General features: G+C 40.4%; 2 protein-coding genes across 6 annotated transcripts; one reads left to right on the forward strand and one right to left on the reverse strand.

The window, feature by feature from the left end:
• The first annotated feature begins 6,417 nt into the window (after positions 1-6,417).
• On the forward strand, positions 6,418-55,745 carry mindy2 (MINDY lysine 48 deubiquitinase 2). 2 transcript variants are annotated; one of them, XM_033050637.1, is made up of 9 exons: positions 6,418-7,313; positions 7,738-7,795; positions 14,887-14,951; positions 18,654-18,812; positions 22,000-22,102; positions 24,604-24,746; positions 46,506-46,679; positions 47,682-47,858; positions 51,871-55,745. In XM_033050637.1, the coding sequence occupies exons 1-9, from the start codon at positions 6,567-6,569 to the stop codon at positions 51,991-51,993; spliced, it is 1,749 nt and encodes a 582-aa protein (XP_032906528.1). In that variant the 5' UTR covers positions 6,418-6,566; the 3' UTR covers positions 51,994-55,745. The 2 variants fall into 2 exon arrangements, with proteins under 2 accessions (XP_032906528.1, XP_032906529.1); XM_033050638.1 differs by having other exon boundaries at positions 47,709-47,858.
• A 12,811-nt stretch (positions 55,746-68,556) lies between these two features.
• On the reverse strand, positions 68,557-119,263 carry sltm (SAFB like transcription modulator). Of its 4 annotated transcripts, none has more exons than XM_033050292.1 (21): positions 119,054-119,263; positions 117,964-118,042; positions 111,369-111,433; positions 107,512-107,694; positions 105,318-105,374; positions 98,884-98,911; positions 97,082-97,550; positions 96,368-96,414; positions 95,805-95,935; positions 95,556-95,705; positions 90,366-90,481; positions 89,545-89,720; positions 88,483-88,577; positions 86,926-87,080; positions 84,973-85,153; positions 83,213-83,337; positions 80,763-80,903; positions 76,120-76,497; positions 75,042-75,189; positions 74,581-74,747; positions 68,557-69,606 (listed from the first exon to the last, which is right to left on the reverse strand). In XM_033050292.1, exons 1-21 carry the CDS (start codon positions 119,186-119,188, stop codon positions 69,474-69,476), a joined length of 3,159 nt encoding a protein of 1,052 aa, XP_032906183.1. In that variant the 5' UTR covers positions 119,189-119,263; the 3' UTR covers positions 68,557-69,473. The 4 variants fall into 4 exon arrangements, with proteins under 4 accessions (XP_032906183.1, XP_032906185.1, XP_032906187.1 ...); XM_033050294.1 differs by having other exon boundaries at positions 97,082-97,496; positions 119,054-119,253; XM_033050296.1 differs by lacking the exon at positions 107,512-107,694 and having other exon boundaries at positions 97,082-97,496; positions 119,054-119,251.
• Positions 119,264-120,019: the final 756 nt, after the last annotated feature.

Here is a 120,019-nt window from a genome sequence, read left to right on the forward strand (position 1 = left end):
CCATGTCCCAACTCTTCGCCCTGTCAAGTCAATGTGGTCACCATCATACTTCTCAGCTTGAGAGCAGACATTTTGTACCTCCCAATTTTAATGCAATAGTTTTCCCACATAACCCATATGCAGTATCATAAGAACATATATATTTCTGTGTTAGTGGATTCTCCCCCCCCCCCCTCTCTTTCTGCTTCTTAAAACATGCTCATCTTCAAATTTATCCCAATCCCAACAGAAGTTAACCATCACAAAAGCCTTCAGTTTCTTTCCAGCAAAGTATCAATACTAGCACTGAACAATAAAGGAAACTATATCTAATTAACCCTGACCCCAGAAACTCAGCACCAAAGCAGCTGGTGTATTAACTGTTTAATGAAATGTATTATAATATCCAGCATATGCACAAGTACAGCAATTTAAAAGTCTATAGCATTATAGCATTTCTATTATGAAAACATTTTACAAATAAAGTGGAGTCTGTTTGGGAACAGGATGACAATTTTCAAAAATGACCATACTTGGCCAGATCAAAATAACAAAAATCATTAATATATTATATACCATCATTATATTATAAACTTTTAAACATATTAGATATCATGCTATACAGTACATAAAAAATGTACACAAATCACATGATAATGCAGTGTATTATTCAAGAAACAAGTTTGTGATAATATGTGAGGTAATTTTGCTTGAAAGAAGCAAGAAATATCCAACATAGCAAAACTCATGAGCAACACAATGATTTTCACTTTGGGATGGATGGCTTTACAATTTTAAAGAAATATTTTTACTTTTACCACTGAACCACAGTGGATACAATGTTCAGTGCATCCATCACCACATTCAGAAGATAAATATTTGTTACACAGTTCCAGTTTATTCACCTATACTTAATTTGAAAACCATAATAGCATTGGATCTATTCCGCATCCTGTATTTCTATTCTCATTCCTGCTCCAATAACCAGGATAAGGCTCCTCTTGCGATCTTCTTCCACAACAGCAGCCTTCACATTTGTTATATAATATAATCCTCCAAAATGTCAGCACTTCCATCTGATGACAAACATCAGTTGTGCCTTCTCCTCCTCTCTCTTGTTTCAGCAATCCATGGTTTTCTCTCTTGCATTATATGATCCCTTCGGAGTCTGAAGAAGGGTCCTGAACCGAAACATCACCTATCCTACAAAGTACTCCAGCACTTACTGTCATGTTTTGTAAACCAGCATTATCAGATCCTTGCAACTCTATTATTCCTTCTTTCACTTCTATCAATACTCAATATCTTCTGAGTTGCATCTTAACTCATGTTAACTCTTTGCACAATCAGCAATTTATTTATAATTCTTTTAATTTAGAATGCTGTACTCACTACCCATGCTGATGTCCCTGCTGTACTCAAACTGGTGACTACTTCTTGGCACAATTCTGTTCAGTCTGCTGTTGTAATTTGAGGTTTCCACTTGCCTATCACTCCACAAGCACTCTGACCTCTCCATCTATGTTTCCAACACTGCTCCAATGACATTCAAAGAAAACTCAAGGACTAGCAGCTTGTCTTTGAAAAGGAGCATTAGAACTTTCTGGATTCAACAATTCACACAATAAGCACTTTTATTTCAAATTTTCTACTATATTTTTCTCTGATAAAGTATAGCACAGAAATGCCTCAGCCCACAATGTCTGTGCCAAACCTAATGCCTGCCTAGACTAATCCCTTGTGCCTGGACTTGCTCCATATCCCCCCATTCTCTGCATATTCACGTGCATATTCAAAAAGCTCTTATATGCCACTATCATATCTACTGCTGCCACCACACTTGGCAGCATTTCAGGTACCTATCACTCTCTGTGTAAAAAAACTTTCTATGCACATCTCTTTTAAACATTTCTCCTCTGACCTTAAAGCTGTGCCCTCTCGTATTTGACATCACCACCATTGGATAAAGATCCTGACTGTCAACCCTATGTATACTTCTCATAATTTTATAAAATGCTCTGCTCAGGCTCCAATGCTCCAAAGAAAACAATCCCAGTTTGTCCAACCGTCAATTTCTTTTGCATTTATTAATTTAACATATAGAATGAAATCTAAAAGTACTTCTTTTCCTGTAGAGCATTATAATATTACATTTGTATTTGAATTAATTGCCATTTTAATGAAGTTACAACACACAACTACATTCAAACCAAACAACAAAAACAGCATGCAATAGGCAGAGGAAATGGCCTCATAACCAAAGAGTGATGCAGTGACACAGATAGTAGAGCCACGGCCTCCAGCACCAGAGTCATGGTTAAATCCTAACAGAGTTTGTATGTTCTCCCTGTTACTGGGTGCTCCAGTGTCCTCCCACAACCCAAAGATGTGTGGGTTGGTTGTTTATTTGGCCACTGTAATTTTCCCCAAGGTAAAATTTAGGAGTAGTTGATGAGATTGCAAGCGGAATTAAAAATGAATTCATGTTTTTAAATGGGTAGTTGATGGTCAGTGTGGACTCGATGGACCCAAGGGCATGTTTCCTTGCAGTATCTCTGACTACGACAATGGCAAAGGATCAGATTGAAGCTCTGCAAGATTATAAGATCTAATCATAAATGGTGATGTCCAGATAAGTACTTGTGGGAGTAAGAGAGGCTCTAAGAAAATGCACCTCTGCAGTAATGGTAGAGCTAGACATTTGAACAGAATTATGTTCAGCCAGAAGGACAGAATGGATGCTCTGCCTTGGCTTCACCCAGAGCTCCCTGTCATCGCAGAAAAACGGTCTTCAACCAATTGATTTGCATTGCACATGATTTGCATTGCGTGGTCAAAAAATGGTTGACAGCATCTGAACAGCAAAAGCTTTGAGCGCAAACAACATTTGAGCTGTAGCCCTAAATACTTGAACTCCAGAACAAGCTGCAGCATGAACCAAGCTGCAATCTAGAGCCAGTAATCCTGGAAAAATCCAAATTGTGCATCGTTGATTGGGTTATTGGTAAGCCTCGATGACACCTTCCATCATTTTGCTGATGATTAAGAATAGACTGATTGTACAGCTCGGCTGGATTTATTGAGTTTTTTTTGTGAATAGTACATGTCTGGACAATTTTCCACTTAATTGGATAGATGCCTATGTCAGTTACGACATAGGCATCTATCCAATTAAGTGGAAAATTGTCCAGACATGTACTATTCACAAAAAAAACTCAATAAATCCAGCCGAGCTGTACAATCAGTCTATTCTTAATCATCAGCAAAATGATGGAAGGTGTCATCGAGGCTTACCAATAGCCCAATCAACGATGCACAATTTGGATTTTTCCAGGATTACTGGCTCTAGACCTCATCACAATCTGAGTCCAAATATGGACCTAGAATTCAATTACAGAGGTATGTAGAAAGTGACTACCTCTAACATAAAAGCAGCATTTGAATGAACATAGAGTCACGGATTGAACTAAATTTAATGGCCATCAAAGGGAAAATACTTCACTGGTTGGAGTCATAAAGTTTTGGTTGCTGAAAGTCCATCATTCCAATTTCATTACATTATTACAGGGGTTCCTTAGGGCAGTGTCCGAGGCTATTCTTTCCATTGTAATGTCAGAAACGGGAATGTTTATTGATGATTGCACAACATTCAATTCCATTTACAACCCATTAGCAAATTCACCAGCAATGTCTACACTTGACATTCACTCGCATTTATTTCACCTGGTCCCCATTAACAACCTGGTGGGATGATGGGGTGTCTTGAATGACCACAAACTGGACAGAGTCCCCATTGTCCTCACCTTCTACCCCATCAGCCGTCGCAAACAGCATATAATCCACCAACACTTTCACCACCTCCAACGGGATCCCACTACTTCCCATCTCCACCCCTTTCTGCTTTCCGCAGGGACCGTTCCCTCCGCAACTCCCTGATCAACTTGTCCCTTCCCACCCAAACCACCCCCTCCTCAGGTACTTTCCCCTGCAACCGCAGGAGATGCAACACCTGTCCCTTTACCTCCCCCCTCTACTCCATCCAAGGAGCCCGACAATCTTTTCAGGTGAGGCAGAGGCTCACTTGCACCTCCTACAATCTCATCTACTGTATCCGCTGTTCCAGGTGTCAACTTCTGTACAGCGGCGAGACCAAGTGCAGGCATGGCGATCGTTTCGCTGAACACCTCCGCTCAGTCCGCCTTTATCTACCTGATCTCCCGGTTGCTCAGCACTTTAACTCCCCCTCCCATTCCCAATCTGACCTTTCTGTCCTGGGCCTCCTCCATTGTCAGAGTGAGGCCCAGTGCAAATTGGAGGAACAGCACCTCATATTTCACTTGGGTAGATTACACCCCAGCGGTGTGAACATTGATTTCTCTAACTTCAAATAGCCCTTGCTTTTCCTCTTTCTCCATCCCTTCCCCCTTCCCAGTTCTCCCACCAGCCTTACTGTCTCCGACTACATTCTATCTCTGTTCCACCCACTCCCCTGACATCAGTCTGAAGAAGGGTCTCGACCCGAAACGTCACCCATTCCTTCTCTCGAGAGATGATGCCTGTCCCGCTGAGTTACTCCTGCATTATGTGTCTACCTTAGTAGTATATCTTCAATCCTTCATCGTCAGCAGGTACTTTGGACTTTCCTTCTCAAGATCGTTTGGGATTACTTTCACCAGAAAAAAGAAGCTCGGCATCACCTTCTCAAAGACAATTAGAGATAGGCAATAAATTCTGGTCTTGGACGTGATGCCCAGATCTGAAAAATAATCCTCAAAAAGTCAGTGTTGTTGACATAAAATGGTAATAAAGCTATACGTGGAGGAGTTATTGTCAGAGTGCCAAAATATTAATTCCACTGGAACACCACAAACATTGACAAAAATAAGGCATTGCAGGCTAGACTCATTGTGTTCTATAATTATAATATAACAACGTAGAACACAATAACATAGCATAATTATTTAAGAAAGAACTGCAGATGCTGGAAAAATCAAAGGTAGACAAAAATGCTGTCTGAAGAAGGGTCTTGACCCGAAACGTCGCCTATTCCTTCGCTGCATAGATGCTGCCTCAACTACTGAGTTTCTCCAACATAGCATACTTGTCTTGAACATTCAATAAATTGGAGATGGATCCAATTTACAAAATTAAACAAACATATTGAAATAATTGTTCATTAACAGTCCTTGTGTGTACTAATATTACACATTGATTAATATTTCTCTTACAAGTTGAATGTTTTTAATAACTTTGAAAGACCACATAATAAATATAAAAGGTTGTAAAAAGGTAGATCAGTAGATCAGGAACACACGCTTACCTTGTGAACAGTCTGTTCAGGAGACCTGATAACAGCAGAGAATAAGCTGCTCCTGAATCTGGTTGTAGGTGGTTTCATGTTTTTGTATATTCTGCCCAACAGGAGAAGGGAGAATGTGTTCAAAAGGGAACTGCAGATGCTGGAGAAGGGAGAATGATCGTTGTGCAAGTGAAGCTTGATTAGGCAAGCCAGCGTGAAGTGAAAATTGAGTTGATGTGGGAGGGAGGGGAGGCTGGTTTGTGTGATGGACCAATCTGTATCCACAACGCTCTGGAATTTTCTGTTGCCTTCTTCATCTTGAGTCAACAACCTTGGAATATCCCCCAAACACTTCACAACTATTTTTGAAGTGTGGTCATTTTTGTAATATAGATTGACAGGTTCCACGAACAACATGGAGGTTAATTCCCAGGTGTGATGGTTTAATGGCGTTTGTATTTAAATGTTGTTCTTGAAAATAGTGCTGCAGAATCTTGTTCGGCCACGCGAAAGGAAACTTTAATTCAAAAGATGACACAAAGGTAATATTTTTGGTTTTGTCCTCAATTCCTCGGGGTCTCTCGTATCTCACAAACGCCACTGAGCTATGATTTCAGTGCAATTCGTGTGTTTTAAATAAGTTACTATGAACGCGCCAGAATGAGCTAAACTTTGATTCCACGACTTTTTAGATGTACAACAATTGCTGCAGATTATTGTTATTGCCGCTTTAAGAAAGCGGGCGGGTTTACCATGGCGCATGCCTACAATCGCTAATGACAATTTCCTGCCAGATAGTGTTCCTTTGTTTTCCTTTTTTTTTTGCATTAAGGTACAAGGCTGTAATCCTTCACATCACCAGAGCTATCAAAAAGCAGATATCTCTCCAGAGAAAAAAAATATATTGACACTATTGCAGGCACTTGTTTTTTCCATTTTGTATGTAAAAAAATGAGGTCGACATCACGTTTATCGGAAGTACGCTCTAAGCACTTGCTGCATAATATATATATTTGGAATTGTAATAATAAAACTAAAAGGCTTGTCACTTGGAGGGTGGTTTGCAGTAAATTTCAGGGCACGTTTAGGTGCCTGGAAGGCGGAGTGTGTAGCACGCATGCGTGCTCCGGGCGCCTGACGTCACGAGCTGCTGGCAGTGTCATGGCGGCTGCCTGTCAGCGGCTGGAAGCCTCTTCCATGTAAACACCTCGACATTTCCTCCTCTCCTCTCCTTTCCCTCCCTCTTCCCTCCCTTTCCCCCCACCCACACACCCCCGCTTGAAGGCACATGGAAAGTAATGTCAGTGTCGAGCGGGGCGGCGTGGCCGTGGAGTTAGCCGGGGCTGGGCCGACTGTGGCGAGTGGCGATGGCAGCTTCGAGCGGCAGAAGGGATCGGACAGCCCGGGGAGCGGTGCCGTGGGCCCGAGGGCCGGGACTGCTGCAGGTGGCGATCATCCGTGTTCAAGCTCCGTGACACGCCTGCAAGAGGATGAAGATGCGGTGGAGGTGGAGGGCGCGCCTACTGGGGAGGAGAAAGTCAACAACAGCCCCCAACACAACTTGGTAAACAAGATGGGCGAACTGAGTGAGGAGTCTGCGAGCGGGCTGAGGAAGGACCTTCTGCCCGGCCTTGCTCAGCAGCAAGCGGATAATATGCTGCCGGAAGAAAGTAGCCCGAGTAAAAACCACGAGTGTGACAGGAATCACAGCGCCAGCGATCAAAGCATGCCTGGCGAATCGCGAAGCATCGACTCCCTCGAGTCCTTTTCCAATTTGAACTCTTGTCCTAGCTCTGACTTGAACAGCGAGGGGACTGAAGACCGAGCTTTGGCTCTCGCTTTACAGAGTGAAGAGTATAACAGCAAGGACGGTGTTGCCAAACCATCTGGTTCGAAAGAAAGATTCCCTGGGCAGTCAGTTTATCACATTAAGTGGATCAAATGGAAAGCGGAGAACACACCTATTATTACGCAGAATGAAAATGGTCCCTGTCCTCTGCTTGCAATCATGAACGTTCTTCTTTTGGCATGGAAGGTATAATTTAAAATAGTAAAAATCTCTTAATAATATAGTGATGCCTGTTTAGTTGACAGCATCGTGTGCTCATTGACATAGGAGCCTTGGTTTGTCTATACCTCAAATTAAAAATTGAGATCTTCATATTCAAAGATCTACACGTCCTTATTGTTAGAATCTATGTATTTTCCTCCAGGCTACAATGCTTTGATATGCTTAATTTTGGAGCTTGGCCAAGAAGGTATGCTTGACAGTGGTGGGTAGAAGAAAGTAGGGGAATCTATAATATTAATGAGTTGAAGTAACTCTTAAACTTCTGTGCTTTTTCTTTTAAGATGCTCTTTATGTTGTCACTATGTACCAGCTTTCGTATGTGTTACTTTCGTAGGTGCTATAGTTTCTACCTTTTTATCTGATTTAAGAATATCCATTTTTATTATAGATTAAACTACCACCCATGGTTGAAATTATAACAGCAGAGCAGTTAATGGAGTACTTGGGTAAGATGGCTTTTATTTTTGGCTGATCCTAAAGATAATTTTTACTCATCTGAAATGTTGCTTCATCATATTGTCCGTAATGTAAAGCTACTACTAATTGTTTATTGTAATCCTTTGAGTTTTGGGATTTGTTAATTGAAAGGCTGAAAATAAAATCGACAACATTGAGTGTTTTTGAAATATTTCATTACAAAGTTATGAGTTGCTTCTGTTGAACTAAGAACACACTCTTTTGAAAAATATACCTTCAGCGGAACGTTCTCATATTAGTGCCTTTGACTTCAGATACTTCAGCTACTTTCATTGACTTAGAATCAACAGTGGGACTGCTGACTGTACCTGAATGACATTGTCCATACCTAGATACATTAGTGTCTGTACAGTAGCTGAGTTTAAGGTGACATGTTGCAGATTCTACTTGGGCTGCACCAGTGCAATCAATGCCATTTCCAACAGGAGATAATATAACCCACTCTTTGTTACTCCGTGACAATACCATAATCGAGGCTTCCTACACTGACAACTTGGGTGTCACTAGACTTATTTGCAACAACCACATACAGAGAGTGGATATTTAGGTGGTGAGTGATTCATCTACATTTTGCTGCTACCTACAATGCATAAATCTGGAGTTCAATCGATTACTCACATAGAATAATAAAAAGCTGTCCACTTGCTTCAGTACTTGGGTTGTGTCTGCGCACTGTAGTAACTGTAGTATTCACACAAATAGTTGGAGCTATTAGGAAAAGTCACAAAATCTGTTTTCTTTTAAAAGGTCAGTGGAATCGTTGGCTTTATCAATGATAACTGGGGACGAGGAGCTATCATTATCAGAGAGAAACAAAGAAAAGTGATTGTTCTCATTAATGCAGAGGAGGTTCGTAGTGTTTTAAGTGTGATTTAGCGACAATAAAAACGTCAAAATTTCTTCCAGACAGGAAAAGGCAAGACACCAATTTAGGATAATTGGCAAAAGAACAAGAGGGCAGAAGAAAGATCTTTTTCATGCAGTAAATGACGATCTGTAATGTAATGCCCGAAAGCATAAAGCGAATTATGCTTCAGTCTGAAGAAGGGTCTCGACCTGAAATGTCGGCTATTCCTTCTCTCCATTGATGCTGCCTCACCCACTGAGTTTCGCCAGCATTTTTGTCTACAAGCGAATTCGATATATCAGTCCTTGAGTGAATGCTGTTCTGGGAACTGTTGGAACACAACTTTGATATGTAGCAGTGTTAATGTCTTGGAGATGGTATTTGTAGAGCTTTGAAGGTCTATTTGAACTATTTGTTGGTAATCTAGATTTTAGATTTATGTGGAGAACAGTCTATTTGATAAGATTGTAAAGCACAAATGTCAATAGACGATCTTTGCATTGAGTAATTAGACGAAAGTAGTCAGAGCTAGACTTCTAATCAATGTTAGGATATTCAGTTGTAACACAAAAGATAGCTTCAATTAAATAGTTCTCTATAAATAGTATGCATGGAAGAAAACATCTGTCTGGAATTGAAAACTAGTTTGTTTTGCTGTTTTAAAATATGGAGCGTAGAACAAGTTGTGGTTTAGTTACTACATTGCAAGGAGTGAAGATAATGATTATTGACATAATCTAAAGGAAGCTGAAAAATGTGGAATGTAATGATGAACAAAACAAAGGGAGATATAGGTGTGTGGATGAGATTTTTGATAAGATGCACGAAAATGCACCTTCTGACAAAGAGCTATCAACCGCAAAACCAAATACCTTACAGGAATGTAAATAGTCAGAAACTTAGTAGAGTATCGTGCAGTTGTACATTATATGAAAGTACAACGTGTCAAATCCTGGTAGTGGCTTTGGATTCTTCAGTGCTGTGATATTAATTATTTTTGGAGTTAGTTTATTATTGTTACATGGTTACATGTACCACATTGCAGAGCAAATCATACCATACACGAGTGCATTGGGTAGTGCAAAGGAGCAAAAACAAATTGGAGAATTTAACATTAAACTACAGAGAAAGTACAGGTTTTCTTTAAGTGCAAGGGCCACACTTGGAATTAGATTGGAAGATCAGGAATTCATCCTATGTGGAAGCTGATAAGAGAGTGAAATATGCTGTTCTTGACTCTAGTTTTAGGCTTTTGTATCTTCTGCCCAAAGGGAGAAGAGGGAATGAGTATGAATGATCCTTGATTATGCTGGCTACATTCTTGAGGCAGTGTGAGTGCAGATGGAGTCAATGTGGTAGGTGGATGCTGATTATCATGATGGACGAGGCTGCACCACAACTGTGCAATTTCTTGCGGTGTTAGGTAGAGCAGTTGCCATACCAAGCTGTGATGCATCCAATAGTACACTTTCTATAATGCATCTATAGAAATTGTTAGGTCTTGTTAGAGACATACCAAATTTTGTTAGCCTTCAGAGAAAGTAGAGCTTGGTGTGCTTTCTTGGCCAGAGCAGCAATTCTTTAGTCAGAGGGTGGTGAATCTGACGAATTCATTGCCACGGAAGACGGTGGAGGCCATCAATGGATATTTTTAAGGTGGAGATTGATAGATTCTTGTGTAGTACGGGTATCGGAGGTTAGGGGGAGAAGGCAGGAGAATGGGGTTGAGAGGGTAAGATCAGCTGTGATTGAATGGTGAAGTAGACTTGATGAGCTGGTTGGCCTAATTCAGCTCCTACAATTTATAAACTTTTGTGGTTGATCCCAGTACAAATTGTTGGTGGCGTTACAACTATGGTCAAAAAGTTTGGCAGGGAGTGCAGGATCTAACTTGAAATGAACATTATCAAAGCTCTCCTGATAAGACCAGAACTATAAATTCCCCACACTTTGAATTAAGCCCAATTTGTTTATTTATCTAGAATTATGTAAGTTGCATGAAGACATAATTTGTCCTTTGTAATATAAGACATGAAGTGATAAACTGCAGATTACTTCAACTTTACACGCTGGTCAGGAGCTGATAAAGATTGCAACGAATTCTGGATGCACCCGAGACCATCACACAAACCAACCTCCCTTCTATTGACTCCATTTATACCTTACGCTGCCTCGGAAAGGCCAGCAGTATAACCAAGGATGAGTCACACCCTGGCCACTCCCTCTTCTCCCCTCTTCCATCAGGCAAAAGGTGTAAATGTGTGAAAATGCACACCTCCAAATTCAGGGACAGTTTCTTCCCAGCTGTTATCAGGCAACTGAATCATCCTACCACAACCAGAGAGCAGTGCTGAACTACTATCTACCTCTTTGGTGACCCTCAGACTATCCTTGTTCGGACTTTGCTGGCTTTATCTTGCACTAAATGTTATTCCCTTATCATGTATCTATACTCTGTAAATGGCTCGATTGTAATCATGTATTGTCTTACTGCTGACTAGATAGCGCGCAACAAAAGCTTTTCATTCTACCTTGGTACACGTGACAATAAACTGAACTAATTTCCACAGTCCATTGCCGCTATCAAATGTCTTCTGAATTAAAATCTTGTTTATTTTACAATGGATTTTTCAAAATGTTGAAGATTTCTTAAACATAAAAAGCAAAATAGCACTTATTTCTTGCCTTCATTTAACAAAACTGCACAGAAAATTTGAAGATTTTCTTAAGGCTTTTAAATGTTTTCACAGTGCATTTCTCTTTGCTGGAGTTACCCAGTGGGTCACTAGCACTCCAGTCTATGGACACCCACTATAATCTAAGGATGCCCACTCCAATCTCACTCCCTCTGAATGCACAGCCCTCTGAAACTCCCAGGTTGGACCATTAACTGTATTCAACACCACCAACCCCCACAGCCGCTGGCTTTGCAGGCCCTTGCCTGATGCCCACAGGTCAGGGCCACTGACCCCTTCCCCCCTTCTGGCGACAGCAGCCTGTGATTGTTGACCCACTTCCAGGCCAGGATCCTCCATGCTTCTGGCTCCAACTACTTCACATTAACTGACTCTCCTGGGTCCTACTTCACTCCCCTTGCAACCAGGGACCTCAATTTTGACATCACTAGCTTCTGCTGCCTTTCAACCAATGCCAATCATGCCACCTCTCCTAACCTCACCCTTCACACACCCATCCCCTCTAAACCCCCATCCTCCTTCCATGGTACCTCCCCGGACCCGCCCCCCACTGCCCTCCTCATTTTAATTCCACATTCCAGTATCTATTTTTTCTTGTATTGGCATCTTCATTGAATGCTTGTATTGGCATGTGGTGCACATCCGTTTTCTGGGAGAGGCACTTGTAAGAAGAAACATCATACAATTTAACTATACATCTCCAGATGCAAATATTATTAGTAATTTTCAAAGACAAAAAAAGACCAGATGTAGAAACAAGGAACTGCAGATGCTGATTTACAAAGTCTAGACTTGGTCTACAAAAGAGAGCAGTCTAGACTTGTGCCCAGTGTCAGTTGGAGTGTGAGGACAACACTTGCAAGCTGGACGTTCTGCATTAGGAACCAATGGCCTCCATAATAAGCCTGATCAATGATTTTATCCAGGAGCCTTAAGCCTGTTTACTGATGGAAATGAATATTTATTTGTGGATACATAATGGAGTAGGTGCATTGCCACTGCTCTTCTGCTACTCGGCTGTAAGCTTGCTCTGCTGGGATGTACTGTTTCCTGTGAGAAATGACATTAGTCTGTCTCATTTCAAATGTAGAAATTACCAAATTAAGCTGTCTTAAGTGGAATTTAATGTAACTTATGAACTCTTGCCACATTTTGTTTCTGCAGGATGAAGGCATGTAGGTAATGATGTGAAGAGAAGATATGCTTGCAGTGTTTTTATTTTTAGTTCAATTTGCAAATGTTTTATTCCAGCCTAAATAGATGTCATATATTCCAGCACTACCATTCACTTTGAAGCATAAAACATTGTTGATAAAATGATGAAGAAGAGACAAGCCCACTAACCTTCACTTACATGAGATGACTTATGATTATTAATTCAGTGTTAACAATTGAATGCTTATTCATGATCAAAATCCATGTAACAGGATGCAAAGTGTATATGTGGGTTTTAATTGATGCAAATTTGCAGCATGTTGATTAAGGTGCAAGTAATTCATGATAAAATATCAATTGTTATAGTAATATATTTTTATAGTGCAGGAGAGGTTCATAGCAATTGAGGTACAGCACCAAAATGGCCCCTTTGATCGGTCTGAAGAAGTGTCCTAACCTGAAACGTCACCTATTCGTGTTCTCCAATGATGCTGCCTGTCCGCTGAGTTACTTCAGCACTTTGTGTCTTTTTTGCATTAAACCAGCATCTGCAGTTAATTGTATCTCATTACTTATATATGGTGGTTATCTGTAAAAAGGTCATTCCTGTGTTATAGACTGCTCAACTTATGATGACCCCAAATTACAAACAAACTCCCATAATGTTATTAAATTCAAAAGTCTGACATGTACATTCACTCCAAAGAATGGCAGAATTATTTTCCTCTCTTTCACAACCTTTAGTAATCATACTTCCTTATCAGTCTTATGCGCTTTTGATGTTATTGGTTTTAATATAGTGGAGTTACCATGGAGCATAGTTACCATATCAAGTGACGTTTGAATATTTTCCAACATAAGGACAAAATTTACTTTAAAAACAGAGCCCTTTCATTAACTGGGGATGCTCTATATTTTATGGTTAGGGAATATATATTTTTTAATGTACTTGTCAGAATTTTCAGATGAAAACCAGCAATTTCCATGATATACTCCTGTAAATCATCCAATATTTATTGTAATATATAGCATCAAGCCCCCATGTACAAATAACCTGCTGAAGAACACAATACATTAAATGGCTGTTAAAAAAATAGGCTTTTAAATGTTGTCATCTCACTCTCTTTAGTTTAGTATTTTATAGCCATAAAGGTGCAATTTCATTTTATTTAGAGTGTCACTACCTCAAATCAACAAACACACTCCAATTAAGTAAACTTAAATCTGACAAACAGAGAATCTTGGGAACACTCCACAAATTGCACTGCAGGGAATGTTCCAAATGCCCTGTTCATTGTTTAATCACAGTTTCCAATTACCAAAATAGGCCTGCAGGTTGTTTTGTCCATCAAATAGCAACAAATTGAAAGTAAATTGAATTCCTCAACATATACATTTTGCACTTTCAATGGAACAATGTTACTTATCGTCCACGTCAAATTATAATATTTTGATGTTATCAGCTGAGTAACTGTATCAAATAGATTTCACTCACCCTATTGTCTAACACCTCCATCACATGTCAGCAGTTTCATGAAGGGTCCTTTTGGTTCATTCTCTGCCTTCAATTAATTAATGATCAATGCACGCATGAATACCAATAGTAAAATTCTGAACCTTGAATTATAAGCTAGATGAGTTGTTGGTAGGTCTGGTTAGACGATCAACTTGTTAGAATACCACAGTATATAAATGATATTATTTGTATTCCCAAATAGTTCAGTTCGTCATTCACTGATTCTCCCTTTTTAGTTATAAGTACAGTTTAAATAAGTTGACTATTAGAGTTCAGGCTTCTTTTTGCTTGCATTTAGCTTAGCGCTGTAGTGTAATATTGCAATTTTATTGTTCTGTTCAAGGAAGATATAAAATAAACTTTGCAATAAGCTAACAATTTACATTGGTCATGTTTCTTCATAGACTAAGATACTTTTGATGGAGATTAATTCTGAAAACTATTAAATTGCTACGGTGTTATTGGTACACAATGTGATGATTTTGTGTGTTGCTCCAGCCTTTTTACTTCATGGCACTATTCATTTCATGATCAATCTGGTTGTTTATTATTGATGTTGGCGTAAATTATTGAAAACATTGTTTAATTCAATAATTATAGGTGGGAATGTTTAAGTGTATGGAACCTAACGCTCATCAGTCTGAAGAAGGGTTTCGGCCCGAAACGTTGCCTATTTCCTTCTCTCCATAGATGCTGCTGCAACCTCTGAGTTTCTCCAGCACTTTTGTCTACCTTCGATTTTCCAGCATCTGCAGTTCCTTCTTAAAAACGAATTTAAGTAAAAATTGAAGTGTTTTTTTAATGAGCATTGACGATCCTAAGAATATTTTTTAACTTAATTCACAGGTGATTATATTCTTGATGCAAAACCAAAAGAAATCACAGATGCTCAGAGGCTGAACTATGAGCAGGTACTAGTCTGTTAACTATATGTGTTTGGTGGATGGAGCCCTACAGGAAAAGGATAGCAAGTAATGTTAATGCACATAATTCTGTAATATTTTTCGTGCATTTCAAAAATGCCCCAAAAGGAACAAGATTCATAAAGCTTTTATTCACCAAATTGTTTGGCCAATTTTGATATGATTTCACAGAAATCATAGCCAACATATTAGTTTTGATTTGGACATATTGAGTTAAAAATATGTGAAATCAATTGGTGCACTTGTGGAATTGTGTGGTAGGATGGGCTTGTAATAAAGGTTTTAAATGCCAAACCCCAGGGGAATGAACTGAAGGCTGAGAATAGAGCAAAATGATTCTTGAAAAGACTGCTGTGTTTGGTGGAGAGAAAGGCTGAGTTTATTATATTTTGTGGCTTTCCCCACCCACATTTAAAATATATTTTCAGAATGGCGGGGAATCATTTTTTTGCGAAAACTACCATGTTTCCCTCTTGGATTTGATGTAAACTTTTCTGCATGTAAATGTACTAACTGCTCCAGAATCAGGTGTGTCATACAGCTTTCCCAGATTTCCTTCATGTTTGGGCTAGATTTATTGTAGTTTATCTTGGAAGTGGAAAAGAAAATGAATTGGCTTGGAGCAATCTGCTAGGATGAGCACTTCAGCAGATTTGTTTTAGTCAAATATGTGGAGTAATACTTTCAAGTTAGCTTGTTTAGTGCATTCAGTTCACAATAAATATATATAAAATTGTTTAAAGTACCTATAAATAGAAGGAAACAATTAGTTTTTGTCATGAAATATAATTTGAATCAGATCCGGCAACTCCATTAGTTGCTGTTTTCACTTGGAGCTTTAGCGGATTTTTGTAAGGGCACCAAAATGTCTGCAGCCTAAGCAATTTTGGATTTTCATTGCCAATTAAACTGAAAACATGAAACCCTTTCAGTGTAAACTGAAAAAACGATCCAATAAACAGAAGAGGTACTAAATGTTCAGAACACAAGAACGTAAGTAGGTTAGTTGAGCCTGCTGTACCATTCATCGATATTGTGGCTGCCTTCTTCCTCGATGCCATTAACACTACATGAATAAGCACTAAGTCGCTATCCTGTCATTGCTTTTGTACAGAATGACTGAACTGAAATTCCACAACTGTGGGGCTAGCAAATTCCAGATTGGCCACCCTTTGTGTGAATAAATTTCTCTTCATCTCTGTCCTAAATAACCTATTCCTTATGAAACTATGCCCCTTCCCCCCCCCCCCCCCCCCCCCCCCCCCCCCCCCCCCACACACACCCACCACACACGCACGCACGCAGTTCCGGCTTCCTCTGAAGAAGCATCCTCTGCATTTAGCCTATCAAAATGTTTTAAAGTTTTTATGCAATCTATATTGGTCCTTCAAAACTCTAAAGAATACAATCCCAGTCTACATGATGATGCCCTAAACCTCCATCCTTGCAATTGGTTTATGAACTTCAGCTGCTTTCCTTATACGAGACCTTATACTACTACCTTATACTCCAGATGTTTTCTCCCCACGGCCCTATACAATTACAAAAACACCTGCTTAATATTGTAATCAAACCCCTTTGCTTACTATTTAGTTTTGGAGATACAGCATGGAAACAAGCCCTTCGCCATACCCAAGCCCACTTCGACCATCCATCATCCATCCGTTCACATTAGTCTGTTATCTCATTTTCCAATCCACTCCCTACACACTAGGGGCAATTTTAGAAAGGCTAATTCACCTACAAAACCGCATGTCTTTGGGATGTGGGAGAAAGCACCCGGAGGATACTCATGGATTGTAATGAAGTCTAGGATACCTACCATTTGTCCCCCTAATTCCTTGCCGCCCCTATACATCAAATTCTCAGTCCATTCTCAAAGAAGTCCAGGTATGAGTCAAGCATGAATTTCTCTTCATAGCTTCACTCTGGTCTTACAAATTCTTGCTTTCTTCCCCCCATGCTGCTCTGTTATTACATTTTCCATTATAGATTCAAATAAATTTCTACTGACGTTAGGCTAAATGGTCAGTAGATCCCTGTTTTATCTCCCCCTCCTTTTTTAAATAGCGGGGCCATATTTACTACTGGCAATCCACAGAAATAACTCCTGAATTTACTGAATCTTGGAAGTTGATAATCAGAGGATTCATTATCTGTAAAACAACCTCTTTCAAAACACTGGTGTTGTAGATCTTTGAGTTATTGTGACTCATCGTCTTTCATGTTGACCAATTTCTCTATTGATTAAAATTTAGGTCCTTCAGTCTCACTTGATTCTCTAAATGCATTTGGCAACTAACACTGTTAGTTTGCAAGAGGCATGAATCAGAAAGCTGTAATCTAGTTCTTTTTCTCCAGGAAAATGGACGAATACAGTTGGGTGAAATTTGGTTTCACTTTCATGTTGTTCCCCACAAAATTAAGAATTTTAGAATTTCTTTTGATTTATAGCCATCTTGGACATGGAAAATTGGAACTAAATCATCACAATCACAATAATACTTTATTAACCAAGTATGTTTTGCAACATACGAGGAATTTCATTTGCCAAGTTAGTCATACAAATAAAAAAGCAACGGAACACACAAAATACCTTTTAACATAAAAATAATAATGATCATAACATAATCGCTTTCGGCTCATACAAAGTATTATAATATCTACGTCTTGGCTAAGTTGTCAGGAAAGACTGTATGGACAATATTGATGAGCTGTTGACAATTAGTTTACATTCTTTAACTTATAGCCTATTTATCCGTTAGAAGTGGAAATTTAAGCACTAATTTATTTCACCACTTTTTATTTAAATGTTATGAAGTTCCTTTAGTTTCTTGTCTAGTGATGAACTCCACAACTACAAACTGATTGTAAATATGTTTTTCTGCTCATCAAAGAGTATTTTAAGCTCTAAGAGTAGTAACATTTAATATCAGTACATGTGTGTAAGAATGGCACAATTTGGAATATGCATTACATGGAAGTTGACAAAGAAAACATACTCATATTTTCTTGCATTGCCCTTTGGCCCCTTGAGTCAATGATAACTCTCAGTGCAATCCCATTCCTCCACATTTTTCCGTAACCAATTCTTGCAGATATCCATCAACTCCCCTCTACCTACCACTCCATACTTCAAATCTTCCACCAGAGCAGAATATCTACAGCAGAGGTAATTTATTGTAGCCAATTAATTGCCAGCTGGAGGAAAATGTTAGTGGAATACTACAGAACCACAGAAGGCACCTTCCAAGTTAACAACTTAATGAAGCAAAGGCCCTCAAACGAGCAAATAAATTTGAAGGAAGAGCAAATCCAATGTGCAGATATTTTGCAGTAGTCAATTCCACAACTATCCATCTAAGTTTAGTGTCAAAGTTGTATGCATTTATTTATGTATCATAGTGCTTCCAAATTCCCATCCTTAAATTATGGACCGTGGATAATGACAATAAATTGAATTGTATTGTATTGTACTGTATGGACCGTGGATGAGAGTGGGATCAAGCTTGGCTTGTAGATCTTTGGCAATTAAACAACTAAATGACATTTAGTTTGTGATAAATGGTTGTCTGGGCAATGTTCCAATTTCAGTATCCACATTGAACAAAGTTTCACAGATTTTCCAGTTGACTGGATTTATTTGTTGCTGATAAATCTTGATGTAATCCTATTCTTTTTTTGAAACAGAACATGAGTGATGCAATGGCTATATTACACAAGCTGCAGACAGGATTGGATGTAAATGTGAAGTTTACTGGTGTAAGAGTATTTGAATATACACCGGAGTGCATTGTATTTGACCTCCTTGATATTGCACTTTACCACGGATGGCTGGTGGACCCTCAGGTGAGAATACATTGGAGAGTGGTAATTTAAAAGTCGGTTGACATAAACTGCAATATTTCTTTAAATTCATTTAATGTGCTGTTGCGACTACCACCCCCCCCCCCCCACCACATGGTTTCTGTTTGCATCAGCCTGTGTGGTGGGCAGTGTGAGAACTCAAAGTAACCTTCATCATGTAAAAATAAAGCCCGATACAGCAAGTTAAGTCTTATTCTTCATGCATCATCGACGAATATCTGTAGTCGAGCAGTTACTTTGACAGAGAAGCCAATTTGAGATGCATGATGAAATATGTGTAATCTGAAACAGATTAACTTGAATTGTTAGGGAATCCTTGACCCACTGCCAATTTTGTAATTGAAAGTCACTTTGCTTGTTCTTAATAGACATTTTTCTGGTAGAAGTGTCCAACATTTTGCATTCATGAAAGAACCCATGTACACAGTAGAACTCTGGGATGCCAACTCGATAGTAAGATTGCAGTTGAGGAATTTTGCACTTAAATTTGAATAAATTGTTAGCTGAGGAAATAAAAAAATTACTTCATGATCTTTAAAATGAAGTTTCACTGATGTTTTGATGAATTAAATGTCTTGAACTGTTCAGTTTAATTCAGATTAATTATGTCAATGCCTCAGGGCACATGAGAAAGTCAGATTGAAAGATATAATAGGTATAATTTCAATTTTAATTTGAAATGTGATTTATTGCTGTGGATTACGTGCAAAGCTGATAATTTGGATAATCATAAGAAATGTAGTTGGTTGTGCGAGAATTATTTTTATCGAAAATGAAAGTATTGTTTCTACAACAGGTATTTGAAAATACTTACTTTTGTTAGCAGCAAGGAAACAGGCTGAAAGCAGGAGTTCAATATTAGACATCTCCCAAACATCACTATTGGCACAGCTCAGTGAGTATAGAAACAGGATTTAGACGTTGAATGCCAAAAAAGACGAGACAAAAGAGAGCTTCAAATTCTTGCGGAAATGGCATCCATTCAGGGGAGGTCAAATCTGCAAGCTTAACGCAACTACACCCAATACTCTTGTAGGGAGTTAAGTGCTACTAAGAGGTTTAGATGTAGTTGGCAGGACATTGGAACTTTGAGTAGTTTATGGAGGAAAGGTAGTTTAGTTAAAAGAAAAATAGAAAGGATTAAAGCAATTTAGAAATGCAATAAGGACGTTTGGCAATGACTAATTGAATGCCCTTCAATTTAAGTAGTATAAAATGGACCAAAGGTATGTATCTATGAATAAATGATATTTGTAGCTTTACTGTTATGTGGCATGAAGGGCAGGAGGTGAAATTGAATATTATTGATTATTTGGTTCAGAAAGGACAAGAGGATAGTAATAAAGAGAAGAAGAGTTGAGAGGAATTGTTGAAACACAGTTGAAACAAGGGTTGATGTACTGAACAAGTAACAAATGAGGACACTTGAAAACTGCCATTTGCCTTCAAACTATCATCTGCCCTGAAACGTGTGTGAATCCCTCCAGTTAACGCGTAGGTGATCATCTTTAACAGGAGTAAACATCTGGGAAAAACGCCAGGTAAGGGACAGTACTTAAATAAAGTTCATTGTGCAGTTCTTTCAATGAGCTTTCTGAAATTGTAGTTAGTGCTTGTGAGGGCCCTGTCCAGACTGGTGCAGTGTGCCTTGGCCTGGCACTGGGTGGGCTCTGTGCATTGGGCAGAAAGCAGGATGAGAGTCGAGGTCTTAACTGAGTTTTCAGTTGCAACCTTGAAAGAGCTTCTCCCAGTCAGCAGGGTAAACTGACTGATCATTCCATTTATGACGCTGTGTCTATCCAGGTGACTCTCATTTCTGTTCCCATAACCGATTTGTATGTAGAGAAAATTGGTCCAATATTTATATTATAATATGTGTGAAGTGTCACAGAATGTGGCATCTTTGGTAGCCATAGGTCAGAAAGATGTAAAGTTTCTATTCTGAGACCCAAAGAGAGCAGGACACATAAAGGTATAGAATATAGGACTCGGAAAGTCATGCTAGGCAATTGGGCTATAGGTCAGGCACATTTCTGGGCATCTGATTACAAGAAATATATATTTTCACCAAAGAAAGAGACGTTGTTGCTATGGCTGGGAAAGATGAGGAAAGTTAGGGGAGGCTGGAATTGTTTACTTTACAAAAGAAGCATTTAATCAAGGTATATAAAATAAAGAGGCCTAGATGGGTTACATTGGAAGTGCCTATTTCCTTTGAAAGACAAGGCAATAGTTGGGGAAACAGATACATGATAATTCATAAAATAAAACAGGAATTTCTGGAAATACTCAGCAGGTCACTCTGCATTTGTGGTAAAAGAAACAGACCTAATGTTTCAGGTTGAAGCAGAGGAAAACTTGTTAAGCGGGAAGTGGTGAGGGATGATGCCCATGATAAGGTAAAACCAAGATGAACAGGCTATAAATGAGGTTAACTGGTCAGTGAGTGAATTGTAGTATTTATAGTGTGATAACACATACCCAAAAACATAAACGCTGTGAAATGCAGTGTGAGAGCATAGCCTGACAGGTAAGCTGGGCATGTCCTCCACTTCCAGAGGAGGAGGAGGGGGGGGGGGGGGGGGGGGGGGGGGGGGGGGGGGGGGGGGGGGGGGGGGGGGGAATAAGGGGGAAAAAAAAGAAAAGCTGATAATTTTCTATCAAAAAAGAAATAGTTGGATGGCAGATGCCAACAGAAAAATCAAGATACCTGAAGTTGTAGAACTCATTATTCAGTCCAATGGGCTGCAGTGTGCCCAGATACAACAAAACGTTCCATTCTTCACAATTGCCATGGTTCTCATTGTAAAAGTTTGGGAGATCACGGGTTGATAAGGCAGTGAGATGAAGAACTGTTGTGGCAGACCTAATATATGCATTAATTTCACGGAGCAGGACCAGTAATGGGTCATTGAGATGCTTGCACTTGTTCTGCAGTACTTTTCTTAACAGCCCTCTATATTCAGACATGGGATTTTTTGACGATTGGCCAGACTAAATATCTTCACTTTGGCACTGTAGTCAGTATAGTCATGGTATTTTCAGGTTCATGAAACTTTAGCTCCTTCAAGCATTCTAAGATTACAAATTGTGTAAAATGAGGATATATAGCTTAGAGGTCTGTTGCAATTCTCGAATATAACTTTCTGCTGACAATTCTGTTTTGTAGAATGCTGATCTAGCAAAAGCAGTGGGAATGTGCAGTTATAACCAGCTGGTGGAGAAGATTATCTTCTGTAAGCAGTCAGAGAAGAGTGAACTAGTCAGTGAAGGTAAGGGAAAAGAAAGTCTTTTCAATAATAGCATGTACAAAGAAAGGAAACAGGAACATTGCTCATCAGCAGAGTAATGTCCACCAATTTCAAATGCAGTTTTATGCAGAACCTCTTTGAAGCAATATAATAATTGATAGTTAGCAAAGATTACTAAAAACAATGTAATGAAGGGATCTCCAAATCTGTAGGCCTGACAGTTACTAATCATTGTGGTGAAAATTAGCTTTGAGCAGCTGAGCAAATCTTGCTGCAGAGTAATTTGACGGTACATGATTTTTTTTGTTTTAAGAATTTCCTCAGTGCCTTTATTTAAACAAAAAGGCACGAGGGAATTTTATGAATGTAAGAGATTTTGTTGTAATGATTGCCAAGTAAATAAAAGTTTTTGATGCATTGTTTCTGAATCACGTATTCTCTCTAATATCCTGAAGGTGGACAGGAATCAAACTATAACCTCTATTTCAGCCTATAGCTCGTAATTCAGTCAGATGCCATTTCTGAGCCCTTTTGATCAAATAAACTAAATGTTCGGTTGGATTTCGTGATGACTCGGAGCTACATATGCTCATCAGTTGACGAACATTAAGAGCAAATGTCTTATTTGCATTGCTGGCAGCATGCCCCATAGCCTGTGATGTCCAGCCTTCTCATATGACAATACAGCAACATTAAATACAGGGAAGGGCCAGCAAAATAGTCAGAAAGGCCCTGTGCTGAGCAGAGTATCATTAGACTAGGACCTGTCATCTGCTGTAAGATTGCACCTGAAAATAACCTGGAAGACTCAGATGACAGGTCCTAGTCTAATGATACTCTGCTCAGCACAGGGCCTTTCTGACTATTTTGCTGGCCCTTCCCTGTATTTAATGTTGCTGTATTGTCATATGAGAAGGCTGGACATCACAGGCTATGGGGCATGCTGCCAGCAATGCAAATAAGACATTTGGTGTTGGCCAGAGCTGGGTAGCTAGAAACATTAGCGGAAGCAGTTGCTAAGGGCCAGGAGGCGGGAGGATGTTTGGAGAGGCCAGGGTTGAAGAACCAGGAGGTCAAGCTGTGGAGTATGATGAATACTGTGTGGAGATGGAGTAGTGCGAGGAAGATGAAAACTGGAGAGCCTGGGGAAGGGACAGTGACTTGCCTTTGCTCGCTTGACTGGAAGTTGGATTGAAACTTTGCATTGAACCTTTGTGCCTCTTGTCATGTAACAGACCAGATGCGCTGATTCATGTTGATGCTGCCTGGAGGAATACTTATAGCATGGGCCTTTTGCATACTGGGAGATAGATTGGCCTTTGAGCTCCATGGGAAGTTCAGCAGCGCAGCAGGATCCCATTTTAATTCTGCATCATGAGTTGGGAGATCAGTGGGCAGGCGTTTAAGCGGACCATCCTGTTGCAATTAGAGGCCATGTAGGCACAATTAAAATGGAAAGGTTTGCTCTCTCTCCATTGCTTTGAACAACGAGATTTAATATGTTACAAAATTATGCAAAATGCTACAAAGTTCAGTTTCTAAAAATAAAATATTTACAAGATTCCCTTGCCATTGGAGATTAGCAGGCCAAATGGGTCTTGACATCTGATTTCTGATTAGTTTCTGATGTCAGCTGTGGGGCGAAGTGAAAAAATGCTGAAGTTAGCTGTTTTCATACTAGCATGGCAAACATACAGTGCCCTCAATAATGTTTGGGACAAAGACGCATCATTTATTTGTTTGCCTCTATACTCCACAATTTGAGATTTGTAATGGGAAAAAAATCTCATGTAGTTAAAGTGGATTTGAAGGATGCAAATGATGAAAATAAACATCACAAGCAAGATAAACTGATGTATTGGCTTCCAAAATCAGGAGCACAGTTATTTTATTTATATTGTTCCTATCATTTTGGGTTATCAGTGGTGTTGAATATACCATTGGCCTTCTGAGCTCAGAGTTCAGCAAAGAAGCGGCATCCCTGATTATAATGGTGCATGGTGAGTTAGTAGATCAGCTGAGGGCTGTAGTTGTCTCTGTAATTGTTATGAACGCATGATATTGTGAACTACATATAAGTTGTACCCTACTTTGCAAGGATCCTTCATGTATAAAGAAAAATGAGTTTATGCTTTGCAATAATGTTTCTGGCTGAAGTGATCTGACATTTATTATGCTACAAATGTAGTATTTGACACCTTGGAAACTATTCCCTAATTTATTGTAACTGAAATACTCTATATGTAATAAATTATCAGTATAACATTTAAGCAGTTTATTTTTTTGTATATGGCTTTGGATGAAGTGTTAAAGTTTAATATTTATCGTGAATTATCTTCATATTGTCAAAGTTAACAAAGTAAAAGCATATTTTTGGTAGAAATCTAGATCATAGTTTTAATAGTAAGCACAGATCTGTGCCATCCCTGTTGCTTCAATTCCAAGCTGTAAATGTGTTTATAATGAGTTTCTGATTAGTGTTTATATTTGGCTGCAATAATCATAGGTTTTTTTCCCTTCAGGTTATGTTGCAGAACAGTTTTTGAACAACTCAGCAACTCAGTTGACGTACCATGGGTTATGTGAACTGATTTCCACGGTTGAAGAAGGAGAATTGTGTGTGTTCTTCAGAAATAACCATTTTAGCACTATGACAAAATACAAGGTATTCTTACATATTACCAAAGATTTTAGTTAAGAATCAGAACTGTGTATTCTAAATGGTGTCTTGAGAAAGGACAAGAATTTACCAAATAAATTGCTTTTCATATACAATCATTGAGAGGGGTGGATAGAACACATGCATCCTGTTGATCTTTGTTGCAGAAAATATTTCTCATGAAAATGAGCTAAATGGACATTATTTCATGTCAAATTGTAAATTTATCTAGGAAATGAAGCTATACATGATCTAGTGGACCAGAGGTAATCGAGGTAGTACTTCAGCGTTAGTATATTCCAGTATGTATAAGAAGGAACTGAAGAAGAGTCTCGACCCGAAACGTCATCCATTCCTTCGCTCCAGAGATGCTGCCTGTCCCGCTGAGTTACTCCAGCTTTTTGTGTCTGTCCTTAGTATATTCCAGGTCCAGAGCGCAGAAACATGCCAAGACTGCCATGTCCAAGAACAATGAGGTGTTGATTGGGAAGCAGATCATTCCACCTCTTATCTTACTCAAGGATGCCACAAGGTTCATCTGGTGAACTGAGATGCTCTCAGGATGGTGTAGAAGGATGCAGTCCAAATGCAAACAAATTAGATTAGTGTAGCTGGCAAAATGGTCCACATGGACCTGGTGAGATAAAGGGTTGATTTCTGTGCTCTTTGAGTCCATGAATAATAATAAAATACTTTTCAGGCATAATAGGTTTGAACAGAATTGGCATGGATTTCTGAAAGGAAAATTATGTTTGGATTTCTTTGAAAATGTGACTGGTTAACAATTAAAGGAGAAGCATTGAATTAAAGGAGAATGCTTGATATTCTTGCAATAAGGTCCCATAGAGGAGATCAGTCAACAAGGTTAGATTAAAATTGGGCGTTGCCAATGGTAACTGAGCAGGGATCAATGCCTGTGCCCCAGCTTTTCATGACCTATATCAACTGGTGATTTGGCTGAGGTGAAGAAACGTAATATTTCCAATTTGGTTATTATACCAATCTCATGGGGATTGTGAGCATCAAGGTGGATGTGAATTGGCTTCAAAGGGATATGGCCAAGCTAAAATGGGTGGGCAAGAAACATGGTGGATGCTATATATTAATGGAAAATATATTCCACTTTGGTATGAAATGGTGACAAGTTGAATAACTTTGAGGTTCAAAGAGCTCTATGTGTCCTTCTACACAACTCATTGAAAGTTAACATAGGTGCTATTGATGATGATCTTAGTAGATTGATGTGAACACAAATCTTCACAATGGAAAAGGAGCAAGCTGATAGAAAATGTTTCTGAATGTATATTTCGATTCCCAATGAAAGACTGATGCCTTATTGTCGCTTTTGATAGTTGGTAATGATATATCTGATGGAAAGAATAATTTCTTAAATATATACATGAATGAATAAGTTTATTGGCCAAAGTATTCACATACAAGGAATTTGCCTTGGTGCTTTGCCCACAAGTGACAACATGACATTCAGTGACAGTTAAGAATGATACATAAAACATTAAACATTAATAATAAAACATTATTGATTAAACATGTGAATTAAATAAAATACCAGAGCAAAAGGAGGCTATAGATTTTTGGTTATTGAGTAGAGCTACTACTCGTGGATAAAAGCTGTTTTTATGTCTGGCTGTTTGGCAGCTTTGACAGTCCGGAGTCGACTTCCAGAGGGAAGTGATTCAAAGAGTTTGTGGCCAGGGTGAGAGGGGTCAGAGATGATCTTACCCACTCACTTCCTGGCCCTTGCAGTGTACAGTTCGTCAACGGAGGGTAGGTTGCAGCCAATAACCTTCTCAGCTGATCTAACGATTCGCTGCAGCCTCAGGATGTCGTGCTTGGAGGCTGAGCTAAACCAGACCATGATGGAGAAGGTGAGGACAGACTCTACGATGGCCATATAGAGTTGGACCATCATTGCCTGTGGCAGATTGTGCTTCCTCAGCTGCCGCAGGAAGTACATCCTCTGTTGTGCCTTTTTTACTGTGGAGTCGATGGTAGCCCCCCACTTAAGGTCCTTGGAGATGATGGTTTCCAGGAACTTAAAAGACTCCACAGATATGACTGTGGTGTTGTTGAAGGTGAGTGGGGGGAGCTCTCCTAAAGTCTACAATCAATTCCACTGTCTTAAGAACAATGAGCTCCAGGTTGTTGCGATGACACCAGGATGCCAGCTGTGACCCTTCCTGTCTGTAGGCAGATTCCTCCCCATCCTGGATCAGTCCAATCAGGGATGTGTCGTCTGCAAACTTGAGAAGCTTGACAGAGGAGCCTGTGGAGGTACAGTCATTGGTGTAGAAAGAGTAGAGGAGAGGGGAGAGTACGCAGCCTTGTGGTGCTCCTAAACTGAGGGTTTGCGGGTCCGAGATGTGCTTTCCCAGCCTCACATGCTGCTTCCTGTCTGTCAGGAAGCTGATGATCCACCGACAGAGGGGTTCAGGCACAGTCAACTCGGAAAGTTTGGAGTGTAGTAGCTCTGGCACAATGGTGTTGAATGCAGAGCTAAAATCAACAAACAAAATCCTCGCATTGGTCATAATCCTCGCATAAATATATAGCATGTCAACTCTTGACAGTTTTGTATAATGTCACATCTGTAGCTGACACTACTCTTGGCATAATTTGGGATGTGATGCGAGTTGTCCTGCTAAAATCCTGTTTTATCCCAGTCTTCCAATGGATTTGACTGATGGGAGTAGCCAGTTTCCTTCCAGAATTGCACATGAAACTGTGGATCAGCCCTACAGAACTTTAAAAGCATACCAATACTTAAAACTATGAAGAAACCTCTAGTCTGTAGAGCAGCCTCTACAGACAACTGCGAGAATTAGTTGTGATGGTTACTTAATGGAGAGCTTGGGAATAATGAACCTGAGAGCCATTGGCATTGTTCTTCTGGTTCAACAGTGATTGAGGTTGTCACTCTGTTCTTCAAAGCTTGCTGTTCAATTGGTTTGTTAATAAAGTAGTTTAATACAACGCATAGTAAAGGGAGCTTAATTTTAATTAATTACATTTGAATAGAGAGAACATAACAGCACTGAAATTTTGGTACAATTTACAGCACTAAAATACAATGGAATTTTAAATGTGGGGTTGCTAGAAGATTTCCTTGGGTTTACCACAGTATAAATTATGTTTTGTGGGAAAAGGAATTTTAAAATGCATAAACTGGCCATTTTAATTCATAGGACCTGTAGACAATGTTTTGTCATTTGTATCTCGCACACCTACTTAGTTTCTTGCCTTGTGCTCTCATTTTGTTTCTCTCCTCTTGTTCTTACAATCTCTTGCTTTCATTACATGCATATCTCTTGCACTCGAATCATCTAAATAGAGAGAATTTGTGGATGAGCAAGTACAGAGGTGTTCTCATCAAGGTGTTCTTGTGCATGAATCGTAAATTGTTAGCAGGTAGTTGAGAAGGCAAATGGCACACTGGTCTTTATTGCAAGAGGTTTGGAGTTTAGACAGTTACAGTTGCGAACGGTACTGATGAGACCACAGTTTTGGCCCCTGTTTTTTATACTGGCATTGGCAGCAGCCCAAAATGATTTCACTGGGCTAATTCTTCAGATGAAATGGCTGTTCTTTCATAACCAGCTGCAAAATGTTGGATTTTATTCTTTGGATTCAGAAGAATAAAGAGTGATATTATGGAAACATACAAAATTCTTAGGGACATGACAGGGGAGATGCTGAGATTTTCTGCTTGTGAAAGAACCTCAAATGAGGTGACATAGTTAAAGGATTAGGAAATTTCATTTAAAGCAGAGTTGTATAACAGCTTCTCGCAGGGAATGGTGAAGCTCCGAAATTGTGAAGGTATTTAAAGAGGAAGTAAATAATTTTTTGAAAGATAAGGGAACTGATGGGTGTGGAGAATTTTCTGAGGAGGAGATGGAGACCTAAGGCAGGTCAACCATAATCATATTGAATGTAGGGGAAGACTTGAGGGGCCGTCTATCATACCTCCCTTGTTTTCTTATGTGCTGCCTTTGTCTGCTGCGTATCTCCATCCATGAGGTTTGTGCACTGGCCACTTACACCATTGCTGCCGGGTCAATTACTGAGGATAAATTCGTGTAGGTTTCTCAATTTGTATTATTTTTTCATCACCTGCTGCACACTGGTTTAGCAACCGTTTATATTTTTGAACTCTCTCGGTACACTCAATGATACTGCAGCTGAGTCACTGTGGGTGAAGGGTATTGAGGTCTCCACTTTGTGTACATTCTGTGCCCTTGTTGTCTTTGGTCCTTCCAGGTGTTGCTTTTCAGCACTAGCTTAAAGGGTTTGAAAATTCAAAGAAAATTAGAGCTGAAACCAATCCTCGCCACACTCCTGCATTTACCAGCAATTTCGATTGTGGCTGATACTCAGAATTTATTCAGTTTTTCCTACCGACAACCATATTCCTGTAATAGGTTGCAAATAGCCAAGAGTCTTGTGACATCCCACCATAACAGCTTGCTAGTTCATAAGAGGTCATTATTCTTAACTTTTTTCTAGTCCTTGAACCAACACTGTCCAGCTTAATGCACGTTATTTTGCTCCCTCCTGCTTTGCATAGTGGCATATTGGATAGTGCTGCCACCTCAGTGGCTTGAGTTTGATCCGAATTCCAGGTGCTGTCTGCATGGAGGTTGTAAGTTCTCCTTGTAATTGCATGGGTTTCCTCCAGGTCCTTCAGATACTCTGGTCTCCTTTCATAGGAAAATATGTGCAGCACCACCATTCAATATGACCATGGCTGATCTTCTAAAATCAGTACCCCATTCCTGCTTTTTCCCAAAATCCCTTGATTCCTTTAGCCCTAAGAGCTAAATCTAACTCTCACATTCCAAAGTCATGTTGATTGATGGATTAGGGGCAATTTACAGTTACCAATTAGTGCATAGATGGATGGTACTAGTAGAATTGGTGAGAGTTGAGGTTTGTAAGAAAGAGGACATGTTACTAGGATGTAAGTGGGGGAATAGGATAGATGAAATAGTACTGAGATCTTGCATAGATTTGATAGGATAAATGGCCTCCTGTGTTGTGAGAAATATGAATAGTATTTTTCACTGGGAGCAGTTCCAGCAGCTAATGCTTTTGAAAGATCAATATTAATGCATTTGCCATTTCTGCGGCCACCTCTACTGGAAACAAATTGTCAAAGCCAGGAAATATATTTTTTAAATCCCAGTTTCTTCAGTACTTCAGTCATTTTAAATTCATCTTTTTTTATTAATCTCTTGAATCTCAATTATTTCTACAAGTTTTTGTTTTCCAGGATGAGAACATGTAAAATATATTTATCCAAAGTCTCACTTTTATTTATTCCTCTCATTCATTTTTTCACCCCCTTGCCTCTATGTGAACTATTTTTACATAAATATAGAAGCTCCAACAATCCTATACTATATTTCTTATTGATCTGCTCTCATATTCTGCCGCCTTGGCCTTTATCTTTTTTTTGGTCCCCAGTTGCTTGTTCCTGAAATATCATTTCCTCAGGCTTATAATCTACTAATGTTTTAAGCCTCTAATGCTTTTTAAAAACTCTTTAGTTAGCCACAGATGCATTATTTTTCCCTGTTCACTTTATTTTTCAGCGAAAGGAACATCTGCAAATTATGAAACACTCCCATAGGTGTTTGTTTGCCTGCAGGGAAACTTTTCAATCTGATGTTCCTATAACTTTAAAATAAACAATTTACACAAGTGTAAGGAGGGAATTACTCAAAGGTCAAAACTCTAGTTTGTAACTGAATGGAATATTGACTGTGTTTTCTCTAGTAAATTCCTCATTATAAGATTAGGAATTAACCCTGTCCCCATGCAATATTAAACTCTGATAATCCGTGATCCGATTATTCAGAAATCCTGATCGTGTGGCATTTGGCTCACAGGGTAATGTTTCCGCAACTTCCTTTCAACTCGTCAGGATCACCTTTCATCAACTCCCATTAAACCTACTGGGTTCACTGGAAAACATATTGTGATACCAGGATAGGAAGGAACTGCAGATGCTGGTTTACACCGAAGATAAGACACTAAAGGGTCTCAACCCAAATCATCACCCATTGCTTCTCTCCAGAGATGCTTCCTGTCCCGCTGAGTTACTCCAGCATTGTGTGCCTATCTTTTGTGTTACTCTGTAACATGTATAGAAAATAAATGAATTATATATTAGTTGGAGTAATAGTCAATAGTCTGCAAAAAAATGCCAACCAAGCACTACCGAATCCCTGCATGCTCCATTAATGGAATTTTACTGCTTGAATTGTTGTATATAATTGTCTGGATATCAAATAAAACAGTACTGGAAGTAGTCAGCAGGTCAAGCAGCATTTTGTGGGGAGAGAAACAAAGTCAATGTTTTATTTTGATAGTCGACGTCACACTTAGAAAGTAGTACTCCTACCTCTCAATTCCAACAACCCACATTTGGTCCCTTGGTGCGATCTGAGTGGAGTGTGCTTGTTCTCCCTGCAAGTGTTTGGGTTTCCCCCTGAATCCTCTTGTTTCCTCTCGCATCCCAGCGATACGCTGTTTGATTGGCTATCTTGCACTGCCCATAGTATTGGTGGGTGGGAGGAGAATTGGGGTGGAGCTGATGGGCAGGTGAGAGAAACCAAATTGCATGGAAATGGTGACATGGATTATTCTGAGAACTGGTGTAGATTCATTGGGCCGAATGGTTACCTTTATTGTAAGAAAATGGAAACAATGAAGTCAATGCCCCTGCATCATAACTAGAATATAAAGCAAGCAGGGAAGAGCTTAAACAGGCAATCATAAGCACTAAAAAGTGGCACAATGTATCCCTGGCGAGTAAGATTAAGGAGAAATGCAAGGCATTTTATGCATACATTAAAATCAAGAGGGTCACTAGGGAGAGGATAAGGCCCACCCAAGGGCAAAGGAAGGAATTTATACCTGGAGCTGGAGGAAATGGCTGAGAAAGTAAATGAGTACTTCATATCAGTATTCACCAAGAAGAATAACATTGAGTATAGTGGCATCATGGAGGGGAATCTTATTCCTCTATAAGAAGAGGTGTTGGGTCTCTTGTGGAGCATAACAGGCCCACAACATCTGTGCCGAACGTGAAGCCAAGACAATCTCATCCACCTGCATACAATCCACACACCCCCAATCCCTGCATATCCATATGCCTATCTAAAAGTGTCTTAAATGCCACTATTATATCTGCCTCAACCACCAACTCCATGATGGGGGGGGGGGTGTTTCAGTCTGGAAGTATGTGACCAGTGGTGTTGTGCAATAATCGGTGCTAGCCTCTGTTGCTTGGTATATAAATGTTTTGGATGAAAATATAGATGGGCTGATTAAGTTTGCAAATGACACAAAACTTGGCAGAGTTGCAGAAGAAGGTTGTCAAAATGTGCAGCAGGATATAGATCAGTTGGAAATATGGGTGGATGGAGTTTAATTAGGCCAAGTATGAGGTCTCGTATTTGGGTGGATTAAATATAAACATTTAGGAGCTTTAATGTATAGAGATCTTGGGATGCAAGCCCACAGTTGCCTGAAAGCGGCAACACAAGTGGATAGGGTGGTAAAGAAGGCATATGGCATGCTTGCTGCCTTTGGTCAGGTTATTGAGTATAAAAGTTGGGAAATATCCTTTGGAAAGCATGCAGAAAAGGTTCACCAGGATGTTTCCTGAATTAGAGGGTATCAGCTGCAATGAAAGGCTGGACAAATTTAGATTGTTTTCTCTCAAGCGTCAGAGACTGATCGGCAACTTGATGGAACTGTATAAAGTTGAGAGGCATAAATCGGGTGTATAATGTTTTTCCCAGAGTGGAAGTGTCAAATACCAGAACACACAGCTTTAGGGTAAAGAAGATGTATTTTACAGAGTAGCAGGTGCCTAGAATGTACTGCCAATGGATGTTTAGTTTAGAGATACAGCACAGAAACAGTCCCTTCGGCCCACCGAGTCTGCACCGACCAGTGTTCCCCGCACATTAACACTACCTGACTCACACTAGGGACAATTTACACTTATTCCAAGCCAATTTACTGACAAACCTGTACGTCTTTGGAGTGTGGGTGGAAACTGAAGATCTCGGAGAAAACCCACGCGGTCACGGGGACAGTGCATACTGTCGTTGTGTCCTTGGGCAAGACACTTCACCCACCTTTGCCTGTCTGTGTGGATGTAATTATGTGAAGCACTTTGGGACGACAGATGGCACAATGGGCTAAGTGTTCGGCTGGCAACCAGAAGGTAGCTGGTTCGAATCCCGCTTGGAGTGCATACTGTCGTTGTGTCCTTGGGCAAGACACTTCACCCACCTTTGCCTGTGTGTGTCCTTGGGCAAGACACTTCACCCACCTTTGCCTGTCTGTGTGGATGTAATTATGTGAAGCACTTTGGGGTCAATGCAAGTTGACTAAAAATGTGCTATATAAATTTTAAAAAAATAAAAAAATAAAAAAAAAACGTACAAAGTCCGCACAGACAGCACCCGTAGTCGGGATTGAACCCGGGTCTCCGGCGCTACAAGCGCTGTAAGGCAGCAACTCTACATTGTTGTGCCACCGTGCCGGATGTGTTGGAAGCAAACATGATAGCAATGTTTGAGAGGCACTTAGACAGGCACCTGAGTTGACAGGGAATGAAGGAATATTGAATGCGTGCAAACAGGTGGGATCATGGTCTGAAGGGCCTGTTCCTGTCCTGTGCTGGGCTGCACTGTTCTATGGAGAAGGCAGTCCATCTCCTGTTGGTTCCATGGCATTTTGCCCCAGGAAACTATCTTGAATGCATTCAGTGAAGCCATGTCCCAACTACTTTTGCCAGTTTCAGTATTTCAGTCTACATGTAGATGAAAGCCTTGCCCCATTTCCATTTAATTGCTGCCAGTTTTACCAGAATATATTTCTTGGTTAATATTCTTTCCAATGTTATGGTATTAGGAGTTGCACAGTGGCACAGCTGGTGAAGCTGCTGCCTCATGGCACCAGAGACCTGGATTTGATCTTGACATTGGGTGCTGTCTGTGTGAAGTTTGCACATTCTCCCTGTGTCCGCGTGGACTTGCTTGCTATTCATTCAGGCCCAGATCACCTCTCTGGTCATTGTTATTATCAAATCTACCCCACACCACTTCCTTTTTGGATGTGTTTTCCAAATCTGGGAATATTTTTTGCATTCGCTGGTCACCATGGAACTCGTGCTTGGTCAAATGTATTTATAATTATTCTTGTAATTAGCTTGTCGAACCTGTTAATGATAGAAAAATGGGTTAAGATGCAGTCAGAATTAAGATGCAGTCAGAGATTTGGCCTTGTTCTTTCCCTGTCACTGTATTTCTACTTGAACTGTCCTCTACTCCAAACTCTTTCCAGAACACAGATATGCTCTGTCATAAATCTAAGGTAAGAATCACTGGTCATACCACATGTTTAACTAAGTCTTGCAATCTATCTTGTGTGGTGAGACTTCATTGTTCAAAAGATTTTGACGTATGTGCTTTTCTTGTTGGTAAGACTAATGCCCCTGTCCCACTTAGGAAACCTGAACGGAAACCTCTGGAGACATTTCGCCCCACCCAAGGTCTCCGTGCGGTTCCCAGAGGTTTTTATCAGTCTTTGTACCTGCTTCCACTACCTGCACCCTCCGGCAACCACCTGCAACCTCCGGGAACCGCACGGAAACCTTGGGTGGGGCGCAAAGTCTCCAGAGGTTTCTGTTCAGGTTTCCTAAGTGGGACAGGGGCTTTAGTCAGTGTATAATCAAATAATCTCAACAGTTTAGCATTAAGGGAATGTTAAGGGCATATTTAAAATGCTATCTGTGATCTAATGTTAAATTACAGCTTTTTCTGTCTGCCTAGGAGGAAGTAAAAGATCCCATGGTGTTGTTTAAAGATCAGTGAGTTTTCATGGTGGCCTTGCTAACATTTGTCCGTAAATTAACCACGATAAACAGATGTTCTGGATTTTTTATCTATCCTGTTTATGTAACCTATACTTCACTTACTTCTGTCAGTATCATAAATAAGTGACTGCATTTCTTTTGAAAACTAACCCATAGGTGGTAAAATGCTAGCCTGCTTCACTTGCTCCTCATCAAATGCTTTATTAGGTTTAATAGTTATAGGTTTTCCATTAGTTCTATTTCCATTAGTTCTATTTGCATGCCTGTGCCTATTGTTTATTTCTTGATCAAAGTTTACAAGTTTCTGCACCAGTGCTTTGCAAATTGATTTTTTTTTAAACAATTCTTGTTCTGCATAGAATTATTAATTTATATAATCAATTAGACTTCATGGCAGATTAAGTCTATTCTTGAATAGATCAAATATAATTAATGAAATCCCAAAAACTGCATATGCTGGAAAACTCAAATAAAAACGGAAAATGCTGAGTTTAGTTTATTGTCCTGTGCATCCATCAAGGTACAGTGAAAATGTTTTTTGGTTGCGTGCTATCTAGTCCGCGGAAAGATTACATGATTACAATCAAGCTGCCCACAGTGTACAGGTACAGGATAAAGCCAATAATGTTGAGTGCATGTCCAGTAAAGTCCAATCAAAGATAGTCCGAGAGTTTCCAATGAGGTTGATGGTAGCTCAGGACTGCTCTCTGGTTGGTGATAGGATGGTTCAGTTGCCTGATAACAGCTGGGAAAATAGTGTCCCTGAATCTGGAGGTGTGCGTTTTCACACTTCTGTACCTCTTGCCTGATGGGAGAGGGAAAAAGAGCAAGTTTCTGGCGTGAGACTCGTCCTTGATTATGCTGGTGGCCTCGCCGAGGAGTCGATAAACAATCAGCAGCACAGGCAGGATCTGTGGCAGGAGAAACAATTTAACGTTTCAGATCGCATCTCTTCATCAGACTTAATAGCAGAACTGAGGAAGCAAAAATAACAGATCAAATGAAGAGACCCAGACCTAAAACTTCAATTAATTCTTTCATCTCTTCCAGATGCTGTTTGACATGCTGAGTCTTTTCCAGCCTTTTCTGTTTAAAATATAATCAAATTTCTTTCCTTTTCCCCATTTTTGTATGACTTTTCCTGCTTCAATTTTTTATCAGGGGACGATGATTCAACACCTCTAAATCAAATAAAATTATCCTTGATTTTTATTTTGTTTGAACACTACACAACACTAACCTCAGCAAATGTGAACTTCGATTAATTGTATTTGGTTGATCTAAGAACTTCACGTATTATGGTTATTAATTTATTGCATGTTTAACAATCATAGTATATTAGCTTTGTGTATTGTGTTTATGGGCTTGTTAAGATTAGTTTAGTTTAGAGGTACACCGCGGAAACAGGCGCTTCAGCCCACCGAGTCCCCGCCGACTAACACTGGGACAATTTACATTCTTTACAGAAACCAATTAATCTACAAACCCGCACGTCTTTGGACAAAATAATAATTTCATTGTTCTGTTGTCAGTACATCTGACAACTAAACACTCCCTTAACTCTTGTCTTGACTTGCTGTTACACCAGCACCAATTCCCAGCCAAAGCAAATAGTCTTTACCATTTCTTTTTTTTTTTTAATTCTCCATGACGTATGGTAATCAATAAACTTAATTTTAGCCCTATTCGTTGCAAGAATATTTTAAGTATCTTAGAATGTTTTTCATAGTACAACAGGTTTATCAACATTCATGGAGAGAAAGAGACAGTTTAATCTTTCAGACAGGATGTGGTAGAACTGAAAGATTAAGTATTTCAATAGAAATTTTAAAAAAGGGCTGTTGAAAATTCAGTATTTATTACACGTTTATAATAACATTAAATGATCTTACACTAACTCTGAATCTTTAAAATGACTTTGGATTATATTATTTGCCTCTTTTAGCTTTCTAAATTTTGCTAAAATACTGTATTTTTGGTCTATATTTTCAGTAAGAGCATAATAAATATCCAAAGTAATATCTATTTTTCCTCATTGCATTTGTTAACCCTCTCTCACATCCTTTTTAATTTTAGATCCAATATTTGCATACTTTGTGTATCTTTATATATCGGTAAAATCTGGAAATGCTTTGGGTTTAGTTATGTTTAACTTAACAACAAATGTCTCAATAGGCCCACAAAAGCTAAAGCCATACATCTTCAATTCCATCTGTTCAGAAATTCAGAGAAATCTGTTGTCTAGTTGTTTTTAGAGGAGAGTTACCTATTGGAACGAAGAACATTGGAGCATCAAGGTTTTTAAAATTTATAGTGGATGCAACCAAATTGCACTGGCCTAGCACACGAGTGAAATTACAATTGCAGGTTTCTGCTAACGGTAACCTTTCGGTGACAATCTATTTAGAGTAAGCCAAGTACAACGAGTGTTTCCTTGTTTTGAACTTTTTAATCGGCTGACATTTTGCCAATCTGATCAGTGCAAATCACTTCTGTGGATTAAAATGCTGTTGTTTATGTTGAATAGCAGTCTGGCAGACTGCACCATATTGCAATTTAATCTTCGGTAGACCATAAAAAAAACAGATCTTTAGCTGGATGTTAATGTTTTCTGCAGGTTTGGACTTCTGGTGATTGGTACTACCTTTTTATGAGTAGTGCCAGTTTATTTTCTGTTTTGGGCATAGCCGCTGAGCATAAATAAGAGGAATGAATTACTTTCATCCTTCATTTGCTTGTACATTAAAGTGGACATGAGTGAACAGAAGTTGCTCATTAACAGTGAAAATTCCAGGAAGCAGATGTTTTATTAATGAATGTTTTGGAACCCATATTAATGCATTTCATCAGTTGAGTGAATATGTAGTACAACATTTTAGTTTTGGAGTTATTTTAAGAATTGCTATCCTTTAAAAAACAATGATTTTAGAAGCACGAGTGCACAAGAAAGTTATTTAATCCAGGAGATTTTTGCAGAATTCCATTGCTCTTGGTTCTTTGGTGGGACATGCCCTTGTGCATGTTGTTTTCAAGGTAGATATTTTTTTCTATTTGGATCTCTCAAGGGCATGTCCCACCAGCATGCGTTTGCATGCGTCTAGCGCGACCAAACGTGGTCGCTTGAGGCGTACGGCCTCGCGGGGTCGGTCCCACTTCGATCGGCGGAGGCATATGGAGTTGTGCGGGGCTGGTCCAGACATCGCTCGGGGCTCCAAAAATCTTGCACTGTCCGAAAATCCTGCGAGCCAATGGCCTGTCTTGACGGCGTACGCCTAGCACGTGGCGTTGTGCGATGACGTCACCGCGCGACGCCGTGCGACGTCCAAATTCAGTAGGCCTGCCTCCTGCCCAGCTGATTGGTGAGTATGATGCCGGGACCAGCCCCTCACAACTCCATACGTGTCCGCGGTTCGAATTGGGACCGGCCCCGTGAGGCCGTACACCTCAAGCAACCACGTTTGGTCGCGCTAGCCGCATGCAATCGCATGCTGGTGGGACAGGCCCTTTAATTTCTTTTACTCAGGCTTTATTTGAGAAATGAGCCAATTATTAGTATATACAGAAGCTGATCGAGAGCCAGTTTCAGGCCAATCACTGAGATTTATATGACCTCAATGTTAGATAATTCATTATTAAAACTGGTACATTAATGGAATACAATTACTGCATGTTGTCAAACTTCCTACTGTTTTGGCAGAATGACAGTTTGAAATTCAGCTTCTAACCACCCGGCATGGTGGCGCAGTGGTAGAGTTGCTGCTTTACAGCGCTTGCAGCGTCGGAGATCCAGTTTTGATCCCGACGGGTGCTGTTCTGTACAGAGTTTGTACATTCTCCCCGTGACCACACATATGTCCTCCGAGATCTTCAGTTTCCTCCCACACTCCAAAGACGTACAGGTTTATAGGTGAATTGGCTTTGGTATAAGTATAAATTGTCTCTAGTGTGTGTAGGAGAGTGTTAATGTGCATGGATCGCTGGTTGGTGCGGACTCGGGCCGAAGGGCCTGTTTCCGAGCTGTATCTCTAAACTAAACCCATATGACTTTAATATGTTATTTAAATAGCTGATGGAATATCACTCCAAATAATACTGAATTATGATTTTGTTTAAGTTCATGCACAGACAGCATGGGAAGACAATGGTTTATTTGCTATCAACTTTAGATGATTGGCTTGTTTATGCTTGTTGCAGAATGGATTTTGCAGATCTGCAATCAGCGCACTAAAGCGCAAGTTTAAACATAAGAGGTTAGATGCTGAAATTACCAGATAGTCAAAATAAAATTGAATGTTCACTTTGATAGCTGGATTTCATAGGTCAACATAAATATACACAAACCTTTGCTCGACAAAAGAAAATAAATTCATCTGATTTCATGCATCGTTTACATGCTTATTTTTCATACTAAATTATGGCTTTTTCATGGCTAAACCTTATTTGGCTTAAGTTTCTTATATGACTGAAAATGGGAAACTATTAATGCAGATTATTTCCACTCCCATCAAGATCGCAGTTTGCTTTCAGAGGTAAGGGGACAAATACAACTGAGTTTGAATATGCTTTCATTATAAGACTTTAATGTATGTAGTTTCATCTGTTTCTTCATTACTTCTATAGTGTTGGACTGAGTCGATGACTTCCAGTCAGTATTTGCCATATACTTTAAACACCACATAGTTCATAAGATGAACATGGGCTGTTTGCAGACTTCTTGCCAGCTAATGCTTCAATTTCTCTTAAGCCATTGGGAAAGTTGGTATCACTATTTCTGAAAGGTTAATGACCTAATTCATTGTGCTGTTTAAAAAAATAATTGCAGAAGGCTGGCCGAGGAGGGAGAGCGGTTCTATACTTGACCAGGCCTCCTCTGCCACATTTGAAAAACACCCAGAACACACATTGATTGTCTTTAGCTCATTGCTGTTAAGTTATTCAAAAAAACTACCAATTAAAACTAAATAATGGAAAAATGTTAAAATGACAGGTACTCCACAGCTTACAAATATCTGATTTATGTCCTGCCTGTACATACGAGTCAGCGTTTGGGAGACTAATGGGATGGATTTGGCAGATTCTGCAGGAATGCAGGTATCTACTGCCGTCTGGGAACTTGGTTTGTGTCTGGCATTTTCAACGTGAACTGTTTGGGAACCGTGCTGTAACCCGGAGGACCTAAAAGTCATAAAATAATAAGTAATTCAAAATAAGAATATAAGTAAAGCAATGAATCACCAACATTTTTTTCCACAGGGTCTTTAAATCTGTTCACAAGTTGGCTTGTGCTAATCGGTCATGGCGGGCATACAGCTGAGGGGACGGGACGGCTGAGGGATGAGATGACTACCAAGTGATCCAAGATCTCAGCTCAGCACATCATAGTTCTGGCCCTGGCCTTGCTGGTGAGTCTAGCACTGGACCACCAGCTGGCCCCCATTCATGTACTTCAGTACAGAATGGAAGTTGAATGGGGGTTGAACAGAAAGCAAGAGCTGGCTTGCATTTTCTGTGTGGACTTACTATCAAAAAGTAAATACAATTTGGCTTGATGACAAAATGGGAAATCTCTGGTGTGCGGCTAGCAGCTATGCTTTATTAAACATTGCTTTATTTGGTGTCGAAAAGGCGAGCTTTTAAAAGTTATAAACTTGTAAAAGATATTCAGGTATTTTCCACCGTTGTGATAGAATATATTATGGTGGGAGTAAATAAGAGAAGATTCATCCTTTTAACTGTTGTGTAGCTACATTTATAGAGTTCTCCCTATAAATAAATTAAGATACCCTCCCTTTTTTCATTTACACGTATTGTACTTTTATACATTTTCTGATTCATAATTGTAACTTCGATTTTACGAACTTACGAGTTTTCCCTACTTGACATATTAAATGTTTCAAAACGTAACAGCATAGTTATTATCTGGAAGTTTAGGCAGCTATTATCAGCTCCATCATGATTAATCTCCATCCATACACAGTCTGTCTGACTTAGATGTCATTTCTGGTTGGGGAAAAAGAGCATGAATTTATAAGTTCCTGAGTTTATACTGGATTTGTTTAGCATAAACATTTATTTGACAGTGGAACACTAAGGAGGACAAAAAACAGCCAAATGTTATAAAAGGAAGGGAGCTAGGCGTGTGAAAAGGTTAATTAAGCAAAACCAGGGTGGAGAGAGGAATGAATATTGATGGAGTTTGCCAGGCACCATGCATTAACTTTTTGATCCTTTAATCTTTTAGAATGTGGTCTTTGTGTGGGAAAGCGACTACAAAATCAAAGATCAAAACAGGAACAAAATTATGAATCTTATAATGGAGAACACCCATTTTATTTTTTAGCTCTGTATTTTTGTCATTTATGACATAATATTAACACCTTAAAATTTATTTTCCTTATTGCCTTTGGGAATTTTTTTTCTCCCTCAGTCAACAACAATATTTTGGTGAAGTACTATTATAAACAATGTCTTAAATACACCTACAGGTGAAGCCTGTATAATAATCGCCATGGAGTAACACAGTGATAATCATGCCTGTTGTGTCAATGACTGCTCTTGGAAAATATTACTCAATCCCAATTCCTGGTCTTTTGACTATAGTTCTGTAATTATTCCTGTTCCCTTCTGAAAGATAAATCCCCTCGAGATTTGAACAGCTCTGTCGAATCTCTCTTTAACCTTTTCTGTATTAAGTGAGGCCAGCTATTCTTGTGTAACTGAAGGTCTTGATCACTCAATAATTTGTATAAATACTTGGACTTGTTAGTAGGTGGTGCCCAGATTTAGCAGCAAAAGTCGGTGAACAAGAGATCAGTCCTTTATAAAGTTTTGGCTAAGAATTACTTAACTTGTTGAGGTGTTTAAGAAAGAACTGCAGATGCTGGAAAAATCGAAGGTAGACAAAAACGCTGGAGAAACTCAGCGGGTGAGGCAGCCTCTATGGAGCGAAGGAATAGGTGACATTTTGGGTCGACCGAAATGTTGCCTATTTCCTTTGCTCCATAGATGCTGCCTCACCAGTTGAGTTTCTCCAGCATTTTTGTCTACCTAACTTGTTGAGGCATCGGTAGCTGAATCATAACATGAGGGAGATGACCTGTTTGAATGCCAGCAGGTGGTGCATCATCAACAATAGCCAGGATAATGTGGTTATTGTCATCTGCCTCAACTACTTTCTCTGGCAGTGTAGGAAGGAACTGCAGATGCTGATTTAAACTGAAGATAGCATGTCTGGAGAGAAGGAATGGGTGACATTTCGGGTCCAGACTCTTCCTCAGACTGAAGAGGTGCTGGCTGTTCCACTAGGATACTCCAGCCTTTTGTGTCTATCTTGAGTCATTAAACTGCCTGGTATACCCTCCAGATGAATGTGAAATATCCAGTGATTCCATTTCAAACATCTGTGTGGATGAAGTCATTCTTTAAAGAAGGATCTTGACCCGAGACATCACCCATTCCTTCTCTCCAGAGATGCTGCCTGTCCCACTGAGTTACTCCAGCATTACGTGTCTATCTACCTTGTCTGGCAACATGTTAAATAATAGCTGTATTCCGTTTACCACAATTTCCCATTTTCTGCTTGTAGCTGCAAACCGCAATTCTAGTCTAGTTCTATTTTTGTGTTTATACTTGAACAAATCAATCATTCTTGACTCAAATTTTTGGTCATTCATTTAATAAACATGCATTCACAGTGAAACATTTTTTTGCAATTGACACAACACTGTTTTACTCTTCCAATGGACAAAATCAGGATTCGGACAAGGAGTGTTAAAATCAATAGTTGCCAAAATCTTTCCCCTGGAAACTGCAAAATAATGGAATAATTAAAGAGAATTTGAGGTAAATGTTTTATTGCAGTGAGTGGTTGATATCTGCAATGCTCTTTTGATGTGATAGTGGGATCGGATAAAATCATTGATGTTGAAGCTACATCTGGGCAGACACTAACATAGGCAAGGCATAGAAGGATTAGTCTATATGGGGGGGGGGGGGGGATAGGGGGTACAGGGGAAAGGTTAGCATGGATGTGGTGGGCCTGTGCAAATCTGTCTTTTATGGAAATTTTATAGGAAGACTAAAAGTTTAATTCTGTATCTCCATCTAGAGGACTTTATTTGTTTTGCAATTATCTGTTCCAAGCTTGGTCCATTTCTGTGAACAATGTGCTTACTTTGAAATATATTTTCACCTTCTTATTGCTTCATATTCACATCATGGAGCTTTGAGTTTGAATTTAGTTTATTGGTAGCTCACCTTATAAATCAGTAATATTCTCGGTTTAGCCAGTAAACATGTGCAGACGGCAGTGGGAGAAAAGTCATTGTCTTATGTCGTCCCCAATTAAAATGTCCAGAATAGGAATAAAAGGGTGTGGATTTGAACTATGTTCTATGTTCAAGTGGAATTCGTTTTAATCCTGAATCCTAACAATGCAGTTATCAAAACTTACAAAGCACGAGCAGTTTTTTAAATTGAATATTCAAATAGGTTAAGTCACCAATATTTCTCATTTTATTATTGGATAGGTGTTGCATGCTAAAGTATTAAATTAGATTGCAGATAGACAAATTGCTTTTTCATTTCATATAAATGTCAATGGAATATCAAATTTTTAAAATCCAATTTTTTCATAGAAATAGATAACAATTGAGTCAGTCAAAATAGCATCTCGTTAAGGTTCTGCTTATTGGTAATAGATCTCCCTGATTCAGCAAGAACTACAATTACAGCGTTGAAGTAGAAGAAAATGTAATCTACATCTCATTTGAGCGGGTTGCCTGGGAGTGGGATGGGTGAAAAGAATATGTAATTTACGGTGGTCGGTAAATGATGAAATCTGTCACTGCCATCTGCTTATGGTATCTTTTGAAGGCAACAAATGAGTTATTAATTTGAGTACCGGCCAGTATACTTCCTCCCTCCTGCATCAATGACAAAGTGGATTATCTGCCTCATTAATTAATTTGCATTCATATCTCAATGTTGTGTGAAAATTGTCTGCCGCCTCTGCTTGTGTAGCTGGCTGGACATCAGTGACACCCAGCTGGCAGTCCCATGGAGGACTGCTGGTAACCTGTAGTGTGTTCCAGACTTCAGTGCCTGCACAGCGCAGAGGTACAGAATGTGTTGGAGGTCACATCCAGTCTCTCACTCTGTCCCAAGTGGAGTATTGCGTTCAGGAATGTTATGTAACTTCATGGAAAAGCAAAATCCCCCAGATGGGCCCACAGTGCTGGAGTAACTCAGTGGGCCAGGCAGCATCTCTGGAGAATAGAGATACAGTGCCCTCCATAATGTCTTGGACAAAGACCCAGCATTTATTTATTTGCCTCTGTACTCCACAATTTGAGATTTGTAATAGAAAAAAATCACATGGTTAAATTGCACATTGTCAGATTTTAACAAAGGCCATTTTTATACATTTTGGTTTCACCACGTAGAAATTATAGCAGCGTTTATACATAGTCCTCCCATTTCAGGGCACCATAATGTTTGGGACACAGCAATGTCATGTAAATGAAAGTGACAAAACAAGCTGCTGAAGCTGTCAGGGCAGGGCCTCAGCTCATGCAATGGCTGCTGGGCCAGTGGTTTAGAGCTGCAAGGGAGAGACTAAAACAACCGCATCATGAAGGTTGTGTTTTGTCTATTACCACCGACCTTGGTTGTGTGGCAATAAAATTATTTCTATTCTATTCTATTATATGCCCTTATACAGTTTGAACCAAGCCAATCCTTGCTGCAAAGATTTAAATAACTGCAGAACTGAACATTTGAAATGAAAACAAAGTTATGTAGACACTCAGCAGGTCAGGTAGCAACTGTGGAAGGAGAAACAGGCAACAGGTATCGAAGACCTTCCCCAGATCTGATGAAGAAATTTGAAATTGAAACTTGGATAGTGTTTTTCTGGAGCATTGGAGACTGAGGAGAAGTATGTACAATTATGAGAGGCATAGATAAGATAGACATTTGGAACAGTTTTCGCAGGATGGAAATGTCAAAGACTAGCGGGCACAGCTTTAAGGAGAGGGGTACAATTTGAAGGAGATTTGCGGGGATTTTTATTTGCACAGTGTGTTGAGGATGGTGTTGGAGGCAGATGCAATAGTGGTATTCAAGAGGCTTTTAGATAGTCAGATGGATATGCACAGAATGGATGTTTATGGATCACGTGCAAGCAAAGGAAATTAGTTTAACCTGACATAATGCGTGGCACAGACATCGTGGGCCAAAGGGCCTGTTCCTGTGCTCTACTGTTCCATGAAATGTTAACTTGTTTCTTTTTTCCACATGCTATATGACCTTGTGAGTGGATGCCACATTTCCTGTTTTTTTAGTTATTCTTTCTCTGGGTGAAGAGGGAAATGAAATCTCTTGAATAAATTGGAAAGAGAAATATCTATACAATGCTTGGTTTGAAATTGGTTCTGGATCTATAATTGTATCTTTTTGTGTAAAAAGCTAATTTAATAGAACCATGCAAGAGTGTGTAAGATTTCCTGTTTCCAGTTAAGTTTGTTACCCACCCACTCAGTTTATGCTTCATAATCATTCTAAATCCACTTCTGTGCACTGAACTTGTTTTTTCCCTCGTCCATAACTAAATGCAATTTGTCATTTCCCAGAGCAGTTAATTGGATATTTGTTCTTTTATCAAGAAATACAGCTGTTGTTTTCCTTCACATATGCTTTCTTAAGAAGATTGTAAAAATACTGCAGCAGAAAAATGGTTAGGGAGTTAATGTGCATGTTTGTGTTTTCAATTTGAAATTTATTTTATTAACATCCCTTTGACATTAACCACTTTGCACAAATACGTTAAATTAACTGCTGCAGATTTTCCATTATTTGAAGGAGAAAAGAAAGAGGAGGTTGAGAAAATAGATTTTAAAAGATTTGAAAATATAAAATAGGTTTTAGAAATGAATATATGTTTTTTTATGTCTGGACTTCATTTTACCCAAAAGGGGTTGTGTAAAAACTAAAGTGCTAGCTAATCTCAATTGTAAACCAAATACAGAGTGACAGTACATTTATAGATTTGATTTAGTTTCATCATAAGGGAATCAATATCTATTTGTAGGCCAGTGTGACCTTTTGGGTTAAGTGTGGATTAGGACATTCAGCACCTTTCATTCGAGGTTGCCTGAAGTGCCAGCATGAGTGTTTAATTTTCTGTATTAGACAGCTTTCATGGGCTTTAAATTCTTGAATTCTGTCGACCCAATATTGAGATCTTGGTGATTACAATTCAAAATGATTTCACTTGATTGCAAGGAGGTGGGGAGGAAGAGGAGGAAGCCTGGGCTGCAGTAGCTGGATTTATATTTGGGGATGAAAGGACTGCATTGATGGACTGTGGAGTGCAGTGCTGCATAAAAGCTTTTGGGAAGAGCATTGCGATATAAACGTGCTAATGGCCAAGTCTCAGCTAATGTGTGTTTGAGATGATATTTACATTATAAATGACATATGGGTCAAAATTCCTTTGCTTTCCATAATGAAGGAACAAATGGCTCAGTACTGCCAGAATATTTTAACAAATACATCTTTACCATTTGGCTATCTTTGTCAGTGCAGCAGCGGGGATTGTTATGAGTGTAACGATTGCAGTTAATTAGCTGAGACTGCTAAATCCTCCACAGTTTGTTTTGCTATTCTCTTCTCAGAAGAGCACACAAAATGAAATTCAAGTTGAACAAAATAAAAATAGAAAATGGTGGAAAAACTACAGCGGGTCAGGCAGCATCTGTGGAAAGAGAAACAGTTTTCTGGGTTATGATTTTGTTCATATTTGAAGTTGTATTCAAGGTTTTAAACATATTTGCTTGTTAATTTATTAGGGTCAACTTTACCTCCTGGTGACGGACCAGGGCTTTCTTACGGAAGAGAAGGTTGTCTGGGAAAGTTTGCACAACGTGGACGGGGATGGAAATTTCTGTGATTCTGATTTTCATCTGAGACCTCCATCTGACCCAGAAACTGGGTACAAAGGACAGCAGGATCAAATTGATCAGGTATGCCATGAAGTGCAGATTTAGATATTGCAAAGCAAAGAACCGGATGTCCGAGTTAAAAACAGAAAATACTAGAAATACTCAGCACGTCAGCAGTAATGATGAGAATCAGTAAACCTTTAGGTTAGTGACTTTTCAACATTCTGTAAATGAGTTGGTTAACAACTTCTTATTGCAATTTTTGTTCATATTTTTTAAAGTTTGGAATCTATGGTTAGCATTTATTGTCAATTCATTTTACCTTGCATGAGCTTGCATATCTGAATCTGATATAAACTGAGGAAAGAGTTGTAATTCTGTATTGGAACTGCCAGCAACTTTTTTTAATCTACCTTTCAGATGTAAACTTGGAATATTGGGTTACAATGAGTTGGGCCGCTAGCATTTATTCTCATGGTAAACCATGTAGTTGTAGCTTCTTATTCTGTCTTCAATGCATTTGATCAACACCTGTTCTTCACATGGATCATATTGCTGCAAGCAGATGCATTTAAAGTGAGAATTTACTCAATTAAATTCAAACATATTTGGAGACGCACATCTGGCATCGCATCACATGTGTTTTTGTTTCTTGCTCAAAAATGTGTGGAGCTTTTTTTTATCAGGTTTTAGGAAAAAAAACATTTCCTCAGAACAAGTTATTGTTGACATTTCCAAAATCAAATCTGCTCATTGTGCTTTTCCTGGAGAAAAACCCATTATCTATTGTTATCTTATGCTTTTTCAGATTCTGCTCCTTTCCCAAAGTAAATAGAGCATTTATATATTACTGATGAACAGAAATACAAAAATACTGAAATTTAAATGTTGGTGTGTTGTAAGATTAAAATGCATGACCACAAAATCAGAAAAAGCACCTTTTATTTAAAAAACCCCCCACATACTTTAGTTTATAATTTGATTATCACTTCTGAATATTTGCAAATTTACATTTGTAATTGGAGGGTAGTTACTGATCCCTTATCCAGGGATTTCCTGATTGGACATTATTTCTTCTCTCAGGACTATCTGATGGCATTGTCCTTACAGCAGGAGCAGCAAAGCCAGGATTTGACCTGGGAGCAGATACCTGAAGGGATTAGTGATCTGGAGTTGGCAAAGAAACTGCAGGAAGAAGAAGACAGGCGAGCATCCCAGTACTACCACGAACAAGAGCAGGCGGCTGCAGCTCAGAGCCAGGTAATGACATTTTGCAGGTAACCAAGAAGCAAAAACACTGAAGATGCAGGAAATTGGAATTAAAAATGAAAAGTGCTGAAAATACTCAACAGAAGAGTCAGCATCTGTGGTGGGAGAACCAGGTTGACAACTTACCATTGGAAGTGATGAAAGATCACTGACCTGCTGGGTATTTACACCATTTTATATTTTTAATTTCATGTGACGTTTACTATATAGAAAAAAATGTCTTGATTGTAAACATGTATAGTCCTTCCGCTGACTGATTGGCACGCAATAAAAGCTTTACTCTCTGCCTTGGTACACATGATAATAATAAACTCAATTAAAAATGTTCTGTGACAAATACATTGACAAATTTTTGCTGCTGCTCTGGAGATCTGGGGAATGTTTGATTTCAGGTTCTAACATCAGAAGACAAAGGGACTTTAAACCAAAAATATATTAAGAGAATTAGTCAGTTGATCACAGCAAATGGTGAAGGATTAAAAAATGGATCAAAATGATAAATGAATAAGAAGTGTGCATGGGTAGAAAATATCATCCGAGGTGCCATATTTTAGAGGTTTCCGGAACATAGTACGGGCTAGTTGGATGCATTTGTGGACAAGGAAGTTGAGGAATTGCCTGACTCTGCCCCGACTTCCTTTATCTGTTGAAATGTAATCGTTAGTTACCAGTCAATGTGACTGTTGCCATGTACACCAGACCAGCTTCTTCATTCTGTTTCTAAGAACATAGAACATGGAACAGTACAGCACAAGAACAGGCCATCGGCCCACAATGTCTGAGCCAAACATAATGCCAAGATCATCTCTAATCTACCTGTGTGTAATATAAATCCCTGCGTATCCATATGCCTATCCAAAAGTATCTGAATACCACTATCTGCTCCACCACCAACCCTCGCAGCATGTTCCAGGCACTAACCAACGTTTAAAAAAAAGTTGCCCCTCTCACCTTAAAGCTACGCCCTCCAGTATTTGATTTTTTCTTCCTGGAAAAAAGGTTCTGACTGTCTACCCTATCTCTGCCTCTCATAATTTTATATAGCTCAATATCAGGTTTCCCCACAACCTCTGGCATTCGAGAGCCTGTAGCTAATACCCTGTAATCCAGCCAACATTCTGGTAAACCTCCCCTGCACCCTTTCTGAAGCCTCCACGTCCTTACTGTAATGGGGTGCAGGAGGACACATTTGGACCTTCGAGCCAGCACCGCCATTCATTGTGATCATGGCTCATCACCCACAATCAGTAACCCGTGCCTGCCTTCTCCCCATATCCCTTGATTCCGCTAGCCCCTAGAGCTCTATCTAACTCTCATTTAAATTCATCTAATGAATTGACCTCCACTGCCTTCCGTGGTAGAGAATTCCACAAATTCACAACTCTCTGGGTGAAAACGTTTTTTTCTCATCTCAGTTTTAAATGGCCTCCCCTTTATTCTGTGGCCCCTGGTTCTGGACTCCCCCAACATTGGGAACATTTTTCCTGCAACTAGCTTGTCCAGTCCTTTTATAATTTTATATGATTCTATAAGATATCCTCTCATCCTTTGAATTCTAGTGAATACAAGCCCAGTCTTTCCAATCTTTCCTCCTATGACAGTCCCGCCATCCTGGGGATTAACCTCGTGAACCTACGCTGCACTGCCTCAATAGCAAGGATGTCCTTCCTCAAATTAGGAGACCAAAACTGCACACAATACTCCAGATGTGGTCTTAATCAATTCAGCTTGTTTATTTATGTATTGTATTTATTTACCTTTCTTGTACATCAGTGGAGCTGCACACTAAATCTCGTTGCACTGACGTGCAATGACAATAAAATATATATTATTATTATTATTATTATTATTATTATTATTACTAGGGCCCTGTACAACTGCAGAAGGACCTCTTTAATCCTATACTCAAATCCTCTTGTTATGAAGGAAAACATGCCATCAGCTTTCTTCACTGCCTGCTCTACCTGCATGTTTACTTAGAGTGACGAGTGTACAAGGACACCCAGATCTCGTTACTTCCCTTTTCGCTAATCTGACACCATTGAGATAATAATCTGCCTCCTTGTTCTTGCCGCCAAAGTGGATAACCTCACATTTATCTACATTATACTGTATCTGCCATGCATCTACCCACCCACTCAATCTGTCCAAGACCCCCTGCAACCTCCTTGCATTCTCTTTGCAGTTCACACTGCCACCCAGCTTTGTGTCATCTGCAAATTTGCTAGTGTTACTTTGAATTCCATCATCTAAATCGTTAATATATATTGTAAATAGTTGCGGCCCCAGCACCGAGCCTTGCGGCACTGCACTCGCCACTGCCTGCCATTCTGACTGGGACCCATTTATTTCTACTCTTTGTTTCCTGCCTGCCAACCAATTCTCTATCCATGTCAATACCCATCCCCCAATACCATGTGCTCTAATTTTGCCCACTAATCTCCTGTGTGGGACCTTATCAGAGGCTTTCTGAAAGTCCAGATGCACTACATCCACTGGCTCTCCTTCATCCATTTTACTTGTCACATCCTCAAAAAATTCTAGAAGATTGGCCAAGCAGGATTTCCCCTTCCTAAATCCCTGCTGACTTGGACCAATCCTTTTACTGCTATCCAAATGCGCCGTTACTACTTCTTTAATAATTGATTTAAGTGAAGATTTGAAGCAAGAAAGGTTTGATCCCAGGCTTTTTACCTTTATTACTGAACCAGCCACTAGATGGCAACTGTAAACATCTGAGACTGTTCATTTTGCTTCCATATCTTTAAGTTTGCAATATGCTAACCCAGTCGAATTGAAAGCAGGAATTTAGAAATCTCAAGGATCTGCTGAATTTATTTCATTTGTTCATAAGTGAACTGCGATGCATCATAATAAGTATTATGAGTGTTCTGGACAATTATATTTACACTATGTAGATTAGAAAGCATAGAAACATAAAAGAAAAGTGCAGGAGGAGGCCATTCGGCCCTTCGAGCCAGCATAGCCATTCATTGTGATCATGGCTGATCGTCCACAATCAATTATCCATGCCTGCCTTCTCTCCATATCCCTTGATTCCACTAGCTCAAAAGCAATCTAGCTTTTCATCTGTATAAAGATTTAAATTTCCAGTATGTTGAATTAAAATACATTCTGCTCCTGTTTGGTACTATTCACAAGCTAAAATATCATTGAGTGGGCAAAGAAAATGGATTATTTGATTTAGTTTAAAGATACAGGATGGAAATAGGCCCTTTGGCCCACCGTCAACACTGAACATCAATCAATCACATTAGTTCCATATTATCCCACTTTCTCATCCACTCCAGAGACATTAGAAGCAAGGTATGTAACCTTGAAACATATATATCTTTTGGATATGTGAGGAAACCTGAGCATCCCGAGAAATCCCACGCGGTCACAGGGAGCACGAACAAACTCCACATGGACAGCATCCAAGTGCTCTGGCGCTGTGCGGCAGCAGCTCTACTAGCTGTACCACTGGATTGTGAGAGCAATCTAACGTGCAATACTTCTTACCGGTGCTGATCATGGATTTTGCCAGGACCACTCGACTGTCCCTCATTGGACCTGACACAAGCAAACGAGCTGAGATCTGGAGCTGAGCTGATTGCAATGGCTCTTGAAAACATGGCAGCACCTGGAGATAGATCACCATTGTCCAAGTAGACCAGTCACAGAACTTGAGTGACATAGTGAATTAACTAACCTCCTGACTATTTGCCAAACACACATGTCTTCAAACGCCATTTTGATTAGGAGGCTGTCCACATCGTCCTCAGTGATCTTATTATCCACATAAAGTCCAGTTGAATTAGTTATTTTTGCCAGATCAGCCAAAGTGTGCAAGAAGTGTGGTGCGTGGAGCAAGAATAGATTGAACTCTGACTGTAGATTGAAATTTGTCAGTGTGTTAAATGACCAGTTCCATTCCAGCAGTGAGCTCTTGTGTTATTTAGCAGCTTTTACTTCATATGAATGTTTTTTCCTAACATTCCAGGAAGGGCAGCAATCACAGGCGGTGGCGGCAACAGCAGCAGCTGGAAAACAGCCGGGAGGCACGGAACGGAAGCAGCGCAAGGAAGCAAAGGAGAAAGAAAAGGACAAGTGTATTCTCTTGTGATGGGGACGGAATTTTACCAGAAACTAAATGCGTAACCCTTAAAAGAATCCAGTGATATGCCGTCTGTGCCTGATCCTTAATTGTTTGTATTTTGAGAAGTGAAAGGATGACTTCTTTGATACAGTCGGCCAAACTCTGTCTGTTGCACAATGCACTATATTCACAAGGGAGTTTCTACAGTGTTGATTGATGCAGTTACATTTAATTTGACGTAAATCATTGTTTAAAACATGCAAAAAGCACCTTTACATGTAACAGTAAAATCACTATGCCTCTTAATATTTTGCATTAATTAATGCAATCAGCTAATAAGCTATTCTGGATAATACTGCCTCTATTTTGCTATAGGACAATGATTGGCAGTTTTGTGGTTGGTTTAGATTTCATTCTCTGCTTACAATAAGAGAATATAGAATATTTTTAGTTTTCCTTGATTGTGCCTAGAATCAAGCTCATAGGGAGAAAAAGGCAAAACACTTACAGAAGGTCATTCATATTAGAGATTGTTTTAAGATGCTAATACAAACTCTGCTGGTGTACAAATGTAGCACTGGACAATCTTTTCTAAAGGAGATGTCATTTTTTTTGTACGAGCCATAATGGGGAAGGTAAGGAGAGTCAATATTTGTCAGTCGTGGTCTCTCTTGCTTCAAGTTTTCTTTATCTGCTACATTTTGCATGGTTTTAAAATCGTTGCAACAGAAGTCAATCTAGGGAAATGTGTAAAAATAGATATTCAACATGTAAAATATCAGTAATTTTTTTAAAAAGCAAGTGAATAAGCTAGTTTTTTTGACCAAATATACTTCCTGACAATTGAGAAAATTGTTTCAAGTTGGCTTGGAGACGATAAAGGTCTTGCTAGAATAAAGATGTTACAAGTAGTTCTCTGTGATCTCTTTAATCAGTCAGTTAAGTCAGCACTGTATTCACCTTTAGTGATTACCATTTTGTTTCTGAATTCCTTAATGCTGAATAATGTACCCAATCATTGTTATCGTTTATCTTCATTAATACCTTCAAGATTATTTGGTCAAATATTGTCAATGATGTAGACAGTAGCAAAGTTATTTTTCTTAAGGGGACCAATATTCAGAAATGGGAGGGGGGGGGGGGGGGGGGGGGGGGGGGGGGGGATTTTAAAACATTTTGGAAGAAGCCAAATAACTTTGGTATTGTTATACTTTTTTTTTTGGTATAATTTAAACACTGACTATTTTTCTTTGGTATGATGGTAAGCTGTTCCAAATACATTGTTCACTGGGCACTGTTGCAGGAACACTAAATTTTGACATTGAAGGAAAATTATCTGAAGGATCATTTTATACTGTTTCAGATTAGTATTGTCACTCTAATAATGTAGCTGTTTTGTAGATTTTTAATACATTTGACCAGTTTATTTATTTGAATAACTCTAATAGGGCACCCTCAGTTAGAGTGCTTGAAGCAGTTATGTATCTAGAGGAAGATTCACACCTGTCAGTAACTAGGGAGGAAGAAAATAAAGCATTTAACCTGTTTACTAAGACATAAATATTTATTCATTGTGAAGCAATTTGTTAAATTATTTTGAGATGGGCAGCCCAGAATATCTATCTTTTGCATTTTGAAAGAATCATGTTGCACTTAGAGGTTTCCCTTTATCAAAAATTCTTTACCAGGGACAGATATAATGAAGTTGGTTTGGGGAGATTTCATTGAACTGCCCAGATGTATTGTGAATTAGCTCACATTTATAGTGCATGATAAATCTAGTAGATCATATTATAAATGTCATACAAATGCTTATGTAAAGTTGTATTTTCCTCACCAAAATATGTTGATATTAAAAGTACCAGGATTTCAAATATGTATGGATCTAATTATTTGCAATCCTGTCCAAGTAATTACTTGTGGATTTTGACCATACTGCTCCAGGGGCTGCATTGTGGAACAACTGTTCACCATTAAAAGCCCTTGAGAACCCATTTTAGGACAGGTAGTTGCTTTGAAAGTTATCAGTGCAGGGCTGCATTGGCCTTTCTGTTGGGGGTTGTGCGTAGTCCTGAGTCACAAGTGCAGGCTTGTTTGTGGTACCTTGACTGATAAACAGTCGAGTATGGTTCCCCGACAGTTTTAATATGCTAAATGTTTCACGTAAGGATTGTTGAAAATAAATGCTAAGTCTTCTGAAATGATTATGCTTTAAATATCACTTTGTTTTGCACATTTGTCTATTACAAGGATGGGTGTATTTGTGCTACTCTGCAACTTGAATTTTGCAGATTTTCTGAATGCTTCACAGAAATTTGGTGCATTTGAGAGCATGACATTGAATATTTCTTTGTTCAAAGAAAGCTATATGTTGCCATTTGATCATTCACAATGGAATATTTGCTAGACATTTTAATAATGTCAACTTTTGTGTTGGAGATTTAATCTCATACACCAGTGGGATTGGGTTTTATCATTTGTTTATTACAACAGGATGCACAATATACTTCAAGCCACTGTACATGTATATTCACCATGATTAACAACAGACAAGAAAAGTATTGACCAGAACCTGTTACTTTCAATAACTTTTGTTGCACTTTTGCTTTGTTGTTTGTTTATTTTGAGACATTTACCAAAATACTGTTGAATTAAAAATATACACAATGGAAAAAGATGTAGATTTTGAATTTGCTCTCTACCTTTTGATGTCTCCTAAAGCACAGCTACTTTTCCCCATTGCTTTGGGTACCTGTACTGTTACAAATCCTGCATCTGGGAGTGTCTGCGTTTTGGTAGATGCCGATTTCATGACATTCTGTTCCATTTTCTATATTCATGACCAAACTTGTATGTCGCATACTATCATAATGTGTGTTATATACTTAGTGGGATCAAGTGAACTTTGGCAGCACAAAAATACTTTTATTGGCATTCCAACTATTTGATTTTAGAGAGCTTTCTGCGGAATGTAGATTCATTGTCTTCACTTTGTACTTCTGTCATTATGTGACTGAATGGACAAAAGCAGTTAATTCTTTACAATGTGTATCTTGTGCAGATTGGGGCAAGTGGGAGAGTAGCAAATTGTGCCATAATGTTAAAGATTCTGTATTTACAGTAACAGATTTGAGGCATTGTTTATATTTTCATTTATTTTTTTATTTAAATCCCGGACCCGGACTAGGAATAGGGTAAAATTTTGGTACAAGAACTTCTAGGTTTTTGAAATCTTAAAATAGGAAGGAAAAAATGCATTGCATGTAATGTGAATTATTTAAACGCTAAAAATAAATCAATCTAGGGAAAACTGAACCGAAGTGTTGAAAATGAGGGAATAACTGGGGGGAAAACATGGAAGAAAGTGGAACTTAATGAAAATCAGTAACGAAAACTGCTGCCCAGTCTGATGTTTACAACAAAAAACTGCCATGTACATTTGCTAACATGCCTCATTATGGGGAAAAAAACAGTGTATTTGGTATAGAACAAGCATGGAAAACTGGGTGGTATCAGATAGCCTCTGAAATATTTGCAATTAATTTTAGAATAAGGTATACCGTGACCAAGTCAGCCCTATCAGCTGAACTGAACACCCATTAGTGCCTCATTAACCATCAGAAAGAGTGAAATGTGGCTTTAATTGCAGTTTTACAAGTGAAACATTGAGAATCATGTTACAATAAAACTTTGGTATCAATTAATGCAAAATCTTCTGTTGCAGAATGATGTTAAAATTGGTAATACTCCAGACTGAAATAAAAACCCATTTCTTGCAATGACATGTGTTTGGCGTTGTTTCATTTGCACTTTCTTTGCAAAACGCCTTTCAGCATCATAGACTGTTTCTGCCCAGGACCCACATTCTTGTCCCAGAATTGCTGCTGTAACCAGCATTCAGAACCAGCCCACTGGCTGCCTGACATTAGCCCTGTCCACCAATCACATTGATGGGCATGTGACTGAAGCCTCACCTGCCAGGCAACCCTGATAGACACAAAAAGTTGGAGTAACTCAGCAGGTCAGACTCTAGAGAAAAGGAATAGGTGACATTTCGGGTCAAGACTTCTTCAGACTGACAGTCAGGGGAAAGGGAAATGAGATACAGATGGTGATATAGAACAAATGAATGAAAGATATGCAATAAAGTAACAATGATAAAGGAAACAAGCCATTGTTAGTTGTGAACTAGGAGAAAACGAGTTAGACAATGAAACTCACCAGGACGATAGTAAAACCAGTACAATGACTAGGGTTGGGGAGGGATGGAGAATGAAAGTAAGGGTTATTGAAGTTGGAGAGATCAATATTCATACCGCTGGGTTGCAAAGTCTGGCCCCAAACATCACCCATTCCTTCTCTCCAGAAATACTGCCTGCCCTGCTGAGTTACTCCAGCATTTTGTGTCAATCTCCGCTGAGTTGCAAGCTGCCCAAGAGGTTCTGATGCCCATTTGACAAGACACCCACCCACCATTCACTCTGCACACCTGACAGCAGCCCCATCCACTACCTGACATCTCACAGCCCCGTTCACTACCCAGTCCTGTTGGACAAATAAAACCTCGCACTAACGTTTATAAATCTTGGAACAGGGAACATTAAAAGTCACAGGTGTCTAAACAATGCTCACAAGGCCACTTTGGCCACATTTAACTGCAGAGTCAGTTAGAATGAAGTTTCATAGAAACCTGTAACCACTGATCTACACCATCTCCGTCATCTCCATCCAGGGACCCCAGCAATCAATCCAGAGGAGACCTGTCCCTATACCTCCTCCTTCATCTCCATCCAGAGACCCTGACATTCCTTCCAGGTGAGACAGAGGTTCATGAGCACCTCCAACACCAGCCACTGCACCCGGTTTTCCTGATGTGGCCTCCTATACATTAGTGAGACCAAGCATAGATAAGGTGAGTTTCGCTGAACACTTACACTCGATCCGCAAAGGTCTACAGGATCTCCTGGTTGCAAAGCATTTTAACTCTTTCTCATCCCCTTACTGACCTTTCTGCCCTGGGCCTCCACCATTGCCAGAGTGAGGCTACACGCAAACTGGAGGAACACAACCTTGTGCTGCGCTTAGGTCACTAACAACCCAACAATATGAACATTGAATTCCCCAATTATAGGCAACTTAACAAACCAACACTGCATGCCCCCCCCTCCCCACCTTTTCCACCCTCTCTTTGAACCCCAACTGGATGCACCCTCTCTTTCCCGTCTCTACATCTTCCCCATGGTCTCACATTTTGTGCCTCTTCTCTCACCTCAGCCTTTTCTCATTTTTAGTTTTTGTCCACCCATTTGGTAATCAATCCCCTCACCCTACGGTGCCCTCCATAATGTTTGGGACAAAGACCCATCATTTATTTATTTGCCTCTGTACTCCACAATTTGAGATATGTAATAGGAAAAAAAATCACATGTGGTTAAAGTGCCCATTGTCATATTATTAAAGACCATTTTTATACATTTTGGTTTCACAATGTGGAAATTACAGCTGTGTTTATACATAGTCCCCCTCATTGCATGGCACCATAATGTTTGGGACACATGGCTTCACAGGCATTTGTAATTGCTCAGGTGTGTTTAATTGCCTCCTTAATGCAGGCATAAGAGATCTCAGCACCTAGTCTTTCCTCCAGTCTTTGTAAACTTTTATTGCTGTTTATCAACATGAGGACCAAAGTTATGCCAATGAAAGTCAAAGAAGCCATTATGAGACTGAGAAACAAGAATAAAACTGTTATAGAGACATCAGCCAAACATTAGGCTTACCAAAATCAACTGTTTGGAACTTTATTAAGAAGAAAGAGAGCACTGGTGAGCTTACTAATTGCAAAGGGACTGGCAGGCCAAGGAAGACCTCCACAGCTGATGACAGAAGAATTCTCTCTACAATAAAGAAAAATTTCCAAACACCTGTCTGACAGATCAGAAACACTCTACAGGAGTCAAGTGTGGATTTGTCAATGACCACTGTTCACTGAAGGCTCATGAACAGAAAAACAGAGGCTACACTGCAAGATGCAAACCACTGGTTAGCTGAAAAGAGGATGGCCAGGTTACAGTATGCCAAGAAGTATTTAAAAGAGCAACCACAATTCTGGAAAAAGGTCTTGTGGACAGATGAGATGAAGATTAACTTATATCATAGTGATGGCAATATCAAAGTATGGAGGAGAGAAAGAACTGCCTAAGATCCAAAGCATACCACCTCATCTGTGAAACAGTGGTGGGGGTGTTATGGCCTGGGCATGTATGGCTGCTGAAGGTATTGGCTCACTTATCTTCATTGATGATACAACTGCTGATGGTAGTAGCATAATGAATTCTGAAGTGTATAGACACATCCTATCTGCTCAAGTTCAAACAAATGCCTCAAAACACATTGGCCGACGGTTCATACCACAACAAGACTGAAGAAGAAGCGTTTCGGCCCGAAACGTTGCCTATTTCCTTCGCTCCATAGATGCTGCTGCACCCGCTGAGTTTCTCCAGCATTTTTGTGTACCTTCGATTTTCCAGCATCTGCAGTTCCTTCTTGAACACAATGATCCCAGACATACTGCTAAAGCAACAAAGGAGTTTTTCAATGCTAAAAAATTGTTAATTCTTGAGTGGCCAAGTCAATCACCCAATCTGAACCTAATTGAGCATGTATTTTAAATGCCGAAGAGAAAACTGAAGGGAACTTGCCCCCATAATAAGTATAAGCTAAAGATGGCTGCAATACAGGCCTGGCAGAGCATCACCAGAGAAGACACCCGGAAACTGGTAATGTCCATGAATATCAGACTTCAAGCAGTCATTGCATACAAAGGATATGCAACAAAATACTAAACATGACTAGATTCTCCAGTATTTTTTGTCTCCTATCAATTATTCCAGCATCTGCAGTTCCTTCTTAAACTAAACATGATTACTTTCATTTACATTACATTACTGTGTCCCAAGCATTATGGTGCCCTGAAATGGGGGGGCAATGTATGAACACTGCTGTGATTTCTACATGGTGAAAACAAAATGTACAAAAATTGCCTTTATTAAAATCTGACAATGTGCACTTTAACCACATGTGATTTTTTTTCTCTATCTATCTATTCTAATCTATCTATTCTAATCTATCTATCTATCTATCTATCTATCTATCTATCTATCTATCTATCTATCTATCTATCTATCTATCTATCTATCTATCTATCTATCTATCTATCTATCTATCTATCTATCTATCTATCTATCTATCTATCTATCTATCTATCTATCTATCTATCTATCTATCTATCTATCTATCTATCTATCTAATAAAACTCTCGCCCCATCCGTCCGGCTGGCGTCCGGATCCCTTCCTGCCTTTCGATTCGTTCCCGTCGTGCGATGTCACAATGCCCGATGCTCGCAGATGTCCAATCGCCATGCCCGACGCTCGCAGACGTCCAATTGGAACGGATCAATTTACATGTACGGTTTCCGGTCGCATTTCTTCCTTTGATTCCCTGCAACTCCGAAACCGGACACAGAATCGCCGACATCTTTTCCATTTCGGTAGAGATTTCACTTTTCTTTCTAAGTATCCGCTCCTCATTACATTTCGTCGTGTTTAAGTACACGTTTTTAATCAAATCTTTACCCCCCCCCCCCCCTCCCCCCCCAATATTTCAAAACTAAACTGGCTTCTCACCCACAGAAGCTGCACCAGCCCCAGCCCCTGCTGAACGTTCCATCGTGTGATGTCACAATGCCCAATGTTCACATATGTCCAATCGGAATGGATCCATTTACATATGCCTTTGCAGGAGCCCCAGCCAATGGTGAACGTTCCATTGTGTGATGTCACAATGCCCAATGCTCAAAGACATCGTTGCCATAGAGAGGGAGTACAGAGAAGGTTCACCAGACTGATTCCTGGGATGTCAGAACTTTCATATGAAGAAAAACTGGATAGACTCGCCTTGTACTCGCTAGATTTTAGAAGATTAAGGGGGTATCTTATAGAAACGTATAAAATTCTTAAGGGGTTGGACGGGCTAGATGCAAAAAAAATTGTTCCGGATGTTGGGGAAGACCAGAACAAGGGGTCAAAGTTTAAGGATAAGGGGGAAAGCAGAATCGCCAACATCGTTTCCATTTCGGTAGAGATTTCACATTTCTTTCAAAGTATCCGCTCCTCGTTACATTTCGTTGTGTTTAAGTACACGTTTTTAATCAATTCCTTCTCCCCCCCCCACCCCCCAGTTTTTCAAAAAAAAACTGGCTTCACACCCATACAAGCAGCCATTTCGATAGACATTTCACTTTCCCTTCCAGCTATCCACTCCTCATTACATTTCGTTATGTTTATGTCCATTTTTTTCATTAAAACCTTCTCCCCCCCCCCCACTCACTCATTTTGTCGCCTCCTGCTGGCCAGCGACCATAACGGCTGCTGGCGCCCGCAGCACAACCTCAAGCGACGCCATTTAAAAACGGCCTTTCGGGAACGGCTCTACTTCGAGGACCACGTCTCCCGTGGGGGCTACGGGTAGGCAACGGCAGCGTTGGCTAAAGGGAACAGGGGGTATGGAGAGAAGGCAGGTACATCACTCCCCCTACCCCTCCTTCCCTCCCCACTCTTCCACTTCTCTCCCCCTTCCCCTCCACTCTCCCTCCCCACTCTTTCCCCTCTCTCCCTCTCCCTCCCTCCTCCCCATCCCTCCTCCCCCACATCTCTCTCCCCATCTCTCACCCCCTACCCCGCTCTCCTTTCCCTCCCAAATCTATCCCGTTTCCTCCTCCTCCTCTCCCCTCCCTCCCCTCTTCTCCCCCCCCCCCCCCCCCCCGCAAACGCCGTTGGGGAAACAGACCCAACGGGTCTGCACTTGGTCTAGTTATTATATAAAACTCTCGCCCCATCCGTCCGACATCCGTCCGGCTGCCTTTCTGCCTTTCGATTCGTTCCCGCCGTGCGATGTCACAATGCCCGATGCTCGCAGACGTCCAATCACGATGCCCGACGCTCGCAGACGTCCAATCGGAATGGATCCATTTACATGTACGGCTTCCGGCCGCATTTCTTCCTTTGATTCCCTGCAACTCCGAAACCAGACGCAGATTCGCCGACATCTTTTCCATTTCGGTAGAGATTTCACTTTTCTTTCTAAGTATCCGCTCCTCATTACATTTCGTCGTGTTTAAGTACACGTTTTTAATCAACTCCTTCCCGCCCCCCCCCCCCCCATATATTTCAAAACTAAACTGGCTTCTCACCCACAGAAGCTGCACCAGCCCCAGCCCCTGCTGAACGTTCCATCGTGTGATGTCACAATGCCCAATGTTCACATATGTCCAATCGGAATGGATTCATTTACATATGCCTTTGCAGGAGCACAAGCACTTGGTGAACGTTCCATCGTGTGATGTCACAATGCCCAATGTTCAAATACATCGTTGCCATAGAGGGAGTACAGAGAAGGTTCACCAGACTGATTCTTGGGATGTCAGGACTTTCATATGACGAAAGACTGGATAGACTCGGCTTGTACATGCTAGAATTTAGAAGATTGAGGGGGTATCTTATAGAAACGTACAAAATTCTTAAGGGGTTGGACAGGCTAGATGCAGGAAGATTGTTCCAGATGTTGGGGAAGTCCAGAAATTCACTGGCACAGAAGGTAGTTGAGGCCTGTTCATTGGCTGTATTTAAGAGGGAGTTAGATGTGGCCCTTGTGGCTAGAGGGATCAGGGGGTATGGAGAGAACGCAGGTACAGGATACTGAGTTGGATGATCAGCCACGATCATATTGAATGGTGGTGCAGGCTCGAAGGGCCGAATGGCCTACTCCTGCACTTAATTTCAATGGTTCTATGCTTACCTCTTCCCACCCCTCTCCCTCTCCCACCCATCCCTCTCTCCGCCAACCCTGCTTCCCTCTCTACCACCACCCCCTTCCCCCTACCCCTCTGTCCCCCTTTCACCACTCCCCTACCCCTACCCCTCCCTTCCCACTCTTCCACTTCTATCCCCTTACCCCACGCCTCTACCACCCCCACCCCTCTCTCTTCCCCTCCCTTCCCTTCCCCTCTCTCCCCCACCCCTTCCCCTACCCCTCTGTCCCTCTTCCACCACTCCCCCGTCTCTCTTCCACCACTCCCGCTACCCCTCTCTCCCTCCCCACTCTTCCACTTCTCTCCCCTTTCTCTCCTCCCCCTCTCCCTCTCCTCCCCCTCTCCCTCTCCTCACCCCTCTCCCTCACCCCCTTCCCTCTCTACCCCACCCCCTTCCCTCTCCCCCCACCCCCTTCCCCCTATCTCTCTGTCCCTCTTCCATCACTCCCCCTACCCCTCTCCTCCTCGCTCCCCACTCTTCCACTTCTCTCCCCCTTCCCCTCCACTCTCCCTCCCCACTTTTTCCCCTCTCTCCCCCTCCCTCCTTCCTCCCCATCGTCCCCATCCCCCCTCCCCAACATCTCTCTCCCCATCTCTCACCTCCTACCCCGCTCTCCTTTCCAAAATCTATCCCGTTTCCTCCTCCTCCTCTCCTCTCCCCTCCCTCCCCTCTTCTCACCCCCCCACCCCCCCGCAAACGCCGTTGGGGAAACAGACCCAACGGGTCTGCCCTTGGTCTAGTTAATATATAAACTCTCGTCCCATCCGTCCGGCTGGCGTCCGGATCCCTTTCTGCCTTTCGATTCATTCCCGCCGTGCGATGTCACAATGCCCGATGCTCGCAGATGTCCAATCGCAATGCCCGACGCTCGCAGACGTCCAATCGGAATGGATCCATTTACATGTACGGCTTCCGGCCGCATTTCTTCCTTTGATTCCCTGCAACTCCGAAACCAGATGCAGAATCGCCGACATCTTTTCCATTTCGGTAGAGATTTCACTTTTCTTTCTAAGTATCCGCACCTCATTACATTTCGTCGTGTTTAAGTACACGTTTTTAATCAAATCCTTCTCACCCCCCTCCCCTCCCCCCAATATTTCAAAAATAAACTGGCTTCTCACCCATAGAATCAGCACCAGCCCCAGCCCCTGCTGAACGTTCCATCGTGTGATGTCACAATGCCCGATGTTCACATATGTCCAATCGGAATGGACCCATTTACATATGCCTTTGCAGGAGCCCCAGCCCCTGGTGAACGTTCCATCGTGTGATGTCATAATGCCCAATGCTCAAAGACATTGTTGACATAGAGGGAGTACAGAGAATAGGCTGTGGGCCGAGGAGCTTTATTCTGTAGTTTCGTGACCCAAGTCACCAAACTACATGAAATTTTCACATATTGTGTAAAAATATTTATAAAAATCACCACTGAAACTCAGAAAAACGGGAAAAAGTTCGGGAATTTTCTAGTCCAATCAAAGCACGTTTAACATTGAGTTGTCTGCCAGTTGGCCAATCACGCGCTTTGTTTCAGGCTAGCACACAAAATGGCTGAGGGAGCTTCACAGATGCCTGTTTTACTGGAGATCTGTGTTGATCTGTGGAATAAATGTCGTGGAAACTTGCAGCAGGTTCATTGTATTTAGTGGGAAAGTATAAAAAAAGCTGAAGAAAGTGCTGCGAGGTCGATTAAAGTGCAAGAAAGCAAAGTCCCTGCTAAGTGAGTTAGTTGATTCATGGGGTCCTTCTTTGTGTTCTAGCACATCAGCAGGGATTACTCTACAACACGCTGGCATTAGTGACAATGTTTAATTTACTGTTATAGCTTAGACCCCCCCCTCCCCCCCCCCACACTCTTTCCCCTCTCTCCCCTCACCCCTCTCCCCCTCCCATCCGACTTTCCCCCTCCCTCCACACTCTTCCCCCTCTCCCTCCTCATTCCCTTACCGTGCACAGTCTCTGTCTTTAAGAAGGAACTACAGATGCTGGAAAATCGAAGGTAGACATAAAAAAACCTGGATAAACTAAGCGGGTGCGGCAGCATCTATGGAGAGAAACCCGGAAGAAGGGGTTTCGGCCAAAAACGTTGCCCTTTTCCTTCGGTCCATAGATGCTGCTGCACCCGCTGAGTTTATCCAGGTTTTTTGGTGTTGAACCAGCCTCTCTCTCTCCCTCTGCCCTTCTCTCTTCTCTCGACTCATGCACGCCCGCTCCAATCCCTCCACCCCCCCCCCCCCTCACCTCTCTCCCCCATCCTCTCCTCCCCCCCTCCACCCTCCTCCTCCCCTTCCACACAAAATATTTTTTTGTGGGGGCAGGTCCATAGTGTGTGTGACTGTTTGTGGAGGCAGCCACACGCTCTCCATTCAAGAAGACGCTCATCTGTTTGTGGAGGCGCGTGCATAGTGTGTGACCAAAAATCTTATAGCGGAGCTCTCCGCAACAAGATCTTTGTGTGTGACGACACACGCTCCCTCCCCCCCCCCCCTTTGGTGCAGGAGGCGCGCGCAGCATCTGAACGCTTCGCGATTGTTCGAATTCTTCACTATCCGTCATTTTGTCTTTGCTTGTGAAGAGAAAAGTCCTGAATTGCATTTGTCTGATGCAGGAAGATTGTTCCCGATGTTGGGGAAGTCCAGGACAAGCGGCTCACAGTTTAAGGATAAAGGGGTAATCCTTTAGTACTGAGATGAGGAAAACATTTTCCACACAGATAGTGGTGAGTCCCTGGAACTCTCTGCCACAGAAGGTAGTTGAGGCCAGTTCATTGGCTATATTTTGGCAGGTACAGGATACTGAGTTGGATGATCAGCCATGATCATATTGAATGGTGGTGTAGGTTCGAAGGGCCGAATGGCCTACTCCTGCACTTAATTTCTATGCTTGTTTCCCTCTCCTCACCCCTCTCCCACCCATCCCTCTCTCCCCCACCCCCCTTCCCTCTCTACCACCACCCCCTCCCCCTCCCTCCCCACTCTTCCACTTCTCTCCCCTTACTCCACCCCTCTTCCTCCCCCACCCCTCTCTTCCCCTCCCTTCCCCACTCTCCCCCACCCCTTCCCCTCTGTTCCTCTTCCACCACTCCCCCGTCCCTCTTCCACCACTCCCGCTACCCCTATACCCCTTCCTCTCTCCCCACTCCTCTCCCACCCTCCCTCTCCTCATCCCTCTCTCCCCCACCCCCCTTCCCTCTCTACCCCACCCCCTTCCCTCTCTCCACCCGCCCCCTTCCCCTACCCCTCTGTCCCTCTTCCATCACTCCCCCTACCCCTCTCCTCCTCCCTCCCCACTCTTCCTCTTCTCTCCCCCCTTCCCCCTCCACTCTCCCCACTCCTTCCCCTCTCTTCCTCCCTCCTCCCTCCCCCCTCACCCACATCTCTCTCCCCATCCCCCTCTCACCCCCTACCCCGCGCTCCTTTCCCTCCCAAATCTGTCCCGTTTCCTCCTCCTCCTCTCCCCTCTTCTCACCCCCCCTCCCCCCACCTGTGTGTTTGGGGGGTGGTTAATGTGAGTGTGATGCCTCAGCCCCCCCCCCCCCCCCCCCCGCAAACGCCGTTGGGGAAACAGACCCAACGGGTCTGCGCTTGGTCTAGTTATTATATAAAACTGTGTGCCTGCCGGCGTCCGCCCGTCCGGCTGCGGCTGCCTTTCTTCCTTTGATTCTTTGCTACGCCGAAACCAGATGCAGAATCGCCGAGATCTTTTCCATTTCGGTAGAGATTTCACTTTTCTTTCTAAGTATCCACTCCTGATTACATTTTGTCGTGTTTATGTACACATTTTTTATCAAATCCTTCTCTCCCCCCCAATAGTTTAAAAAAATGGCTTCTCACCCATAGAAGCAGCCCCAGCCCAGCCCCTGGTGAACGTTCCATCGTGTGATGTCACAATGCCCGATGCTCACAGATGTCCAATCGGAATGGAACCATTTACATATGCCTTTGCAGGAGCCCCAGCCCCTGGTGAACGTTCCATCGTGTGATGTCACAATGCCCAATGCTCAAAGACATTCTTGCCATAGAGGGAGTACAGAGAAGGTTCACCAGACTGATTCCTGGGATGTCAGGACTTTCATATGAACAAAGACTGGATAGACTCGGCTTGTACTCGCTAGATTTTAGAAGATTGAGGGGGTATCTTATAGAAACTTACAAAATTCTTAAGGGGTTGGACAGGCTAGATGCAGCAAGATTGTTCCAGATGTTGGGGAAGTCCAGAACAAGGGGTCACAGTTTAAGGATAAGGCGTAAATCTTTTATGACCGAGATGAGAAAAACATTTTTCACACAGAGAGTGGAATTCACTGGCACAGAAGGTAGTTGAGGCCAGTTCATTGGCTATATTTAAGAGGGAGTTAGATGTGGCCCTTGTGGCTAAAGGGATCAGGGGGTATGGAGAGAAGGCAGGTACAGGATACTGAGTTGGATGATCAGCCATGACCATATTGAATGGTTGTGCAGCCTCGAAGGGCCGAATGGCCTACTCCTGCACTTAATTTCTGTTTCGCTCTCCTCACCCCTCTCCCACCCATCCCTCTCCCCACCCCCCTTCCCTCTCTACCCCACACCCTTCCCTCTCTCCACCCGCCCCCTTCCTCCTACCCGTCACTCCCCCTACCTCTCCTCCTCCCTCCCCACTCTTCCACCTCCACTCTCCCTCCCCACTCTTTCCCCTCTCCCCCCACCCCTCCCTCCACATCCACCCCATCCCCCTCTCTCACCCCCAACTCCACTCTCCTTTCCCTCCCAAATCTGTCCCGTTTCCTCCTCCTCCTCTTCTCATCCCCCTCCCCCCACCTGTGTGTTTGGGGGGTGGTTAATGTGAGTATGATGCCGCAGCCCCCCACCCCCCCCTCAAACGCCGTTGGGGATACAGACCCAACGGGTCTGCACTTGGTCTAGTTATTATATAAAACTGTGTGCCTGCCGCCGTGTGGCGGCTGCCTTTCTTCCTTTTGATTCGTTCCACCGTGTGATGTCACAATGCCCAATGCTCAAAGACATTCTTGCCATAGAGGGAGTACATAGAAGGTTCACCAGACTGATTCCTGGGATGTCAGGACTTTCATATGAAGAAAGACTGGATAGACTCGGCTTGTACTCGCTAGATTTTAGAAGATTGAGGGGGGATCTTATAGAAACCGATGTTGGGGAAGTCCAGAACAAGGGGTCACAGTTTAAGGATAAGGGGGAAATCTTTTAGGACCGAGATGAGAAAAACATTTTTCACACAGAGAGTGGTGAATCTCTGGAATTCACTGCCACAGAAGGTAGTTGAGACCTGTTCATTGGCTATATTTAAGAGGGAGTTAGATGTGGCCCTAGTGGCTAAAGGGATCAGGGGGTGTGGAGATAAGGCAGGTACAGGATACTGAGTTGGATGATCAGCCATGATCATATTGACTGGAGGCGCAGGCTCGAAGGGCCGAATGGCCTACTCCTGCACCTAATTTCTGTTTCTAAGTTTCCCTCTTCTCACCCCTCTCCGTCCCCCACCCCTTCACTCTCTACCCTCTCCCCTTCCCTCTCTCCCCCTCTTCCACCACTCCCCCTACCTCCCCACTCTTCCACCTCTCCCCCCTCCCTCCCCACTCTTTCCCCCCTCCACGCTTACCCTTCTCCTCCTCTCCGTCCCCATCCCTCCACCTCACATCTCTCTCCCCTCCCCATCCCGCTCATCCTCCCTCTTCCACGTCATTCTCTCCCCTTCCCCCTCTCACGCCTCCCTCCCACTCTTCCCTCTCCCCTTCCCCCCCTCCTCCCTATTCCCCCCCCCTCCCCCACATCTCTCTCCCCATCCCCCTCTCTCACCACCTACCCCGTTCTCCTTTCCCTCCCAAATCTGTCCCGTTTCCTCCTCCTCCTCCTCTCCCCTCCCCTCACCTGTGTGTTTGGGGGGTGGTTAATGTGAGTGTGATGCCTCAGCCCCCCCCCCCCGCAAACGCAGTTGGGGAAACAGACCCAACGGGTCTGCACTTGGTCTAGTTACAAATAAGAGGCAAATAAATGATGGTTCTTTGTCTCATACATAACGGAGGGCACTGTATGTATGGTAATTGCTACTGCAATGTTTATTTCTTTTGGATTTGGCATATGGTTATGACCATGTTCAGGTAGCTGGAACCCACATTGATTTTCAATGAACAACTTTTTAACTTATTTGTTGGTTGAGGATGTTGGCAATGATTTTCCCCGTGCTGGGATTCATCAGTAGTTAGCAGAGTCAGCTTTGTCTCCTATCCTGATGGTCATAATAACAGTACCTTTGAGGCATCACAGCTTGTCCTCCTGATGTGGCCGTTAACTTTGCAAGTTTGTGATTAAAGTTACTCCAATTCATTTTCAAGTATCAGTCTGGGCACCACCAGCGGCAGTGTTATTTTTTGGTAATGTAGCTTTGGACTGCTTGTTGATCAGCAGTGGCAGCAAGGCTGGACTGTGCAGGTTACAGTGGAAAGGAGTCAAGAACAACAAAGGAGAAATTCTTCAAAGTGCTCTCTTCACAGTGCAGTGAGAGAATACGTTTAGCACCAGTGACCGGGATGAATTTCTGAGAAGTTAACTTTAGAGATGTTATTTAAACATAACAGATGCATAATATTATTTCAGGAAAACCTAGAGCCCATTTATTTGATTATATCCACATCAATAATTTATAGTTTGTGAATCAAAATCTTTTAGCAAAGCAGGAAAGGGGAATAAAAAGTAACTTAAATTCAAATAATGTCATGAGGATTTATTGCAAAATCTAAGCATACATCTTTCTAGCATCAATGCCACATTCATACAGGTGAACTTGTACAGAACAATCCTTTGAGGAAAAACTAATATTTTAAACTGTGACTGGTAAATGTAGAAAATTAATTCTCAATAAATATGCTATTTTGCAAAAAGATGGAGCCTGCAATTTCTCCCTGTGTCCTGTTTGTTAATGTAGAATGAGTTAACTACATTACTTAAGATAGAGAATTGCACAATTGTCAACTAAGTTTTGAATAATTGACCATACAGTGGAGCCTCAGTTATCTGTGCTTCCTTTATGCATTTCTCAATTATTCATGGAATTCCAATTACAGTTTATAAATTAATCTTTCAAATCATTCTCGATTCAGCTGCGTTTATGAGTGGTTACGTCTTTGGGTTAATCTTTATTACCCACAAAGCCAAAATTTAGGGGACAAGAAATGAAGAGTCAAGGCTACCAGAAACAAGATCTGCCCCACTTTTGGCTGAGATTTACGTGTTCTAGCAGGTTGATTAGGGCACCGGGAGGATACTCCAAAGCTCACTAAGAATAGAGCCTGTCAAACATCCAACTTCCATTATCCATGGAGAAGGAATTCCCCACCCAATCCCTGTACTAGCTGATAATTGGGGTTCCACTGTCGAGCTCTCTTCCAACACAAGACATTTACACAAATCAGATTGAAAATAAAAGTGACTTTTTTATTTTCTATAGCTGTACTGCTATAAAAAACAGCAAAAAGGTCAGTCATGAAATTATATATTTTTTAAAACAGACCTATTAATGTTCAAGAAAGGAAAAAAAGTGAAAACATAGTAGATTGTACAGGCTGAATATATCTACAAACACTAGGTAAATCTAAAAACAAGAACAGTCAGTTGCAAACAACTGGATTAGAATCTTCGTGGAGCACCCCTTTTGAATGGCTTAAAACGAGCATCTGATCCATGCAGTCCTTTGGAGCCTGAAACATTGCCTCCTTGCATTGTGTTGTTGGTGATCTGCACAATTCTGTTTGCCACAGGACTATAGTGGGCAATGAGAAAACACAGTAAGAAACATTTGAAGCCAACACTGGCTAAAATCTCAAACTACTCCTGTATCAGAAAACTATGGCCATCATTTTAAGAAGGAACTTAGCAACATATTTGTCAGAACAGATTTTGAATATAAAATTAATGTCAGTGTAAACAGTCTGAAATGAAAATTAAACAACTTTTGAGTTGCTACAATCTACACGACTTTACCATCTAAATAATGCTGTCATAAATAAAACTCAACACTAAGCCTAGAAAGCAAATGAATGCATTAGAAAGCCATCACTAGACCTCATAATTGTGTGGCAGAAACAAAATATATTCATAACAGCACTTTACTCCTTTTGAAAAGCAAAAGTGTCATGCTTCCGACATGAACCGGTAATTAAATGGAATGCTTTTGTTTGAAGTTCTGAATGTGGAGAAGCATGGCCAATTTATCTATCAAATAAATACTATTTGTAGAATGATAGTGAACCCATAAATTGCAAACTTGGCTTTGTGTTGGTTTCATCAACATTCAGTGTAAAACCTTCCAAAGTTGAAAAGGTGGAAGAAACAAGTCTAAATAAATTAGAATATTAAAGATATATAGAAAATTATCTAAAGACAATTGTCTACATGTTAAAAGATTAGAGTAAGAAGGACAAATATATGCTTATGGCCTTAAAACACATTTAAAGAAATATAGCATTCACCTTAAAAATATTGACCATGGACTGATGGCATTTAGATTTCCCAGAGGTATGTCTGGGTTCCAAGAGTTTAATTCTACTCATTGAAAGGCAATTCAAGGGGAAATTAAAGAGAACCAGCAAGATGGAGATAAATCATTTTTAGAAACTGAAGAGTCTATAAGGAGCATCATAGTTTGAAACATTAGCTAAGGTTTCAGAAACAAAAATAAGAAAGACTTGTACATGGAGAATGAAAGGACGGTAATTTACAATCAGAGATCGATAGAGTTGTTAACCAAATCAATTGTGAATGGTGTATTAGCTGAAGCAGCTAAATAGAAACCCATTCCACATTGATCATAATTTCTTAAGCATAATTGGTTTAGTGAATTAATTTTGAGTAGTTTCAACTCGGGTTCAAATTAATGGGCTAAAAGTTCTAAAAAATTGAAGGAAATACTACCCATGTTACAAAAATGTGGAACAAATTACATTTAGAAAAAACTGCAGCCTTTAGTGGTTCATGATTCAACAATATTAAGCAAGGATTTGTAGACCATCCAGTTAAAGGAACACAAATCCGTATCCAGTTTAAATTATCTAAGCTCCTCCTAGGAACCAACAGCTCCTGCTCCTAGCATGCTCAGCAGTTTTATACTACTCCTTGCATGCTCAGAAAGATTCTTAGAAACCTCTGGGTTAAGTTGCAAAATCCAAACCCATTTGTTTGTGCTGAAACCAGACTCCCTTTGCTCCCTCACAGATCCTTCAAAGAAACAGATTTTAAAAGGCTGAAAAATCTTTTACTTGGCTGGGCCTACACATCTTTTCCCTAGGAACGCTCGAATCGGTACTACTGTACTTATCAATATGAAATTGGAACTTGGGCAGAAGAACTCAACAAAAGGTGTTGATTCTTTAGACTTGTTTCTAAATATAAATCATAATACACAAAGTCTAGAAAAGGAAAAAAATCCTGTGTTTAGTCATCTTTCAATTTAGCTTCCTGATGACTCAGTAACTACATATCAGGATACAAAAGAACAAGGTCCAAGTTAAAATTAACCAATCTCCAATGGATTAGCAAAAAGATCACTTGCATGCCTTATGCAAGGCTAAACAAAAATGCTGGTTACAGCTCTTGCTTAACACAATCCAGTCACCCAAACTAGTAAAGTCAACAAGTATTTAGCCAAGGTCAAGATTTAGCGTGCTGAAGTTAGCTTTAGCTATTTATGTTATCCATAAAATTAAAAGCAAGTGACAGAATTTGGTTACCAGGAAATGTTTCAATACAGCAGATGAGGGAAACCCACCCTGCTCATCAGGCTAGTGGTGTCAAAGTATAACATTCACACCAAACCCTTCAACTGAATTTCTATTGTCAAATTTGAGACCTGCGATATGAATTACCATTGTACTCATACACTGTCCTCCCTCAACTCAATTACAACATAATGTATAATATGCTTGAACTTGTTTGTATCTCATCATTAATTTATGAATCTTGCGATACACAGAAATAATGTAAAGCTCCTATAAAGCAGGAAAATATTGTGGGCTTTTCAATTCAAAAGTTTGGTTTGGATAACAATCAAAGTTTTTAAATGAGTGCCTTAAAAGAGAAAGAGGATAGTGAGGTGAAAGGGCTCCGGGAAGAAATGTCAGTGTTTCGATTCTTGGCGGGTGCCTGGAATTAGTTGCTGGGGTGAAGCCAGATACAATAGTAACGTTTAAAGAGGCTTTTTAGATGGACACTTGATAGGCAGGGAATAGAGTGATAGGGATAATGTGCAGGCGGAGGAGATGATTTTAACTTGGCATTTTGGTCTAGGCCCTGGCACTTGTGGCATGATTGTTATTTACTACTTATCGTATTGTCTAAGTCTTGTCCTGGTCTTGCTATACATATATGAATAGCTTCATTATTTTATTTTGACGAGCTGCAAATAAAACTTAGTTTCAAATCAGCCCCCACTTCAGCCATTATGTTGAGAGGTCAATAATGAAGTATTAACCTCATTACTTTGTTGACAAGGCATATTATACCTCAACTATGTCCATTACCACCATCTTCAGGAATTTATGAATGTTGATTCCAAAGACCTTCTGTACCTCTACACTACTTGGCAGTTATTGCCATTTTGCCCTCCTCTAATGAATTTGATCACACTGAACAATAGAACGAGGTCATTTTATTGCCCACTTTGAGTACATTGATGCCTTATACTACTTTCTGCCTGTGCATAACGCTGTAATATTTGCATCAATTACAACTTGAAGTCATGACTGTCCCCTTCCCCAATCTTTCAGGTATTAATGATCTCTATTATAAATTCAACATCAAGCCAGATGGAATATCACTGTAAACACATTACTCAACATCCTTAAATCATTACCTTTCCCTTTCTCATACTAAATGAATTTTATTTGCATTTATCCATTGTATTTCATTGTCTTCAACTATTCTGAGCATCGACCATGTTCAAACTTGGCCAAAACGACAATGAAATCTGCACAGCCTATGTCAAGCACAAAGTCTCACTGATCTTCTTTTTAAGCTCCTAAAAATATTCTATTGATAGCCAAATACCTTCCTTTACAGCACCATGTAGGCTGCCCTCAAATAATCTTTCTGTGGGTCTTATACTGTGCTGGTTTAACCTCTAATAATTTGTCCATTACTGATAGACTTGTAATCTCTCAATTTATCCTTTTGTGGGGATGATGCGGTGTAGCAGCACTTGAGAAACAAGAGGGTCAGGAACAGAAGCTTGGGGAAAACGAAAGGTCACAATTGGATGTCCAACAAGGGTGGAAAGGCACTGGAGGAGAGTGCAGTCAAACACAACAGTGGTTATAGCTGGATTGATAAGGACAAGGAGGAATATAGGTGATGTAAATGTAAGATTTCCAGTGTCTCAAGCCTCAACAAGATAAAAGCACAGTTCATGGTTGGTGGCAGTTGCAAAATATTAAGCTTGTGCGAAGAAATGCGCTGGAATAAAATACAAGCAAATAGGCTGCCAACAAATTACAGCCATCAAAATCAAGACTATACAAAAGACAAAGTGCTAGAGTAACTCAGTGGCAGGCAGCATCTCTGGAGGATATGGATAGGCAGTGTTTCAGGTCAAGACACTGGTTTGGGCTACTTGGAGGGGGGGGGGGGGGAAGAGAAGAGCTGGCAAAGAGGTTGAGGCAGAGCAACACAAATGATAGGTGTAGGAAGAAAATACTGGTTTAAACCGAAGATAGACAAAAAAGTGGGAGTAACTCACTGAGACAGCCAGCATCTCTGGAGAAAAGGAATAGGTGACGTTTTGGGTTGACACCCTTCTATAGGTGTTTTTAGGTGATGGGAGATGGGTGGACAAAGGCTAGAGATGAAAAGGAGATAAAAGGTTGCCAGATAAGGAGAGAAGGAGTGAAATGTAAAGCCAGAGGGAGAGGTATAGGTGGAAGGGGATGCAAAGGAGGGGAAAGGGTGTGTGGTGGGGGAAATAGTGGCTGAAATGGGTGTGCACTGGGGTGGAATGGTGGGTGTTACTTTCCAATTTGTGAACTCAATGTTCATACTGTTGGGTAGTAAGCTATCAAAGTAGAATATGGGGAAAAGAAAACAATTCCTAGTTTGCGCGAACCCTCTCTCGGGCAATGGAGGACACACAGTACAGAAACGTCAGCATGCGAATGGGAAGGGGAGTTAGACAGGAGGCGGAAAATCATTCGAGTGATATCGTTTTTCTAGCCCCGTCTCTTCCAAGATGCATTGCATAATTCAACGGGCCAATTAAGGAAAATAACAATAATTATATACCCTGCAATTAAGTAAAACTGTATAGAATGCTCATATTCAGAAGTTATTTTATATTACAATGGCATCAAGGCATAAAAATAGAAGCAATATACATTATTAGTTGAGAATGGTTTTAATGTACTGGAAACAAGTTATTTTAAATACCGCAAAACAAAAGTTTAACGTAATTATGCCAATATAGATACAATTATCATCCCCATAACATTTGACTAATGATTGAAAAACGTTCTTCCTGGATTTGCATTCTTTGCTGTTACTATGAATAGCTAATAGGCATCACAAAAGCACTTATTCAAATAAAAACCAAAACAATTAACAGACTTAATTCAAATAGGCTGTCAGAAAGAGCAAGTCTGTTAAAATATAAAAACAGTCAAAAGTGCAATACCGTACAGAATATTAGATTTACAATAGATGTTCTAAATTACAGGCAACCAGAATCGCTGACAGAATGCAACTTCAGTACCTGGACGGTGGCATCATGCCAGAACCCCGCGGGTCACTCATTCGTCGCACGTCTTGATATCCAGCGCTTTGAGAACTGGGTCCAGAATGCCAACTGCTCCGTTGTCCTTCCGCATCTCGCCCATGACGTGCTATCACTACATGCCGGTTTTCATGATAATGGGATGCCTGGGAAGAGGATGCAGACACAAGATATAATTCAAATTAATTAATTGGATTATTTTTGCTCCTCACAAAATTACATCCTTTAAATTTCTACCAGTAGAAAATAAAATTTGATATTTCCCCACCTTGGCTTATGCATAACAATTGCATAACCACGACCCAAATGGAAATGTGTTTGATAACATTACTCACAAGATCATAAATAAAATACCATAATTTAAAGTTTAAAGGAAATTATGCAGAATAAAGCTACTCCTCGTGCATCATCCAACAAGACCAATGAATTGTGTTCTCTACCTGAGGATTATTGCTTCTGTCCCCAATAGATGACCTTCCTCCATCTCGGCTGCTGTACCCAGCCATACCGCTGTGACCACTTGGTGGGCCACTTCGTATATTCTGCCCAGACCTCTCTGGCCGTACACGCTCTCTCTCTCTTGAATTCCTTAAATGTGAAAAATTGGTTGATATTTTTCCATGATTTCAAATCCAATTGGTTAATATCAGTGTTAGAAAATGAATATTCCACAAATAAACCAGAAAAAGTTCAAAACTAGCCAACAGATAAGCAAAAGGACACAAAGTGCTGGATTAACTCAGCAGGTCAGGCAGCATCTCTGGAGAACAAGGATTGTGACATTTCGGGTCAGGATCCTTCTGAAGGATCCCGACCCAAAACGTCATCTATTTCTCCAGAGATAGACACAAAATGCTGGAGTAACTCAGTGGGATCGGCAGCATTTCCAGATAGAAGGAATGGGTGATGTTTCGGGTCGAGTGGCCGCCTGATACGTTGAATTACTCCAGCACTTTGTCCTTTTGTATAACACAGCATCTGCAGTTCCGAGTTTCTACATACTAAAAGATAAGCAATACAGGATCAGCACTTTCTATCCTTTTGTATAAACTAGCAGTTGCAGTTCCTTATTTTTACATGCTACAAGACAAACTTTTAAAAACACCCCACCAGTTTCCAGTACTGGGAGGATAATGATCCCAATTAACAAAGAATTCAGAGTTAAATCTTCAATGCCCCAGTGAAGCTCTCAATTCCGAGTTTGAAATTAAATCCTTATTACAGCAATTGCAATGAATTATTGTATGTAAACCCATGAAGGCAAATGTCCAGTCAGTTACTACATCTATATATATGCAATGTTTTTGCTGAAGATATATTGGGCTTAGATTTCTGACATATGAAATCACTTAAAAAAAAATTCTAAATATTTTTTTAAATAAGACATTGTCATTGCAGAATGTGCAAAGGGAATCCTGGATATTACTTATATTAATGTATATAAGTATATACATTATTGTATATACTTGTATACATAATGTATATTAATGTATATAATGTAAAACATTTCAACATTACCTCAATTCACGTTTCGTAGAGGTTAAACCTCCACTTGGCTTCCAACCACTGGGTCTAGAAGAATTATGACTTGGTCGACTGTGCTGGACTCCATGGTTATCAATCCGAGCTCTATCAGGGAAGCTTCTTGATGGTGACATCTTTTCCAGATGTCCCCTGGTGCCTCCAGACCGATCCTCAATTGTTACAGTTCGACGGTCATCGCGATCCCGAATTTCTCTACGCTCATTATTTCCATGAAGTTCATTTCGCTGTTGAGAACTTGGTCTTCTGGAATCATTATAGGGTTTTGGATACCTGTTATAAGTAGGATCCTCTCTGTTTCTACCAGAACGATTCTTTTTCCCATCTCCTTGATTGTTATAACGATCTCCCCGTCTGTTGAAGAGTAACATCATGTATTAGTTTCATGAACGAGCTGCCTTCATTCAATAACATGGACGCAACACATGCTTGTTGAAAATCATCAACACAGGAGTATCCCGACTATGCTTAGTCCCCTGCTCTATTCTCTTTGTACCCATAACCATGTAGTCAGACACAACTCCAATAACATCTTTAAATTTGCTGACAATACCACCACTTGGTACAGCACCGGTCCGCACTACTAGTGAGCAAGCTGACGAAGATGCAGGTGGATGCTCCATTGGTTTCCTGGATTACCAACTACATGGCTGGACGAACACAGTATGTCAGGCTACAGAACTGTGTCTCAGACATGGTAGTGAGCAACACAGGGGCCCCACAGGGGACAGTCCTCTCTCTCCCTTCTTGTTCACCATCTACATCTCGGACGTCAGATATGACTCCGTCTCCTGCCACCTGCAGAAGTTTTCGGATGATTTTGCAATTGTGGGCTGCATCAGTGAGGGGAGAGAAGCTGAATACAGAGGTGTAGTCAACGGCTTTGTTGAGTGGTGTGGACTGAATCACCTGCAGCTGAACACTGATAAGACAAAGGAGTTAGTGGTGGACTTTAGGAGGAGAGAAACACTCCTGTCCCCCGTCTCCATCAATGGAGTGGATGTGCAGTTTACCAAGGAGTACAAATACCTTGGAGTTTATCTGGACAGTAAACTGGACTGGTCCAGGAAAGCCGAGGCCCTCTACAAGAAGGGACAGAGCCGGCTGTACTTTTTGAGAGGGCTCCACTCCTTCAACGTCTGCAGTAAGATGCTGTAGATGTTCTACCAATCGGTGGTGGCCGGTGCCATCTTCTTCTCTGTCGTGTGCTGGGGCAGCAGGGCAAAGGCCGCGGACACCAACAGGATTAGCAAGCTCATCAACAAGGCTGGCTCTGCACTGGGGGGAGAGTTGGATTCATGGGAGGTGATCTTGGAGGGGAGGATGCTCCACAAACTGTGGAGCATCTTGGGCATTACAGCTCACCCCCTCCATGACACACTGGTCAACCCGAGGTGCACCTTCAGCAAGACTCGTTCCATCAAGATGCATTACAGAATGCCACAGGAGATCCTATTTCCCTGTGGCTATCAAATGGTACAACTCTTCTGTCTTCACTAAGGAAGACATAAATAATCTGCCGGAAATAGCAGGGGACCGGGGGTCAAATGAGATGGAGGAACTGTGTGAAATCCAGGTTAGCCGGGAAGTGGTGTTAGGTAAATTGAATGGATTAAAGGCCGATAAATCCCCAGGGCCAGATAGGCTGCATCCCAGAGTACTTAAGGAAGTAGCCCCAGAAATAGTGGATGCATTAGTGATAATTTTTCAAAACTCTTTAGATTCTGGAGTAGTTCCTGAGGATTGGAGGGTAGCTAATGTAACACCACTTTTTAAAAAGGGAGGGAGAGAGAAAACGGGGAATTACAGACCAGTTAGTCTAACGCCGGTAGTGGGGAAACTGCTACAATCAGTTATTAAAGATGGGATAGCAGCACATTTGGAAAGTGGTGAAATCATTGGACAAAATCAGCATGGATGTAATTGATGTAATCACAAAGAAAGCACATCAACACCTCTAGTTCCTCAGATGATTGAAGAGGTCTAGTATGTTGACTAATACTTTATTAAACCTCTACAGGTTCAGAGTAGAGAACATACTAATTGGTTGCATCATAGCTTGATTCAGCAAATTGAAAGACCAGGAAGAAAGGAGATTACAGAGGGTGGTAGACAGTCACCAGTCTATCACGGGTACTGATCTTCCCATCATCAAAGGGATCTATAGAAAGTGCTGCCTTAAAAAAGCAACCAAAGGACATTCGGCCCCTCGAGCCAGCACCACCATTCAATGTGATCATGGCTGATCATCCACAATCAGTACCCCTTTCCTGCTTTCTCCCCATATCCCTTTCTCCCCATATCTTTAAAAGCTCTGTTTAGTTCTCTTGAAAGCATCCAGCAAACTAGCCTCCACTGCCCTCCGAGGCAGAGAATTCCACAGACTCACAACTCTGTGTGAAAAAGTTTTTCATCAGCTCCGTTCTAAATAGTTTACCCCTTATTCTTAAACTGTGGCCCCTGGTTCTGGACTTCCCCCAACATTGGAAACAAGTTTCCTGCCTCTTATATGTTTCAATAAGATACCCTCTCATCCTTCCAAATTCAGAGTATACAAGCCCAGCCACTCCATTCTATCAACATACAATACAATACAATATTTATTACATGTCATTTGAACCTCAGTGAGGCTCAAACGAAACTCCGTTTCCACAGCAATACAAACAAAGACAATTTCCTACAGACATACACACAATTCAATTTACAGAAACATGACAGTCCCGCCATCCCAGGAATTAACCTGGTGAACCTATGCTGCACTCCCTCAATAGCAAGAATAGCAAGCATTCTCGGACCCATGCCACCCTGGCCACACTCTTCCATTTTTCTATGTTTCTATTTCATTGGGAAGGTGGTACTGGAGCCTAACAATTTTCAACTTCTCTCTTTCATATACTGGGGGTCTCATCTTCACAATTATCAATCGCAGTTTTTAAACCCCAGTTCTATTCATAAAAACATATAAATTAGGAACAGGCTAAGGCCACTCAGACACCTCCTGGTCAGCTCTACCTTTTACTTAGATCATAACCAATCCAATTGTAACATCAACTCCACATTCATATTAATCGCTTGCTTTTCAATCAATCCACCCACCCATTTAAAAATATTCAAAAATATTGATTCCACTTGTTTTGAGGTACAGGGTTCCAAAGACATTCCCTCACAAGAGAAAGCGTCCTTTCCACATCCACCCTCTCAAAACGAGTCCATGTCATATGTTCCAACCAAGTCGCCTCTTACTTGTTAATCTGCAGCATATATGAATTTAGCTTGTCCAATTTTGCCCTCATAAAACATCCTGCCCAACCTTTTGACTCAAGAACCTTTTCTCCAGAGCTGCTGTCCGACCCACTGAGTTACTACAGCTTAGTGTCTATCTGCCCATTCTAGGTTTTAGTCTAGCAAGTCTAACATTTTGCAGATTAACATTTCCTCCCACTGATCCTCAAAACTGGCACCGTTCAAATTTGTGCGCTCAGTTCCCTGCTGTACTCCCTTGTACAGCCACGACTGCATGGCCATATACATTGCCAACTTGATCTTTTAAGTTTGCTGATGACAGCACTGTTGTTGGTGAGACAGTATACAGAAGGGGTAACTTTATGCCATAGCGTCAGAATAACAACCTAGTCCTTAAGGTGGTCCAGATCCCAAGCATCGTCTGCCCATCCCTTCACAGATGCAGCTTGACTTTGGTTTTCTGCAAAAGAGTTGCTTGCTGACCAAAGAAAGTGGGGATAGAGAGGGGAGAGTGAATACAATCCTGTCCTCGAAGGAGCTGCTAACGAGATGGTTGACAGCTTCACTTTCCTGGGCATCTATATCAGCAGCAAACCTAACCTGGTCCCTTCACACTGATGCAGTGATCAAGAAAGTGCATCAGTATATTGACATAGTCATTTGAGAAGATTTCACAAATCCAAAACGTTTCTCTCAAACTTCTAGAGATATTCTATAAAAATAATTCTGATGGGATGAATCTCAGCCTGGATGGCAAATGCTTGGCGCTTATCCTCCTGAAGCTGCAAATAGTGGCGACACAGCTCAGGTCCAACACAGGCTCATTACTTTTCCATCTTGGCTGTAATTTGCATCAGGAAGGCTGGAAGGATCGGCATGGATGCATGCCACCCTGGCCATTCTCTTTTCTCTTCTACTTTCCGAGTAAAGATACAGGAGCTTGAATGACCACATGTCCAGACTCAAGAACCGCTTCTTCCCTACAGTTATCCAATTGCTTAAGAAATCACTCTTTCACAGGCCCTCCCGGAGGTGCAGTCACATACTCTTACTCATTCAGTTATTACGTTGTTGCACTTCATTTATTTTTGTATTGCTTCCATACAAATGATAATCTTTGTACCAATTTGTTGTTTTACCTTCACTATTGTATTTATCATTATGTATAGTTTTCTCTATGGAGCTTCATGCAAACAAGGAATTTTATTGCACCAGGTGTACATGACAATAAACTAATCTGAATTTGTAGCTTCTTTTATGATAATTCCAATTGTTTCTCCCCCTTATCGGGAAAAAAAAGGGTTATTCAAATCAATTACACACCAACCTCAGATTTCATTTGATGCAGCCCAAAAAAATGGAAAGGCAGCACTCACCGATCAAATGCAGACGACACCCTGTGGTCAAAATCATTGTAACGGTTTGTGTCTTGGCGATTATATTCTGAACTTTGACTAAAACGGACATCATTGTCCATGGCCCTCCTTTTATGATCATTCCAATAGGGTTCATCACGCCTACATTTTATGACATTGAAAGATTTTTAATCACCATGGATATTCTAGCTTGGAAACATTTCTATCCAAAAACGTAATTAAGCATTACAGTAGGCATATGATTAAATGCAGTGCTAATTTCTACATTTACATAATTTGCACGTTATGGCAGTGTTAAAAGGTGGAAGATTCTAATCTTGAAATACGATCTACGGCTTACAACTTAACGAAATGCACTAAGATTTCCAGATTCGTATGGTTTCATTGAAGCTAGCAAAACAATAAGGAAAGGATACTAAAAGGAAAACATAAGCAAAGTGGTGGAGGAATTCAGCGGGTCAGGCAGCATCTCTTGCGTGAATGGGTCAGTCCTTTCTTTAGACTGCTGTGGGAATGGGAAAGAGAGAAAGCTGGGGGGAAAATGTAGGGGTGGGGGAAAAGCCTGACAAGTGATAAATGAATGATCGGCAGATGAACAGAGTAAGTGACAAAGGCTAGAGGTGAAATGGAAACAAAAGGAAAACAAAATGGGTTCAGATTTGAGACATTGCGTACTGGAGGCAGAGAGTCATACGGCAACTTAAACAATGTTTTCAAAAAGTCACAATGTGCTGGAGTAACTCAGTAGGTCAGATAGCATTTCTGGACGGGTGACTTTTCAGTTCACGATACTTTTTCAGAAGGGTCTGAACCTGAAAATTCACCTATCGTGTTCCCCAGAGATGATGCCTGACTCGCTGAGTTACTCGCAATTGTGCCGTTTGTTTGTAAACCAGCATCTATAGTTCTTTGTTTCTTTTGAAAACTTTAATTTGACATTTGGAATATTGAGTGCAGTTTTGATTGCGGAATTGCAGGGAGGATGTGGTCACTTTGGAGGAGTGCAAAGTTTATCAAGCTACTGTCTGGATTAGACGGTATTAGCTATAAGAAGCAGCTGGAGAAACTTGAATTATTTTCTCTGGGAAAGGAAAATGCTGAGGGTAACCTGATATATATTATAGTGATAGGAGACAAAGATAAAGTAGACAGTCAGAAGATTTAAGGGGCTGTCCCACTGCGGTGACCTAATTTGCGAGTTCTGGCGAGTTTGCCCTAGACTCATACTCGCAGCATGGTTGACACGAGGTCCTAGGAGGTCTTTGTAACACTCCTTCATGCTCGAGAATAGCCCCCACGTACTTGACGCCTCAGCTAGGTCGCGGCGTATTTTTCAACATGTTGAAAAATGCCCGCAAGTAAAAAAAGGTCGCCATGGAAAAAAATCGATACTTTTTTACTCGTAGGTCGGCATGTTATTTGTAGGTAATCGAGGGTAGTCGAAGGTAATCGAAGTTAGTCTTCAACATAGTCAAGGGAGGTCGAAGGAGGTCTTCTACATAGTCGAAGGTGGTCTTCAACATGACATTTTTTCAAACCCTCCAAAACTCTTCTAAACTCGCCAATTAGGTCGCCGCAGTGGGACAGCCCCTTTAAGGTCAGAGTATTAAAGTTTAAAGGATATGCATGGAACAAGTCTTTTTTTACAGAGTGGTAGCTGCCTGAAACGCAAGGCCATGGGTTGTGGTGAAAGGATACGATAGTGGCATTTAACAGGGTTTCAGATAGGCACATAAATATGCAGAGACTGGGGGAATATGGATCACAGGCAACAAGAGATAGGTTTAATTTGGCACCACACTTAGTATGGACATCATGGGCCAAAGGGTCTGTTTCCGTGTTGCACTGTTTTACATTCTAAACAAATGGGTCTTCATATTGCAATATGAGAATAAAGGATATTGCTAACAGCGATAACATCAGAGCTTGGGAATGAAATAAAGAAATACCACCAATGTATTGAAATTGATATAACTAAAAGGACAGGGGTGATAAGAAAATCCCAGTCCCAGTGGTGGCCATAAGGGAGAGCTGCCAAAAGGAGATCGTTGAGGCAGGTACTATAATAACATTTAATAAGACATTTGGACAGTTACATGGATTGGAAAGGTTTTGAACCATACACAGGGAGGTGGTACTCGTGTAGATGGGGCATCTTGGTCGGTATGGGCAGGTTTGGCTGAAGGCTCTGTTTCCATGCTGTGTGACGCAGATTTGACAACATCCTTTTCTGTAAATGGATTTTTAATGAACAGAACACTGTATATGTTTAGAATAACTTACTTCCATAACCCAAACAAAACTGTTAAGATAAGATTACAGTTTATAATAATAAATCAACAAAAGGTGATCCACCAATGCACAATGTGATCAAATTCATGTTTCTTACTCAGAACCAGGATCTTTTATAAATCTAGTGATTATCCAGTAATTGTCATTTCAAAACATACCTACTGTCTACATCATGTGGCCTTTTTAAAGAATTTCTTCTTTCTTGTTCATACCGGAGTTGCTCTTGTTGCCTACGGAGTTCTTCACGTTCTCGGGCAATGCGCTCTATTTCCTTACGGCGTTCCTAAATAAAGATAAGGTTTTTTCCCCTGAACCATGAACTGAATTGTCAACAGATGGTTCTCCATCTTGAACCTACTGATATGAACCTACTGATATATACTGGATGCATTAACCGACAGGGACACATTGCATAAAGTAATAAGGTCTATCCCAACAGGGTCCAACAACACTACCAAAGCAGTCCTGAAATGTTAACTCTAACACACAGCAAATGAAATTATACTTTAAACTTTAGGTATTTGATAGCTATTAGATCGCAAAGCATCACAAAGCCTCCATACCCAGAAAAAATCTCATAATTAACAATCACTTTACAGCTAGTAAATAAATGCTAAATTAAATTTAGTTACACATTGCATTTAAGATTTATGCACCGAATAGGATTCTAGGGGCGCTGCATTGAAGGTGCCTCTGCCTACAGCCTGTCTGTTTTTTCTTATCTTTTTTTATTTTAGTTTGTCTAACAGTTTTGTTTTGGGGATTCTTTAGTTTTTCTATGTGGGGGAGGGAGGAGGGGGGAAACCACTTCCCAGTCACTTCCTGGCGAGGATGCGACTATTTCTCCGAGTCGCGTCCTCGCCCCCCACCTTGCGACCTACCACTGGACCGGAGCGGCCTTTCCTACCGGAGACCGGACCAGAGCTTCGGCAGCGGCGATGGATTCACCGCGGAGCGGGGCGATACCTACCTGGATCGCCGTTTGAAGCTCCGGAGTGTTGCGCCCGCTGCTCCAACATCGCTGGGCTGCAGTTTGCGGAGCTCCCAGCGCGGTCGGCGCTGACCGACATCGCGGAGTCCCTGGGGCCCTTTGCTGAGGGCCGCCAGCGTGAATCTCCGCCTGGCACGGCCTGGGGACGTCGGGAGCTGCGGAATCCGGTGGGACGCGGCTGTTTTGGAGGTCCAAGTTGCCGAGGTTGGCCTCCCGTTCCAACGTCGGAGTTCCAACATCCCGGCGGGCTGCCCGTAGCGGCGACTGCGGAGGGCTCCGGAGGCCCCGTCCACGGGTGAACATCAGAGGAAGATGACTGGCTTGGGTGCCTTCCCTCAGTGGGAAACCTTTGATTCTGCTGTGTGGGGATGTTTTGTGTTGAACTCTATCGTGTGTTGTGTTCTTAGTTTATTTTATTGTCTGGCTGTATGGTGATCACATTTCACTGTGCCAACTGGCACATGTGACAAATAAATGTATCTTCTATCTTGTATCTTGTATGAAGATCAGTACACACATCACTTAGACTGAACCTCTTTGCTTATGAAACTCCCAATATGGCTTGCCATTTTTCAAGTGGGTAAAGAAAACACTTTACGCAAAAAAAGTATTAAGGACTGTCCATGCCAGTGTAAAAATTCTAACAAAATTTTGAACCAACAGCTATTTGGAAACACATTATCGTTAAAGGAAGGGCAAGAAGCTAGTTGCACTTGGATTTTTCTTGTCAGTTTCTCATCAAAAGAAGCACTGAATGTTTTTCCCCCCATGACCCTCAACCACCTATTCAGCCAACATGATTTTGATAGTATAGCAAACCTTGAGATGAACAGAACAGATAAAGCCTTGCCCCACCACAAACTACTAAATCAAATGTTGCCAAAAATGAGTATTCATATTGAAAAATATTATGAAGAATCTATTTACCTGTTCTATACGTATGCGTTCTCTTTCTAATCGTTCACGTTCCATCCTTTCCCTTTCAAGCTTTTGTTTCTCAATTTCTAATCGCTCTCTCTCTCGCTGCAACCGATCACGTTCCTCACGTTCACGAATCATACGAATGCGTTCTCGTTCACGTCGCTGTCTTTCAGCTATTTCGCGACACCTTGTTAACAAAAAGTATGCTTGTTGACTGTATATATTGCTCATGCCAAATAAAACTACATTTTTTCAAGTCTGCATGGTGTTCAAAAATAGTTATAAGTAGCTTGCCAATTACTAATCTGTTTATGTAGAGCAAGAGAAAATGTAAAACTTTTTGGCACCTATATTTAAAGTCACAAAATGTTGTACATGTCCATGACCTCCTGAATCAAATCCTGATTTTCAATGATTTTGGACTGGTAGCCATGCCCCAGCTTAGCCCTCCACAACTTCTTGGGACACTAGAAGATTTTAATACATAAAGTCTGGAAATGGAAAAAATGCTGGCCCAGAGGTTTACGGCACAGGGGATAGGAGTCAGAGAGCGAGGTTGGAAATTAGTTTTTTTTTAAAAATTGGTAGCACTAAGATCAGATTCTTACTGTCGAATCAATACAGGACTTGGATGTGAATGTCAGAGGAATGATAGGTTGAAATTACATGAAACTGGTGGTGTTTATGTACAGCGAGAAAGGTTGTTTAGGACTATTGCAAGGTATAGATTAATGGAAAGTTGCACAGCGTGTTGGCAGATTGAATTTAGCCCTGATGGGTGCGAGGTGGAGCATTTTGGGAAGTCGTAAAGGGCTAAGACTTGTACAGTAAATGGTAGGGCATCAAAGATTGTTGATGAATGAAGGGACTTTAAGGTTCAAGTCCATAATTCTAAAAGTGAAGAAAGTAAAATTGTAGAAAGAATGGTGAAGAAGTCACATAGTTTGCTTGCCTTCATAATATACAAAATATCAAAGCTGTGACCTTATATTTTGCTTCAACTTAAAACACTGGTTAGACTCCATTTGGGAGTATTCTGTGCAGATCTGGACAGAGTGCAGAGGCAATTCACCAGGATGTTGCTTGATGGAGGAATTTTGTAATGGGGAGAGACTGTGTATGATGGGTTGGTTTTTCCCGAATCAAAGGAGGCCGTGGGGTGACCTGAAAGAATAATGCAGGTTTATAATTGTATAAGTATCTTTTTCCCATGCTAGGGTATTAAAAAGGCATAGGGTTTTATGTGATTGTAGAAAAAAAGGCATAGGTTTTGTGAGATTGTAGAATCGGATGCAATCACCTGGTTTAAGAGACAGTTGGAAAGGCACGAGTAGACTGAGCAAAGCAGCACAAATGAGGGAAAATGGGATGAGTGCAGATAGGTGCAAAGGTTGGCATGGACATGATCAGCCAAAGGGCCTGTTTCTCTGCTGTACAACCGATTCTAAATCTGCGTGGATTAAATGACACTATGTGCCAGTATGAAAAGGTTGATTTCAGGACATACCAAAGCACTTCCAGTCAATAAAGTTACTTTTAAAATGTTGTCACTGTTGCCATTGCAGGAAACAAAGCAACTTATTTGCACACATGCAATTTCTAGAATGAAGCTACGATGACAATTTAAAAAAGTTATTTAACTAAGACAAATGTGCTACATTATCATGCAAATATTACCATGGAATCGTGTAGCTTGAGAATGCAGATGGGATCCGCCTTTAATAACCCATGCATCCTAGGCATTGCAACATTCCCTCAGCACATGAGAACATTAATGCTAAATGTTTTCTTAACTCTTCTGAATGGGGTTTGGAACCCAATTTAGTTATGGGAGAACAACCATGGCTCATACCATTAGAGATTAACTGAAGAATGACAATACAAACAGTCCAAATCAATGCACATTTGTGACATTGTCTATTTTACATTTCCTCTTATGAGTTGTAAAGTCCCACACACCTTCTTAATTCTATTGCACGCCGAATGCGCTCCACTCGGATTAAACGCTCACGAGTTTTTTGTTGTTTTATTTTCTCAAATGACAGAATATCCTTTCTATCCTTGAAGTTTAGTTTAGTTACAACACGTTTTTCTCTACTTCTGGAACTTGATGCCTGTAAAGTGTTAACAAACACATTTGTTAATCACTAAAAATGTCAATGATGATTTTCTTAATGTATCTTCCTATTCTATCGATAACTCAAGGCAACGTAGTCAACAAATATTCAAGGTTCGAATTCAAAAATATTTGAGTATGATCCAAATGTTGGATGATTCAGTTGTTTCAAATATGGTTGTCAAAAACAAGTTTCAAAAATCAATTCCTAATACTTTTATGAAAAATTTAGAAGTGCCTTTCTCGAACATGAAACAAAGTTAAATATCTCTATATTTTCATCTCTTTTTTTGTTAAGTTTATAGCTGGAAGAACATGCAGGTGAAAATGCCTCAAGCTTCTTCCAAGGCAAACCAAATAGACAGATTACAATAAAGAAGAGCTTGTTATTCCCCTTCTCATCATTCCATTCCTGTGAAATTAGCACCAAGGACTTTTGGAATTAAGTGGAAAAGTAAACAGTATTTGGTGCTTTCGTCATGGAAAACTGTCTGCAGACTACAATGGCACCGGACAATATCATCAAACACATACTGAAGACTTCTAACAGACAATAAGCCAGGAATAAATGGTGAGATTCGACAGCTAAGAGCACTAGGTAAAAGTTTCAATGTGCACATAATCTTCCTGTGGTGTTTTAAATATCGGCTGCAAAAATATTCTTAATTAAATTTCAAATCCTTTTTTTGAGCAAATTAAAATAATTCTGTGTTTGCGATTGAAAGTTATTTTTTTAAGACAAAGTTAAGTGTTTAATTATCATGTGTACCAGCAATATAATAATGACATTCTTACTTGCTGCAGCATTACAAGCCCATTAATGTTTAACACAAATAAATATACACAAATGAAAAATACAACAAATTAATAATCAGTAATACAAAGTAACTAAACCATAAACAAAAGTGCGCAGTGCAACCAAAACAAAGTTGCTGCGGTTGGGTTGTGATGGAAGTTGTGCCTTGTTCAGGAGCCTGATGTATGCTGGGAAGAAGCTCTTCATGAAACTGGAGATAAATGGTTTCAGGCTCCTGTACCTTCTCCCCGATGATGGTAGGGAGATGACACCCAGGGTGGTTTGGGTCTTTAATGTTATCAGCGCCTTTGAGCCAGCGCCTCATATAGATCCCTTGTCACTATCAGTTTGACTGTCCGTTGTAATAGCACCAAACACACAAGTTCAGCATAATTACAACAGAAAAATCCTGTTTATATGTTGATAATCACAGGTTTATAGCTATCTTTCATAGTGTGTTTTGAGAAAGTTAATGTAAAAATGTTTTGATATGGAAACAAACTCAGCAAACATTTGGAGTGTACAAATACTGTGAAAAGATGTAAAAGAAGAAAGATAATATACATTAGGTCTACTTTGTGCTTGGCCCACCATAAATGGTTACCTGATCACTTTTGACTTTCTTTGCAGTTTTTACGCTAACAACTGGTTCACCTTTAGCCATGTCAATAACCACCATCCGATGAGGACTCTTCACATCTAAAATAAAAATCAAGTAAAGTTTATGAAATGAGACAGCCATCAAACGCAATCACCATTGGATCCCATTGCTCCCCTGACACCTCCAGGCTGGGTCCTGTTGCCTTTCCCCTGCTACTGCCCCAGCCACATTCCCTATGCCTCACTTCAACATCACCCTGCATTCCTCTGAGGCCTCTTCCTCCCACCTTGGCACCCTCCCTCCTCAGATTATGTGTCCGACATCAGCCCCAACCCCCGCTGTCTCTTCACAATTCCACCCAACCTCCCCTTCTCTGATGCGCAGTGGTCTAGCCTCAGCAGCCCCCTGCGCACACAACTTCTTCGTGCGTATGTGGCGTTGACAGCCTAAAGTTCTAGGACAACTTGTTCTATTTGATCTTATTTGATTGTGTACACCAGGTTGATTGCATTCGTCGAAACAGGGCAGACCACGTGAAGGTTGCAATCTCCCACCCCCGCACGCTACTCAAGAATTTAAAATCCCACGTCAAATTCTTTTTCCATCGTCTTAGCACCTAACCTATTACGTTGGCAAGGAATCCTTGAACCACATCCCCCCACCACCCAATGTTTTACTCCAACTTCCATCTCCAACATTCTGTCTCCTGGATGCACTCTGCTAGTTTTCTACCCCATGTCATCTATTCTCTCCTTCACATGACTCATCTGCCAATCAACCCCTTCTTACCTGAAGCCACCTTGCCCTAACTCTTGCCCTAGCCCCTCACCTTTCTCAACATTATCCTTCCACTGATGTATCCGACCTCAAGATCCTACAGCAGTCCCTTTTTTTTAAACTGTCATATTACTCAGCAATTTAAAAAATATTTACTCTTTAAGATTTATGACAGGTAATAAGACAAAACAAGTGTTTCAACTCTGCACACGACAAAAACTTTGCAACTGGTGAGCAAAAAAAAAAATTCAGATTTAAGTATCTTGCACCATATTCAGAAATACATACTCTTTTGCCTCTTCTCATCCATTTTTTTGGAATGTCCATGGTTAATACTCTTTGAGCATTCCTTCTCATCCTTTTTACTTTCTGCTTTCTTTGTGGAGCCTGACCCATCCTTGTTCTCTTTTCTGTCCCCAGGTTTGTCAGTTTTCTTATCCTCTTTTTTGGAAGAAATTTGGCTCCTTTGTAATTAGAACAAGAAAAGTTAGATAATACTAATAGGATCATTAAATTTACAACATTTTCTAAAATTCCAAGTGTTCTCCCGAGTTAAAAAAAATCAAATCAAACTCGTGGTAAGCACGTGGAATGAACGTAGCGGGTACGTCTGAGCTCGGGGACGTCTCTTAGCAGCTCGTAATGCTAACGGCAGGTACTCGGGAAACGCGGTAAGCTCAGGAAGACTCGTGAAGATGTTTTAACATGTTGAAAAATGTTCACGAGAGCCCCGAGTACCGACGAGCGGCCATTACTGTAAATCTCCGAGTTCGAATCAGGGCAAACTCGGGAGAACTCTTGGAATGTACTCGTACAGTGGGACAGGGCTTTAAATGTTTATGCTTTGACAAGGTCAGGCTTGAGTGTGACATTTCAGTGTTCAATGAAGGGCATGTTTATTGATTATTTTTAGATATGAAAAATAACACCAGAGTAAGATTCAAGAACTTAATTAATATCAATCAATGGTGATAAAGGTTTTAAAAGTCAGGAAATTACTAAAAATGCAAAATGATTAAATGAGGAAGAAAGTCAACAGGAACAAATAGATGGGATGTTCAAAGGACCTTCTCTTCACAAATCTAAATCACCAGCCACCATGCACTTACCTGCTGCTGGCCTTTCCACTAGTCGAAAACTTTTTATCACTACTATTTCTGCTTGAACTCATCTTCCCAGTCCCATCTTTTGTAGTGGACTCTTTTTTAAAGGGATCATTTTTAACCTGAGTGGACAAATGAAAAAGTGAATGTTAGAAAGGGATCAAAATTGACAGGCAAGTTTCTACACTTTTAAAATTAGACAAAATCCATAATTGTAGAACTGTTTCCCAAGAAAAGTGAAAATGTAAAACAGCACACAAAACACAGCCTCCTGGATCAGAACATCCATTTACTCATTTTGAACATCAGCCATTCTTGCCTTGAGAACTAACCGTACAAATAACGCTTAATCTATAAATATGGTGAAGAATCTGTGCCTTTGTGGGCTTCTTTTAATAATTCTCCATTGCGATTTTTTTTTAATACTCTTATTTTTAATAGTAATTTCCTACAAGAAAACTCCCCCAAGCAGGTATTGGACTAACACCACCATTGTAGTAATATATGAAGTGTAAGTTTGTATATACACATAAATGTAAACATATGGAAATAAGGCAAAAGGACTAATGTACAACGGCAAATAAGGACTGAATTATATGCACAAATACAGAATCATAGAATTGTTATGATACAAGCTATTCAGCCCCTCCAATAAATGCACACACACATTAAGGTTGTCCTTAACTCTGCTCTTTCCCCATAGCCCTGCAAATTATTCCCTCTTATCTATCTATCAATTTTTTTCTGAATGCACTGACTTTGTTTCCACTGTCACCAGAGAGGAAACTTCATACATCTACCATTCATTGCTGTAAAAGAAAACCCTCATATCTCCATTGTAAATCTATGGTCCAGAACTAGAGAGCAACAACCTACTCATCCAATCTGAACCCATCTTAATCTTGTCCACCTCTAGTGCTGCTTTTTACTTAGCTTCATCTGGATACAGTCCAAAATCTTTGAAAATTAACAAATTTACAGAAACGTACAACAATCCCTGTATATATTAAAATTGAAGTAAAGCACATGAAAACAGTGTTGAATTCATGATTTGTAATTATGTGATGCTAATATGTTGGATAAACATACTGTATATACAGAAATACTGATAATAAAAATGGCTATGAGAATTTAAAATAGTGAAAAGTAGAAGTGACCCACTATACAGAGCTGCCAAGTTTTGTCAGAGCATTTCAGTATTCCAGTACCCGAAAACCAGTATTTTTACGCGGTGCCATTTTGCAGAAAAACATATTATTTTTCATGTGCGGTCATACCCATGGAAGAGTACAAGAATGCATAACTTTGCTACCTATTGACATGTCTTCTACGCACCTTACTTGACAGTGCATTCATTACCATCTCTTTGTATACTGCTGTTTGAACGGCTGCTTCATGCTTTTAGCACAAGATGATGATATAGAAGCCATTTTGGAAGTCTCCCTCTCTGTGGCCATAGCGCTCTGTGTAAAGCCCATAGCACCATGTGTAAAAGCAATAGCGCCATGTGTAAAGCCCATAGCACTCCAGCTGGGAGCGCTATTTTTAGAACCCATAGCGTTTAAAATTCCCATGCGTTAAACTGACAGCGCTATTTAAACCTGGAGCGGGACAGGCGGATCAAAGCTTACAAAAATAATTATTCAGGTCTTGAAATTTAAAATAGATTTAATCTGCTATAATTTTTAAAGTTACAGTATGACTTTTAATATCCATGCATTTTTTAAGCAGCAAGATGAAAGGAAGTCGGGCTGATTAAAAAAAAATCTGTATTTTACAAAGCAAACCCGTACATCCGTATTCTGATCGCATTTCCGTACTACTTGGCAGCTCTGACTATATCGATTAAAATTAAAGAGTGATTTCTCAATATTTCTCAGGTATTTTACATTAATACTAGAAGTTCAAAGATTCAGTCCATTCTTCACTGTCTCGCTGCTTGCGTTTTGTGCCACTGAAGGAAAATGCAGCAACAATGCAGCGGAAGATTTAACACATTGAAGATAAAATACAATTGTTTATTCTCTCTATTTCTTGTCAATGTAAAAATATTTATTTGTGTATGGGATTTTTCTTCCCTTACCCAAAATTGTACTATTGCTTTTACATTTTTATAACATAAATTGAGTAATACTAATCATTCCTTCTGCTTAGTAATATTTGCACTGAAGAAAAACTGTACCTTTAGAATGAGGTCCTTCATCTTCAGTAGTCCTAGATTATTTTCTGTACTGACAGATCATAATTTTAAGGTGCAACTTTTGAGTAGGAATATTTTGTTGCTTTAAATGCAGACTTGCCCAAATGAGCCTCAACTAAGAGTGCTAACAAACAGTCCAATTACGAGAGCTAAAGTTAGCAGGGAAGTATATGGAAAGGATGGATGGAATTGGTGCATCACATGAACTTAATTTAATCTTCACGCAAAAGTCATACAGACTGTCTTCATTACTTCATTTTTCTCAGTGACAAAGGCATCTAATAATGAAATAATTAAAAGCTATTCTGACAGAATCATGTTCCGTATGATAAAGCCTGAAAACCTGTGTACATGGAGCCAATGCAATTGAATTTAAATAATCTTTAAGCTTGGTATCAAAATTAACACCATGCTGCACATTTAAACAATAAATCATTGAAAAAGTGGGGAAAAAGGGACGGGAATAATCAAGCGTTTTTTTTTAGATGGTTAACAGAATATGATCATAATTAACTCTCTCAAGTAAACCACATTTCAAATATTCCAGTGGCTGTGCGAATGTTTATAAATCTATATACTTGCATGGATTAACATGGCCTAATCGGCATCATTGTAAATTATACCTCTTCGGTGGCCCGGCAACTAATACATGCCTTTACAAACAGAACTGTATCTCCTTATTTATTTAATACTTATAAGATTACTACTACTACCAATCATGGTTTAAAGGGGAAAAAAATCGCAAAGTGGTCTTTATTTTCCTAATTGTTCATTGTGGATTAGCTATCAATTTCCCATGTAATTGTCAGAAAGTTCAGTTTTGTTCATTGACACGTGTACAGAGGTACAGTGAAAAACTTTTGTTGCATGCTAACCAGTCAGCAGAAATACAATGCATGATTAAATAAGGCCATTTACAGTGTATAGATACATAAGGGAATAACATTTAGTGCAAGGTAAACCCAGTAAAGTCCGATCAAAGATGGTCCAAGGATCACCAATGAGGTAGACAGTAGTCAGGACTGCTTTCTAGTTGGGGTAGGATGATTCGTTTGCCTGATAACAGCTGGGAAGAAACTGTCCCTGAATCTGGAGGTGTGCGTTTTCACACTTTTGCCCGATGGGAGAGGAGAGAAGAGGGAGTGGCCAGGGTGCAACTCGTCCTTGATTATGTTACTGGCCTTGCCGAAGCAGCGCAAGGTATAAATGGAGTCAATCGAAGGGAGGTTGGTTTGTGTGATGGTCTGGGCTGCGTCCACAATTCGCTACAATTTCTTGCGGCCTTGGATGGAGCTGTGATGCATCCTGATAAAATGCTTTCTGCAGTGCATCAGTAGAAGTCGAGGCGTTGGTGTGCTTTCTTTGTCATTGCTTCAATATGGGTGGTCCAGGTTGTTGGTGATATTGACTTCTAGGAATTAGAGCTTTTCTAACCTATTTTGTCTCTAATTCAGTGCCATCAATGCAAACTGGGGTATGTGTACCGCTTCATTTCCTGAAGTTGATCACTATCTCCTTTGTCTTGCTGACATTGAGAGAAAGATTGTTGTCTCAAAGCCAGGTTCTCAATCTCCTTCCTGCACTCCGTCTCATCATTATTTAATATCTGGCCCACAATGGTGGTGTTGTCTGCAAATTTGAAAAACTGAATTAGATTTGTGCATGGCTGCACTGTCGTGGGTGTACATGGACTAGAGAAGGAGGCTGAGAATGCATCCTTGCAGAGCACCAATGTTGAGAATTATCGGATGATAATGATAGAGGATGATTTGTCCACTATCCTCAGTGATTGGGGTCTGTTGGTCAGGAAGTCGAGGGTCCAGTTGCAGAGATGAGTGCTGACTCCAAGTCCCGAGAGTTTGGTGATAAACTTGGATGGTGTAACGGTGTTAAAGACAGCACTGTAGTCTATGAATAGGAATCTGACGTAGGTGTCTCTCTTACCAGGTGTTCCAGGGATGGGAGGGGGGGGGGGGGGGGGGTGGCATTGTCCGTGGACCTGTTGTGGCGGTCGGAAAACTGTAGTGGGTCAAGGCCGCATGGATTTAATGCATTCCATAACTAGCCTCTCAAAACATTTCATGATGGTGGTTGTCAAGGCCACTGGACAGTAGTCATTTAGGCATGAGATCTTGCTTTTCTTTTCCTCACCGGGATGATGGTGGTCTTCTTGAAGCAGGAGGGCACCTCCGAACAGAGTACGGAAAGATTAAAGATGTCCACAATACTCCCACTAGCTGGTCCACGCAGCTACTTCGTCTGAGCCAGTTGCTTTTCGTGGGTTTACCTTCAGGAAGGCAAATTTAACCTCTGCAACAGTCACCCTGGGGAGAGGCACACTTGAGTCTGAAGGGTCAGGTGTCACTGCTCAGTAAGCTTTATGCTCGAAGAGAGCATAGAAAGCATTGCCATTCATCAGGTGAGAACATTTTTCAAAAAGTTGCCAACTTCCGTGACTGTTCTGGGCTTCCAGATAGTTGGAATGATAATGTTAAGGGCCTATGTTGCAACCCAAACTCGTGGGAATCCAGCAGCAGATTATCAGCTTCCATTTATTTTCCATCAATCACTATGAGAAATTCTTCCATATAGATTCACATACTCTATTCATTTTTACATTATAATTCATTTGAATTACTGTTCCTCTGGCCATGGTTTGGTACATTAACACTCCCCACCACAGTTTTTGTAAACTTTTCCCACTCTTCTCCATTGGCTCATCAGCTGTATTATTTACTGTAGTTTGTGCCGAATGCAAATATTTTCCAATTATAATTATTTTGCAACAGATCATCATAATAGAGAGAATTGAAAGTTAGAACATTGGAGACAAGCTTTATAGTCAAAGGGATAAGATATATTTTAAACACATTTGTGTATATTAATACAGATATTTAGTGGGGTTTTTTAAAAAGCGTATGCTTCTTTTATTTCTGGGTTTTAGAAATGCGAATCATGGTTAAGTCAAAGGCAAAAAACATTTTTGGAATAATTACTTTCTCAACAGAAACCTGCTGTCCATCCAACTCTGTGCGATGAAGGTGAGATATACACCTAGTCACTTCTGCACTCGAAGACATGGTTACAAATCCATAACACCGAGCACCAGGACTCCGTGCATTGGTTACTACTTTGGCGCTCAGAACCTATAACAAAATGTAAAAAAACATCACTAATTATGATCACTTCAAAACGAAGGTACTTAGTATAAAGTAATTTAATCTTAACAGAAAAAAAGTACACACCTTGCCATATTTACTGAACACATTTTTTAGATCAGCTGCTTTGGTATTGGAGGACAAGCCACTGATCCACAGGTTCTTGGATGAACTGCTACTGCTGCCACTGCTGGTCCCGGTACTGCTATTACCACCTCCTATGATATGGACCAAAAATAAAATCACTACCTTGATATTCAATTATGAGTATATTCAAAGTACAACTGAAATAAACTTTTTTTTTGTATCTATAAACTGCAGATCATATTCATCTGATCCACAATGTGCTATCTGACCCACAATGACTCCCAGAGAAGCAACATCAGTATCAGAGGTCTCATTCTCATCTTCAAATTCCAACAGACTTTACACCTTCCCATCACTAATAGGAAGCAGTTCCAAATTTCCATCTCTTCTCAACATTTTGGCATTCTTTATGACATGAATAGTGGCCTTTTTTCCAACTACCTACACCTTTGGCTCCAAATGTTTCTTTCTCATACTCAGCCTTCAATGGATTTCCAAATTTCGCATAGATTAACATGTACATTTGCAATATATTTAAGACTGATGGGTTAATCTGGTCTCACCTTTTTCATCTTTAGAAGTAGTCTTATCTTTCGAATCCTTACTTGAACTATGAACACAAAACAATGTTAGAATAAAGGAAACACTGATTCAAATAAAGGTCGAGCTAATTGTTCAATGCAGCACCTAAAGTATTCATTAGCACAAAATAACACCATGTCCCCAAAAAGCACCAAAACTAAAAGTGCAGACAAAATTATAAAGTTATGAAGAATCTTTAGTCATAAACGTACCAAGCCAACAACACCTATATTTGAATAGAATGGTTCCAAAATCGACTCTTGCATTGACTTTCCAAAGCTGAATGAAGATCTAGATTTGTGCAAATTCTATTCAGTGAGCAAATCATAATCTTCTCCAGTAATCAGGAGTGGTGGATATGATTCCATTGCAAGAATTCTCCTTACTTGATTGTAAAATTCTCACACAAATGTGCCGATTGTTCAGGATCAACTCAAGACTTTCAAAACAAAACTTGTAAAATTTCAATAAAAACAAAAAACCTGACCAAAAAACCTAACTATGAGTAGAGAATAAAAATAAGATACCAAAAAAAAGTCAGTCTTGCATCGTCTTTGGAAAAAAAACATGTAATGTCTTTTAAAATGAGCTGCAATATACTGTTAGGTCTCAGGTTAAGAACCATGATTACTCGCAAATGCATACTGATCTGACTGTTGGTACTCAGTATCATAAATTGACATAGAAAAACAAACCTCTTTGCTTGACCGGATGCCCCAGATGAGAGGCCTTTCTTTGAAGAATCTTTCTCTTTCTCTCCAGCTTCAGCTTTTCTGGACCCTTCTCTGGTCTCCTTCTTCGCTGACTCTGCTTTAGATCCCTCCTCCTTTCTTCCTTCCTTATGGATTTTTTCTTTCTTTCCCTCAATTTTGACTTCTCCCTTCATATCGTCCTGGGACTGGGAATCCTTTTCAGCAACGGTTTTATTCTCACATTTTGGAATTTTCATTGTTTTACCTGTTTCCAAGAGATCATCACCATCGAAGTCTAATGTGATGGCATCTTCTGCTTGGATTGTGACTGATATATTGTCATCATCCACTTCTTTCAAAGATGCATTAGGTTCAGTTTCATCTTGAATTGTTTGCTGTGCCTCTGCAAGGCCTTGTTCTGAAGGTAGAAATTTAGACACTTCACGAGAACCGTCATCTATATCATCTACATCTGAGGGATTTAACAGGAATAAACATGGCAAAGTACAGGTTTAAATGTCAAAATGTTACCTAGTAGGTGACCTTATCATTGATATATTAAAAAAATACAATTTACCTAAAATGTGAAGGTTAGAAAACTACAAGGTGCATGTAAATCTGAATTCTTCAGTGACAAATTGCAATACCTTTAATACAAAGTTTTCCATGGTAATACAAATATCCTTAGAAGGAGATGCTCTTTGGTGCATGAATCCCATTTGCAATCCTTTCCACGTGATGCAATCTGTCTTTATCCAGCCACGATGAGTTTCTGTTTGGATTCATTACTTCAAGAAAGTGCAAATGTCCACCATGATCTTCGATTTGACAATCATTTCTGGCAAAGTTTGTTGGATGAAATGTTCCATGCAAGCCATGCTGTCCACTCTAGTCAGCCAGATTCTGAAGGACATCAACCATCTTCAAAATAATTCCACACTGTTATACCACATCTCATAGAATTCATCTGTCCGTCTTCTTATCACTCGTTATGGAGAATGGATGTCAAAACGATCAGGACGAATGTCTTCGGCAAAATCAACATCTTTTTTCATATCCCATCTAAATGACACATCAGTGACAGTCTTCAACAGTTTTTTCCCCCAAAAAGTCGCATCCATATTCTGTCAAGTCCTTCAGATTTCCAAAGCAGATCAATGTTCATAGGTTTGCCTCAATTTATTTTGGTTTATTGGACAAACTATGTTTACTATAAAAATCAGAATCTCTACTCTTCAGATTCTAGCGTACCAATTCTAGTAGTGCAAGTAAAGTAAATGCATATCACAATCAGTAGAAAGAACCATGCAGTTTCTCAAGTGTGAAAACATAAAATGTCAGAGAATTAAGGACAATTTGATGAAATAAAATTGTTTCTTGGGAAACATCAAGGGAAAGAAAACAAATATCCTGGTATTATCCCAACTGTTGAATATTAATAATGACTTGGTTGTCAAAATCACAATGAGAAGAGAATGCACTGGGTTTTATTGGAGTAAGATTAACAGATAAAACTGAGTGTCATGATGGAAAAAAAAATGGAGATCAATGTATCTCAGTTTGTGTTGTGCAGATTCATACATGCACTACAGTAACTGGTAAGTTTAGTTTTGCACCTTTTTACAAGTCACATTTGGATATTTTTTTTAATATAACTTCCACAAAATAGTAGATCATTAATTTATTTTTATACAAGTTCCAGTGCCTTGTAATGGCTTTCCAACCTTCATCTACTGATCAGACAGTACAAGGTAAATTAAAGGGAATATACAAACTTTGCAAAGGGCGTGTCGACCATAACATACCTTTTTCATTCTCATCCTCTTCAGCTTCCTGAAATATCAGTTTAAGGCATTTTTTTAAAAACATGAAATTGCTGAATGTGTCAAATTTTCATTCTTAGAAACAATATATAAGGATTTGAGCATTGGGAAAATATAACTTATCAACAGTGTAGATCAGAGGTCGGCAACCTACCGAATGTGGCCCGTAACCCCAAAATCATCCGGCCGCATGTGGATTTTCCCCCCCCGTAATCATCCGACCCGCATCCTACGCAAAGCCGCGCACCTTCTGTGAACATGTTTAAGAAAGAACTGCAGATGCTGGAAAAATCGAAGGTAGACAAAAATGCTGGAGAAACTCAGCGGGTGAGACATGCAAGGATTGCATGAGGCTGCCTCACCCGCTGAGTTTCTCCAGCATTCTTGTCTACTATCTGTGAACACGTGATTTGATGCCTGTCATCCGGGGCGGGATCCATGTGTACACGTGATAGATGTGGCCCGCCATCCACTCAGACATGCATTCTGGCCCCTATGCAGAACAAGGTTGCCGACCCCTGGTCTAGATGGACACATGAAGAATAAACATTTACCGATCTACCAGTGCGTGTTCAGTGGTCATTAAATTATATCCCAAGCACAGACAGCATTATTACTCAGAATCAGAGGTGTTTGAACCAAAAGTATTTCTACAGCCATCAATAAGTACAAATTTTGCTAGCTTGCAAGCCCTTTCAATTGCATATATTAACATTTTAAAGTAGAGTATGTAGTGTCCAAAACAGCTACCGTGTAATTTTTCAACAAATGACAGAATGTCCAAAGCTAGTAATAACTGAAAATGCCAGTAAACAATGTGTAAAGTTGCATGCTAGAAGCAATTAAGATTCAAACATCAAAAATACCAGGTTAATTAAAAATGTGTTTACTTCAATAAAACAAAATTATGAGAAAATTACAATGTCACAATTCTATTGGCCATTACAAAAATATTACATAAAATACTGTTCACGATTAACAAAGTATCAAGTCCCCTCCTTTGACTCAACAAGACTATCCAGTGAATAACTATGTCGAGGGTTACTCTCTCTCTCTCTCTCTTTCTCTTTTTTCCCAGGGCATGCAGGCGATGTTGCCGACCCCTGGACTAAACCAAACCCTTGATCCTGTCCTGCCGTCCTTTTCACAAAATTTAGCGATTTAAATTGGGGGTGCGTCTTCATTGCAACAGCCATGGAAGAAATTCCCAAGATTTCCATTCGTGATTGCTATTCGAAGTGTTTGGTCATTAGGCCGAACATTTACACAGAATATAGCCAATATGCTGGCGTAACTAAGCGGGCCAGACAGCATTTCTGGAGAAAAGGAATGGGTGACATTTCAGGTCGACACCCTTCTCACACTGAGTCGGAAGAAAAGGTATTTACTGTATCCGTTGTTCAAGATGTGGACTCAAACATCAGCAAGACCAATCATAGACTGGGCGATCGTTTCGCTGAACATCTTCACTCAGTCCGCCTGTACCTACCTGATCTCCTGGTTGCTAAACACTTTAATTCCCATTCCCACACTGACCTTTCTGGCCTAAGCCTTCTCCATTGTCAGAGTGAGGCTAAACGCAAATTGGAGGAACAGCATCTCGTATTTCGCTTGGGCAACTTACAACCCAGTGATAGGAATTTTGATTTCTTTAACTTCAAGTAACCCCTACATTCCCTCTCTCCATCCCTCCCCCATGCAAGTTGCACCAGGTTTTCATTCTCACCTAGCAAACAGCTAACATAATCAGTTTCCTTTATCATATTTACTTGTTTGCATATCTTTCATTCATTTGTTCTCTATCTCTCATCACCATCAATATTTCTCGTTTCCATTTCTCCCCCCCACCCGACTGTCTGAATGGACTCAACCCAAAACGTCATCCATTCTTTCTCTCCAGAGATGCTGCCTGTCCCCGAGTTATTCCAGCATTTTGTGTCTATCTTCGGTTTAAACCAACATCTGCAGTTCCTTCTTGCACATTCACGCAGAAGAGTCTTGGTCAACTTATACCAAGTCTTCAGCCCATACAGCATATCCATTATTAAGATTTAATTTAACTTGAATATTACTGTCCAACTCTCTTCTATCTCACTGCATTTTAAAGCTCTCGCATTTCTTTTGCATCTCTAAGCTTAACTTCAGAAATATATTCAATGGCATCTAAGCTATTTACAGAGGGTAAAGTAGAGGACAAAGCATACAACCCTCAAGTTTGTGCTCAGTCCCTTAATCTCTCCATTCACACTCATGACTGTGCTGCCAAGTATAGCTCCAACTCAATCTTGAAGTTTGCTGATGATACTAATGTTGTCAGAAGGATCTACGATAACACGGAGTAAGCACAAGAAAGAAATTGGGAACTTTGACACGGCGGCAGAACAACAACCTAGCCCTTAATGTCAACAAGATTTGGTTGTTGACCTAAGGAAGCAGGAGACAGTGATGAACACTAATATGTCTTCATCAACAGAGCTGCTAAATACTTGGTAGACAGATTAAAGTTCCTTTACATTACATCTACATTACTAGCAACCTTATCTAGTCTCTTCACATTGATGCAATGTTCAAGAAAGCACATCAGCAGATTTGGGTGTTGGTACAGCTGGTGGGTGTTGTGTACAGGCCACCTAACAGTTGTAGTGAAGTTGGAGATGGTATCAAACAGGAAATTAGAAATGCGTGCGACAAAGGCAAAACCGTTATAATGGGTGACTTCAATCTACATATAGATTGGGTGAATCAAATTGGCAGGGGTGCTGAGGAAGAGGATTTCTTGGAATGTATGCGGGATAGTTATCTAAATCAACATGTGGAGGAACCAACGAGAGAGCAGGCTATTTTAGACTGGGTATTGAGTAATGAGGAAGGGTTAGTTAGCAGTCTTGTTGTACGTGCCCCCTTGGGCAAGAGTGACCATAATATGGTTGAGTTCTTCATTAGGATGGAGAGTGACATTGTTAATTCAGAAACAATGGTTCTGAACTTAAAGAAAGGTAACTTTGAGGGTATGAGACGTGAATTGGCCAAGATTGACTGGCAATTAATTCTAAAAGGGTTGACGGTGGATATGCAATGGAAGACATTTAAAGACTGCATGGATGAACTACAAAAATTGTTCATCCCAGTTTGGCAAAAGAATAAATCAGGGAAGGTAGTACGTCCGTGGATAACAAGGGAAATCAGGGATAGTATCAAAGCGAAGGATGATGCGTACAAATTAGCAAGATAAAGCAGCATACCGGAGGACTGGGAGAAATTCAGAGACCAGCAGAGGAGGACAAAGGGCTTAATTAGGAAAGGAAAAATAGATTATGAAAGAAAACTGGCAGGGAACATAAAAACTGACTGCAAAAGTTTTTATAGATATGTGAAAAGAAAGAGATTAGTTAAAACAAATGTAGGTCCCTTGCAGTCAGAAACAGGCGAGTTGATCATGGGGAACAAGGATATGGCGGACCAATTGAATAACTACTTTGGTTCCGTCTTCACTAAGGAAGACATAAATAATCTGCCGGAAATAGCAGGGGACCGCGGGTCAAAGGAGTTGGAGGAATTGAGTGAAATCCAGGTTAGCCGGGAAGTGGTGTTGGGTAAATTGAATGGATTAAAGGCCGATAAATCCCCAGGGCCAGATAGGCTGCATCCCAGAGTACTTAAGGAAGTAGCTCCAGAAATAGTGGATGCATTAGTAATAATCTTTCAAAACTCTTTAGATTCTGGAGTAGTTCCTGAGGATTGGCGGGTAGCAAACGTAACCCCACTTTTTAAGAAGGGAGGGAGAGAGAAAACGGGGAATTACAGACCAGTTAGTCTAACATCGGTAGTGGGGAAACTACTAGAGTCAGTTATTAAAGATGGGATAGCAGCACATTTGGAAAGTGGTGAAATCATTGGACAAAGTCAGCATGGATTTACAAAAGGTAAATCATGTCTGACGAATCTTATAGAATTTTTCAAGGATGTAACTAGTAGCGTGGATAGGGGAGAACCAGTGGATGTGGTGTATCTGGACTTCCAGAAGGCTTTCGACAAGGTCCCACATAAGAGATTAGTATACAAACATAAAGCACATGGCATTGGGGGTTCAGTATTGATGTGGATAGAGAACTGACTGGCAAACAGGATGCAAAGAGTAGGAGTAAACGGGTCCTTTTCACAATGGCAGGCAGTGACTAGTGGGGTACCGCAAGGCTCAGTGCTGGGACCCCAGCTATTTACAATATATATTAATGATCTGGATGAGGGAATTGAAGGCAATATCTCCAAGTTTGCGGATGACACTAAGCTGGGGGGCAGTGTTAGCTGTGAGGAGGATGCTAGGAGACTGCAAGGTGACTTGGATAGGCTGGGTGAGTGGGCAAATGTTTGGCAGATGCAGTATAATGTGGATAAATGTGAGGTTATCCATTTTGGTGGCAAAAACAGGAAAGCAGACTATTATCTAAATGGTGGCCGACTAGGAAAAGGGGAGATGCAGCGAGACCTGGGTGTCATGGTACACCAGTCATTGAAAGTAGGCATGCAGGTGCAGCAGGCAGTGAAGAAAGTGAATGGTATGTTAGCTTTCATAGCAAAAGGATTTGAGTATAGGAGCAGGGAGGTTCTACTGCAGTTGTACAGGGTCTTGGTGAGACCACACCTGGAGTATTGCGTACAGTTTTGGTCTCCAAATCTGAGGAAGGACATTATAGCCATAGAGGGAGTGCAGAGAAGGTTCACCAGACTGATTCCTGGGATGTCAGGACTGTCTTATTAAGAAAGACTGGATAGACTTGGTTTATACTCTCTAGAATTTAGGAGATTGAGAGGGGATCTTATAGAAACTTATAAAATTCTTAAGGGGTTGGACAGGCTAGATGCAGGAAGATTGCTTCCGATGTTGGGGAAGTCCAGGACAAGGGGGTCACAGCTTAAGGATAAGGGGGAAATCCTTTAAAACCGAGATGAGAAGAACTTTTTTCACACAGAGAGTGGTGAATCTCTGGAACTCTTTGCCACAGAGGGTAGTCGAGGCCAGTTCATTGGCTATATTTAAGAGGGAGTTAGATGTGGCCCTTGTGGCTAAAGGGATCAGAGGGTATGGAGAGAAGGCAGGTACGGGATACTGAGTTGGATGATCAGCCATGATCATATTGAATGGCGGTGCAGGCTCGAAGGGCCGAATGGCCTACTCCTGCACCTAATTTCTATGTTTCTATTTACTTTCTTAGATGTATCAAATGATTCAGCACGTTCACCAGGATTCTCTCAAACTTCTACACTTGCTCTATAGAAAGTATTCCGATGGGATGCATCTCAATCTGGTATGGCAACTGTACTGCTGTTGTCCACCTGAATCAGCAGAGTGGTGAACACAGCCGAGTCCATCACAGGCTCATCATTGCATTCATCCAGTCTGTCTTCAAAGTTGCTTCAAGAAGACTGGAAATATCAAGGTTGTCTTGCCATCCCGGCCATTCCTTTTTTCTCTTTGACCTTCTGGGAGAAGATACAGGACGGAAGCCGAGACATCCATATTTAAGAACAGCTTCTTTCCCACTTTGATCAAACTAGTGAAGAAATAGTCTCTTTCACAACGTTCCCAGAGGTGCTGCCACATCCTCGTACTTTTTATGCCCTCTCAATTTTTTCATTATTGTACTTTCATATTTTGTTTTATACTATTTCACATTGCATTACAATCTTTGCACCATTTTGCTGTTCCGCAAACATCGTATTTATTGTTCTTGTACTTTGTTATTTATGTATACCATATACTCTGAGCTTCATGCAAACAAGGAATTCCATTACACTCTAGTGTATCTGACAATAAAGTTATCTGAATTTTAAAATGTTGTATATACTAATGCATAATTAACCACCTTTACAGTCCCTATACCATGACAAAAAATTTGATACAGAAAGTCTATGGTTATTTAATATTGTGCATTATTTTAATGCCATTCTACTTACTTCTTTGGCAATACTTTCCAAACTGTAATCTTTGACCGCAAAGACAATAAACGTAGGGGAACAGAAATACTTCCAATTTCCTCCCAAGCCACATGCCATCTTGTTGTGGAAATACACTGGCATTCCTCCATGGATAACTAATCAAGACCCACAACTCCCTTCTTAACAGTACACTCTAAATATTTACAAACTGTTCTAAACTCATTGCTACCTCCCAAGGAGGATTAATCATGCACAATAAATGCTGGTCCATTGATGCCCATGGTTATGAATGAATAAAAAATGTCTATCTCCAGGCCACAGTCCACATCGTCCAGTCATTTACCTGTTGTACATCGTCACTATCTAGATTAAATGCAAGAGTGACTACTCCCTGGAGAGGCCAAGAAGTCACCACTTTGAAGAAAATGAGAAAATGACAGAAAGGTACACAAAAACCTCAGCCAAATAGAAGTGCTAACCTCTTCATTTAGAAGGACATCCAGTTCTTCAAGAACAAACTCTTCATTTTCCTCCGCCTGAGAAAACAGCATGAATCACAATTCAATCCCATTTGTAAATTTGTCTTTATCTAAAAAATCCACCCTTAAATATTTAGCAGCAATGGAACACAGATGTGGTACTAGAGCCATAAACTGTAAACTAATGAAAATCCAACATACCACTTCAAGACTTTACATCAGTTTCAATGATAATTCCCTGATTACATGTACAGTAATTCAGTTCTCCTTATTCAAATATTTAACATAAAATAACATAACAGCAGCCTCTAATAACAGCAGTTGTCAACATTTTAGGAAATGTTGTTTTGCTTCAACAATACATTTGGCAAAATTTTCACCTAATCAGAAAATAATTTTGTGTTTTTATTTATATATATTGCTGAAAATTAAGGTTGAGTAGCAGGTAACCTAGAAGACAAAGGTGCTATATAAAAAAAGGTGCTATGTATAAAACCTTCTCTTGCCAAGGTGTCATCTTCCGAACCCTCCTACTTCTCCTTTTTTGGTTCAACCCTCTTTCCCCCAACCCCACCCTGAGAAGTGGTGTTAACAAAGATCATTTTCCACTCCACTAGAACATTGTTGAAGTGAAACACCTCACACGTGGAGAACAAGTACCCCAAGAGGTCAATCATGTTAAAATGAAAATTCGTACAAGGAACATTCTTAAATCACGATACCTATAAAAAAATAAATTTTACCACTTCACCCAAAACCTTGCCCTCCACAGCAATGAATCATTCCACGCTAGAGCCCGGAAAAGCTGCCTACAAAGATTTTCATAGTGCAGACCCCACCGAAAGATGACAGAAGTTCAACACTGTATCCTATTTGGCAAAGTGAACGAGGCCCATTGATGGGAGCTTGCAGCAGCTGCTCCATGTGTGGAAAAATCCCCAGATACCGTGACCTCTCACATCATCTCCCGTTGAGAGCCCCCCTTTCCGTCTTCAACGTTTTTTTTGTTTGTTTACCTTGCTAGCAATCAAGGTGGAGTTTGTTAACAAAGTCTGGAAAAAAACTGTACAGTTAAATAGGAGGAACCACAGCTTCTGCTTGCTCTGGCCCTCCTAGCACCAGCCCACACAGACTCTACAGCATGGGAAATTCATTGCTAGAATTGTGCCAGTTTCCTGGCACAGCAGTGAGATGCAGTGGAAAAAGTAAAGATGTGCTCCAGGTACTACGAGGCTTAACAGCAGTCAGGCAGGGGTTCACACCAGGTTTCAAGCACAGCAGTGGGGACGGCAGGGGAACATGATGTTTCTGCACAACAGCACTCAGTAACATCTCTCTCTAAACAAAATGCTCTTGTGAATCCTTTTAACACTTATTCCATTTGCATTCCCATTCCTAGGAATGCATCCTGAGTAGTGAGCAAGTTACTAATGAATCATCCACCATTCCTTTTTCTCATTGATTACCATCTTTCTTGTGAACTTTCTTGATTTTTTTTACATAGCTTGTATACAAATACACAACACTTGGCTCTTCTGATCCTTTATCTAGTTCTTCACACTTCAGAAAAATTACAATTTATTCAATCCAAGATGAATACCCTAACAATCTGTCCAAGTGTTTTTTACCATCATGCTCTAGGAAACTTAATAATCCTTCTTTCAGTGAAAATTACAAGCTTTCTTACTAAACCATACCTGCCCGTTAGACTGCAGATCACATTATGAAAATGTATATATTTTATTAAAAGCAAGAATTAACTTACACCATGCAAATCTGTGTACGTACCCTGACATTCTTAGAACAAATGCAATGGATTTAATTTGTTGCGTTTTCATTGGCAGATACTGCCTGAAACTAATGTCGGTTAAAATAAGATTTACTGGCATGTAATATACTATAGAAAATAAATAGTAAGAAAGAAAATGAATTATATATTATTACAACATGATGAAAAACTTGAGCATGTGTACGTTTTTAAGGAATTCATCATGGGCAGTTACTTCAACTACTTGATGCACGTTATATTACATCCTCCTACACAGGTAAAATGTAAGCGCTGAATAAACTACTGCAACATATATTTGAACATGGACAAAACATTTACCCAGAAAATCGTTTTGGGCAGAAATTCTGTTCAAATCTGGATTATCAATTGTTTTGGCTATTTTATGAAAGTCAGCTACTCCTGTACCTGGTCTTCTGGTTCTCCCTCATCCAGAGTTTCAGCACCAGGTTCACCTGCACTCACAGGCAATCGTCCAGTGAATGAATCACCATTTTCCTCCTTGGTTTCACTGATTTTGCGTTCCTCAAGTCCATCTTGATCACTTATATCCTGAAAATCACTCTGAATTGCTTCCATATCAGCTTCCACCTGTTACAAGACATTTATACTTCTCAATATAACTCAAATTTTAAGCTGACCTATGGACACTTTATGCACAATTGCTATTTAATGCACGTATAGCATTCACAGTTTTAGAGAAAATAGCTCTACCATCTGTTTCCCCCTCTGCTCTCACTAAAATTCATTCAACATCCTCAGCACCTCAGCAGAACAGTCCTCAATTTATTTATGCTTCAGTGAATCATTACTTATTACTCCAGGATGCTTGAGATAACACCTACATTCATAGCAGCTATTGATTTTTTTTTTTTTTTAATTTCCTCTTCTTAGTAAACAAAATGTGTTTCCTTTTTGAGTTCTAAATAAACAATCCCATACTCTGGCAATAGCATAATTGTGCATATTCATTTCCATTTGTTGTGGTCCATGGCTCAACCTAAATATTTCTGTTCATTAATTTCTGAATTCCTTTAATCATAATTCCATCTCTAACCTCTAGCTCCCATTGCCAAATAATGTTTTAACAACATTGGAGCACTACTAATTCTGTACAATTTCATTAATTACCATCTTTATGAACCTAATTATTTTTAATGCATTCACAAACACTACTAGGTAACAATTAACATACCAATAGAGATGTGACATGCACTTTATAACCATTTTGGCATTTATTTCATCTGTTTAGTTTTGTCCATGTGCACCATACAAATGATACATTCCGATAGCTTCCCCACATCTCATATCAATGTAGAGTATTAATAGCAACCGCTGAGATGGCCACAATACAAACAACAGTTTTAATCGAAGTGAAAAGAAAGATAAGCCCATTGTTATTTTTTTTAAAAACAGTGCTTCCTTAAAGTTATTTATTAGAAGAGTGCTATTAACATTCTGTCCTGTGACCACTTAGATAGCCAAACCTGAAGTTGCCAGCTTTCCCCTTTCCATCCTTATTAATAATTGAGTGACTTGACTAAATTATTTTTACAATTGCTCCATCAATAAAGGTTTGAAAGATTGCGACATTTCACCAAGACATAATTCAGTTTAAGAAAACAATTTTTGTTAAAAGCTGGAAAGCCTTGACTACCTAGCTCAACGCTGAGACATTGTAATGTGGTTTATAAAACATCAATAATAAATTAGCAAAGGAGGCTTTTTAATGGAGCAATCAAGTAACTATCATCTCACCTCTCCTCCATTAACTTACCCTTCCTTACATATCTAAATTGTTATCATTAGGTATATATCCACTTCCATAGAAACATTGAAAATAGGTGCAGGAGTAGGTCATTCGGCTATTCGAGCCAGCTCCGCCACTCAATATGATCATGGCAGATCAACCAAAATCAAGACCCCGTTCCGGCTTTTCCCCCATATCCCTTGATTCCCTTAGCCCTAAGAGCTAAATCACGCTTTTGAAAGCCACGGTTTAAGCTGTATCCACCACATTTTCAAACAATGCATTCCACCACATGCTGCAAATGTTTTTTTTCATATCACTTCTGGATCTTTGTCAATCATTTAAACCTGCTCCCTTTGGTCATTAAACTCTACAGTAATATCTGCTTTTGTATTTACCTTTTCTTAATCCAAAATGATATTTTATACCAAAAGCAAAATACTGCCAAAGTCGAAAATCTGAAATAAATCAGAAAATGCTGGAAACATTGACAGATCAAGCAGTAACTGTGGAGAATGAAAAAGGCTTAATAGTTAATGGTGATGAAAAATCAGAGAATATTCAAATGTCCTCTGAACTTCATCTAATCCTAAGTGGGAAATATTCCTTTCTACCTTCACAAATGAAGTATTTAATTTCTGGAACCATGTCAGTAAAACTTAATTGCATATTTCTTTAGAATCTTCCACTTCCATAGAAACATGCAATGATCAGAAATGGATACAATACTCATTTTAGTGGCTTAAGCACCATTTTACAATTGTTCAACATAACATCTTTTTATTTGCCCACATTTATGAAACCCCAGATACTAAATATAATTAGTGTCAGGGTTACACAAGGGTATTGTTCTCCAACTCTTTGTAAACCAACTTTTCTGTAAGTCAGTGCGTGTCAGTAAATGACAAAGTGCTGGCAAGAGGGACATTTGTGCGAGTTGGGATGTGGACAGTAAGGTTCGGATTATCGCAAACCTATAGCAAAGCTGTATTTTATATTATAATTATGTAAAATGTCCCTGGGTGTGTAAAGCAACTGTAAATTTGTTCTTTAATGCATTAAAAAAGCATCAATATTCATACAATAAATTTATAAAGCCCATCAAATGATTCACCCACAAAACCAGGTTTGACAAAATCCTATTAAATAGGATTGGGAACAGGAAATTATCATCAGAATAAAACTGCACCTTATTGTTATAGTTATTATAGTTTATTATATTAGTTATATTTGTTAGACTACCCAAACCACATTGATCCGCATAAACTTTCATTCATAATTCATTCAATTCATCAAATATTTTCTGTTCACCCATTATTAAACTAATACAATATGTACTGCAACCAACTGTCTTGTATTTCTGTAACTAACTGTCCTATTCTGAAATTTAAGAGCCACCAATGGAATGCAAAAAAATCTGTAAAAGCTGGTTGAATTACCAAGAATTACCCAACTGTTAGGAATCAAATTTTCTGAATACCTGAGACATTCAGGAACATTTACAACCAAAAGTTTAATAACAATTAGAATGCCTAAATATTAAGTAATGCAATAAAGAATTTCTACACATTTAATTAAACTTAATTCACTAAAATATTATAAATTCTTATACTCAATCCAGTGCATTGCAACTGTTCCTGTGTTGAAATTAAAGCACACTGAACAGTTTAAGTGGATGCATGTTCTTCTGCTAGATTCCACGAGGAAACCAATGTTGGGAGCACTGTCAATGCAACAATATATACAAAAGGCTGGAGTAACTCAGTGGGACAGGCAGCATCTCTGGAGAGAAGGAATGGGTGACGTTGCGTTCGAGACCCTCTTCAGACTGGACCACTGGTGAAGAGCAGCTAACAACTTTAGAACTTTCATGACTTTACAGAGAAGTTCAAGCTAATACAGTGCCACAGCGGAGAGAAGTAATTAGTGCAATCCAGGGAGTCTGCGAAGAGTTTTCATATTCTCCTTGCAAACCGTCAGATGTTGGAAAAAGTTTAATGATTTGAATTGTAATGCTGTTCATGGTAAAAAAAAAAAAATAACACTAAGAATAAGACAACTTAGACAATACTTCTTTAAGGAACTAGAGACCAGCAAATGTTACAATACAGAGGGATCTGGTAAGCAGGTTCAACAAACACAAAGTATACATAAAGACATTACAAGCAATTGGGATGACAATGTAATCTTCAAAGATATCTTAGGAAAACTACCTCAGAGCTATTGATACTCAGATCTCAATAATATTTAGTGAGAATAGATTCATTTGAATACCCATAAGAAACTTAGCACAAAGGTGGCCACTGAGACACAGGATCAGCTATGAATTAACTAAAGGCCATTGGAAGGCCAACAGCACAGATGGTCTCACTCCACTCACATTTTCCATTCTATATAAGATGGCATTTGGAAACGGATTATGTGCAGATATATATTTGTTTTTAATGAGGCATCCTGAAGTATAATTAATATTGCCTTTCATAGTTGCTTTTAACACATAAAAAATGTTACCAACCTTGCTATTACCATCCTCTTCTGTGCTGACATCACCTCCAGCTTCATCAGTATCTTGTTTCCTCCCTTAAAATAAAACCAATGCTGTTTAACCAATGCAGCAACTAAATGTTGCAACTCCATCTAAAGTAAAATTGTTCATAAATTTTTCATATTCTCAGTTACTGATTATTCCATAACAATTTAAAAACTTAATTTAACTGCTTTGACATTCAAGAATATGTATTTACATTGAATGAATGGCAAGTATTACTGAGAAAGTTTATTTTAACTCGGATTTAAAAAAAAAATCCAAACATGTTTTCTGTACATGTAACAAATCTGCATTGTTGCTGCTATTAGACAGTTCACTACAGTATCTGGAATTAACACCCTGATTTTGGTGGAATCAAAAGCAGTGCAAGTTCAACTTATATCAGCTTCTCAGTTCCACTGAAAAAAAAGACAATTGCTCACTGATCAATTAAACAGACCAATTCTGGAACAGAGAGAAAAAAAATCAATATCCATCAAATTTACCAGCGCCAATTTTTTGTTTTGTTTTTAAAACAATAATAAACTGTTCCCCCTCTAAATAAAGCAATGATCATTCATCACAGTTTCAACTCTGATCATTAACCATCCATGCAAGGGTAAAGTTACTTGAAGCAATTTATCAAATGAAAAAAAATCTGCGACATTTCAGTTGCCATGATACTTCAGCTGGTTTGGCATAAATTAAAAGGGATGAATTCCACATCATAAAATGCAATTCAGCAAAATGGGATGAGTGCTGAAGATTGGGAATAGTTTTGTTTTGCACTTGATGGCCAGCATGTACAAAATATGTTGAAGGACCTTTTTAATGTGCTATTCCAACTCCCAGGATCTGTAGGATTTTGTTGGTATTCAGGATTGAGAATAAATCTGACCACAGTACTGATTGCACATTACACCAAATAATAGATTGTTCATTTCTGGGATTGATATGGAAGGGAGACATCTTTGCAAAACGTAACAATATTGCGAAAAAGCACCATCTAGTGTGGCCGCTTCTTACAACATCAACATGTTCAATTGGCAGAGTAAATATTTAATTATACATATTGCTTCCCAGCTCCAACTGACCAAATGTTATTCAGCAAGAAAATAATTTTTCCATTTAAGTGTTGCAACTGAATCTCTGTTTGAAGATATTGTACATGTGTCAGAGAGCCAAATTTGCTGATGGTACAATAAAAGGTAGGAAAGCAAATTGTAAGGTCTGCAAAAGGCACAAAAAAAAAATTGCCAAGCGATATTTAACATTGGGATGTAGATGGTTATCCACATTGGTAACAATAGTAAAACAGAATAATGCTTAAAGAGAAAGAGATAAAATTACAGAAGGATCTGGGTATGGTAGTACCCGAAACTCCAAGGTAGCATGTGGTATAGCAAGTGATTAGGTAGCCAATTGGAATGTTGATTTTTTACCACAAACAAGTACCACCATTGTGAAGTCTTCCTACAACTTTCTAGGCCATCATTACATAGAAACATAGAAAATAGGTGCAGGAGGCCATTCGGCCCTTCGAGCCAGCACCGCCATTCATTGTGATCACGGCAGATCGTTGAAAGCACATCTCAAAATACTGCATCATGTTGGTCTTTTTTTCACTAAAGGCGTACATCTTAATTAAAGACAATTCACAGAAGGCTCCCCACAATTGATTCCTGAATTAAAGGGCTATTTCATCAGACAAGATTTAAGAAATTAAACTAAAGCCAATAAAGTTTGGAACAATGAGGGGTAATTTTATTGAAATATTACTACAGTCCAAAGGGGCTCGACAGGATAAAACAAGTGCATTCTTTTTTTTAGAAAGCTCTAGAATTAGGGAGCAATTTCTTCTAAGGATTGTGAATCATTGGCAATTTCCACAGAGCAATTGAAGTGAAATCATAGAATGCTTTTAAGCCAGACACAGGCAGATCTTTAGCCTGTAGGAGAATAGAGGATTATGGAGAACCAAAGCTAAGATCAGATCCACCATGATCACGTTTGTATCCATTTTTAAGATTGTGGGTCTTGCTAGCAAGGCTAAAATGCTGTTGGGAAGCCAAGTCCAGCATTTATACATTCCAAGTCAGTGCAGTGCATGACTTTGAGAGGAACTGCATGAATTGATGTTCCCTTTCAACAGTTGACTATGTCCTTTTTGGTGGCAGAGGATCTGGTTTGAGAGGTGCTATCAGAGTCTGAAAATGGGGTCGCGACTCCAAACATTATTTGCCCATTCCCTTCACAGACGTTACGTGACCCATTGGGTTCCTCTAGCACTTTGTTTTTTGCTGTCAAGAGTAACTTAGGTTAATAACATCAGTGCCTTTTGCAAATGGCACACAATAACAGATGATGTAGGGAATAATGTGTAGGATAGTGAATGGAATGCTAACCAAACAGATCGCTTTGTCTGTTGTCAAATGTTGCTAGACCTGCAAGTCGAATGTCAGGCAACACAGCAACCATTTTGAGAAGAGGGGTGATGGACTGATGGTGTTGCATCTAAATGCACGCTGTGTACAAAACAAGGAGGTTGAGCTGGTAGCGCTTAGAAATTGGCAGGTATGACGTTGTGGGCATCACTGAGTCATGGCTAAAAGGGGATCAGTGCTAGGAGCTGAATGGCAGATACACATGCTATCAAAAAAGATGAGTGGAACTCAGCAGGACATGCAGCATCTCTGGAGAGAAGGTATGGGTGATGTTTTGGGTCAAGACCTTTCCTCAGAGCACTCCGAGGCAGGGTCTTGCTAAAAACACCACCCATTCCTCCTCTCCAGAGATGATGCCTGTCCTACTGAGTTAATTCAGCTATTTGTGTCTATCTTTGGTTTAAACCAGCATCCGCAGTTCCTTCGCAAACAAAAAAGATAGGAAGGTGGGCAGAGGGCTGGGAAGGCACTATTGGTAAGGAATGAAATCCAATCCTTAGCAAGAAATGACATTGGATCAGAAGACATAGAATTTTTGTGCGTAGAGTGAAAAAACAAGTTAACCAATTGCATTGATAAAAAGACCCTGATGGGAGTAAAATGCAGACCTACGATTAGTAGTCAGTATGTAGGGCACAAATTACATTAAGAAATGGAAAAGGCATGTAAGAAAAACAATGTTACTGTAGTCATGGAGGGTTCCAATATGCAAGTAGACTGGGAAAATCAGGTTAGCACTGGGTCGCACTGGGCATTTGTAGAATGCCTGTGAGATAGCTTCTTAGAACAGCTCGTGGTCAAGCCTGCTAGAGAAAAGTCAATTTTGCGCTTGGTGCTGTGCAATGAACCAGACTTGATCAGGGGGCTTAAGGTGAAGGAACCCATGAGGGGATGGCTACTTATTAGCGAGCAAGTGCTGCTTGATTGTATTGCAGTTGACATCTTCCATCTCTTTGATGACATCCAAGACCAAATGGCATAGCATGCTTATGTGACTAGGTGGTATTCTCCTGTCTTCCTATTTACAGTTCTATTTCACCAATCTAACCTAAACGGGATCTTACAACATAGCTACATAATACTGCAACTTATATTACAGCAGAAAGGCTTAATTCTACTTGGAATAGAATCGTGGTCATGTACACGCTTAATTACGAATAAATGGGAGATCTTACAGTGCCATAAAATAATGTTTGGGATAAAGACCCATCATTTATTTATTTGCCTCTGTACTCCACAATTTGAAATTTGTAATAGAATAAATCACATGTGGTTAGAGTGCACAGTGTCAGGTTTTAATAAAGGACATTTACAGCAGTGTTTATACAGAGTCCCCCCATTTCAGAGCACCATAATGTTTGGGACACAGCAATGTCATGTAAATGGTTAGTATTTTGTTTCATATCCCTTGCATGCAATGGACAGCTTGAAGTCTGCGATTTATGGACATCACCAGTTGCTGGGTGTCTTCTCTGGTGATACTCTGCCAGACCTCTATTACAGCCATCTTTAGCTTATGCTTGTTTTAGGGGCTAGTCCCCTTCAGTTTTCTCTTCAGCATATAAAAGGCATGCTCAATTGCGTTCAAATCGGCCACTCAGGAATTGCCCATTTTTTAGTTTTGTAAAAACTCCTTTGTTGCTTTAGCAGTAGTTTGGGATTATTGTCTTGCAGTAGAATGAACCGCCAGTCAATGAGTTTTGAGGCATTGTTTGAACTTGAGCAGATAGGATATTCAAGTTCAAGAGTTTGTCATGTGTCCCTGATAGGACAATGAAATTCTTGCTTTGCTTCAGCACAACAGAACATAATAGGCATTGACTACAAAACACATGAATAAATAAACTGATAAAGTGCAAATAACAAATAATGGGTTATTAATATTCAGAGTTTTGTCCGAGCCAGGTTTAATAGCCTGATGGTTGTGGGAAAGTAGCTATTCCTGAACCTGGTTGTTGCAGTCTTCAGGCTCCTGTATCTTCTACCTGAAGGTAGCAGGGAGATGAGTGTGTGGCCAGGATGGTGTGGGTCTTTGATGATACTGCCAGCCTTTTTGAGGCAGCGACTGCGATAAATCCCCTCGATGGAAGGAAGGTCAGAGCCGATGATGGACTGGGCAGTGTTTACTACTTTTTGTAGTCTCTTCCTCTCCAGGCGCTCAAGTTGCCGAAACAAGCCACAATGCAACCGGTCAGCATGCTCACTACTGTGCACCTGTAGAAGTTAGAGAGAGTCCTCCTAGACAAACTGACTCTCCCTAATCTTCTCAGGAAGTAGAGGCGCTGATGAGCTTTCTTGATGATTGCATTAGTGTTCTCGGACCAGGAAAGATCTTCAGAGATGTGCACGCCGAGGAATTTGAAGCTGTTGCCCCTTTCAACCATCGTTGATATAAACGGGTCTGTGGGTCCCCATCCAACTCCTTCCAAAGTCAACAATCAGTTCCTTGGTTTTGCTGGTGTTGAGGGCCAGGTTATTGTGCTGGCACTATATGGACAGTTGCTCGATCTCTCTTCTATACTCTGACTCATCCCCATCAGTGATAGGTCCCACAACAGTGGTGTCGTCAGCGAACTTGATGATGGAGTTTGCACTATGACCAGCTACGCAGTCATGAGTATAGAGTGAGTACAGCAGGGGGCTGAGCACGCAGACTTGAGGTGCTCCCGTGCTGATTGTTATCGAGGCTGATACATTTCCACCAATACGAACAGACTGTGGTCCCTTTGCGATTAGTAAACTCACCAGTGCTCTCTTTCTTCTTAATGATGTTCCAAACAATTGATTTTGGTAAGCCTAAGGTTTGGCTGATGTCTCTAACATTTTTATTCTTGTTTCTCAGTCTCATAATGGCTTCTTTGACTTTCACTGGCAGAATTTTGGTCTTCATGTCGATAAATAGCAATTAAAATTTCCAAATGTGACGGAAAGACTAGGTGCTGAGAGCTCGCTTATACTTGCAATAAGGAGGCAATTACAAACGTCTGTGAAGCCATGTGTCCCAAACATTATGGTGCCCTGATATGGGGGACTACGGTACAGCTGTAATTTCTACACAGTGAAACAAAAATGTATGAAAATGGCCTTTAATAAAATTTGACAATGTGCACTTTAACCACATGTGATTATATTTCTATTACATATGCAGCATCCCTAGAGAACATGGATAGATGTTTTGGGTCAGAAACCCTCCTCAGACCGATTGCAGACCCATACAATCAATATGAAGAAGTGTTCTGACCCGTTGAATTACTCCAGCATTTTGTTTACTTCCTTTGTAAAACAGCATCTGTAGTGCCTGGTTTTCCCCATTCTTCCTCAACATGTTACACTGGTGATATTGTAACTCAAAAGTTATTTTTTTTAATTCCCAATGACAGAAGAGTCATTTTCTGGTCTCATCAATATTTAATATTACTCTTCTGTCTAAACCCTCCACGACTCTATTACACTTGGTTTATCTGTACAGCACTCGTAAAACTATTGCTATCTTTTTCAACATAGTAAAGTTTACACATTCAATCCTCAGCAGTAATAGACAATGAACAAGAATATTGAACTAGACACAACATGCTGGAATAACTCAGCGGGTCAGGGAGCATCTCTGGTGAGAAGGAATGGGTGACGTTTCATGTCGAGACACTTCTTCAGACTGACTATGTGTTCAAAAGGGAACTGCAGATGCTGGAATATCGAAGGTACACAAAATTGCTGGAGGAACTCAGCGGGTGCAGCAGCATCTATGGAGCGAAGGAAATAGGCGACGTTTCGGGCCGAAACCCTTCTTCAGCGAGTCTGAAGAAGGGTTTCGGCCCGAAACGTCGCCTATTTCCTTCGCTCCATAGATGCTGCTGCACCCGCTGAGTTCCTCCAGCAATTTTGTGTACCTTCTTCAGACTGACTACATTTTTAACAATATTTTAAACACATTGAGAAAACTTTTAACTTTCTTCTTGAATGTATTCAGAGAGAATAAGTAAATAGGTTCACTGTAACCCAAATCTTAAAACAGTGGCAAAATAAGGAAGAGACAAAGAAAACAATTTTTTGACAGGTCACAAAGTTTGAGTTATTTTGTTAGCAAATATAAGGGTTTTCATTTTATAAACGAGTACAGCAAATAATAATAAGGGGATAACCTTTGCTTTTAGGTGTTTTCTTTGACGGCGTTTCAGAAAGCTGAATGTTATCAGGATCACCTCCCTCCTCTTCTATTGCCTATTATAGTAAAGTAAAACAAGCTTTTAAAAATCTAGCATTACATTTGCAATAATGGAAAATTTTAAAATAGTAGGCAAAATAACTTAGAAAATGTGCATACATCTGAGATAAAGTGCAGTACATACTCCCAGCAAAAACTGAAAGACTATATTTTATTAATCGACTTTCCCACTTCAAATAACTTCAAAGACTACAATTTTTAACCATGAGACAATACTAGAGATTGAGGCCAACAAATACACTGGACAATATATCTATTTCTACATACAAAAATCACGTATTTTTATGCAACAGAAAGCACTGACAACACCTAACATGTCAAAAAGTAGGCATGTGAAGAAAATAAAGTATTACCATTGCAGGTCAAAGACCCTTGATCAGACCTCTCCCATATTGCTAAACAGTCTTTAACTTGAAACATTTATACTGCTCCTTATTTTACAGTATTTTATTTTTATTTCAATTTCCAATATCTGCTAATTTTTGTTCTCAAAATGTTTGTTTTCTAAAGTTATACTCGACAAAATAAATACTTGCTGAAACGGAAATTGTGGGTAGATTTTATATCAAACCACAATAAGTGAAAATTATTAGTTTTTAACCGATAGTTTATGTCAGATAAGGGGTTGCTTTGCGATAGTATTAAAAAAACGTTCTGTCAGAGTGCCAGTCTATTTACGGATGCAAACTCCGACCAAACATTATCGATAATATACACTGGATCAAAACATATGTATTAACGGACGTTAATCGGACCTTTCACTAATTTGTAGGTGAAATGAAATTATACAACCTTATAGCACAAAACAATCATTTTCACCGATAAAAGGACATTTAATTTACTGTGACCTATTTGTGTTGACGCAAAACAGATGTTAAACAGTTTAACAGTTAAACATTTACAACAGTTCCCATTGGAACCGTGGAGGTAGGCTTTGGCCAAGGCCCACAAAAAGGCGGCGGCGATAAGCCGCGGCCTTCTTTCACTTTAACGAAGGCTTCTCGCACCTGTTTCAGCCTTGCAATGAGAACATTTTTGACACCACTTATGTCTAGATTCCGCCGTTTAAGTTCTGATTTGAGATCTACGACACGCAAATCTGTGATGCACCGTGCCTCGACGGCGCTGGGAACAGCGGCCATTTTACGCGTCTCCACCACCGACCCGACCCGTGCTCGAGCGCTGGCAGCGCGACCCCGCCCCCTCTTCACTGCTTGCGCGCGCGCGCGCAGCCCGCCAACCCCCACCCCACGTGACCCCGCATCTCGAGCGCTGGCAAAACGACCCCGCCCCCCCTTCACTGCCTGCGCGCGCGCAGCCCGCCAACCCCTCACCCGCCGCGAGCGCAGCCCGACACTCCCCTCCCCCGCACCACGTGACCTCGCCCCCGCTTCACAGCTTGCGCGCGCGCGGCCCGCCAACCCCCACCCCCCCCGCGAGCGCAGCCCGCCAACCCCTCCCCCGCGCCACGTGACCCCGCCTCTCTCGCGCGCGCGTGCAGCCCGGCACCCCCCTCCGCGCCGCGTGACCCCGCCCTCAACCCCGCGCGCGTTCCGTCAGGCGCCCGGATGTAGTCAGCTGCTGCTGCTGCCGCAAAGGAGGGGGCGAGAGAGTCGGGATAGAGAGTGGAAGCAAAGATCTTATAGCTCTGCTATAAGATCTTTTAGTGGAAGTGGATGGGGCCCGGCCTCCCTCAGGGAGGGAGGGGGAAGCATAGGTGGGGACCCGGCCTCGAGGATGGATTGTGTGGGACTGGCCTCTAGCGAGGACAGGGAGTTGATGAGGGCCCGCCCTCAAGGGGACAGGGAATGGTGGTGGGGACCACCAGCGGGGTTAGGGGAGGGGGGGTGGGGCGGCTTCCATTGAGGACAGGGAGTGGGACGGGCAGGGGGCAGAGGGGCCCGGCTTCTATCGGGGAGGAGGAGCGGGTAGGGTCCCAGTTCCCGCTGGGCATGTAGGGGTAGTGACAGCGA

The sequence above is a fragment of the Amblyraja radiata genome, chromosome 34 (assembly GCF_010909765.2).
Source record: "Amblyraja radiata isolate CabotCenter1 chromosome 34, sAmbRad1.1.pri, whole genome shotgun sequence".
NCBI lineage: Eukaryota > Metazoa > Chordata > Chondrichthyes > Rajiformes > Rajidae > Amblyraja > Amblyraja radiata.

Coding starts and splice junctions, on each gene's coding strand:
- mindy2 (XM_033050637.1), top strand. CDS start 6,567: ATGGAAAGTAATGTCAGTGTCGAGCGGGGCGGCGTGGCCGTGGAGTTA. Junction 18,813..21,999: donor GATGGCTGGTGGACCCTCAG/GTGAGAATACAT, acceptor TCTGTTTTGTAG/AATGCTGATCTAGCAAAAGC. Junction 47,859..51,870: donor CGGCTGCAGCTCAGAGCCAG/GTAATGACATTT, acceptor CTAACATTCCAG/GAAGGGCAGCAATCACAGGC.
- sltm (XM_033050292.1), bottom strand. CDS start 119,188: ATGGCCGCTGTTCCCAGCGCCGTCGAGGCACGGTGCATCACAGATTTG. Junction 95,936..96,367: donor TACTTCTAAAGATGAAAAAG/GTGAGACCAGAT, acceptor TCCATATCATAG/GAGGTGGTAATAGCAGTACC. Junction 85,154..86,925: donor CGTGCAATAGAATTAAGAAG/GTGTGTGGGACT, acceptor TTTGTTAACAAG/GTGTCGCGAAATAGCTGAAA.